Here is a 135,364-nt window from a genome sequence, read left to right as displayed (position 1 = left end):
ACGAAATAATTTTTCAGAATTGAGTTTTTTGGAACAAACATAAATTTAATTAATAAAATATAAGGTAGGACATCAATTCGAATAAAATTAACATGAATGTAAACAACTTCACAAGAGTAAATCAGGTACAAAATACAAATCAATATTTCTCTCTACAAAAAACAAACATGTGCATAAAAAATTATTGGAAAATAAAGAGAAATAATATGAAATATCGAAAATCTAGCCAATTCAAATTTTTTTTCTTATTTTCATGTCTGCAAATTCGTTATATCACTTTCAATCGAAAGTATTCTTGAGAGCTGCAGTCTGTTTTCCTTTATAACTGTTTTATATTTATTTTTTATTATATTGGAAAATGAATGCTCTGCTTCGCAACTGGTGATTTTGTAATTATTTCACCAATGTACTCCGAATTTTTTGAACCTCCGTGTAAGTTTGAATGATAAAAAGGCTTTATTTATTTATTTATCCTCCTAATAAATACATGGAAGATTATTTTAACCCATCAAAAGTACATGGAGAGTCAACATCTAATGTAGAAACAATCAGTGACGGCTCGTCAGGGTCGGCCGGGCCGACCCAAAAATTATCGGGAAATAGAAAATAATTCTAGATATTCAATTCATTCAAACTCAATCGGAGTTATCGATTTCGATATACAAATTCCCTCGGTAATGAATATTTCCACTCAGAACAGGAAAATATAACTTATACCGGCCAATATTTTCTTTCGGACCCACCTAATATTCGATTTCCAAAGCATCCAGCGTTGTTATTCCCTTTCATAAATTGTAACAAACCACAATCGTAAATGGTTACTTTTCGTAACATCACCCCAAACAGGTTATTCCAGAATTGTACGTAACACCGTAACATTAGGTCTGAAATGTAACACAAATGTTACAATTATACAATTGCAACCCCTGGAATGTCACTGAAAGCATCTCATCACGTTAGGTCGGCCAAGAGCCGATGGCGGAACCAGCGCTACGTAAAGGAAAAGATACTACGACATACGCCCAGAATACGACCACTCAATAGAACGGCACAACAACTCGATGTAAGGTCGCTTCCCAATACACAGGGTCGGCTGGCCGGTTATCCTATTGCAGAGCGTCAAGCAGCAACTTTTCACAGTTTATTTCAAATATTTGATAATTAAATGAATGGTTAATTTATGTATTTATTTATATTTTTATTAAATTATGAGACATTATGTCTTAATCAGAAAAGAACTTATTTATGCCGTTCGATAGTAGTTAGGTATTGATTGTCTGATCATGAAAATATAATTAATATATTCCTAACTTTGAAAACATCCTGATTTCAAAAGTTCTGTAATTTCGAGGGAGAAAATTCGCGAGGAAATAAATAATTCTGCGTGCTTTTCTTGGGAAATAGACGAAACAACGGATGTTAAATATTTTTTTTTTCAAACGTACCATAATAACGTCATTTCTCGACTGACAGGATCATCGAAAAGTTCTACTTTTCCTCCGCCGGAGGGAAAAATACTTTTCCCTCCGGCGGAGGGAAAAGTGGTTGCTACGGAAACGATTAATTAGTTACCATGGACAAGAATAAATAATTCTGATTTAAACGTCATTATTTGAACGAACGAGTGTTGGAATGAGCCTTCTGTACTAGAATTATACATTATTTTCTCTAATTCACTGCATTCTTATCGAATTTAATGGAATATTTTCAATAAATATCATTTACTGATTTTTGCATTGAAAAATGTTGGTTGGCAAAACAGATGTCTGTATCACAAACTCAAAATTCAATAAGTGTTGAAGACGCAATTATCAATGAATACATTTAAATATCTGATTTTGGAATGAACTAGATTCCTCCAGAAATAAAAGCATTGCGATAGAAGCACGAAATAGAATAATTCCCCAGAAGTCAAAAAAATATTGGGAGAACGAACATACAAAATTCAACTAATGGACCAGGAAAAATCATCCTTTCTACAATAGAAAACGTTGTTATCGCATATTTTGAATGTTTGAGCAAAATTCATGAAAGTTCAGCTTTATGGAAAAAGAACCTATTCGATGTTATGTTGTATACTCAACCTGTAACGTTATATTGATTTCGACAAATCATTCAAAATGACAAGCTTTATTGTAAAGAAAATATATCCCAAAAAAATCTAAGGTTTTAGAATTTGAATACATTGAACAGTTTTTGAATTTGTTGATGTCAAGTTATGTATATTATCTTCGATGTTATCACATCTTATCTGACATTTCATAATTTTGGAACAAAATTGCAGATAATATTAATTATCAGATATTCTAGTGCATGCAGAAGAATCGAGATGAGCAGCATGATTATAAATAATCAATCATCTGCCTCTCACCTGGCAAATAAGGTTATTTCTGAAATCTTGGCTAGCTATATTCCTGCATCGAGTAGTCAAAATTTGAACGTTCCCATTATAAATACAATTTGCAAAGGTACTACAAACGTAACCACTACATACCTGGACTATCATTCCATGTAGGGATGCATTATGCATTCTAATGTAACAATCAAAGTTTTCAATAATTGTACTTTCAATGATATGGACTGAGAGTTCATTCAATCTTCAAATTATTATAGAATGAATAGAATATGCATATCGAAACAAATCTCATTTATTTTCATAAAATCACATATTAGCACAATTGCAGTAATTCTTCTTTAGTAATCAAAAATATAAGTGCATTAATATTGTTGATGAGAATAATAATTCTCTCAATCATTTTTTCTGAACACTAATGATATTTATGCTAAAATTTTTAGGTTAGTTATATTACAATATATTTCATCAATGCCTTTCCATAACTTATCCGTAAAGAAAACATTGTAAACAATATTCTTCATCGAAAATATTTCTAGTTATTTCAATCCTTTTGGTTATCCAATGCAGTTATTAAATATATAAATAAGTATGTGTGGATTGTACATATCAGAATTTTCGATTTTTTTCACCCTGGAGAGTTCAACAATTCTGCAAAATAAATGTAAATAGTAGTCATACGAGATGTAATAATTTTGCTTGATTCTACCTTCCATTTTATGAAACAACTTCTTCTATACTATTAGATAAGTTCGAGATAACATAGGATCTACTTGCTATATTTCTATTTAGGCAAGATCCAGGCATTTCGATATTACTATAGGTGTAGAGTAGATATTGTATTTGTTATTGTTCACGACTTGACTTCTGAGCAGAAATGAAAATAAACGATGAAGTGACAGATAAATCCGTGACGGCTGACGGAGAGTTCGGAGTACCAACATATGATAATGAAATATAACCATGAAAGCTGTGCAAATATGATATATTCTCGTACGATTTTGTTCAGAATTTGATTGTATGAATTACAAAACGTTTGAAAAAAAAATAGCATATTTCATTCGGAGTTGAAGTGACTTTTCATGGCTCGCTTAAATTCCCCGCCTCACTCCGTTCGGCGGGGAAACATAAGCTCGCCATGAAAAGTGACACTTCTCCTCCTTGTGAAATAATATACTATTGTCAGATGTCAGTTATTTTCCGCTTCGTTCGAGAAGGTAAAATATCCGAACGATTTTGGGGTTTTTTCGATGTTAGTAAAGGTCGAACCGCGAATGATATTTTCAATACCTTGTTGGACAATTTTAAAGATTTCAATTTAGCGACTAAATTAGTAGGTCAAACATATGACGGGGCAGCTGTGATGGCGGGGGAAATTAATGGGTTACAAGCGCGAATAAAAACAATTGCTCCTCAAGCACTATTCACGCACTGCTATGCACATAAATTGAGTTTAGTGTTACAAGATTCGACCAAGAAAATCAATGAGTGTCGCGTGTTTTTTTCGAATCTATCAGGATTTTCGTCGTTTTTCACTAAATCAAGTAAACGCACTAATATTCTAGACGAAATTTGCAAAAAAAGATTACCCTCTATCTCGGAAACTCGTTGGAATTTCAAATCTCGCGCTGTAAAAATAATATTCGATAAAAGGGAAGAATAAATTGAAGTTTTTGATCATATCAGCGACAATTTAGATGAATGGGATGATATTACAATACGTGAAGCTACCGGTCTGAAGAAAATGTTGAATGATTTCGAATTTTTGTTCATTCTCCACTCTTTTAATTTGATTTTTACATACACAGATCCCGTTTTTTCTATAATCCAGCATAAGTTATCAGATATAACTTATTGCAACGCCAGAATCACTTCTTTATTATCGACTCTGAAAAAATTTCGCACAGAAGATGAGTATTTCATTCGCTTATATTCAGAAGTAGAAAAACTCCCAGAAGTAATGCCACCGAGTGCTAGACGTCGAAAACGTAAAATAGATTCCGAAATTCAGCTCACGGATAATTCCTCAATGCAACGGCTTTTTTGTGAAATTCTGGATTTAATTATACCTCAAATTGAAATAAGGTTTAAAGACATTTCATCACTTCATTTTTTGGAACTAATGAATTTTAATAAATTTGATATATACGTTCGTAATTTTCCGGAGTGTGGCCGACCCACATGTCGAGGGCACGAGCCGTCACTGGAAACAATATAAAAGAAACATCAATAACATAAATAGCAAACAAAAAAAAAAGATAAATCACAGATCCAGAAAATATTCATTCATGGAGTAGTAGGCCTTCTCCAGTAGATACTTCTTTAAATGGCTTTTCAGGGTTCTTCTTGTTAGTTGCCTGAAACCTTGGGGTAACTTATTATAAACCTTCAGGGCTCTATGATTGATGGTCAGCTGGGAAGATCCTACCCTATGATGTTGAAGGGCAAGGTTGTTGGCGTGTCTGGTAGAGTAGTCATGATGAAAGTTGTTCCTCTGAAAAGTATCTAGGTTATCATGAACAAAGAGTACACAGGCCAGGATCAGGAGAGATGGTAACGTTAGTATAGACTCCCTAACGACACCCCAGAAGATGATGCCATAGGAGATTATACTGTGAAAGTAGCTGGAGTATGCTATCTTTGCAGATTGCTTTCCGGCAAGTTATTGAGTTCTTCTCACAGTAAATATTGATCTGGACAGCTTCCTCTTCATATCTTCTATATGGCATGTGAACTTAAGATCAGGCTCAATTGTCATTCCTAGCAGCTTAAGGCTGGTTCTTTGTGTTGGTCAGGTTTTGAGTAGCAAATGCTGAATCTTATCTAGGTTCATCTTCAGTTTGTTCGCATCAAACCATAGTTTTGCCTGAGCAAGAGCAACTTCATCAGATTTTGGATGGTAAGCGCGTCTTGTCCTCTTCGCAAAAAGCTGGCATCATCAGCGAAGATCACTTCAACATCAGCTGAAACATTAGATGGTAGGTCACTCATGTACACTAAGAACAGTAAAGGTCCTAGGATGGATCCCTGAGGAACACCGAATTCAATTCGTTCCGTATTTGATGTTTCATCGTCAGACAGTACTCGCTGGGTTCTATTGGTTAAATAGCTCTTCATCAGGTCTAGAGCAACCCCTCTAATGCCATAGTAATTTAATTTGCTCAAAAGCACCACATGGTCTATGCTATCAAATGCCTTGCTGAGATCGCACGCAGAGAGCCCACACTTCTCCCCCTCATCAAATGCCCTCGCAACCACACTGAAAAGCTCAGTCAGTGCCGTACCTGTTGATCTTCCACTCAAAAATCTATGTTGTTTATCGCAGAATATACTATTTTTCGTCAAGAAAGACATGATCCTACTTTTGATGACAGCCTCCAGTATTTTGGAGAAAGCTGGTAGAACCGAGATTGGTCTATAATTACTCGGACAGCCTTTATCTCCGGCTTTGTGTACTAGGATCACCAATGCTTCCTTAAGTTGAGACGGGAAGTATCCCACAGAGAGACATCTGGTGAAAATCTGGCTCAGTGGACCCGCAACAGAAGGTGCAATTCCCTTCAAAACACAGGTTATTTCATAGGTATCCTTTGTACTTTTGTTCTTTAGGCCCCGGATGATCTCTAAAATTTCCTGTTCGCTCTCCTCCTGCATGAATATGGAATTTTTTGGCTTCTTATTTGTTCTATTTATAAACTGCATTGGATTGGTACCTACGTCCGCACATGAGATAGCTGTGTTCCTGCCTACATCACTGAAAAATCTGTTCAGGTCATTTTTGTAGATGGTTAAATTAGACTTTTTCTGTTCATTTCTGGTTTGCCTTTTTATAACCTCCCATATTAGCTTATTTCTTTCTTCTGCAGTTTCAATCTTCCTCATATTAGCTTCCCTCCTCAACTGGGTCAATTTTTCCTCAAACATAGCTCTATATTGTTTATATGCACTCCTACTGGCAGGGTCTTTCCTTACTTCCATTACAGTGATGAGGGCATCAAGGGTATTCTTCATTTGTTTCAGTTCCTTGTTTTTCATGACTTTGCTCCTCAAGAGGTTTTACCCTGAACTACAACTGATCTCTCAGGGTATGTACGATGGAAGGTCTCCATGAATACTTCCCAGAATTTATTAAACATTTTCTCTGCCTCTTGAGGTACCAAATCAAAATTCCATTTCTGTTTACTCAGTTCATCATTCAACCTTTGGATGGTTTTGGTAGCAATCATTCGTACCAACTTCTTTCTAGCTTCCACCAGTAGATGGCACTGTCCCCCGGATGATTTGTCCCTTGTGATCTGACAGATGGGTCTGCAGAGTATGACAACTTGTCGCAGGGTGATCTGAAAAAAACATTATCAATCAGAGTCTCAGCTTGATCAGAAACCCTAGATGGCACATTGAATTTCGCCCTCAGACCATAGTCTTCAAAACGTTCCACCAGTCTCCGAGAAGCAGTACCTACTCTTCTTGGATATATCTATGTTAAAATCTCCAGCCACGAAGATGCTGAGTGCATGTGGGTTCATCTTCGATTCCTCCTCCAAAATATCAACCATTCCAGCAAAAAATTCGTCCAGTGAGACCTGCGGAGGTCTATAAACTGCCAGGACAACCCCACCAATTGTCCGATCCAAAATCCCGCAAAGTTCCAAGACCCCTTCCCTTGAATACCTCTCCAGTCAACTCAAGCACTAAGTTTTATGGCCCTTCCGGGCCAGAATTAGAGCATGTCTCTGGAGAAATGTGACACAACGTTGAAATTTCCGAGCCCAACCACTTCAATACACGATTTTTCAAACCAATGCTGAGTTACCACAGCAACATCCTTATCAATAGTGTTTTCTCATAGATTAAGGAAGTATTATATACACGGTGTTTCAAGTTCGACGGCCTATTAGACGTTTCTAGAGAACGGGGCCGATTTGAAATCTGAAAATTCGGAATATGACATTGTTCATGATGCCCTATTCAGCTAGAATGTTTTCGGAGTTCCGGCACTTCTGGTTATACAAAAATTTAAAAATATTTTCCAAAAAAATTTTTTTTTTCATTTTATATCTTAGATATTATCAAGATTTCTATTTTCAATTACTCTTTCCTGAAATTATTGCGTTAGTCCTTATAGTTTTCAAAATTTTAAGGAAAAACCGAAAAAAAGAGAGAATTTCCATAGTCACTATTACGTGAATTATTTTTACTGTGAATATCCTACGAGTATACTCAATTCACTTTCTCAAACTAGAATGATGTAGGAATATCGTGCATATCTTGGACTATCTGGAAATATCATCACAGTGTGTTTCAAATATTGTGCTAAAAATTGTGAACAAAATTTGCTCATAACTTTCGATTTTCAAATTAGAACCCGATTTTTTTGTAATTTCGTTGGATTTTACGGTAAAAAATAAGGGTAGTGTCGAAACATGAGGTGCTTTCCAGCCAACGTCAGGAGCTCCTCGGTACAGCTCCGAAGCGCACTTGTAGTGTTCCAGTAAACAGGGCGTCGAGCCCTCGCGTTACCTTCCCCTTTCCTCTGAAGCACCCCCCGCATTTGCGGGGCTTCGAGCCCTCACATGTGTGAGAGAGAAAGAAGACCTCGCATAAAGTACGAGACAGCTGTAGAACCACAGATTACTAGTCTGTGGTAGAACCACAGATTACTTAGTCTGTGGTAGAACGCTGGTTTGTTTACGTTGAATTTGACAGTTTCGTTTTGGCGCGTTCCACTCATAGCAAGGGCTCGAAGCTCTAGTGCGCCGAGCCCCGGGGTGACACGCACCTGACTGGAAAGCAGCTATGATTATGCTCCCAAATTCAATAATTCAAGAGTTATTCGAGATTTTATGAATTTATGTTATACGTAGGGTCAATTTCATTCGATCTGTTTCCGGACAGGCTAGCTATTATAACTCTGTGGATAAAATCGTTTTGCTAGGTCGAAAACGTCCGACGAAAAAGATTGACATCTGATTGCTCAGATATCTTTGCCGAACGCTCCAGATGTGTATTCCCCTCAATCTGGATGTAATAAACGAACGGTTCAGACAAGTTCGAGCGGTCCGAGGTAATAACCGAACGCGCTTATAGTTTTGTCGTATCTGCTATCGATTTCGAGAAAAAATCTCTAGTAATCCTCAGGAAAATCCAAATTATTATAAAGATCCAGCTAGTAAGCTCTAATGAATACATTAATTTTAAGTTTTGGTATTTATTCACCTAATCTGTAGCGAAGATTAAAAAATATTTGATAAACTGTACGACACACTAGAAACAACCTGTATATTGAAAGCAAAGCGTTTGTGGGCTCATATTCATAAAACTTTTTTTTCTCAAAATTATCCAAGTAATTTCTCATTTTCCTTCGTAACTCTTATTTGAGAACACCCAGTATAAGGTAAGAACAACCGAATTAGTAACAACAAAAATTATTTCGAGTAATTTGGTTCAAACTTCATTATCAAATTTCTCTTTCTAACATTACAGATTTGAATAAAAGTTATCGTCAAAAATTTTTTTTTCGATTATTCCTCCCCAAGAAAAAAAAGATCTACGCCCTTGGTTCACAAGAGTCGAGAATTGAGAGAAATGTCAAATGTAAACGATGTATGCGCCATCTGAAACAGACCGCGATCTCTCGAAATCATAGACCTAATATCCATGGATATTAGGTCTATGCTCGAAATCAAGTAGATATAAATCTGAAAAATCTCCCGTTTTGTCTGAAAGTTTTACAGGTACAAGTAGACACACCAGGTTTTCTATGCATCTTACTTATTAGTATAGGTTGATACGAATTTTTTTCATCTTCAGTTTCAAAGTAAAATGTCCAAAGATAATCCTCATTTCGATAGAGACTTAGATTTGTCTAATGCCAACAGAGGTGTTTGGCTCGTGAAACTACCAAAATATGTTGCTAACAGGTGGCAAAAAGCAGCAAGTGAGATAGAAGTTGGAAAACTTAAAATAACAAAGTAAGTTTATTATAAACAGCAATCCTTTTTATATGTGAATATAATAGTGTGCATTATTTCACCTTGAAATATTTAATTGTAATTGAATTTTTATAGGGCACCTGGAGAGAAACCTCAGGTATCTTTAACCTTATCTTCTGCAACTCTGAATATTCAAGAAGAGGGAGAAGAAGCAATTCCTAAAGATCATCGGTTAGATGTTTCAACTGTAACTCAGCAAACTTTGGGAGTTTTTTCTCATGTTATACGTAAGTAGGTATCATTTCTTTCAGTAACTCTGACTGAACTGATTCATGTCAAATCCCAAAGTTGTAGAAAATAATATTAAAATATATTATTTTTTCTGTAAAATGTCAAAAAATTTGATCTAGTCTTGAAGGTTTATTTATTTCTTCATAATGAATATAAGTGAATAATTAAATCCCATCAACATATTCCATGGGGCGTCATATCTACTAAGTGAAAGATAATCTGAGCTGTGAAAGTATCCCTTTTAGTGCTATCATGAGCTTACATAGAATCCAGTCAAAAATGCATCATTATTTTAATTTCATTCTTATATTAATCAAATAGATATCTTACACCCAGTGCATAAACATGGGCACATGATAATATACAGACTGATTCATTGAGCAGTGGGAATTCCAGAAAGGACTTTTGTATGTAATTAATTAAACTTGTTCTTAACCTTCATACTTTAGGCTCTACTATTCTAAGTTTTCCGAATTAATATCTTACATATTTTTAGGAGGATTATTGAACTGATTTGTAAGTCCTTATTTCCAAAGTTATTTTTAAAGCAAAAAAATTAAAGGAAATTGAAATTTATTTCTAGGAAACTTAACAACACATACACACTGAAATTGGAAATTTCTATTGCTGCACTGATACTGAATACAAAATTCTCTATCAAAAGGTCCAAGTACTTATAGTTTCCGAGTTATGAATTTTTGAATATATTTTTTCCAATATGATCAACATAATCATGTACTTACCAGAAATAGCTTGCATGAAAGTGTATGATACTTTTGGTGCAGGCGATCTGGATTCAAGTTTGCCATTTTTATTTTTTTTTCATATTTTAATACGGCCAAGCTCATTTGATGAAAAATGTCCAAAAAATTTTTTTCGATATATTTCAATTGATTACTTCAGTCTGTTTCAGTTAATATCGATTTATTTTCATTTACTTCATTTTTTACAAAATAAAGAGACCGGTCACTAATGACCGCGGTGCAATTTGTAGGAATATTATTTCGACGTATAGTCAGCGGTCATTCTTGCAAGTTACGACTCGCATCACTATATGCATCTGAACTATGCTATTTGTCGTAATAAGCGTGATGACCATACAAACCTTTCGATTGAGATCAGTCAGTGTTGACCGCCGTGGCCCGACTGAATTTTTCATCGTCGGTCATTTGTGGCCGCGAAAGTGTTAAGGACTTGATATATTCTACAAGGGAATAAAATATAGTGTAAAATTCACAACGTTGTTTTGTGATTTGTGAATTTGCTTTCACTTGATCAAATAATATTTGTTAGAACTAACATGTCCATATTCATTAGTGAATCTGACCTTACAAGTATATTATTTATATTTGTCTTTATCATTCCTCTCTTAGCTTCCATTCATTAATTTCGCATTTTATTATTTATTTATACCAAAATTTAGAAAATGAAAAATATTTCAGCTGGATCAACTGATTCAGTTGTTCCTGAATCTGAAAAACTCTACATGGAGGGCAAAATTGTACAGAAATTAGAATGTCGACCTTATGCAGATAATTGTTATATGAAACTAAAACTACAATCAATTAAAAAAGCAGCTCAGCCTACTCGACAAGTACAACAACTGGAGAAAGTTGTGAATACATACAAACCTGTTTCAGATCACAAGCATAATGTAGGTCATATATATTCACCCAAAATTCACTTTAATCAAGATTAATTGTTTTTTCAGATAGAATATATGGAACGCAAAAAGGCTGAAGGAAAGAAAGCTCGTGATGATAGAGATGCTGTCATGGATATGTTGTTCAATGCATTTGAAAAACATCAATATTACAATATTAAAGATCTTGTGAAAATTACAAGGCAACCTATAACTTATTTGAAAGAAATTCTTAAAGATGTATGTAATTATAATCTAAAAAACCCACACAAAAATATGTGGGAACTGAAACCTGAGTACAGACATTATAAACAGCCTGAAACTACAAAAAAAGACGAAGACATAGATGATTAAAATATTGAAATTTCACAACACCAAAGTTATTTTATCAAAATTATAAGACATTATTCATGTTATTATATAAATTGAATTTTATTTTTCTTTCATTTGAATAAAACCATTTTATATCAATCTTTAGCACTTATTTTTTTCATATTTATTATCTAGGAGGATGATCAGTGAACTAATAAATAATACTTAATTTGACACTCCAAATAATATACAAGACTGAGTGTTTCCCGCTCCATCAATTTAGACGAATTATATATGATCATGATGGTTTAGATGCTGGGCCTAATAGACAATTTTTCAAAACCTGATATGAATGAATTTGAAACAATGCAAGAATAATATGCATGTGAGCTATTTTTGTATCTTTCCCTGATACTGTATTTTCTTTTTAGTGGTTTTCACGGGTCAATTTTAAGAATTCTTAATTATGTTAATTTAATATCATTTACAAGTTGTACAGGGTGTTTAATTGGTGAATGTACATACGTTAACCTGAGGTAGAGCTACCCTAGAAGAGTCCAAAAAATCTATCTAGGATGATAGAATTTCTCAGAAAAATCGTCCATTGAGATTAAATTGGGAAATTTTCTTGTTCCACTGAATGACTACATTCATTCGGATGTATGTCCTGATATTCTGACAATTATTTTTCACTAAATAATAAATTCTTGACAAGTTATTTCGTGTCGAATCCCACAAGATTTTATTCGATTAGGCTACAACAATATAATTGACATAAAATTTTATTACTGATGGAACTGGTACAGAGATTATTTTTTGAGGTATTGTAGTTTGTTCTCAATATTCAAAACAAGCAAATGAATGGATGGAGGTTAAAACAGGAAATCTCAAAGACCAAGCGGGATAATTTGTGATGGTGCCAAATGAAATGGGGCTACGTTTTCTAGGGCTCCTCATAAGTAGTGAATATATGTGGGTAGAATAGCAGGGTTGCAGGAGGTATCTGCGATTGAAAACTACCTACAAGAAGGCTTAAATACCGAGTCTATTGAGGTGAGGAAGTTGGAAACCAAGGGAAACAATTCAGACAGTTATGGAACAGAGTTTTTGGCCAGATAGTGTTCTAATTAGAGACTTCAATTTTCGAAACATTTTTCGGAAAAGAACCAAAGAAACCAAAACTACAGACTACATCAGCGAATAAACTCTCTATATTGACAATTATAAAAGTAATTAATATCAATGTACAGGCTGGGCAAATAAGCGAGGTAAGCGGCTATATCTCAGGATCCACTCATCGTAGAGACTTGCGGTAAAAAATTTTACTACTAAAGTGTACAAGAAAACACACTGGAAATTGTTTTGAAGTTCATACCTCTACCGCTAGGGGGCGTAATAGCTATCGCCGAGTATAAAAATGAATTTCACTCGAAAATGTTTCATATAAAGTTGAAGAAAAAATATCATCACTGTAATCCTTGGAGAATTCTCTATCTTTATGAATTGTCACTTTCGATTTTACGACATCAAATAAGGGTAGGGGAAAGGGAGAAATCTGACTGATTGAAATGCCTGTAACTTCAGTTTGGCTCAACATTTTTGAGCAAATTAGATCTCGTCTAAGAGATAATATCTTGTTGATTGAGGAAAAAATATACTCATGATAAATTTGATTTTGCTGCTTTCTATAGGGGGCGCTAAGTCAGAAGTTCATTGTTTTGTTATTTTACTCCGAAATTTCAAATGTAATGATAGGATTTTCTCAACAGAAACAGAAATTCCGTCAAATTTGCGTGAAAAAACCTGCAGGTCGCAAAACGATAGTTTCAGGCGTTCTGAAGTTATGGCTGAAAGAAGATATTCTTCAACTGATTCACAGCGAAAAACCAAATTGTGTCTTTAAGTTCTGACAGAACGGAAATCCCATCAAATTTATATGAAAAAACCAAACGGTCGCAAAGCGATAGCTTCAGGCATTCTGGAGTTAAGGCCGAAAGCTTTTAATTTGGGAGAATCTAGTGAGAAGAAGAGACATTTTCAGTGAAAATTTGGTACTAGATTTATTTTATGAGAAGAAAAAACTTTCAGAATTCCTAAGTTGATAGAAATGACCATTATTACTTATTTCCACATTATAGCCAATAAGTTTTGTTGGTTCGTGAAAAAAATTCCTTTTTTTCATTTCATTGCCACTGTTGAATTTAATCCTGTTCTATCTCCACAATCTCAGTAAGAAATATAGTCTGAAATTTCTCAATTTTCCTGATTCACATATGACATGATCAAATTTCATCATATATATTTTATTTCATCATTGAATTAAGCTATTTGAAATGAAATATATAAAAAAAAAGTATGTACATTTCATTTAATTGAATAACATACAGTCCATTCAGGAATTATTGACATCGAAGTAGGCCATGAACGTCTAGTCGCGGCTTTATTTCTGGTTACAAAAATATCACTAAAAATTGCTATGGTTCATCATAGAAATAACCAGTTTAAATTATTTTCATCATTTTCGTATCCGAAAGATCCTGAATTTTCGAAATTACGATTATTACGAAGGGGCGCATACAGTCATGATTTCATAAATTGAAATTCAGATTATATAGTGAAATGCTATCTCATTTCAAGGAAATCCAATGAAGAGATATCTATTCATTTAAGAGTCGCCCATGAAAGATCCCATTGGAGTTCATTAAAATATGCATATTCCTTTTCACCAAAGGCTCTTAAAAAATTATTGCATTACTGATGGACACTGGATACCAACCTGCTTGCAAAATTCTTATCAAATAACTCTTATGGATCATTTTAACTGTGTTGTCTAAGATGGTGAAGAAAACAGAAAAAACTGGTTGATAAATTTAAATAGTGTAGCTTAGTGAATGGAAGAGCAATATCATAATAATACAGAAATAAAATTCGAAGAATCCATTTAGTATATGAAAAATTTTGACATCACAGTTGTACTGTTACTTTCAAAATTGGAACCAATTTATCAGCCGATGTGTAAATTACTTTCTAAATTCACTATTTATTGAAACTGTTCATGACATGAATGATTGATTAAACTTGTATGAAAAATATAGGTACAATTTGTACTCGAGTTTTCTGTTTTTTATTGAAATGCTTTTATACTAGTTTCTATTAAATCACCTAAATTATTTTGCCCATAACAGCTTTAACCCACTCACTGAAAGCATTTTTGCATTAAATTATTTTTAATTTGTGAATTTTAAAATTTTATTGCATTCTATTATTATCTTCAAGTTGGTAAGAGGTGAAGAAATTCTTGAAGTTACTCTTCTGGATATATTTTACTCAGTAAAAATTCTTTAAAGCAATTGGAATTTATTAGATTTTTGGATTACTCATTGAAGAACAAAAAACAGATATAACAATACTTAATTTCAATATAGAATATAAATAAACTATAGATGCAATGCCAAGACTTTGTTTAGCAATCCAATTATAAAATAATTCTCTCTTCATGGATTTATATAATCCTCATGATCACCACTGTCGAAACAAAACATCCAGTTAAAAATCCAAATATCCAGCATTCAAAATAGTGCTCCTTCTACTTTTACCCTTGAATATACTTGAAGAACATTTTGTTTTCTTTCTAGAGTCCACTGTTGAATAATGCTGGCATTTTCAAATAACCAATTTTCCTCCAGATAAATGAATTTCACATTTTGTTGCAAATATTCTCTGTATTCACCATAAAACTGATTTGAACTTGTAACCAATTGAATTTATGTAATGTTGTCTTTGATTGATCAAAATCCAGATGCTTTTTGGTCAAATTTCATCCAGGCTGATATATTGGTTGCTTTTGGCTCGGCTTTTGGTAACAATCAAATCATTCAATGATTCTTTGAAGGTGAAATCGTATTGCACAGGCTTCTTCCACTAATAATCCAGGTTGTAATGACTTGCCTTCTTCTTTTTTCAAACACTACTGTGAGAAATACTCAAATAAACTAATCAATGTGTGTTTGAAATTGATACAACTTTTAAGTTTCAAAGTTTCTTCGATCAAATCCAATAACACAAACTGAAATCTAACCTCCTGTCAATGACATTTCCAATGCCAACCCGAAATCTGCAATTCAAAATGTTACTGAATGAGCCAGTACCAACTTAATTTCGATTTTCCAAAGCCACCCGGGATGTCAATAATTCCTGAATGGACTATATAACCATCATGTTTAGATTTGTTTCCATAAGATTTTGACATTTGACCACAGATTACAGATACCATAGATGGGACACTTCCCTCCCTAAAGCGAATTATTTGAAACATAGCTCTCCCTGGCGTCTGGTTCTCGAACAAACTCGACAAACGCGGGAAGTTTGAAATGAGTGGTTTTCCTATACATGTTTTGAATTTGAATTCAAATGGTCTTTGGTTATCGCAGCACCAAACTTCATTTGAATTGCTCAATACGAGATATTGAGCAATTCAAATGAGTTTGGGTGCTGCGATAACCAAAGACCATTTGAATTTTTTTATAAATAACTGGGACCATATGTGATGATATTAAATTTTGTGGAAATAAAAGTCGTTAGTTATAAAAAAATATATTGAATTAGCAGTAATTTAAAATGAATAAATTAACAAAAGATAACCAACATATGTATAAAAAATCAACAACAATGAATTAATAAATTAGTTTCAACAATAATATGTTACAAATAAACAATATACATATGTATAAATGAATTAACAATAAATAAGTATCACCAACAAATAATTAAAAAAACAAATAAATTAATATGAATCATTAATTTTTTTTTTCTCTTTGTATCAAAGATTCTATACGCCTTTACTTTGATGGGATCTACAAATTCTTCATAAGGGGAAGTTTACCTGCTTGCACCACCAGTGCTAGTAACACCTTATAATGATTTCACATACTTTTTCCCCCAAACTGTGTTCATTACAGTTTAATATTTTGAATTCTAGATTTTACATCAAAAACGATTTTAAATAGAGGGAAATGTTTTTTTTTTCACAAAATCGCGGAATAATATAAAAAAGGTAATTTAAAGAATGCCTAAATAAAAATGATACACACTGCCAAGGTTTTGTCAACTTTCCATATTTGTTCTGCCGTACCTGAATAAAATCCATGTCTCCCAATTCTTGACAATAAATTTGTTCCCTACTTAATTCTTGCCAATTTTTGGGTTGGATAATTTAGAGACAGTTATCGAAAATATCCAAATTTCTCTTAGGGAAACGATGTCTTACACTTGTCTCATCGGTACATCCAGGTACAAAACATTTATGTATTTTCGGCATTCTGATAAAATAAAATATGCATTATTTATTATATTGAAACTCATTTGATTGAAGCACTTACCTTGATATTTGGAAGTATATTTCTTTCTTGGAATTAATTTATGCGATGTACGGGCGTACGGCAATTGTACTTACTTCAACGAACAACGTCTTGTTTCAGCTTCTAGTTCTATCTACTTATCTATGTTCTAGTTTGAAATGAAAATGACAGTAAAGCAAACTAAGATGTATAGAATAGTTTTCTATGCATCTTACAGCAAACCAAACGTAAACAAATGACTAACAGCGCCACAGATTGGTATCTGTAATCTGTGAACAGCGCCCACAGCGGTGCCAATCAACCGGTTCCTGAACTAAAACTTAATTGCGAGTGGGGGAAGGCGAGTGTTCTATCTATATCACAGAATACTATCTATATTATCTGTAATCTGTGCATTTGACTACCTCAGAGCATAGATAAACAAGATTAGTTTGTCTATGCCTCAGAGTAATAAATCGCCTATTTTATTGCTTTTAGATTCTTCACAGATGGCCCATCTGGTAGCATTTTGTTCGTATCAAGGGAACTCATGAGTTCTTCTCTTTCTAATCCTTTCCCCTCTACGATCTTCTGAAAAATCACGTGACACTCGGTCCATGAATATTAGGTCTATGCCTATGGCTGTATTTATCTATGGTTCAATAATAATATTACTAATAAGAATATAATTCCTTTCAAAATATGATCAGCAGTGCAATAAGTTTTAGATGAGAGACATTTGCTATCATTTCTCAAATATTCTTATCAAACTCTTCTCACACTAATAATCCATATCTTTCCTTCTTTCTCGAGCTACTTTTTCTTATTGTAATATGAATTGTCGCAACCAACTACATAGCACATGAATTTGTGAAATTCTTGCTGTAAATAATTGATAATATTAAAGTCCAAACCTTCAGAATTTTTCCGTATTTTTCAATATTGAAAACAAAATCAACTCAAAACTTCTTAGTATAGTTAAAAAAAGCATACATTTCTAACGCCTCTTCAGCAGGCAGGACAGTAAAAGTGTATATTATGAATATTGATTATGTTTTACTAATGATTTCATTTCATTTAGCCACGAAGGGCGCCACATGCGTATATCAAAGAACTGACATAACAGCTGAAGCTCAGGAAGCTCTGTACATATATTTAGTATTCTGTGCTCTGTACCGTTCGTTTATTACAGATAAATCTGTAAAATCCGACATATCTGTGGTCACGTGACTAAACATCCGTCCGCTCTCGGATGCTATTGCCGAACGCGCTAATAGAGAAAGGAGTTTGTCTATGAAGAACAATGAACATAGACTCTGTTGTCTTGTCTATGATAAGAAATAACTTTTTCCTATTTACCTACTACTACTATGTACTATGTTATTATACCATATTATATCATTCCGTATATAATCTTTCCATATCTGTATCCAGTATAGAGTTGATTTGAAAGATAAAAAAACAAAGAAGGGATACCTATTTTGGATTAATATTGATTCATCATTTTGTCATAATTCCCTATTATGAAATCCATTTTCATGAATATTCAATATAAAGATACGAAGAATTTGGTATGAAATAGAGCTGAATGAAGAACTAACTTCGGAATCAACTACTACCACAGTAGGGTATTCATTATGGATCCTTGGGAAAAAGTTCTTTATAAGCACCAAAGCTATCCTGACAATTATACAGATAATACCTTCCTAAGAGACTTAAAGAAGAATATAGATTTTAAGGAAGTTACCTACTTTGAAGCTTTTATAAGTGCCAATTTACTTCTTCAAGAAATTTGTACTGTTATTGGTTTTGTATTAGTTTACATCTATTTATATAATGAATGGCTACCACCAAATTTGATTTTCAATACTTTTAATTGTTTAACCTTAGTAGGTTTTCTCTTACATAAATTTCACTATATCAATACTGCTTTTTTTGATATGATTAGTCATGATCTAAGGACATTACTTATTTATATAGTGTTTGGACACTTATTTTCACCAGTATTGTATACTCTAACCGATACTATAAGTACAGATACCATTTATACAATGACTTCATTCATGCTTCTGATTCATTTGATATTTTTTGATTATGGGGTGAATGCAACTATTGTTTCTAACAGCTTGTCATTAAGTGCTGCAATTTTTGCTTCAATCTGCTTAGCATCCCGATTGTCTTCAGCACATTATGCTTTTATTCTCATAACAATAGCAATAGAATGTTTTGTTCTATTTCCCCATCTACGTGTTAATACAAAATTTTCACTTCTGATAACATTAGCTTTAGCTTTATGTGATTTATATTTCTTAAACCTTGTCTCAAGATTTGTAACAGTCATATTTTTGATTAGTTTGTTATTTATAATCTTCATTTGTCCGTTGTTATTTGTCAAGTATCAGAAATATAAAGAAAATATATATGGGCCATGGGATGAAGCTGTAGTAGAAGATGCTGATAAAACTCTATATTTTCGGTAAATTATAGCCCCAAATATTGCAAGATTTTTATTTTTTTCATCTGTCCTTATGGAATATCTGATACATCAATTGAGAGGAAACTTTACCTTTCAAATGTTATATTAATGGGATATGATGGTGAATTGAATTTAAGTGAAAGTAAATTATTTAAAATTAGGAAAGCAAGGACTAGACGTCAGGGGCTGTAGAGCTTTCATAATTCGTGCGCTCTTGTAGACCGTATAGGTGTAATGTGGCTCCAAGGAATAAATTAGCGCATGAATCGAGCGCTCCAAAGGTCCTGATTTCATTTCGTTGCTTTCCTCAAATCTTTTTCGATATGTTGCAATACGAAATTTTGCAAGAAGCTTGAAATCTTTAGTTTGGCTCTGATGACGTGTTCAGCTTGAGTATCGTATGATAACTTAAAATTTCAACTCCACAAATATATTGGTTATTTTTTTTTTTTTGAAAAATTTTTCAAGGTTCAGGTTTCGTAATCAACATTAATTTTTGAGCAAGGCTTTAAATTATTATTCTACGTTAAAATGAAAATTTTCATCTCAATTGAATCTTCCAGTCCATTAACAAACTTAACCCCAACATTCAAGACCAAACCTACCCTGCAAAGCTAGGGTATATGTATATCATTTGAATGATATTGTGTATAGGACCTGACCTGAGCCGAAATTGCCAGTAGCAAGTAGAACCTTTGAGACCATTCCCCGCTGAAAAAAAGAGGTATATAATGAAATTTTCGGAATAGTTATATTTTCACTAACAAAAAACTTAAAATTTTCAAATAATAAATTGAAAAAATTTCTCAAAAGGTTTTTAAATATTGTCTTATTTTCATTAAATAGATACTTATTCATCAGTTGAAGAAAAGGATAAATATTTTTCCTGATGAGGATTTTCTCAATAAAGGAGTATTATTATTAATTTCCGATATACACCTCTAAATTACAATACATTAAAAAAACCACATTATAAATGTCTACCTCAAAAAATTACACGGCTTGTCTTAATGAACAGACCACGGGCACGTGACGTCAACTGTCAATCAGCCTGCTGGACAAACAAACCGTATTTCAATAAACAACAATGGTAATTTAATAGGATTAAAATTGCAATTCTGAGAAAATTATGGGTTTATCCTTAGTAAACCTGAAAGAGGGTAACGTAATTTGATATTGTATTCATTATTCTTTCTGCTTGCACTGAGATAATTTGTAAGATGGCTGATAAAAGTGATTATTTCAACACCTTGTCTATGGATGTCTAGAAGAGATATTTAGAGAAGATAAAAGAAAGTAATGGATGTGATCCATAATTATAAACTGGTTTTTTTAGACTGATTTTCCTGTATACAGGGTGTGGCGTAATTAATGGATAATCCTGTACTGGCGAATAGGGGAGGTCATGGCCGACCAGAAAATGTAAAGTTATGTTCAGTAAAAATATCATAGTTTTCGAGATATCGGACAATTTCATTTTTTTCAAAAAAGTGCACCTTTACTCACTAATTTCAATGCTGTGATCACAAATCTTGTTATTTCTTTGGGCATTGTTTTCTATTTTACTCTCAAATAGCTTTACTGAGAGATAAACTACCAAATTCCTACCATCTTGCTTAATTAAGAAAAAAAAAGTAGGACTATCCTCATGTTTGCAAATTCACTTACTTTTTTCTTTAAGTTTCAGTCGTTATGGTGAAAAAAAATTGTATTGAGACCTTTGTGAACATTTCATAAATAAATTGTCAATTTCATTGCGGTTCTAAAATGGTATAATACATGTTATTCTTTTATTGGGTGCTCGGAGTACGTTCCATTTTTACAACTGAGGTACTAATTTCAGTGAAAGAGAGTTTTAGGGATTTGTGATGATACCTAATAATGGTTCAATAAAACACAGTAAAATTTTGACTATTTATTAAGTCTATGGAGAGGGTAGATTGCCCAGAAAAATCCAACGTTGCCAAATGTACGAAACACAATTATTTTAGGTTATTGCGCGAAATACAAGTTTTGAAGTTTGTCATTTGTCTCTGTTGAGTACTTGGCTGCTAAGAACTGATCGTTGGCTTAGAACATTTATTTGTTAGTCGTTAGTAATTCGCAAGTTCATTTCTCATGCCTGTTATATGCAAATTTTGTGAAAAAGTCTTCAGCAATCAATCTAACCACAATCGACATATTAACGAAGTGCATAATGAAGTTGCAGAGCCAATATCTTATGAAAGGAATACTGTTTGGAGTAGCCATTGTCTTGAACCAAACTGCAATAAATCGTTTTCTAACAACCATAGACCTAATAATGGATATTAGGTCTATGATAAATACTAATAATATTCCAACAATTTCAATGAATTGTCATACCTTCATATTCAAATTTTCCCACCATATAACACTTAGTGATGGTGAAAATATCGGCCATATTGTTGCCTTGATTTAGCACGGCGTTAGCACTTCTTATATATTTAGTTCTATGGTGCTAACGCCCTGCTAAATCAAGGCAACAATATGGCCGATATTTTGACCGCCATCACTAAGTGTTATATGGTGAAATCCCCCCTGGTTAGCACTTCTTATATATTTAGTATTCTGTGGTCATAACCAAATGTTCTTTCTTTTCTCTTTTGGGGAGTGGATTTGCTATTTACTCTTGAGACATATGACGATTTGCGTGTTGAGGATGATATGAGGGGGGGGCGATGGAATGTTGAGACGAATAATTTAGGTTAGAAGGAAATTAAGAGGGTAAAGGAGCTGATTGGGGTCTAGTGGATATATTAGCTTCAAATAAGAAGAGATTATGTGTTGCCATCAATTCTCTAATCTTCACTTGCCTAAGATACTCAACACATGATCTGTCATTGGAAGAGTGATTTCCCCTACAAAAAACGCATTTTGGTGTTTCATTACATTTTAAATTAACATCATGAGATTCACCACATGTTACACACCTGTAGTTACCTCTACATTGCATCTCAATGTGGCCATAACGAAGGCATTTACGACATTGAATAACAGGGGGTATATACAGGGCAACTTCAGTGCGAATATTGAAAATTTCAAAATATTTTGGAAGAGAGGTACCTTGGAAGGTAATTAAGCATGTTTCAGAGGGAACTCTGGTTGTTGTGTCATTAACTCTGATATAACGTTTGAATCTACGAACTCTGGGGATTGGCGTATTGGGAAACATACCTACACCATATTGAATTATATCTTCCTCTGTAATGTCTAATCCAATTCCCATCGAAGTGACCATACCTACGAGCTGGTATATAAACATTAAAATTTTCTAAGAAAAGCCCGTGATTTTCCACAAACCAGTTAGCTTGGTCAGCACTAGCAAAATACACTCCAGCTCGTTTGAGTCCTTTTCTACATATATTTTTAATATCTAAATTATTGATTGATTGAGGTTACCGATATTATGAGAAATTGACTCAATTATCAAACAAAATGGACCTTCATCGGATTTATTATACTTAAAGGATTTTTAGAGTTCGCTGCATTTTGTTGTTTGTCAATAATTTGAGAAAGATTATTAATTTAATGAAGGAATTCACTATCCTGAGATTCAAGGGCTGTTTTTCTCAAGATCGTGATCTCCTCATTCAGTAAGTATAAATCTGTTTTATTCGGAGATTCTAAATTATCTAAAGCACTGGCTGCTCTAGGTGAAAGGAGTGGTGTGACCCGGGGGTGACCCCCGGGGCTTTCAAGTGACATTCTGCTACTAGTTGTGCTAAATCAGGTTGTCTTACTCAAATTAACACTTCACTTTTTATTTTCAATTTAAGGTTATATTTATGGGGGATAATCGTTTACAGATTCCAGTTCTACACAAAGAAAGTTTTTGAAAAAGATCATATCGTTCAACAATTAGCGTATTGTTTTAGTACTAACCAAATTGAAATGATCTTATAGTGTATTCGACTGGTAGCACCAGTGCGAATAAATTCGCATTTTTGTAGAGCTAAATGACATATTCAGCTCGAATTAATTCGAACTGATGCTGGCAGTCGAATACGCTATTACATATGTGACATTATCTCTTTTTTTTTGGCATTTCACAAGAATTTTGCCAAAGCTACATTTATGAAATGCTACCCATTTTGAGTAGAGTTCTGAAGTTTTGTCACAGAACACCCTAACTATGTTAGGGTGTTCTGTGGTTTTGTTATAAAATTTCCAGATTTCCCTGAAATACAGATAAACATTTATTTGCAGAACACAGATTTTTAAGGAATTAGATCATTTGAAAATAATGGAATACAGCATTTTCCAATTAGTATGCAGCAAATGAACTAGTTGTTTATAAATTGATTTCTTAAAAAAATTATTTATAAAAGACAACCAAAAAATCATATTTTATATTTTGAAGTCTTCAAAACTAAGGTACCTACCTTTACACAATATTGGAAAAATTCCTTTAGAAATATTTGGACATGTACTATGAAATTCTATACATATATTATTTTTTTCAGGGCATACTGATGATACTTCTCTATCACACCTTAATTATTTCAGAATAGTGGTATAATATGCTGAATATATTTTCAATATAAATTACTGAATGAAATAAATGCATTTCATAAGTGAAATATTTTCCATTGAATTGTCATTAGTCAAGCCATAATATAATTGAATAAATAGGTATCAATATGATTAGTAGTGTAGTTATATATATATATATATATATATATATATATATATATATAATCTGTATCCCATTTGATACCTTTCGGTGTATGGGTTTAGTTATATATATTATATATGTAAATTTGTTTAATTTATTTTTAGAAACATTTTATGTAAATTGAATTATCTTCTAATAAATAAATAAAAAATGGACATGTGACTTTCTGTAATATCCCTAAAAATATTCAATACATTAGCATTTGTAATACTTTGTTGGGACTGTAATAATTGAAGGGTAACGTGGAATGATCAATTCGGACAATGTCAATATTCACAGTTCTATTTCTGCTCACCTTGGCACTGCATTTTTATTTTCAGATGCTAATCGTAGACAAATCTATTTCATTTCTCTATGGTGCTAATACTTTATGGTTACAGTAGGGATGGGCAAGGAACAGAAAATTATCGATATATATTGTATCGATATTTTATGGCACTATCGAAATGTATCGAAATATGTCAGAGTAAAAATATCGATATTTATCGATATATATCGCTGTAATATTTTAGTGTGGAAAAATTTTGTTGAATTAATAAAGTTTTTCTCTAATTCTGTGGTTATTCCGTTCATTCTTCCACATCTTGTAGAACAAAATCGTGCGAGAATATATCAGAAATGCACAGTTTTCATGGTTATATTTTATTATTCTATGTTGGTACTCCGAACTTTCCGCTACGGCTTTATCTGTCAATTCATCAATTTGCTTTAAAGAAATCAGTTCTGCCAACCAACATTTTTCAATGCAAAAATCACTAAATTATATTTATGGAAATATTTCATTAATTTCAATGAAAATGCAATGAATTAGAGAAAATAATGTATAATACTCGTACAGAAGGCTCATTCTACCACTCGTTCATTCCAAAACTCGCCACTTCGTGGCTCGTTTTTGAATTTTGAACTCGTGGAAGAATATCAATGCCTTCTGCACTTGTATTATAAATAACTATTCTACCATAGAGGAGAATAATAAGATTCAGATGATGGGATTCAGTTGAAAATATATATTTAGTAGTTTTCATTATTTCGCATTATGATTTCGACCACACGAAACATATTTTGATCTACTTCCATTAGTCGAAAATCCAGATTTTTAGTAGTTTGCTCCCATTTCATGGAATATTTTCGGTATGCAGAATTTCTGTTTTGCGATTTACATTTCGATATTTAGGTATTTCAGAGTTTCAAATTCGATATTTTCAATATGTCGCATTATGATTCATCATGACCAGATTCAGTTGAAAATACATTTAGTAGTTTGCTTCCATTTTTATAAAATATTTTCAAAATGAAGTAGGTACTTTCTACATAACGAAAATACTCGATATTTATTTGAAAGTGTCAAATTCGATATTTTTTAATATTTTGCATTATGATTTTGACCACACGAAACATATTATGCTCTAATTCCATTAGACGAAAATCCAGTTTCATCGTGACCAGATTCAGTTGAAAACATCATATTTAGTAGTTTTGCCATCTTTCAATATGTAGAATTTCAGAACTGAAAATGCTTCTTATTGTATGGGTCAATATGGGGTAGGTAAAAGGCAAGGTCTATAGATTACACTAAATCAATAGACCTTGGGTAAAAGGGATCTTGGAAATTCCAGCAATAACCAATAAATGGTTCAGGACGTTTATGTACAGAAAGAAAGGTATTTAACAACAGCCGTTAAATTTTATTACAATTTTATTGTCTTTTTTTCTTGAGCTTTCAGCAAGATCGAGCAGGCGCGGATCCAGGCTCCACTTTTGGGGGGGGAACTTTTAGATACTCAAAATACTGAAAATGTGGACCCCAGACACTTTCGCCATTTTGGGACGTCATTTTTTTTGCCGTTCATAGATATGGATCTTCCCAAAATGTATTGAAGGTGAAATTTTTGCTGATATTGTAATTATTTGAGCCTAAGTATGTCAAATTCTAGGAGGGACGGCAAAATTTAAGAGGTGCCTGGGTCATTTGGGGGGCGAACGTTCCCCCAGTCCCCCCCCCGTGGATCCGCGCCTGAGATCGAGACATAACTTTTTATTTTCGATGAGTAGAATTTCAAAACTGCTACATATATCGAAAAAATTCGATATTTATTTTATAGTCCGCTAAATCAGGATTTTCGACTAATGGAACTATTTTTCGTGAGGTCGAAATCATAATGTGAAATATAAAAAAATATCGAATTTGATACTCTGAAATCTATATAAATATATCGATAATATCGCGGTTGAAAATATCGACAATCAATAGTATCGAAATAGAAAATATCGATATTTCGATATATCGATATTTATTGCCCATCCCTAGGTTACAGCATAGATTAGTCTGTGGTTACAGTGTTTCATTCATTTCAGTTACGTCTATAAATCTATATTCTGAGCTTACTTGTGCATTTCAATTTCATTGATTCAATTGAATTTCTTATCAGAATAATTCTAATAGACAGCGAAAATGAATATAAATCACTTATGCAAAGCTTTTAGAAATATCAACGTTTTAAGACCTTTATTGAATACCACAAAGCAGCTCACCCCAAATGTTAATCTACAGCATCGTCAAATAACCAGGAATATGTGGTGTTTGTCGGGAAATATACAAAAAAATTCTTTATTGAGTCATAGTTTCAATTGCAGTTGTGGTTGTGGAAAAAACAACGCGCACTCAAAAGGTAGCTATTACTTTCAGGCGTTTTAATGTGTGTCGCAAATTTTCGCCGACACGAGGTTATACCAAGTTACTACATGGGTTATTTCCCATTTTAATCGTTAACACTATTCGGTCAAGAAAAAAAATATGTACACATAAAATTGTTTTATCAATTAATGGGAATGCACAGCTGATTTTCACACCCAAATGCGTTCCTAGTTTAGTCTGTTACTTTTATACAAATAACCTAACCTCTGATATATTTGCTGATGGTTACAAATGATTTTTATATTAATTTCTATGAACATTTCAAAAGAAAAGCTTCATATCCCCTAAGTTCTGGAAATTAATGTTGTTAATATTGTAACTCTACAGATTGAATGACGGGTTCTTGAATTACACATTTTAGATTTAGGAGTACGGGGGGCCAAATGCTAATCATGCAACATTAATGTCCCACAATAAATCAATCTTGAGCATAAACCCAATTTCCATGAATTCTTAATATTTATTTGTTTTGCTATAAGCGAGTTCCATTTGATCATAAAAATTGCTTAATAAAAATCTTTTATAGCTGAAAAAGAATTAGTGGAGTTCCTAACTGAGGAAATATTAGCAGAAAGAAAGACCCAAAAAACATCCACTATTCCATCAGAACTTGATGGTTTTAAGGCCAAACTTAATGGAGCAGAAGTAACTTTAATTAAGGAAATTGGTGATGAAATGCAAGTATATTCCTTTGGCTGCAGTTGTTCAGTCATGATTTTAATTTACTCAAAATTTGTTATCATAACTGCATCTTATGTGGTTTATGAAATCATTTAGACAATTAAGTTCACTTTTTAGAATTAAAATAACGTTTAATGTGAACCATACTGTAGACCAAGATGTTGAAGATCTTGACCCAAACATGGATAAACCTGAATTGGGAGAGTTAAAATCTAAACCTTCATTCAAAGTTGAAATATTGAGAGGCAATACCACCCTTAACCTTTTATGCTCATTTTTGGGTTCCGGGGAGGAAGGAGGCGAATATAGTAAGTGAATATTAGTTAGAATACAAAATACAGGGTGTAACATGAGTGACTGGCCATAGCCTAGTGGTGTAAGCAGGCCTTTCAGATAAGAAACTTGTTTTGTGTCCTAAGACTGTTAGTTCTAGAGATACAGGGTGATTCATGCAAATTGGCCTGAATTTCTGACCTCCATAACTTTGGAATCAGCAGTCTGGTTTTGTTTTTTTCCTTTAGACTTTGAAATCTATATTTTTTTACAGGTTTTAGAGATATATTGTTATTGGCATGAAATAATACATAATTCAGTCTAATGAATTCAATTTTTACTTTGAATGGCACACTTTTTTCAAAGGAACAGCAAACAAAAAAAATTCATGTGTTATGTAACTTTTTTTGAAATACGGTCCTGTTTTCATTCCTTTTGTGATAATATTTGATGTTTTCTGATAATTTTTCGGATTTTATAGCTTTCTGTTCAACTCTCTTTCATTGTAAACTCTCAGCACCTACTGATTGTTTTAACATGCTTCTTAAAATATCAATTAGAGGTATGTTTGATGAAACTGTGAATTCTTTTGAAACTAGATATTAAATTTAAAACTGACGTAACCCACCTTGGAAAATGTAATTTGTATTTGCTTTATAGCAGAAATAAGTCTGAATAATTATTTTTTGAGAAAATAAATAAATATCAAGTATAGCTACGCAAATTTGAACTTCCTATTTATTTTTTTGTTTAAGTAGTAGGCTGGTGCAAGAATTGTCAAATAACTTGTTACTTTGTTCAGTGGTTATGTGAAATCATCACTTGAGTTTTGTAAAAACCTTTTTCCTGTTTGATAAGTAATGTCTTATTAATTACATAATCATGCTGATACCAACACCCTGCATAGCGTACAACTGGCAATGTCTGTAGAAATTGTTCTACATAATTTAAAAAACTCAAGTGATGGTTTCACATACCAACTGTTATTTTACAATTCTGATATTTATGGACATGCACTGACAGAACTCTTCAAATGGAATGGTTATGAAAATACATTGTTATATCAACATGATAAATGATTTAGTAGTTGACTGGAGCCAGCCTAGAATTGTCAAATAACTTAGTTGACAGTCATTATGTGAAAACATCACTTGAATTTTTTAAATTATGTAGAACAATTTCTACCGATTTTGTCAGTTTTACGCATGATTATGTAATTAATAGGACGATACTTATCAAACAGGATATAGGTTTTTACAAAAAAAAAAAGTGAAATACACTGAACAAAGTAACAAGTTATATTATGACAATTTTTGCACCAGCCTATTACTCAAACAAAAAAATAAAAAGGAAGTTCAAATTTGCGTAGCTAGACTCGATATTTTTGTAGTGTGATACATTGTTGAATTCGTAATTTTTTTCACTTTATCACCTCATAAGGAGAACCCATATGGCGTCCACAAGAAAAGAAAAATTGATCATCGCGTCTCTGAGACAATGGAAACATAATTTTTATATTGGATAATGGCTAAAAACCGAATTCCTGAAGTTATTTTCAGAAACATGAGTTATACAGAAAAACAGAAAATCTCGATTTTTTGTTTCTTCGAGATATCTTGAGAACCATTGGAGATATTTTGAATCTGTTAACACTAACAAACTAAGCCCTTAATAATGCAACTTTTTTGTAATTAAAACCATCCTGTTTTTTCGGTTTTCGATATCCCTTTAGTGCCCCTCTAAATTGTTCTAACCCTATAATAGATTAGATAAAGGATATCAAACAACACTAATGATGATATTTACTCTTCATTCATTTGAATACCAAGCTTTCGAGAAAAATGGTCCCTTCATCAGAATAACTTTTGTTAGATATTTGAGTTGCAATGGATATGAAGAACAGTAAAAACAATTTCATATATTAATAACTGATAATCAATCAAAGGCAACTATTCAGTTCATACAATAAAATATTTCTGAATTGATGTATTACAATATTTCTTATCAATACTCGCTCTTAATACAGCAAACTTCTGAAGATAACAAATTAACTCAAACCCATAGCTTCCATACAAAACTCCAGTTTTTGTTTTGGTAATGGCTTTGTACAAATGTCAGCTATCATTTTACTGGTTGGTAAATATGCTAACTCAACTTCCCCATTGGCTACCTTTTCTCTTATGAAATGAAAATGAACATCAATGTGCTTAGTTCTCCTATTCAGAATGGGATTATTGGCAATCTTTTCTGCACTTTGATTGTCTTTATAAATTTTATAGGTTTTGAGAAATTCACAAGTTCTGACAGTAATCCTCTTAGATGAACAGCTTCTTTAGCAGATTCGCTGAGTGCCATGTATTCTGTTTCACTTGAAGACATTGGAATAGTGGTCTGCTTGCGACATTCCCAAGAAACTACTGCATTTGCATATATGGAACAATAACCTGTATATGATTTTCAGTTAGTTGCATCACTGGCATAATCTGCATCAGTATAGCCAGTTATTTCTTCATTTGACTTCTGATAAACTAGAGCTCTGTCTGCAGTTCCTTTCAAATATCTAAGAACACGTTTAGCAGCTTGCTAGTGGTCTTCATTATGTTTTGAATTGAACTGACTAGATAAGAACATGCATACGATATGTCAGGTCTACAAGTGACACTCAAGTACATTAAACATCCTATTAGTTGGTGATACAGCACTTGTATAAATTTTTTTCTTTCTTCTGGTGAAAGTTTGTTTTTCGGTATCTTTGGCGTAGATACTGGTTTACAGCCGAACATGCCAAATTTGGTTAGAAAGTCGTAAATGTATTTTTTCTGACAAATAATACCACTTCCATCTAATTTTTGTTGTATTTTCATGCCCAAACAGTTATGTGTTGCTCCGAGATCTTTTATTTTGGTGTTGATATATCTGTTTCTTTAGTTTCGCAATCTAAGTCAAATCGTTGTGAAATAATAAGAAATCATCGACGTAAAGAGCAATTATAACAATACTATTCTTCTTTTCTAGAATGTAAATGCAACTTTCATGTTTTGACTGATTGAAGTTTAGTTCTTTCAACACATTATCGACCTTTTTATTCCATAATCTTGCAGCTTGTTTCAAACCATATAAGGCTTTGTGAAGAAGGCATTCTTTATTTTCCTCCCCCTCAACGATGGAACCGTCTAGTTGATACATGTAGATTGTTTCATCTAGATGTCCATTCAGGAAAGCAGTAACAACATCCAGTTGTTCCATTTCAAGATTATATTGAACTGCCAGTGCAAAAAGTAAACATATTGATGAATGTCTAATAACTGGGGAAAAGTGTCAAAGTAGTCTATGCCATATTCTTGAGTGAAACCTTTCGCTACCAACCTGGCTTTGTAACGAGCAGTGTCTGCTTCACTTTGAAAATCCATTTAGACTTAACAATGTTCACATGAGCTGGCTTTTCCACTAACGTCCAAGAACCTGTTTCATAAAGAGAGTCAATTTCATCCTGCATAGCAGCTTTCCATTCTGAAGAAAAGTCACTAGAAATTGCTTCTTTTTAGGTTTTTGGCTCATTGATATCTCACACAGTTTGATACAATAAAAAATCTGAAAAATCCTTTGGTTTTCTATCACAAACTGGATATCTTTCTGAGATTTGATCTAGCAGATCTTGATCTGGAAGGTTTTGTTGTTGTAATATGTCTTCTTCGGATGGAACTTGCTTTCCTCCTATATCTTCTGCTTCATCATTGGGTTTATATTCAATTCCTTCTTGTTCATGAGCTTCTAACTGATTTTCAGACTCACACAATGACAATATAGGGGCAAATACTTTTGAAAAAGATTGTTGATCTTTGGTTTTCATTTCATCTACCAAAAACTCCCCTTCCAAAAATATTACTTCCCTAGCTCTGGATATTTCGTGTGTGGTGGGTTGAACAGTCTATATCCCATGGCTTCTTCAGAAAAACAATCTTCTGGCTTCTAGAATCCAACTTTCGCCGTTTTTGCTTTAGTATAAACACATATGCCATTGATCCAAACATTCTCAAATGGTTGAGATTTATTTCTTTACTGGACCACTTTTCTTCAGGTGTCATGTCCTTGAATAACTTCATTGGTGAACGGTTGATCAAATATACTGAAGTATTGACAGCTTCTGCCCAAAAACGATGATTACAGGATGATTTTTGCATCATTCATCTAGTTTTATCCATAATGGTTCTATTCATTCTTTCCACAACACTGTTTTCTTTGGGTGTGTAGGGAACCTGAGCTGGAACTTGATGCCACTTCTTTTCAGGAAATTTGATAAAGAATGATTTGAGAATTCTTTACCTTTGTCACATCGAAACTTTTTAATTTTTAAGTTGGTTTCGTTTTCTACTTCTTGCTTGAATTGTTTGAATATTTCTGTAGCTTCACATTTTCGTCTGAGAAAATAGATAAAGACTTTTCTTGTAAAGTAATCTATTAGACAAAAATAGTACCAACTTCCTCCCCAGGACTCCACGGGCATTGGTCAACACAAATCCATATGTATGAGTTCTAACTTCTCATGCGTAGAAACTCCTGTTCGATGCATCTTAAACGGCTTTCAAAAATGTTTTCCCCTGATACAGAAATCGCAAGGATTGTCAATTCCTTTGTTTGAAAAATCGATACCTATGGCCATTTTATCCACAGTTCAAATGTCCAAGTCTTTTGTGCCAAACTTCTTGAGACATTTTTGTGCATGAAAAAGAGGTTTGCTGAGTGTTGATATCTAGGCAATAGACTCCACCAATTTGAGTTGCTGTAGCCACTGTATCACCTTCAACTACACAATTTTCAAGTATTTTGCATCCATTTTCATCAAATATAGCTACAAACCCCTTAGAAACCATTTGACTTACAGATAGTAAGTTAGAGGCTAAGCTTGGAACATAGGTGTCATCTGATATAAGGTCAATTCCAGAATTTCCTTTTATGTTGACAAGTATATCACCAATCCCTTCACTATATAAAACTTGATTGTTTGCAATGGATACTTCTAAGCCAACATTTCTCTTCTTCTTCTTCTTCTTTTCTCAACAACTGCCTGTTTGGACACCAACTGGCTCTTGGGGATCCAGGGCAGCAATCATGGGCTCAGCATCTCTGCTATGTACCCAAACTCGATAATTCTGATCTAAACAGCGGCTCAGCTCCTGGAGCAGCAGGAATCTGGGCAGGTCCCACACCAAACCGCTTCTGAATATTCAAAAAGGCATCAATATAGCAAACTGAGGCATGGGCAAACAATCAAGCGCTCCTAAGAGCAAGGATCGGATCATAGGTACAAGCAACAGAGGACGAAAACAAGCGGATCTACAACAAGCAGAAAGGGTTACATTAAAATCAGAACCACCCGGAGGTGTGCAGTTATTACATTTTCAACTGTGACGCAGCTATGAAATCAAAGAGCACCTGGAGGACCTCCTGAGAGGTTCTAAAAATTATATCATACACCTGAATAGGCGTATGTACGCCTAACTTACTCAATTCTCTATACAATGTGTCACAGTTCGGTCTGTTGTCTGAGCAATCAAAAAATATATGTGACAGTGAGCCAGGTGACCCGCATGTACAGAGTTCATCATCCACAACACCTATTTTATGCAGATGTGTTGGTATACAACAATGCCCAGACCGAAGTCTGGACATTGTAGTTATCATTTTTCTTGGCAAGGCCCTCTCCCTTATGAGCCAGTATGGCTCTGTTCTCCTCTCCTCGATAGTGTAATGGGTGTAAAGCACCCCCTTAGTACGTCCGATTTCCCTCCATTCACTGTCCCATTCCATCATCAGCTCCTGCCGAAAGGCAGGCCACATAGGGTCTCCCCTATATGAACTCGCTCGAGGCAGTTGTCTGCCCTCATTTGCAAGGGCGTCTGCCCTATCGTTATATGCAATACCCGAATGACTGGGTACCCATAAGAGAACCACCTGCAGGTTGCGCTGCTTCGCCCTATAGAGCATCTTCTTAACATTAACAGACAAAATGTCGAGTCTGGCAGTGTTCTTCCAGTGACGCAACTTTTGCAAGGAGCTCAGGGAATCTGTCACAACAAGGACACTTGATACGTCATGTGAGAGTATATAATTAAGAGCAAACCCTATTGCCGCCATTTCCGCTGTGCAAATATCCCAGTGGTCAGGAAGACGCTTCCTGAAAGAAATTCCAAAATCTGAGGAGAAAACCCCCAAACCGACCGCCCCCGCGTCCACAGAGGCATCCGTAAATATGGATCTATAGCCAGCATAATCCCTCGCGCACATCTCCGCAAAAAGCCCACCTGCATCTACTGAGCCTTTTTGTAAGCCTGAATGCTTTATTCGCGGTTGGTCAGCATGCACAACCGCTGAAATTGTGAAACAGGGAAGCACATCCTCCCTCCACACAGAACCAAACCTACCACTCAACCTGGAGTACGCTGTGATGATGGCAGGTCGAATCCTCCTACCCCAGAAACCATCACGATGAGCCAAATCCTGAACGATATCCACAACTGGACTATCCACCACTCTGAGAGCCCTAGACAGAAACTTACCCGCTAACCAAACTCTTCTGTTGGAGAGCGGTACCTCTCCCGCCTCATTGAGGATTACATTTGTAGGTGTGGACCTCATTAAACCCAAAGCCACTCGCAATGCCGAGTACTGTACCCTGTTCAGCCTCGCCAACAAAACCCTTGAACACTTCCCGATCAGAAAGGTGCCATACTCGAGGTGTTGTCTAACCAGAGCTTTATACAAGCTAATCAAAACAGAGGGGCGAGAACCCCACCAAGTTCTACACAAAGCTTTCATTGCATTAATACCCTGCAGGGCCCTCCCGCAAATAGTGTCAACATGATCACGCCAAAGAAGCTTTGAGTCATACATGACCCCCAGATATTTTGCCTTGTTCACCCATGGCACACGGACGCCCGCAAGATGAACGGCCGGCATATGCAGGGGTAGTCTCCGCCTTCCAAAGGCCATAACAGAAGTCTTATCGACCGCCACCGGCAGCTGTCTTTCCCGAAGGTACCCATTTAAGGATTCTAGCGCTATAATCATCCTGTCCACCACCAAGTCGAGGTCCTCCCCCGAGCATAACAAATACACATCATCGACAAATTGACCAACTTCAACTCCCACGGGCATGGCATCTGCCAGCCTGGACACATAGACATTAAATAGGGTAGGACCTACCTTAGAACCCTGAGAAACGCCAGATTGCGGCAGCCAAGGACCGAGCAGTTCCGACGACTCTTCATCCTTGGTATACAGACGTCTGTTTCTGTTCAGAGCCAAAATTAGTTGAACAAGTTGGTCTGGGACTTCGAGGGAGCAGAGGTCTGCGCCGAGCAGCTCAAAGTTAACATGGTCATAAGCACTTTTAATGTCCACAAAAGCTGCGACTACAAAATTCTTACATGAGATTTCCCTATAGATGGTAAGGGTGAAACAAGTTAAACAGTCCTGGACAGACTTACCCCTCCGAAATCCATACATATTTCTAGATGATGGTATAGAAGCCTCAAACAGAGGTTCGATACGTTCCTTTATCAGTCCCTCCAATACTTTTATTCCACAAGTTATCAATGAAATGGGACGAAAACTCGACGCCTGACTCGGGTCTCTCCCCTTCTTTTGAACAGGCAGTATCAAGATGTCATTCTGCTCCCTGGTGCATTCCGGATCAAGTAGCATGTTGTTATAGATAGTCAGCAGCTTTGATGAGGCGACGGCAGGTAATTGCTTGTAGAATGCGAATGTCAGTGAATCTAGCCCAGGAGCAGTATCCTTGCGCAGCTCCAGGACCTTATCGAGCTCCTCCTTGGTGAAAGGCTCCATTGCTGTACCAGAATATGCCTGCGGCATGCTGAGGGGTATTTGAACTGGGGTAAGATTGTCCATAATCTCACGAATCACCTCCGTCGGGGGCATGAAGCCAGCATCGGGCGCTGCAGTCCCATTGAACTTCTTTATAGACTTCCAAATGTTGGGATTCTTGGACAGATCTATGTTCTCGCAGAATTCCTGGAAGGATTTCCTCTTTTTCGCTCTTACCTCCCTCCTAGCCTTCGCACCACATCTTCGAGCCTCCACGAAGTTTTCTCTTGTTGGTTCTTGTACATACAATCTATAGGCTGATCGTCGATCGCATATGACGTGCTTCAAATCTTCGTCCCACCATGGCAGGCGAAACTTGGAATTCCCAGTGCGGGGTGGTATCGTTGGGAAGGTTTTTTCTGCTGCCGACACCAGCAGTTGGTTAAACCCTTTGAGATCTGTAGGATCTGAATTATTCAGCAGATTTATCACTTCTTGTGAGTAAGTATCCCACTCACCTTTAGCCACATCAAACTTTTCAGTTGTTATGAAATGCCTACGGGTCTGTATTCCTAGAGGCCCATCATCTATGCCTACTGCTATAGGTAGGTGGTCGCTGAAGCCTGGGTCTGGAAGAACTCTCCAAGAGGTCTCAAGAGCCATGTCTGACGAGCAGAAGGTCAAGTCTGGGGCACTTGCCTGCTGGGAAGGTGAGACAACCCTAGTGGAAGCACCATCGTTGAGCAGCACCATGTCACCTGCTTCCAGGAATCTTTCTACCACTGCACCGTTGGGGTTGAGTGTACCTGAACCCCAACTAGGGCTCTGCGCATTAAAGTCCCCAATCATCAATGTGTTGTTCTGAAATAAAGAGGCCAATTCCAACAATAAGTCACCTTCCAATCTTACATCAGGAGGGCTATAGATATTGATAAGGTTCAGTCTACCAACTGACAGCACAGAAAACTGAAATCTGTCAGGTGTCCTCAGGTTATTAATGGTTTTTACCTTAGCGGGAAGACAGCACTTGACCAAGAAGGCCAAGCCACCTGGCTGTCCCCTCTGTCATTTCTAAAAATATTGTAGTTCTTAATTGTAAGAACTTTGTTTGTCTTCAAAAAGGTTTCTGTAAGTGCAATGATATCTGGTTTGTAAGTTTCAATATTTATTAGAAGGTTATTATAATTAGAAAGAACTGAACGAATGTTCCATTGAAGTATGAGCATACTGTATTATTTATTAAGGTGTAGTATTTATTCACTTAGTCACAAATCTAGCTCTTCGCCTATCTTAGGCAAGGAGGCTTCTGTTTCATTATTTAAATCATTCCAATCTGATCCTGACTGTTCCATCTGTTCTACTGTAACTTCATTCACAAAAGAGTTAAGGGAGGTAATTTCTGTATCATCTACAACTGAGGAGGTGCCTGCTGTGGCCCCTTGTATTATAGTGGGACCTCTGTTGCGCTCACTAGTTGTGAGGGGGATACTTCCCGTGCAGCCAGGCCGATAGTCAAACAGCGCCCTCTTGTGAGCTTCTCTGTCATATCCCTGATTGGGTTTATTCCTCTTCTTTGGGGAATGGGGGTTTACGGTAGGTGCCGGATTATTCCGAACAAATTTATTCAGATTAACAATTGTAGACTTGGCCTGCTGAGAGCCAGAGGCCAAAGAAGGTTGAGAAAGGGTCTGTCGTGTAGACTGCTGAGTAGCTACATGAGCGTAGGACTGTCTCTTGGGAAATCTGGATGACCGCAAGAGAGGTTCTGTACTTTCCATGTTTTGTGACGGAAGTGGGGGGAAACTGTTAGGGTTCATATTAATGCGGGCCGTTTTATTTGATAATATTTTGTTAGCCTCATAAAATTAGTAGTTATGAAAGGCCATTGCCTCTCTGATTTTCCTCTGTTTCTCGTACTCTGGACAAGCACGGTCAACAGACCTGTGGGCACCCTGACAGTGAACACATGATTCTGATGAGGAAGTGCAATGATTTCTGTCATGATTGTCACCGCATCTCTGACATCTTTTCCTACCATTACAAAGCTTAATTGTGTGCCCATACCTTAAGCATTGGAAACACTGGATTACTGGCGAAACATATTGAGCTACCTCGATATAAGTATGGAAAAGACTAACATGAGAGGGTAGGATTCTACCCTGGAATGTGAGTACACAAGCTTTTGTGTCTTTGTATAGTACTTCGCCGCTAGAAGTATCGCGTTTTTTTAACCTTTTAAATTTCAAAATTTTTGCAGAGGATGAGGCAAACGAAAGTATATCGTCCTCTGTTATATCAAAATCCACATCTGTTACTACACCCATTATAGAAACCATATTGGCCGGTATATATACGTCATATTCGTCACTATCAAAATTATTTCTTCCCACAAAGGAATTAGCTTCGTCCCCAGTAGAAAAGTCTACACCAACACGTTTCTTTCCTTTTCTTGAGATTTTATTTATTTTCAAAGAGAACTGTTTATCCATAAAAAACATCTTTCCTATAGACAACGGATTCAAATTGCCGATGTTTTGATTTTTGCTTTCGATAAAAACTGTGAAAGGACCGCGATCATCAGCGGAATAGAGATAAGTAACACGTTTTCTATAGGAATTTTTTTTAACATTGTTCTCCAAGGTCATAATTTCGTTAAGCAATTCTACATCATTGTTTAAGTTCGCTTGGGTACGAAGAACTGAAAGTTCTTTACTCAATATAATTGAATCTGCATAAGAATTACTTTCCTGACTTAAGGTCCTTTGAGAATGAGGAGTAAGTTTAGTTAGAACCCGGGTCCCAGGACCCGGGCTAGAATTTGACATTATAACCTCTCAGAAAATTGCTTCAGGTGGAAATACAGCGTATATATGACTTTTTATCTAAGGAAAAATTACAAATCTTGGTTCTGACCAGGTGGACTCACCACACAATACCTAAAAGGATGTAAGGTTGACCGAAACACACCACAATAGTTTGGGAAAAACAGAGCTCTTAGCGCTAAAACACCTTGACCTCGAATCCAACATTTCTCTCATTTGAATAATTGATGAGCCATTCCTTATATTATAAAAAGTCATATGCGATGATGCACCAGAATCAATGTACCATTTTTGTTGATTCACTTGACAGCCTAAGGCAGTTGAAAATGCATTTTCTGATTATTTCGCTTGTTCTGTTAATTTCTCTTATTTGATTTAGAGAATGAAGGATCACTAGATTTTTTGTTAGGACCTTCTTGTTTATAGTGCCCCACAGAACGGCATCCCCAGCACCAAGGCTTCTTACCTCTAGCATTTTTGATATTCTGTTGCTTGGACCATAAAACTTTACTAGAGTTATATCTGTCGTTTTCCCACTTTGTGTCTTGGAGTAACTTTGATTTGATTAAATCACTCGTAATATTAGCACCTGAATGTTCAATTGCTATTACCATCGGATTATAGTTTTCTTGTAACCCTTGAAGCATCATCGCTCCTAGCAATTCATCATCAACAGGCTTGCTTATTGCACTTAGTTTTCGTGTGACAGTCATAAATTCATTAACATAATCTTCCATTTTTGAAAAATGTTCTAACCTAATGTTGCATAAGGTTCTTAGTAAAGTAATTCGACGATTAAGTCCTTTATCCTCGTAAGCCGCTTTTAAATTATCCCAAACGTCAATATAATTTTCACACTGTCTTACGTGCGGATAACAGCAAGGTTGAATCATTAAACATATTTTAGTTAATGCCTTTTGGTCTTTCTTGTTCTTTACTGTTTCGGTCGTAGTGTCACTTTCTGGATAACCATCAATTGATAGCCAAAGATCTTCATGACGAAGTAACATCTTCATGGCGAATGACCAATCACAATAATTTTCACTACCTCTCAGTTTTTCGAATGACGGGGTTGAACTAGAGCTTTCTGAATAACTCGTTTCTTTAGACATAATTGAATATGTGCTCAAAAATGCCTTTGGTTCGAAAAAATTTCTTTAGTCTGACAGGAAAGATTTTTACAGCTTCTTAGTGAAAAATTATATAACAATGGTTATGGGCCCAGAATAATCACAAGAAGAATTTCTTTCTTCTTGTGATTATTCTGGGCCCATAACCATTGTTAGATATTTGAGTTGCAATGGATATGAAGAATTATTCAACAGTAAAAACAATTTCAATATTTCATATATTAAAAACTGACAATCAATCAATCAATGACGAAAAGCAACTATTCAGTTCATTCAATAAATAAAAAAGAACTTATGAATTGATGTATTACAATATTTCTTTTTAACAACTTTAAACATACTTCATTAAAATTACGGAATACAACAATACGGAATACAAATAATACAATTATTGCATCATTAAATACGCTCAATTCACCAACACAAATTGTGAGGCGGGGTTTGGAATTATCTACTTTGAGTTAAAGAGGTAATTTTTGTCTGTCTTCGACATTTAGATGTAAAAATGGTAAAATATATCCGTAAGTTATGCATGGACATTTTTTCGGCTTAAACAGATATTTTCAAGGGGATTGAACATAATTCGAGGATTTCAAGTTAAGAGAGTTCACTGTATATATTTATATATATATATTGAGAAAGTTCTTAACGTCCCTCTGAAGCGCTTTGGAAAAAAAAAAATGCCCGGCACTAGGAGTTACCTGCCCTATATGGTGATTGAAAAAAAAAAATATATATATATATATTCAAAACACTTGTATTTCTTTTCAATTATAATGCAATTTAGTTATTCATTGAAATAAAAAAAAAAAACAGGTGTAAAAGATTATTGTAGATTTTAAATGAATTTTGTTACATTAAGTTCTCAATTTTCTAGAGCACTCATAACAGACCTCATTTCCTCTCATTTTACTGGAAAAAATGAAACCATATTGTTAATTTTTGTCATTGTATTTGTGTAATACAATAATTTTTATAAAAGGGGTCTTTTATGCCTTTTTTCAATGAATACCTTATAATAATAATAACAATTATAATATATTGATAAATAAATATTTTGAATTTTTCAGATGACATATTTGGAGTTGATGAAATAAGCATTTATGAAGGAGAATGGAATGAAAATGTATATGCTGTGTCTGGAGAAGTTGTTGACTCGGTAATTCCAAATACTTTTTTTTCTTTTTTGTATTCTCATTTTGTTTCTTTTCAGTATTTATATGACCTCATTTTGAACTATTTAGAGGACAAAGGAATTTCCAATGAATTTGTTGAAAAGCTTTCTGGATACAGCACCAAATTTGAACATTCAGCATACATTGGACTATTAGAAAGTTTGTCAAAATTTGTTTCAGGCAAATAATAAAACAGTTCATTATGTAATATTGTTGTTTACTTTGTGTTATAAAAAAATTCATTCAATTCTGCATAACATCCATTTTTCATAGTCTTGAATTGAAGAAACATATTTCCAATAATAAATCTTCATGTTGGAAAAAAATTTGTAGATATTCATTTCTTCTCTAACTAACTAAACCAATTATTAGAATAAAGATGATCAAAAAGGTTAAGCTCAAATGTTACTAGGATAATAATCGATGATTTCTTTTATTTAAAAATATATAACAAATGTGTTCCATGAAAAGTTATGTCCAATTACAATTTTTGAGTGACTAATACAAAGTGATAATTTGGTAATAAAGAACTTTTATCAAGGTTTGAGAAAAAATTCTCACATGAGAGTCTCTTGTTGAAGTGAACTACATAATTTATTTTTGAAAATAAAATTAAAAAATCTGTACTGAAAATTATTTATACAAAGGTTATATCACAAGATGCTATATATATATATATATATATATATATATAATTTGTGAAAACAGACAGGTTGATTTTTGATTACAGGGGGACATGATTTGTTATACAAAGCTTGTTTCCACTAGCAACTACCTGGAGAAGGTTGCAACCACATCAGGAATTTGAATAGGGAAAGTGGGTAGTTTTTTCGCACAAATGTATGCATGGATTCAAATTTGTATGAACCTGCAGTTTATATTCTATAAAGTGAATATTCACAAAGTTACAGGGTGTTTTTTATGGAATTATGGTACCGATAAAACTAAATGAAACAGAGATGTTCTAATTGATCGCATAATTTATATCGAAAGAAAAATACTTTTAACAAACAGTATTAGTAAAAATTTACCCCAAATGCTCAAAGTGCTTGCCATTAGATTGCAAGTCCAATCGTTCTCCAAAATTATTTCGCACATGCTGTTGCATTTCAGGAATAATGTAACGATATTCTGCCACAATTCATGCTCTAAGGTCGTCTAAATCTGCTATACTGTTTGTAAAAATATTTTTCTTTCAATATATATTATACTATCAATTAGAACATATCTGTTTCATTTAGTTTTATTGGTACCATAATTACATAAAAAACATCCTGTAACTTTGTGAATATTCACTTTATAAGGACACAAACTGCAGGTTCATACAAATTTGAATCCATGCATACATTTGTGCTACAAAACTACCCACTTTTCCTATTCAAATTGCTGATGGGATTGCAACCCTCTCCAGAGGGTTGTTAGTAGAATCAAGCTTTGTATCCCAGATCATGTCCCCCTGTCATTGAAAATCGACCTGTCTGAGTGTTTTCACAAATTCTGATTCGTTGTTGAGTTATTGAAGGTGGACACTTTTAAATGAGACCCTGTATACAGTACTGGCAAAAATATTCTATAGAGTCGATACCTTATGCAAGGAGCAGAGATCCAAATTAATTTCTATGTAGCAAGTTGAACAATTCTTTTTGCCAACATTACTTTGAAGGAAGAGGGGTACAAGTAGTTCAAAATGGTTCAATCTAGATTCTCTGAATTGTAATTTGTAGGAAACAAGTACAATGTAATTAATGTATTTTTATTTTGTGATGACAATTTAAATTTAACCATATAGATCACTGTAATGTTCAATGAGTTTGAATGTTACTTTGAAGAATTTCTTCTCTCATAATTTCATTTGCCTGATACAATTTTCAGGGGAAATTTCTTGGATACTTTTCAATCTTAAGAATTCAGATCTCTGCGATCTGAAATGTCTATTTCTGGAAAAATTTGAGTGCTTAAAATAGGCTCATTTGTTTTAACAAAGACATACATTTAAACACTTCTCATCTTTCTTTGGATGGGGGGACATATTTCTTTGACTCACGATAGCATAGCATCTGATGATATAACCAGATTTTTCAAAAGATTCAAAACTGTTTGATTAGACAGAGCTTGTTGACTACAGTAAGTAAAAATAAATCAACCAACTAATTAATTTGCACAAGCCTTGAAAATTTTTTTAATTATGGTAATTTTTTTTCATGTGAATAAATTTTTTTTACCATAAAAATTCTTGCTCTGCAAAAGACCAAGTAATGCTACGATAATAGTGTTTAAGATGAAGATTTGCAAAGGTTGTTTTCAATTAGACTTTCATTGTTTGTGGAAGTGAATAGGGGAAAACTTTGTCTCTTTCCATTTCACTTTTGGCATTCTATATGTATTTCACAGAAACCAAACACAAATGAGAACTTGTCTTGACTAATACAGGCTCTCAACTTTCAAGAGGGTTCACTGATGCCTAGGAGTTGAGATGAAAATTTTAAAGGAGGAACACAATATATTTTATCCAAGTAATGTTTTATTTCTCTAGAACGGTAATAATTAATATCTTCCAGTATATAATTTCAAATAAAACCATTGAAAGTACTGAATAGTTATTTTTGACAGATGAATTTTCAGCAGATATTCTTGGAACAAGCTGAATGTGTAAGTATATAACTTCTTTATTCAATATGGGAATTCAATAATATAATAAACTTCATTTATCAGGAGTATTTTGTTCGTTTTCAGTACCCAAAAAATCTCTTTGAACTTCAAGTAAATCAATATTGTGTTCTTTCATTGCTTTCTGAAAAAAACTCTGTTGAGTGTTTCAGTACCTATAAAAATAACGGTATACCAAAATAACTCAATCGAATTCGAATACAAACCTTAACACACTGTTGATATGTTTTGAGGAGTGTGGAACACATCGAATCATCATAATTTCCTTTCAAAAATTTCTCCGAAAACCAGGAGTTGAAGCAAGCGTCATATTCTCGCTTCAAATCAATACACGATTCACTAATACTATTCATTTTTAATCATTTACAGTTCCTCTGAAAAATTTATTTAGATGAAAAATTTAATATTTATAAAGAATTTGACATGACTTAAAGACGTTCTATCTTAGAATCATAGACCTAATATATTAGGTCTATGCTAGGGATGTGTCGTTCACAAACGAACGAATCAAAAGACCCGGGTCTTCAGATCGAATGGTTCGATCGGGTCGTCTCTCTGAAAATGATTCGTTCGTTCGAACCGATCCGAATGAGCCAAACTTTCACATTCAGTTCATTCAATTTGAGGATCTTTTAGGACCCAAAGATCTATAGAATGGTTCCGAGCCTAGGTAGATGGGTTTCGGTTTGGACTGATCTCAAAGGAACCTAATTATGGTAGTAATAAAATACATCCATTTCGCAAATGAATCATCGGCTCGGCACTTGGCACCCAATTTTGAAGAAAGATGATAGGTAGTAAAAGAAACTGGGCTCTGTAATTGCACTCTCTTAGATGCTCCAATTATTATTTCTTGAAAATGTTATGGTCTTAAATATTGTTCATTATTTTTTGAGAATTTTTTTAACTATATATTCAAACCTAACTTTGTAAAGTTGATGTAAATGAATATTTTTCGGGAACAAGATATATCAATTAGGGTTAATAACAGTTTGAGGGATTTCAGATCTTCTGTATTTATTTGATTGGAATAGATACAGTTAATGATCATTAGGTAGTTTTCGTTAAAATTAATAATTCAAGACCTCGTGAATTTAGTGTTCTGTACAAAGTACATTCATGATTTACTTCTACTTCTTCATTAGTCATTAAAATATTCCAAAATCATCAATTTGAACGAGGAATATATATTAGATTTTGAAATTTTTTCGAAAGATCCATAATCATCACATGAACCAGATATCAATTAATTATATTCTGCCATCTCAGTAACTTATAACTTTATGATAATGGATAATCTCCCTTATGTTTATGATTATGTCTCAAAAAATCATTATCACAAATTCACGATCCGATTAAAAACATACCGAAAGAAAGCTGATATCAACTTAACATTCTTTACCAAGAAAAAAAACAAAGAACGAAAGAACCAGATCTACGGATCTTTGAATCATGCGCAAATCGTACATGATTCGATCTGATCTATTGAGCTGAAAAGAACCATTGGGTCAATTGAACGGGTCTTTTGAACCGGGTCGTCTCAGCCATGGATCTGGTTCGACCCGGTTCGTCGAAATTGAACGAACCACACATCCCTAGTCTATGCTTAGAATATATACATAGAATATATATATATATATATATATATATATAGAAAGTGTAATTTTCTTGGGTTTAGAGCACATTAAAATTCAAATATTTAAATATTTGAATTTTAATGTGCTCTAAACCCAAGAAAATTACACTTTCTATATATATATATATATATATATATATATATATATATATATATATATATATATATATATATATATATATATATATATATATATATATATATATATAGATTATTAATGTTCTAGCACAGATTAGTCTGTGGTCCTAGCCCATAGACAAACTAATCTTTTAAGCTGTTTTCCAGCACAGAATACTAAATATTTCCAGTCAGCCACCCCGGGGTTCGGCGCACTAGAGCATAGATAAACTAATTCTAAGATTAGTTTGTCTATGCACTAGAGCTTCGAGCCCTTGCTATGAGTCTTAGAATATACATTGTAGATAGATTATTAATGTTCTAAGTAATTAACAAAGAACGAAAACCGTCGACGGCCATCTTGATGACGTCACCACTATCTCTTCCACCTCAAAAAAACATTACAACAAACAGTTTCGTTATTTGTTATTATATTTATTATTATCAACACATCGGCCCGAACACATTCTTACCCGTTGAAGAAAGCACGTTTGGATAGCAACCAGCGTGACCAGATTGAAATATAGTGAATCTACTAAACATGCCGCAGAAATCTACAAAAAATCTATCAACACCGTTCAGAAATCTACTAAAAATCTACTTACATATTTTTGACAAAATTTCACAGATGGCGCTGCATTAGATTTTAACATTATTCAGAATACACTTTATTCTAATTGTCTCTTATGGTTAAATTTTACTTCATGAATAGGATATACAGTACAGATGCGTTCAGATTCGAAAATAAAACAAGATTTTATTTCAAAATTTAAACGACAAAAAAAAAGGAAAAAAAACGAACAAAAACAAATAGGATCAAAATAGCAAATATAAACAAACAAATTTATATATTTAAATAAACAAAAGGATAAAATAGAAATAAAAACTAAAATCTTTCGGATAAAAATAACATTAAATAAAGAAATGAAATACTACAGTTGAACATAAAAAAAATAATTGAAAAAGCAGTATCAATCTGCAATCAAATCATCGTCTTTAACATCCATATATAAATTTTCACTATCCATCGAATCGAGCATTTTTTTTGTAGGTTGAAAACGACAACAATCACCTATCTCTTTGAGTCCTTCTTTAGCATGTTATAATAATGCTATATTTTCATTTAGAAATCTGTTTCTATTTTTTGTTTTGATGCGGTTAATAGCCGAAAATATTCTCTTGCATTTGGCATTCGAAATCTGAAATATGCAGCCACCCAAATTTGTCGATGGAATTCCAATTAGACATATTTTTTCCACTAAATAGAATACCAAATGTGAGATAATGGTATATTTTCAACGGAAGTTTACACACCATCTGTTTTCAATGAGGCACCCTTCGGATATTCCATCATTCTTCGTATTTATTCTCAGCCGACAGCCACCAAAGAAGTTTTATGATTTTATTATGTTTAAATAGGCACGTTCTTCTAGAAACACGTAGAACCTCAATGAGAATGAACAATGAATTGATTCATAGAAACAGTCTAGACATCCGAATTTCCATATTCCCAATCGTCTCAGTTATATTTTTTAAAACTACCAAAATCTACTAAAATATACCAAAGGATTTCTTCCTACTAAAAACTCCATGAAAATGCGAAAAATCTACTAAAAAAGTAGATTTCTACTAAATCTGGTTACACTAATAACAACCTGAATAGGTTAGATTTATATGTGACATAATTACAATAAACCAAGGTTTCTGCGCCACAAAATTGGACATGGCTCAATCGGTTTAATTCCTATTATAATGAAGCTGACATTTATAAATAAATAATAAGATTCTGCATAATTTTCACATCGAACAAATTTACCGTTTAAGGATCGGTTTCTCAGTAAAACAAGAATATTTTTTAAATTGCTTTATAAAAAAACATATTTTGTCAAATATTTTTTTTAACATAACAGATACGCTTTAGGTGCTCGAGATTAAATTGAAGAACATAAAAATAAGTTTTGAAACGACAATATACAAAAGCAAATAGAATTTATACCTAGTTTCGCTGTAATTCACAAAAAAAAAGTTGGCGGCCATGTTTATGACGTCACTGCTATCCCCTCCTCCATTTTGAAACATTACAACAAGCAGTTTCGTGCATAGCAGCGTTGCCAACCGTACGGTAATTACCGTACATGTACGGTAAATTGATGCCAAATACGGTATACGGTCCGAATGGGCTACCGTACGCCGAAATACGGTAATTTCAATTGCGATTTTTCTAATGCATCTCAATGTATTCTATTCAAGACAAACCCTTAAAAATGTAATTCATTAACTAGTGCCATCTCGTAGCGAGACCCAGAACTAGAAAAATGCTCGGCAAGCTTATCTGTAACGTATATTGATAAGTAGATTCCTGCCGAGAACCAAGAATTCTAGGGGGTTTCCACAAATATAATAATTTGTCTATGAGGCGATTTTCCCCGTAAGCCGCGTAAGCATTTTTTTTTTAATTAGAGTTGAACCTTGAACCGTTGAAGCGTAGATTCGTGTTGATGACTTTTTTTGAGCTCATTGTAATAGTGGCTTTTGAAATATCATTTCAATATTTAACAATATTAATTTCTCGCATATTAATTGATAAATACGCGATTCTGAAAAACAAATGCTGAATGCGAAAGAGTCTTCAGAAAAATAAACTTGGTTAAAACAAAATCAAGAAATAAGTTAATAACTAATACAATCAATGGTTGTTTATTAACATCTCAGTGTGTGAAAAAAGATGGTAACTGCGTAGATTTTACACCTACTCAGAATATGTTTGCAAGAATGAACAAAATGGATACGTATTCTTCCAGTTCTAGTATTGAAGTTGATGAAGATTAATTTGTCATAGACGGTTGAAATATAAATTTTTTGTAGAATAAATATACCTGATCATCACACATATATATATATAGTTCATTTTAGATACATCCTGTTGTCTCGATTCTATTTAGGGCTTAGTTAAATTTTGACAAGTTTAAATTACAATTTGTAGGTTAGGTATGGCCATAGAATAGAAAGAATTGTTTATCTCTTTCTCTATGTACTTCTGTGTACGGTAAAAGTGTCCCAAATACGGTAATAGAGAGTTATTGCAACACACAAATAAGCGATCTTTTATTACAGGATCTCTTATTTTGACATGTACGCATGCGCATTGAGTCAGATATTAAGGATTGTCTAAATCTAAAATACAGGCCTCCCTTACTTTATTTAAATACAGGCGACCAACTTTTATTTAAGGATCTTTTATTTTGACAGATATCTGTTTATGCCGTCGTTATTCAGCAAGAACTAACCTATAAATATTTGTAGCTGTTTAGGTAAACAAAGTAATGAAGTAAACTTTTTGAGAAATTTGCATTTTATTTCTTGATTTTGGGCATCTGTGGGAACCATTTCATTCGAGAAAAAAAATTTGCTCTTAATAACGAATTTTTCAAGAACTTATACGATTCTCAACGAAAAATATTTAATCTGAACCTACTAAAAGAATTAAAAATAATACTGATAAATCCTGAATTTTATTAGAAATAAGAATTTACCTATATGTATAATGTAGTATTGTTATAGAATGCTTCTGCATACTGAATATTATTTTTTTTATATTGAATATAAATAATTCATTCTGTAATACGGACACACCAATGGGATTGTTTTGAAAGAAAAATAATAAACTTGTTACCTAAGTACTTTTTTATACCTATATTGGATCAACATAGCATAAAAAAAAGCAAATCACAATGCAGAACCAAATTAATTATCAGTAATGTTATTATAAAATTATACGTTAAGTACACTTTTTTCAAAATTATTGTAGGAAAAAGTACAAAAATACATAACATAATTCTGTTAAACAGAATAATCTTCCAATACTGGTGGTTTCACATAAAAAGAAATACTTGATTGACTTCCATTCAAACAGGTACATAAAGTAGACTGATATTTTACATAGTGATGATACTTCGTCAACAAATTTCTCTAATAGTTCCATCGATAAAACCCCAGTAGTTTGGTACGGCTCCTCCCATATTACGAATTGGTAGACTAAAAACGAATTAAGGTAATATGATATATAATAATTTAAGTTCAATTCAGCTAATAGCTTACCTGTACATATAGCTGATAACTATTTCTATAAAGCCACTTATGTGCATTCAAATTATCTTAGAAGTGTCCATGATTTTCCACAATGAAGATTGCAGTTATAAAAATAAATTTCGATAATGTAAGTAATTGTAGTAAAAATTTTCCAATTCAACTAGTCGATTTGTTTGAATTGGTTTTGATATATTTTCTACACCAACTGTATCTATTATGAAAAATCAATTCCCAGCTAAAATTGCTAACGCTATTTGTTCTTTCATTTTCGATTTTGAACTTTTACCAAATGAATTATTTTATTTATCAGATCAGAATACAAAATAAAGGTGACAAAATATAAATATGTCAAATTTAAAGATCTGTCACTTTACTGACTTTCGTTAAAAGCACCTTGCAATAGTTCACTTTTAACGTCCACGATAGAGGATCCTTTATTACAGGATCCTTTAATAAAAGATCGCTTATTTGTGCGTTGCAATAACTCTCTAATTTCTCGTCCCTGATACGGTAATCTCAAGATTTTGGGTTGGCAACGCTGGTGCATAGATAAGTAGATAGTTTCGTGATCTACACAATGCCCTGAACTCCTGATAGTATTTGATTGTATAAAGGAAAAATTTATTCAGCTGAAGAATACTACAGCGACTTAATAAAATGGGTCTTACATTTTGAATAAATTCCAAAAATTCAGGTAAACGGTGAATGTGGCGGTTTTTTTTCAAACCGCCATATTTAGGCTTTACCAAACAAAAACGAGACCACGCTTGGCGTTGACGCCACTGCGCACTGCGGTTTACTATATTAAAAACGCAAAAGCCATTAGGTTGTTCTACTGAGTATTCCCTATACTATAATATCATCATCCTTTTAACCAATGATATTATGATCCTTTTAAAAAATGTTCCAGTTGAAAACAGATCTAACCTGTTAAGAAATCTTCCATGTAACATATACCTTCCTTAATTACCTCAAGAATTAACAGTCATCTTAGCTTATTTTCTATCAATACAGTTCTTCATAAAATTGGCAAGCCAAAGTCAAAATTCAATTATTCCCTGGAAAATGAAAACGAAAATTTCCAGAATAAACCTTTATTTCAAATCTTCATTTAATTTTTGTGGGTTCGGTTTCATCTTCTTCTGTATTACAAGAGTTGAGAGCTGGCTCAGACTCTGCTCTCTTCAAACCATTACTAACATCTTCAAAATCCGCAGTTATATTAGGAAAACTTCTTGTAATATCACCTTCGGTTTCCTCCATATCTATATTTTCCATGTCTGCTTTCAGCACTTCTTCATTCAATGTAGCATTTCTCAAATCAACAGTGCTATTTGCAAAGATTGCTGCACTGCCTAGATCATTTGGCATTAGTTGTTTATCTTTAAGATTTTCAGAACCACTAATGTTATCAATATTTTCTTTCTGATATAATACATGAACTGGACTAGTTGGAAGTTCTTTGGTAGTGTCTCTAATTGATTCTTTGCTAGTTAGTAATTTAATATTGATTGGAGACATCAACAATGCTTTATCATGTTTATGCTGAGTTATTAAATCACAGGCTCTTCCCATAACCAGAATACTGGTCAGTATTTTAAGCTGAATTATTATTATATAAATCAGAGAGCATATAAAAATCTTATACCAATTTTCTATTGTTGTTGTTGCTATCATTATCCTGATCAAAACAACTCCTAATGGTAAAGGTATAAATCCCATTCTTCTAGCTACTAAATCACAGCAGTCTGTGAAAGCATGATTTTGTCTTGTTTGTGCTAAATCATACGCCAAGCTTGTTGTATAATCCCTATAAATATCTAAGCTCAAATCATTAAATTTAGTGATGAAAGCATGCTTCAGCCAATCGACAAAAAATTCTACTACTATTACTACCACACAATCTGGAAGTAGTAACCAAAAATGTTCTGTCTTCCAAGAATATTCTTTCATTGTTTGCATTACCACAATGAACAGAAGAAAACACAAGTGGAATCGTTCCCTAATATCACTACAGGACAATTGAAAAAGATTATTCTTGTCAAATTTTTTGAAAACGCTACCTTTCAATTCAACAAAATTGTTGGACATCATAATTGTTAAGAGAACTTTATTGCTAGAATTAATAGCAACATTCAAGGTTGTTGCTTGTAGCAGTACGAGAATACTATGTAAAATAACGTAAACCATTGCAAAAAATAGATGAGCAATGATCCCCAAATGCTCCCTTTTCCTTCTCTTAGGTTCTGTAGCAGTCCAAAATAAAGCATCTATAGCATCTTGACCTATTGATGAAAATAATCTATCCCCAACTTCCAACATGTTATAAAAAAGATATAACTTGATTGTTGATTGACTCTTGATCAGATGATATAATACATTAGGATCAATCAAACACATAACCATACTACAAACAATCAGAATAAGCGCTCTAAGAATATCACAGACATTGGCTGGTGTTAACTTTCTACTTTTTTCCAAACCAAAACATTTACAGAAAGGTTTTATCATAAGTGACCATGAAGCAACAGCTACTCGAATAGGGAGAAAGGCGCATATAAATAAAAATGAATCTGTACATTGCAAGAAGCCATAAAGCATGTAACGTTCAATTTCCAAAGGAATTTTCATGAAAGAATAAACTTTTTCCCTTTTAGCGGAATATCTTTCTTCATCATGTTCCAGCTGGTAATCCATTGTCAACTCATATCTCAGAAAGGAGAACAAGGATTTTGTCACATCTGAAAACATGAAAACTAAATGTTTGAGACTAAGATCTTCTATAAAGGAAAAATACGATTTACAAGAAGTTTTGAAACCTGTAAATATAGAATAAGAAAGACAATCTGATTATAATTGAGTGAACACTAGGACTAAATTTCTAAAATATAATGGTTATCCCAAAACATGGTATACATTTTTTAGGAAAAATTATATATTTTAGTATTCACTTGTTACTAATTTAATGTCCAAATATTTACTTTTTTTAGAATCTTTGAAATATTGTAGGAAAAATGAATCAGTGAATTTTGTTCAAACGAAGCCCATTTATTCTTTGTTATTATTACAGAAGGTTTCAGAGGTGCAGCACCGGAATATGGATTCCTACCTTTTCTGAAAAAATTTGGTAGATTTGCCTTTGGTGTATCAATATTATCATGATTATTTAACATGTTAATTGTGCGGAATAATAGCGATTTGAATGATTTTAAATTGTTATATTCATATTTTTCTTTATAATTTATCATGTGAAAGACATTTCGACATTTGTCATTTTTAAGATAATAATCACAGATAATAATAATCGCAGTTTCTTCTTCTTTTTTTAAATGTGCCTCTTCGAGTCAAACAACGTTTACAAACTAAGAATCAAGAAATTTATAAAGGGCAATGACCTAATAGAGGATCTTTTGGTAAAGTCATCGCTTATTTGTATAAAGATAATAAGCTATCTCTAATAATATGGGGCGAGTTCGGAAAGTCAGCGCTGTTGAATGCGGTGACAGCGCTGTACCAGCTTAATAAGCTGAATTATAGATTTGCGCTGAGTTTACTAACGCTTTTTCAACGAAATAATGGTTTCAATGCCTAAGACTCTTGAATCACATGTAGTGTAGTGAAACTTTGAAATGTGAGAGTGAATGTCTGCACATACAGATGTTTTGACATCTATTACTGCGTTCGGCAAATCCTCACCGGTGCGGAGCGTGCGGTGTAAGCGATTGATAGGTCACGTGACCACGGACCAATAGGTGCGTTCTTGATTTGCCGAACGATGACGGAGCTAACGGAGCTGGTATCGAAGAATTTTTGAATGTGTTTTGTGAAAAGAAAAAAAGCAATTCCGTCGATTGAAATTATTGGAGACGGCCAGACTAGATCTAATTTGTCTCCTCGTGATATCAGGATATACATAATGTGTTCATCTTGAAAGAGTTGAAAGGAGATAATCCTGAGGATATTGTTGATGAACCACTTAATGAAAAAGTTAGAAATTTTGTAGACATCGAAAATATGTATCATCAATCAGAAAACCAATTAGAAGAGAGTAAAAGGAATTTTATAATCTATTATTTAAACATGGATGAAAGATTTCTTCGCTGAGATACAATTATGTACTTCGTAAAATAAACCTTTATTTTTAATAATAATATTTGTTTCCTAAAAGCCTTTAACATATACAAACATAAGAAAAAACACTAAATATATATAAAGAGATTTCGCATAATAAGCTTATAATTCATGAATATTGTATTTCCAAAATTCTCAGATTCGTGCATGATGTTCGAAGACAACCAATGCATGTACCTATTTTCAAACTAATCCTTAATTTCTAATTTTTAGGTTCTAAGCTTAATACGATCTACCGGATTTCAAGAGAAAATTAATATAATCAAAAAAGGCATCACAATTAATTTTTGTAATGCCCGGTAAGATTTATCGAACTATGAAATTTCTTTCATAAGGGAATGTTTATTGGTCACCCTGTATGACAGTGGCAAGCAGAGTTTGAGAATTTTGTTCATGAATTCATTCTTTTTGGTAACAAAAACGGAAAAAATTATGATATTGACTTACAGGGTGATCCAAAATAGGAAAAGTCTAAAATTTTTCTAGTCCGGACCTGATTTTTTTGATTTCAGAATAATTGAAGGAAGCCATAATAGTTAAATGTGAAAAAACTTGAAATTATTCGGTGGATTTATTGAAGAGTTATTGAACTAAAAAATTTTCACTCATAAGGGAATGCAAATTGATCACCCTGTATGACCGTGCCAAGTAGAGATTTAGAATTTTCATAATGAATTATTTATTTGTGGTTACTAAAACGGAAAAAATCATTATGTTCATGTATAGGGTGATCCAATATTCACGAAAATAGGAAAAGTCTGAAATTTTCCTAGTCCGGATCTGATTTAATCGAATTCAGAAATATTAAAGAAAGGCGGTAGTAAAGGGTGATAAAACTTCAAAATTTGAAATTATTCTGTTGATTAGTTGAAGAGTTATTCAACAGTGAAATTTCACTTATAAGATGAACATCACCCTGTATATCCCAAACGAAGGCACTCAGGCGATTGATACGGGTCCTCCATGATGACCTTAATTCATGGTATTCGTTTGTCGCATTCTTCCCGGGACACCCTGTATAATGATTTCATGAAAGATTATTTATTTATTTATAAATTTTCGCTTCGACACCTGGGTCATTAGTGATTTTGTTACAATAAAATTCACATCTCATTCACAAAGTCTATTTAACATATTGTAATGTTTTATGCCACATCATTGCGTTCTCATACCCGACAGCACTTCCTCTAAACTAAGAGTTGTGTTTGAGTTTGATGCTTCAGCAGAGGTTGCTGGTCACTCCTCTTTGAATGATTGCCTTCTTACAGGTCAAAAACTGCAGAAAGATATTGGAACTATTCTTCTCCGATTTCGTTCGCATAAGTTCGTCTTCACTGCCGATATACGACAAATGTATTACCAAATTCTCTGGAGATATTTGCCCTCCGAAAAGTATTATGAGTTGAACACTGTTACTTATGGGTTGAGTTCAGCTCCTTTTCTGGCTCTTCGCCGCTTCGTACTTTGAGTAAGATAAGGAAGATAACTGTCCTATAGCTTCTAAAATCTTCAACTAGGATATATACATCGATGATATTGTTTCAGGCTCTGATGATCTTCAAAAGGCCATCGATCTCAGAGATGATCTTATTCCCCTTTTTAATAAAGGTAGCTTTGAACTGCGTAAGTGGGCGAGTAATGAGCCCAAGCTTCTCGAAGAAATTCCAATGGAATACCAGTTAATGCAGTCATTTTCATTTACCGCTGGTGAATTCATGAAAATTCTAGGTCTTTGCTGAAATCCCAATAGTGATACCTTTTCCTTTTCAACGTCTTAAATAATAATAAAAATAATAGAGTTTATTCAAGAAAAATATTACATTGAACAAACTTTAATATACTATACAATTAATATCCAATATTTAACTATATAGTTAAATATTGGATATTAACTGGGCACAATGCTAAAACATAACATAATTTTTTTAAAAGCAGCCACAGAATAATACATTTTCTTACAATATAACTCCTTAAACAGTGTTTAATCATTTTTTTAACAATGGACACAAGCTTACAAAAAATAAAAGTCGAAGATCATATCATGTCAAAGTTAATCTATTTCTCAGTGTCAAAGTCCGGGTAAGTGTCAATCCATTTTTATTTCTGTCAACAATCGAGCAACTCAAAAATTTTACTGATTTATTATTTCATATATTCTAGTTCTGTCAAAATTAATAATCCATTTTTTCTACAACTGCTATGAAAGTAATGTATTCTTCATAGCTTACTCAATTTCAAAACAATGTATTGCTCATACTGTGGGAAATATTATTTCTCACGGCACTTTGCCCACACCCGGCTTGGCAGACCAATGAAATTGGGCTTTTGAATTGTTTCTATGGAAACGCAAAAAATTAACACATACTGTGAACGAAAGCCATTTTGGTTTGAATCAAGTGCATTACTTGAATTATTGAAATTTGTGCAGTTGTAGGAAAAGTATAGTGTGCAACATGTGGAGAATAGTATATTGTGCAACAAGTGGGGAAAGTCCAAGTTTCCTCGCGGGTGTGGAAATTTGTGCAAACACACAAGCAAGAAAAGGACTTTCTCCACATGTTGCATAATATACTTTTCGAAGTTTCATAACTTTAACGGCATCGCCCTTTGATGATTGTTTACTCAGAAGAGGCTTCTTCCTGTGAGGAACCAACCTTGGAGTAGTGTCTTTAATGGTTTTCTCAAATTTTATGGTGATTTTGCAAGTCGAGCCGTCTTCCTCTGTGAAACAACAGCTCTCCTCTTTACATGAACTGTGCTTTTCTTCTCTGTAAGGTGTATGGGGAGCACTATTTGATTTGACCTCGTCTTCTATGCGTGTCAATTTTTCCAACGTATATATATTCCTCTCAATAATTAATTTGTTGCCCCTTATGTATGCTTCTTGCCCTTGTTGTCTGGCGTTCTTAAGGAATTTGTTCAAAACTTTTTATTTCTGCGCGTTGCACCAGAGTAAGGTCGTTTGCTATGGATATACTTGTATCTTCCATCTTTATTGTATTTTTAAAATTTTGTTTATTTTAAAGATAAGAAATGAGCTCAACCTCTACTGGGCAATTTTCAGTTTTTCCTAGAGGATAAATGCCGTTTACATCCGTTTCCTCCAATTTAATTTCCAACAGCCGGGCTAGTTCCTCGCAAACCAGTGTTGAGGTTATTTCCTCACTCTTTTTTTTTCAGCCCAAATATAACAAGGTTGTTTTCATTCTGGTTGCGCCTGTCAGTTTCTTATTGTTCCTTTAGTTGTTTATTTTCTTTCTCCAAGTTGTTCAGCCTATTCTTCAGGCTTTGAATTTCCAATATCAGTCTAGTTTCGGATGCCGTTATAGTATTTTTCAGTTCTTTTCTGCTATTTATTATTTCATTTAACAATTGGCACTTTGTAATTTCTTCCTGGGCTACTTGAGACATCTCACCACTAACTTTCCTCAACTGTGTGGAACTCTTTATTAATTTGTCGCCTCACTTCTCGTATGACTTGTCTGATATTAATTTGTAATAACTGATGGTATTTCAAACGTCCCGATGTATATTAAATCAGTCCTTTTCAACCAACCCCCAAATAAGGCACTCATAACACTTTTCCGTTGTTGAATTTCGACTTTTTCTTTGATTTCTAGCGATTTCTTTAGGAGCAAATATACACACGTACTTTGTTACGTCGTCTTTTTATCAAATAATGTCTTTAGTTGTGTTCAATTTGAACTTTTATTCGACAATTATTCTTCACAATTGAATTGACAAACTACTTCCAAAAAACTTATGTCAAAAACACTGACTCTGATCTAACTATATGAAATAATACATATAGCTAGTACAGAGTGAAGAGCAACATTTTCTCCCCTCCGTGAAGAAGTTTCAGCTTCTCTCACTCTAGCTATCTTCCATCTCGATTCTGCACAACTTTGCAGCCGGGCGCTTGAATACTCCGTTACTAGTTCTGACACTCACTACTCGAACTCGTCCATCAGGGCCTGGATAAAGTGTCTCTACTCTTCCTAACTTCCACTGTTTTCTTGGACAATTTTCTTCAACAATGATGACTATGTCATTGATATTCAGCTGCTTTTCGTCATTATTCCATTTTGTTCTTTTAGTTAAACTAGGCAGGTATTCTTTGGTCCACCGTTTCCAAAAACAATCGACTATTTTCTTTGATTTGGCCCACTCTTTCCTGAAGTCTTTCATTTTTGAAAAATCAGTAATATAATTAGATGATCCTAGTAAAAAATGATTTGGGGTCAGAAACTCTAAATCATTTGGGTCTGTTGAATTTTTTGTTAATGGTCTCGTATTTATGATATTTTCACACCCGGCAAATATTGTCAGCATAAGTTCATCTTTAAGAACTTGTCCATTCAAAATGGTGTAGAATGCTTTTTTCAAGGACTGCACCATGCGTTCCCAGACACCACCCATATGTGGTGACACTGGTGCCAAAAATTTCCAGTCGATACCTTCCTGTGTGAAGGTGTCAGTGATTCTTGCCTGGTCAATATCTCCGAGTGCTCTCTTCAGCTCTTCTGCTGCACCCCGAAAATTCGTTCCATTGTCGGAATATATCTCTTTCGGCTGTCCTCTTCTAGCTATCATTCTCCGAATAGCTAAAATTTCTGAATCTGTGGTGAGTGAATGCGCTACCTCGAGGTGGATAGCTCTTATAGTGAGGCAGGTAAAAATCACACCCCATCTCTTCTCTCTTCGTCGTCCTATGGAAACCAATAACGGTCCAAAATAGTCCATTCCTGTGAACGTGAATGGTCTGATATTTGGTGTCAAACGTGCTACAGGAAGCTGTCCCATTTTTGGAATAATTGGTTTTGATTTGGTGATTCTGCATTTCTGACATCTCTTGAACGCCGACTCCACCGCACTTCTTCCATCAATTATCCAGAAGCGTTGCCTTACATCGTTTAAAACGGCTTCCACTCCTTGGTGAGCGAAATTTTCATGATAATTTTGGAGGAGTAGTCGCGTGAATTGGTGCTTTGTGGGGAGTATTATGGGTTGATTGGCAGAAGTTGACATCTCAGGAGCTAGATTTGTCCGTCCACTCAGGAGCAATAATCCTCTTTCGTCAAGGATTGGTGAGAGGTTTTTCAGACGACTTTTACTTGACAATGGTTTTCCTTTGGCTATACATCTTATGTCTTTCCCAAAACTCTCCTGCTGGCACCGTTTGATCCAAAGGGTTTCAGATTTTTGAATCTCGGAAACTTCCAACTGCCCAAGAAAAACTCTGTTGCTTCTTCTCAGTCTGTCCAGAAGAATATCTACTTCATTGTTCATATGAAAGATCTCTCAAATTCATAATATTCTTCTTGGGCCATAAGGTTTTGTCCAATTCATACAAGAAATCAGGACCTTTAAACCAACTCGCGTAGGTCGTCTTATTGCCGTCGTCTTTGTTGTAGGTTCTGGTGGCAATATCGGCCGAATTCAACTTTGAGGGAATCCAATTCCAGTTGTTGATGTTTGTTAATTCTTGGATCTCTTCGATGCGGTGACTTTCGAACTGTCCCAATTTGCTTCCATCACCTTTGATCCAACAAAGTACCGTAGTAGAGTCTGACCATAAAAATACTTCGTCAATTTTTATCTCCAAAGTGTCCTTGATTGTTTTTGCGAGCCTGCTTCCCATCACCGCAGCCTGCAACTCCAAACGTGGAATAGAAATGGGTTTTGTTGGAGCTACTCTCGCTCGGGCCATAACAAGAGTTACATCTATTTCGTCTTTAGTCAAAACTCGTTGATAGGATGCTACTGCGTATGCTTTCTTGCTAGCGTCGCAAAAGACGTGCAGTTCTATCTTATTGGCTTCAGGAATATTCACAGAATAACATCTTGGGATGGAAATGTTTTCTATTTGTCTCAAATCGCTTTGCCAAAGTTTCCACGTGTGATATAGGTCCTCGTCTGTACTATCGTCCCATCTCGCCATAAAAACCTCTGGGAGCTTTGGTCTTCCTTACTTACCATAACTTGATGGAACATTTCTCTGACATCACTGCAGAATCCAATTTTCCTTTGTCGAAATTTAATCAATACCTCCAGGGGCCAGATAGTAAATTATCATTCAGACTGGTTCCGTTCGATTTTAAGGCGGCATCAAAGACTAAACGAAGTTTCTTTGGCTTATTGGGGTTAATTACTCCGAAATGCGGCAAATACCAACATCGAGGACCTTCTTCATTGGATTCTGCAGAAGTCAACTTCCTTGCATATCCTTTCTCGACGTAGCTTGTTATTTTCTCAGAGTATCGCTTCCCAAATTCCCTATCCTTCTGTATTTGTTTCTCCACGCATCTCAGTCGCTGAATGGCAATTGTTTTGCTCTCTGGGAGATGGATGTTCTCTTCCTTCCACAGCAGCCCTATCTCGAATCTGTTTCCTACACGTCTGATTGTATTTCTCATTATCTCCATAGCCCTCTTTTCTGCTTTATTCACGTTCGTTTTCATTGGAACTACTCCAAAGGCATCTGTGGTAAAAGATTGTTTCACCATTTCATGGAGTGAATCGTCGGACATTCCAGAACTGCAGATGTGGAAGGAATATACCTGTTTTTCTTGTCTGATACAGTTTCCTTCGTGAAGTATCCAACCCAGATTGGTTTTTGTCGCAATGGGAAGATTGTCGGTGCTTTGAATAACTTTTCTGGCTACAGTGAGGCGTACATTGTCTTGACCCAATAAAATCATAGGACGTTCTCCTATTTCGTGAAAAGGGAATTCCTGACAAATAAGAATACCTTTCCCAATCGGATTTTCGGATCTCTTGAATGGGGAGAGCTAAATTTTGTACTGTTCTGACATTTTTCATATTGAAAATCTTAGCTCCGTCGAATACTCCCGATATCTCAATATTTAAACAACTTGAATCTTCATGGCGAGAGGCTAAATTGTTAGTCCATTGGATGCAAAGCGGTTGAGGTGTGCCATTCAGTCCCAATCTGTTAGCTATTGACTTGTCTACGAGAGTCACAGAAGAAGCTTCATCACATAGAGCTACGGTCTCGAAAACAGTGTTGTTTCCATACAACTTCACTTTCACCATCCTCAACAAAACATTGCCTTCTCCATGTCCAACTGCAGGCACGTTCTCATTGTTTTTAAATTCTGTCTGGGTTGAATGGGTATCAGTATCTTCGATTGATCTTTGGGTATCTTTATGAAGCAGCTGATGATGGGAACGCTTACAACCATTGATGTTACACTGTCGTCTTGCTCTGCATTTCATGGTCTGGTGATTACGTCGGAGACATAAAAAACACAGTTTCTGTTTTGTAATAACCGCCCATCTTGTATCAACGTCGTCAGAGGACATTTTCGAACAATTCTCTATTTTGTGTCCTTTTTCTGCACAATATTTACATTTCTCGTCATGATTTTTTATATCTGTCGAAATCAAAGTAGTTTCTTGTCGTTTTGAAGAGAACTGAAGTTTTGGTTTTGTTTCTATCTTGAAACTCTTTGAATTATTGACAAAACACGCTGCAGTTGCCTTCTCATTAATCCAGATGGAAAAGTCGTTCAGATTTGTCGTTTCCCTTTTTCGCATAATTTCTTCTCCCCATTGGAGTTTCAACGAATAAGGTAGTTTCTGAACCAATTCTCGTAGTATTTGCGGATTTTGGAGGTGTTCAAAATGGTCCAATGATTTGATAGTAGCCACGAGACAGCAAACATGATTGGAGAGGTGAATCAAAGTGTCCATGTTGTTTTCTCTAATTGGTGAAAGATTTCTCACCTTCGTGATGAGCCCCTCGATGATTTGGTCAGGTCTACCAAATCTCATTTCGAGTGTCCTCAAAACTAAATCAATGTTGTCTGGGGAGGTCATCATTCCTGATACTGCAAGCTTGGCTTCACCTCTTAAACATTTTTGCAGTTTTATCATCATTTCTTCTGAAGAATATTCGCATAATTTTGAAATACGCATGAAGTGTGAAATGAATGTTGGCCATTCTTCGGAATTGCCGTCAAAAATACAGAAATCTTTGTCCACAACTTGCCTTGCTGCAAATCTATTTTGCTTTGGAGCACTAGCAACAGACTTTATGGCTTCACTGATGGTATTGCATAATTGTCTGATTTCAGATATTTCTTCATTTCCTTCTTATGGCTGGATTTCATCTTTGGAGGGCGAATGCAAATCATTTATCCATTTTCTTGTCTTCTCTAAAGAATGGTTTTCAGCCTCTGGCATCCTGAGATCGGTCTCCTTGAAGTTCTTCAATTTCAGTCTCTCGAACTTCATTTTCTAGTTCTAAGATTTTTAGCTGATTTTCTAGCTTCTTCATTTCGATCGCTTGTCTGATCTTCTCGACTTCAACGGCATGTCTTTTTTTACGAAGGGAAACACTATCTGATTTTGAAAGATTGGATTTCATAGAAAGAACAGATGAAGTTTTTGGTAAATCATTACCGACGTCTTTGGGTTCTAGGCATCGACTCTGCTTGTCTTTCTGGCTTGAGTTCACCTTGTTCACTTCCTCTCGTTTGTCCATTATATGATTTGTCTGAATTTCATCTATATTTTGGCTCTGAACAATTTCTGATTTGTTCGACATGACACTGACTGAATGTCGTCTTAACAATCCAAAAGCAGGTGGCCACTATAACTGGGGTTTAGTCTACTATGGGTACCTGCAGTCTTTCTTGTATTTGGCATGTCTCAAAACTCCTCTGGAACTGTTTCTTCACCAAAGGACTTGTTATCCGCTCGAAGGACCAATGTTACTTCGTCTTTTTATCAAATAATGTCTTTAGTTGTGTTCAATTTAAACTTTTATTCGACAATTATTCTTCACAATTGAATTGACAAACTACTTCCAAAAAACTTATGTCAAAAACTATGACTCTGATCTAACTATATGAAATAATACATATAGCTAGTACAGAGTGAAGAGCAACATACTTATTTTGTGACAGCATATGTAGATAGATTCCATTTACACGAAACGTAGCATATTATCGCAACTTGCTCGAAATTATGATCCTCTGGGTTTTTTCAACACCTTTTACTTTCTTCCTGAAGCATCTCATACAAGTTCTTTGCATTCAGGGTTTACAATGGGACCAGACCCCTACTTCTGACGTCGTTAAATGTTGGAATCAATGTATCTTCGAACTATCTGATCTGTAAGATCTGCGAATTCCTCGATGTATTTCCCGGCAGTTTTAAAGCAAATGTGAACTATATTATTAGTATCATTATTATTGCAATTATATGGAGCTTCATAACTCTACACCTCAATTCGGAGATCTCTGGTAGGCCCAAATTAAGTCGGTTTACCCTCACCTAATGAGAGCGATAGGTGAACAAAAACTAACTTATGAAGAACTTTATATCGTTCTGACGCAGATCGAAGCAGTTCTAAATTCGCGACCAGTGATCCAAATGCCTCAAGCTAGGTTGACATAGGTAGTGCACGCCCCTCGATGATTTCACGTTCTTTTTCACGGGAACGGAATGACGTATTTTCGTATCTCCAGAACCTATTTGGCAAATTTATGTTGTTTCTTCGTCGGCACAAAGGGATACCGACTAGTCCTAATGACTTTCAGCGTAAATCTAGATATTTATGACTATGATGCGGCTCCTTTTTGATGGGAATTAACATTGTCGGTATTCCTGCCTGTTGTTTATGACCGAATTAAATCTCATTCTGAACATGTGATTTTTGTTGATCAATCAATCAAAACGTTTGTGGCTCTATTTTCAGGACTTTTTTCATCCAAGGAATCTCCCTTTTTCGTTTTCTCTTGCCGTTAATATTTTCACAAAAATTTTTGTCTGAGAATTGCTTTATATAGTAAGGTTATATACAGGGTATCCCGGGAAGAATGAGACAAATGGATGCATAGATAAAGGTCATCATGAAAGACTCGTATCAAGATCGCCGTTTGCTATATACAGGGTGATGTTAACCTTATAATTGAAAATTCATAGTTCAATAACTCTTTAACTAATCGACCAAATAATTTCAAATTCTGAAGAGTAGTCACTCTACTATCGCCTTCCTTCAATATTTCTGAAATCGCGAACAAATCAGATCCGGACTTTTTCTATTTTCGGAAATATTGGATCACCCTGTATGTGCTTTATGATTTTATCTCGAATTCGTAACCTCAAATAATTAATTCATAGAGAAAATTCAAAAATCATAATTGGCACTGTCATACAGGGTGATCAATAAACATTGCCTTATGAGTGGAATTTCATTATGCGATAAACTTATCAGTAGAATTAAATTCGAAATTTGCAGATCGCAATTCCTGACGTCAAAGGAAATACTTTTTTCCCTTACCATTTCTTCCGAATCGGCTCGGTTGAAAAGATATGGGTTGTTCTTCTTCTTCTAGTTCCATCTCCTATCGAAGGTTGGAAACCATCATAGCAATGCGGATTTTGTTAACCGCCGCTCTAATATATGGGTTGTTGGAAATGCATAAAAAAAATGTAATTTTTAGTTATATCTCGCAAATGGAATGGAATCGGACATGTACAAGAAAAGTAGAGAGTTGTTTCTGAAAATCTGATCAGAACAAGGCAACTGCACAAATGTAGCAAAAGTATCTGTAGTAATTTTGATCGAAGAAAAACGAAAGTGCACAACTAACTTTCTTCAATTTTTTTTATGTCAGGGGCACAACTTCCCATAAGTGCAGCACAAAATCGAAATACAGATGTGCTGGGATGAGTTTTTTTTTCTAATTTTTGAGTATTCCTGTGAAACTCAAAAAATTTATGACATAGGAGCTGGCCTGACTTTTAATTGAATTTTGTGATATTTAGTACATGTACTAAAAATTCATTTCATCCGTTGAAACCCAATAAACATATTTTGGGAAATATTTTCAAAGTCATATGTAACAAAAAAAAAATGTTACAAAGTATCACAAACCTAGTACAGCACAATTCAGTAAAAAAAAATTGAAAATAACCCTTGTCTTCTTCCACTATGGTCGCTCAAAGACCACGAAACACATTAATTATGTAACATGTTTGATATCCCATTTTACGTTCGCGCCGCCTTCGAAACCGTCCGTTTCGAGAATAGTTTCACAACTCCTCCGTTGACACGAGTCGATCTCCGCACATAACTAACCTCGCTTGTGCTTCACTACCCGTGTCAACTAGGATAAATCGTTCATTTCGTGAATATTCGCTCGACTCTTCCGTTGACACGGGTCGTTTTCCATGTATTCTTGAACCACAGCTGTGATCCATGTCAACCTAGCTTTAACGCCAGGACAAATTTTGACTCTTGCGCCACTGACAGCGCTACCAAACGATGATTTATCCCATCTAAAAATTAATAGATTGTCTAGATGGCAATTACTCTCTCGGCTTCATGCTGATTTTTGGAAATGCTGGCATAACGAATATCTGCATACGCTTCAACAACGTAAAAAATGGGATAAACCTTCAACTTACATGTTAAAACCAGGATCGACCTATTTCTCCTTTACGCTGGCGAGTGGCGCGAGTTGAGAATCTGCATCCAGGTTCAGATGGGATAGCTCGTGTAGCTACTGTTCGTACCAGCCAAAGTGTGATGAACGCCCTATTGTGAAGTTGTGTCCATTACGACAGCATTAATAAAATATTGCTGAATACTGTTTTCTTTTCTTTAAAATATGTATATTTTAGATGGGCGGTTAGGCAAATAGATACCAGGATAGTACCAACTCACCATTCTGGAGTTCATCTCAACAAAGGTAGGTTCGAGTGCTTCCAGCGAATCTTTTGTTTTTTCTTATAATTTTTCTAAATTTCTGAATTGACTGAGCTATCGTTACAGTCCCACTCAAACGGTTTACTCACAATTATAAAGTTATCCAAAGAATATTCACCATTAAACTAACACACAAATTGATCACAGCACTGAAATTACTATATTGCACTAATTTCACAGAAACATTCACTTAATACAAATAAAACAAAAACAGATATGTACAAACCAGTCCCCTGCAAAGAATTATAGACCTACACCATGTTGCCATATGTACTGTGTTCCGGGCTTGTTAAATGTAGAAGACTATGACCTTACCTGCAATTAACCAAATGACCACAATCTTTAAATTTTATTCCATTAGTAAAAATGAGACAACTTAAATAGTAATGGTTTACTAATTGACAATAAATTTGGCAAAAAATTTCAAAATAATGATGATGGTATTTACAAATACAATAAAGAGCTTCTGATAAAACAATATCCGAAGAAGCTTTTCAAGCTCCTAACTTTATTCATCTATATCTAGATCTTTCAACTCTTCATCTAAAGCATCTAGGTCTTCCTCAAGGAACAAATTTTCATTAATAGGTACAGCTTCTGCATTATTAGAAAATGTAGTAGTAACAGCCGAGTTTTCATTCTCATTGGATTGTTTCAGTCGATCTTCGGTAGCAATTGTTCCACTACCATCAACCTGGAATATACATACGAAAAAGAGGAATAAAAGTTTCAAATTAAAATAATAACCAAAAGTTTCACCTCTTGTGCTTCATGTTGCAGCAAATTGAAATCAATTTCTTTGTATTCTATTTCATCTTCATCTTCTTCCCTGGTGTAAGAATCAAATGCTTCATCTCCATCTTCCATATCATTCTCCGCAGCCATTTCAGGGTTGAAACTAAACATTTCTCTTCCAGAAAGACCAACTTGTCTGCCTGCTTTGTAGTCACTACGTTTTTTCTCTTGTTCCTTTTTAAGATTATCCTTTTTCTCCTATTAAAATGACATGAACAATTCTTTGAAATCTTATCAATAAATAGAGACATATCATATGAAAAAATCCATAATTAAAATAGAAAAGAATAGGGTATATATTTTTTTTCAATAATTATTGCTATATCCCAAGGTACAACAATAAAAATGAAGAAAGTCAAAATCACAATAAAAAAATTATTAATTACTATGTCTGATAATCTTTACAGAAAATTTCAAATTCATGCTGACCGTATGGTTCACACTTTATTACGAGATCATATATTGTTTTCTTGAAAAGCCTGTAGTCCATGATCTTCTGGATCTCCTTTGGCAGTTTATTAAATATCTTTATACTTGCATAATGCGTGTTCTTTTCTCGCAAAGTAGAGGAATGAAGTGGATATATACATATACATATATATATATACATATATATATATATATATATATATATATATATATATATATATATATATATATATATATATATATATATATATATATATATATATATATATATATATATTTATGTCGATGTGTTCATTGCTGGACCTACACTTTCAGATATCTATCCGTTCATTGCTGGACATCGTATTTATATGTCTTAGCGGGAATAACTGGACCAAATTCATACAGCGTTGTCAGATTTTTCCTTTTATATGTAGAATGGAGAAAATATGTGAAACGGATTAAATTACACCTAACGTCAAGTAATTCTATATTCATACAATTATTTTACATCTATTTTCAAATTTTTCATATAATAATAATAACAGATCTTTCTTTCCTTCAGATAATTCAGAATATGAATTGCTTCTTTGTTGTCATATCATTGACGATATGCACACAATCTTTTATACTTCCGTGTTATAATGTGACCATTAACCAAATTTTTGAATCGGACACACTGGATTTCTCGAAAGTGTGTAACTTGAGCGGCTCGTGATCTGCTCAGCTTGCAGGTCTGTACGCAGCTATAGTTTTTTTAAACCGAATCAAAAAAATAAAGTTCTCAATTCGTCGAAACTGAAATCTGCACGCTGTGGAAGAATGTTGACTTCGAGATCCGTGCAAATTTTATTGGAATCTGAATTAGATTCTTTGCATCAAAACTTGGGATAATTTTCTATAGATATTTTTTAATGAATTTACTAACGAATCGATACCAACAAAATTTCGGGAACATTTGCGCGTTGGTATGCTGCATGCAATTAACAAGTTTCATCAAGATCGGGTATGAATTTTCCGAGATATTTCGTAAATAACAATAATACCGTGGAAAAACAGGACATTTGAAATATTTTTTTTCCAATATCTCCAAAAATTTGAATCAGATCAAACTGAAGTTCAATTGACCCCTAGGTTTGTGCAGAATTTTATCGCAGTATGATGAATATATTCTGAGGAAACGAATTTTCTCAAGAAAAATCAGGAAAATCTCCCGAAATAACATTTTTTTTTAAATTTAGTAGTTATTCGATCCATACAAAATTTTGCCGAATGTGCGTCGGTATTCTTCAACGAATTGCTCAGATTGTTTATGACAGGATCAGCATTTTTTTTCGGAAATAACAACGGAACTCAGGAAAAAACAAAAAATTTGACATATTCGTTTTCCTATATCTCCGAAAATAGATAGTCAAGTCAAGGCATGTGAAGAAATTCATTGAAATCTGATGGGTTATTTCCAACAAACAAAAATTTAGGAAATTTTTCATATATGTTTATAAGAATGTAATCAATTCTTATTTTTATAATCAAAGAAATAGATGATTTGATGCCTTGAATCTGTAAGATTTATTTTGTTTAGTTTAAAATATAACATAATAACATACAAAAAAGAAATAATATCATACAAAGTAATACAAAGAAATAAAATAAAAATAAATAAAAAGAAATAGCTTACTAACCTGTAAGAAATCAAAAACAATGCCACTTCTTCGGGATTCTAAAATAACTCACAAATACCACATGAACTAGTCTTAGGTTAGAATCTCAGACATAGAACGTAGATCATAGAACATAGAAGTTATAAAGTTGTTTTCCCTAAAAATAACAGTCTTATTTTTACATTCCCCCACACAAAGTATATTACATGTTACATTACATGTTTGCGTTTTCACATGGGAGCAACTTAGTTACATGAAAATAATTATTGTCCTTTCTTTTATTTCCAATATTTATCTCATATATAGTGTTAGAAATTTTATTCACTATTGGAAAAGGTCCTATTCTTATTTCATCAAGTTTTTTTCTATTTAATTTTGATTTATTCTCAACGTAAACATAGTCTCCAATTTTAAAATCATAATGTTTCCTATTCTTGTCGATCAGTTTTTTATTGTATTCATGATAGCGTAAAGAATTTTTATATGCTATTTCCCTATCTTTTGGTAAATTTCTCTCTTCTATAAGTTCTTCTGGAGCAATGGGATCAGTTCTGCCACAAAGTATGATAAATATTCTGGGCTATATCCCGTTGTAGAATGGTCTGTTCTATTGTAATCTTCAATACATTCATCGGCTATTTTCGTCCATGCCCTAGTTTTCGTTTCGTTTTGTTTGCACCTTATTCCGTTCACTAATGTCTGATTCAGTCGTTCATTCAGACCATTAGAAGAAGGACAATCTACTGATGTGAAAATCAATTGTATATTCAAACTTCTCATATGTTGTCTGAATTTTTCCGAATTTATTCCTGGGTATTGATCTGTTAATAGTGTTTTGATCGGTCGTTTATCTTGAATTTTATTAATTAATTTGATGAAATCTTCGGTTGTTTGGTGTTTTGAAGTGCTCGCAAATGCATATCTAGTAAAATGATCGACTAGGAGATGAAGGTATCTTTTTGAAGAGAGGTTTCCAGCAAAACCTCCAATTGTGTCTAATGACATTATTTCAAATGGTTCCTTTGCTGGGCCCAGTTGAGAAAGGAGACCATACTTTTGACCTACTCTCGTTTTATTTTTACAACATATGTCACATGATTCACAAACCTCTTTTGTCAGTGAATCCATGTTCTGAATGTAATAAAACTTCCTGATTTTATTATTTATCTTACTAGCACAAATATAACCATAATGCTTGTGCACTTTTCTGATCAAATCTTTTCCAAAATCATTCGACAAAATTATTTTTTTGTTATTTTTGTACAATTTGTAATGTATCTCTTTCTCTACAACCGTTTTTCTCATACTATTTATCTTTAAGTGATTATTCTGTTGATCGTTTTTTATTTCATTTAATTCCACCAAATTAACTGTTCTTATACATTCGTCCATATTCTCCGTTTCTTCCAGAACTGGGTTTCTAGAAAGGCAATCTGCTTCTACATTTCCTTTTCCTGATTCATATCTAATCTCAAAATCGAATTGTGATAGAAAATTCATCATGTCACCCAGCTCTTCATCTGGTCTTGTACGAAATTCTTTCCCTTCTAATGGCTTATGGTCAGTAACAACAATAAATTTATGTCCCATTAGCCAATATTTCCAAAATTTAATTGCCTCTTTAATTGCCAGACATTCTAGGAATATTGCTTTCTTGTTCTTTTGATATTTATTCAGTTTTTTAGGAAAATACGCTACGGGTTTCATTTCACCATTAATCTGTTTTTGTTTAAGAACAGCTCCTACTCCTTGAATACTGGCATCAGTATATATAGTAGTATAGGCACTTAGGTCGAAACTTGCAAGAATTGGCTCAGAACAAAGGATGTCCTTAACCTTATTGAAAGCTTCCTGACAAGCCAATGACCAATTGAATTTTACATCTTTTCTCAGTAAATTATGCAACGGTTCTAATAATCTAGCTGAATCTTTTATATATTTGTGATAAAAATTAACTTTACCCAAAAATTGCCTTATCTTCTTCCGAGTATCTGGTGGAGAAAAATTCCTAATGGAAATTAAATTGTCATTTATAGGTCGTACTGTATTGTTTCCTACAATATGTCCTAAATATTTGACTTCTTCTTCTGCAAAATTACACTTGATAAATTTAAGTCTGAATCCTTCATTACATATTGCATTCAAGAGACTATCCAAATGTTCTATATGTTCGTCAAATGTTGAAGAAAATATTAGAATATCATCTATATAATTTAGGCAGAATAAATTCAGGTTATATTTTCTGATAATATTATTCAATATACGTTGAAATATGGCCGGGGATGTTTTAAGTCCGAAAGGTAAACATTTCCATTGCCAGTGACCATTCTGTGTCACAAAAGCAGTCTTATATCTATCTTTGATGCGAATAGGAATCGACCAAAAGGCAGAATTTACATCTAATGTTGTAAAGAATTTTGCATTTCGGGTCTTGGCTAAGATTTCATCAATTAATGGGAAAGGCTGTGGTTCGGGAACAATTAATTTATTGAGTTCACGAAAATCGACACACAATCTGGTTTTAGACCCTTCATCTCTCTTATATGCTAAAGTGACTGGTGATGCAAAAGGTGAGGAGGACTCCTCAATCAGATTCGCTTTCAACAATCTTTCTATTTGGAATTCTATCTCTTCTTGATCCTCCATTGAGCATCTGTACGGCTTTTTTGCTATAAATTTGTGTTCTAAAAGTTTTATATGTGCCTCATTATTTTGCACCTGACCAATATCAAACTTGTGTTTTGCAAAAATATGGTCATATTTATTTATTAAAACTTCAATTTTACTTCTCTGATTTGTTTCCAAATGGTCTAATTTTGCTTCGAAAAGTTCTGTTGGTATCCCTTCATTGAAATTGATGGTGTAATCATTATTATTATTATTATTGAGATAATCGATCTTTCTCTCTTCATTCATATCTAATCTTTGATGAATATTCAAATCAAAATCTTGTTTTAATTGAAAATTGGAAATAGAATCTAGTCCGAGTAGAATATCATACTCGAAATTTTTCTCATTAACCACAAAAAGTACAACTTTTTTCTCGATATTATCGATTCTCATTTTTGTAATTATTTTTCCTGAAAAATTTGCCCTGCCACTGACTGTTTTGAATGTGTTTCTATTCTCTTGAATATGTAGACATAACTTTTCTGCTACTTTGGAATTCAGAAGACTAACATTTGAGCCCGAATCATAAATTCCACATAATTCATTATTATTTATAAACACCTTCAATTTTATCAATGGCAACAGTCTTAGTTTTTTTGGTTTGAAATGGCCTCATTTAATTCATCCTGTATCCCAACATTGTTTACCGTTCTTATGTTTCCAGGTTTGTTCTTCTGTTCGACATTATTGGATTTATTCCTTAGCCGACAGACTGTTTCTAGGTGAAATCTACCTGAGAAGCCCTTCTTCTCACAAATTGAGCATGGTTTCTTCTTAATTGGTTTTCTATTTGTTTGTGAATAGGAAGGAATTTGTTCGGCAGATTTAGTCATTTTATGATTATCTTTATTTCGACCGTTATCATATTTTTTTGAACTTTCTAGCTTTCGCAATTCACCCAATAATTTCTCCAAAGTTGTTACTTTTGATTGATTAATTCTATCTTGTAAGATATCTGGCAAACTCGTGACAATTGAATCAATTAATATGTCAGTTGGAAAATTATTTCGGAGATTTAACAACAAATTTTCTTTCCTAAAAGCATAGTCCACTAAACTTCCTCCTATATACCTAAATGAATACGCCTCTCTATATTTATGCCAATTCGTTTCACAAAAACTCTCTAAGAAATTTTTTTTCCATATTTGAAAACTTTTGTCTAAACCTAATCTAATTAATTTAGAATCAAACCATTCTTTCGCTATTCCATCCATAAACAACCGTAAAATCAAAATTCTGTCTCTATCTTCTTCTACTTCACAACACGTGCATTCCGTCTTCCGTCTCGAATTTTTCTAACCATAAATTAACTGAAACACTCTTACCATCAAAATTATTCAGCACAAAATCCTCCTTTATCTTCTTGAAATTCTTTTTATTCTCCTTGTTTTTTCTTGGAAGTTCTACCGTATCCTGTGGTTCTGATGATTCTTGTCCAAATACTGTTCTCACGTATGCGGGTGAATAAATCAGTTGTAAATATTCATCCTTAAACATCACATCTTCTTCGGCATCAAAATATATTTCTTTCAACTCCGGGGTTAATGAAATGATGCTCGTACGAAATGAACCTCTTGCTTTAATCGATTTCAAGATATTCTTCACCTTCGGTAGAGCCAAAAGTTCATGATGGTCAGATATATCCTGTTTGTCCTCTGGTATTTCATAATATGTTTTTTCTGTTCCCGTAGTTTGGATCCATTTGAATTTGTATGTATTTTTCTTCTTATCAGTATTTGATGCTTCCAAAGCGATGCAAATTTTCATGATTGTCGTCATTATAGCTTACGTTTTTGATTTATAAGAATGTAATCAATTCTTATTTTTATAATCAAAGAAATAGATGATTTGATGTCTTGAATCTGTAAGATTTATTTTGTTTAGTTTAAAATATAACATAATAACATACAAAAAAGAAATAATATTATACAAAGTAATACAAAGAAATAAAATAAAAATAAATAAAAAGAAATAGCTTACTAACCTGTAAGAAATCAAAAACAATTCCACTTCTTCGGGATTCTAAAATAACTCACAAATACCACATGAACTAGTCTTAGGTTAGAATCTCAGACATAGAACGTAGATCATAGAACATAGAACATAGAAGTTATAAAGTTGTTTTCCCTAAAAATAACAGTCTTATTTTTACATGTTTTTTGTTTAATTTACTAACAGTGCAACAAAATTTTTCAAGAAGTTGCACGTTGATATTCCTCATCGTCATACCAAGTTTCAATGCAAGCGCGTGAATAGTTCCAGAGATATTGGGGACATAACCTTGAAAATTCACATAACTATTACCCTGGAAACGTTCGACAGATTTGGCCCATTAACGAACTTAGCCGTCGCATCTCGATACGGAAGCCATCCGAAAGTTTTAAGTCGTTGGTTTTCTATGTTCTCGAGTTATCGAGGCAACGGACGGCCGTCCGGCCGGACAGAATCGATTTTCACAATTTTGCACTATAGCATGCTGTTCCTTAGAACATTCGCGCAAAAACACTTACCTTGACATATTTTTCCCCAATTTCTCCGAAAATTGAGATCAAATGAAATTGAAATTTGGCACACTTCTTCAGAATGACGACTCCAAGGTACTTGCAGAATTTCATTGAAATACGATGAATACTTACCGAAAACAAAAATTTTTCCAACAAAAATACATTTCAATTAATCAACTAACTAAACGATTCCAATAAAAGTGAGCAATCTATTACGATTCAATATTCAAAATGGTGATCAAGTTCCATTATGATCGGTTCAGTTCTCATTGAGTAATTCCGGAAAAAACTACGATACCGAGAAGAAAGTCACGAAAATTGACATATTTTTTCCATATATCTCAACAATTTGAGATTGGCTCAAACTGAAATTTAGCACACTATTGGAGAATATTAATCTCAAGACCTGTGCAGAATTCCTTCTGAATTTGATGAATTATTTTCGAAAAAAAAATTTCAACAAAAACAGAGGATAATTTTGGAAAAATATATATTTTTCATTACTAACGCAACGATACCAACAACATTTTGCAAGCTGTTGCGAGTTGACATTCTGTAACCAATGACCAAGTTTCATTATGATCGGATCTGACAAAACGGAAAAAAAAACAAAAAATTTGACATATTTCTTCCCAAAAACTCCGAAAATTGGAATCGGAAGGAACTGAAATTTGATCAGCCGTTGTATAATATTGAACTCAAGATATTTACAGATTTTCATAGAAATATGATGTAGACTTCAATAAAAAAAATTCAACTGAAATGAGATGAATTTGCGAAGATTTTAAATTTACTAAGAATAAGGTCCCAATTACCTTATGCGCATCGATATGCTCCAATTAGTTGCCAAGTTTGGTTAGGATCAGTATCTTTTGAGTTCTCCCAGAAATGAAAGCGAGAAAAGTGCCATAAAGCAATATGTCAACAACGCGAAATTTGTGAATTTGGGTGGAAGAAAAAAAAGTCCAACTATCCTTAACATATGAAAATTTGGTGTTCATTGCTGGACGTCCAGCAATAACGCGCTCGGTCCAGAGATTGACGCATGGACGAATGTTTCAGTCCAGCAATGCACGCATCGATAAAATATATATTTACGGCGCTGCGTTCATTGCTGGACCTTCACTTTCATATGTCTCCATCCGTTCATTACTGGACATCGAATTTATATGTCCTAGTGGAAATAGATGAACCAAATTCCTACAGCGTTGTTAGATGTTTCTTGTTATATATATTTCAAACCCCCCTTTGCGCCCCATGGGGTACATCGATCCGGCGAAAAAGCTTTTTGTATCAAGTTTCATGAATTTCTGTCGAGTATTTCCGGAGAAAAGTTGTGGACGCCGGACGGAAGGATTTTGGTTTAGTATTTAATTGAATAATGAACCATAGTGATCGCTACAAGAAAACCACTGCAAATTCTACACAATGGTTTATTATTTCCTGAGCATAATGTTATGCACTCCTCAAAACTCATTTCAAATAAATTTCATTTTATTATGTTTGAATTGTGGAGACCGTCAATCTATCCGAATTCATTTAGATAGGCAAAATACAGCGAAAGAACATTAAAGATAATTTGATATAATTCTTCCTTGAGGGGTGTTCAATAGAAATAGATGGCAGGAATACCTTAGATAATCCATTTGAGACCCTTCAATAACTCTTGAAGCCGACATTGTAAAACTTGTTTTCACAACAGAAAGCAATTAACCCACATTATTGTTTTCTGTCAGAATATCCTTAATTGGTTTTCTACAAGCTATAAGGAAGGAAAATGATATAGAATTGAATAACCTTCTTTGTAACAATTAAACTCTTCATCAACCATATATCCTCGTATTTTCTTGTGTAAGAACGTTGCAAATGTTACACATATTCTGGTATTTGCTTGTATAAAAAGTGAAACGAAAGGAATGAATGATTTTTGTACATATTTCACAGTTGACCTACCCGTTTTGCTTTAGCCCCACATCCTTATGACGAGAAATAATTAATCCTTGGCTCCTCAAAACAATTGTGGCTTATCTACGATATTGCTTTTCGTTCGTTTATAATCGACATGACTTCGTTAGGTGATATCAGTATACATACCACCAACTGTTTACATGAACTCGGCTCCAGCCACGCACGTTTGTGCGCCGCTTGGCTCCCCCGCGAATATTATAATAATAATATAATAATTTCAACGACTGATAAGAGTGGAAAGAAGAAATTTTGCATATTTTGTCTCAATATCTCCGAAAATTGTAAATACATGAAACTGAAATTAGGTACGATATTGTAAAATATTGACGTTAAGGCGTGTGCGAAAACTCACTGAAATGTGATTGGTAGTAACCGAAAGCAAAAATTTTTAAAAGTGACTTACTATACGATCTCAACAAAAATTCGCAAAAAGTTGCGCACCTATATCGTTCAACTGATTACTAAGATAACTAAGTTTCAATCTGATTGCTCGAGCAGTTCCTGAGATATCGAGGAAAAAAACTTTAAAATTCGAATGACTTATACTCAAAAACCATCTGAACAATTTGCCTATCAACGAACTGAACCATTCTGATGCTCAACTTATACTGAAAGTTTCAAGTCGATAGCTCTTCGCATTCTCAAGCTATCGTGTAAAAACGATAGCTCTCTGTTTCCTAGAACATGCGCGGAATTTTTTTTTTATTTATTTATTAGTGGCAGTGGTATAGTGGATAGCACGTTGGACTTACGACCAAGAGGTCGTAGGTTCAAGCCCTGGTCTGGGAAAGAAATTATTCGGATCAAGGGAACCGTCCAACCATTCACTGTTGGGTAAACAATTAACAGTGCTGTTCCTGACGTGGCGTGAGGAAACAGTAATAAAGCCTACACAGAACACACCTGGTCTTCTAACTGGCACAAGCGTTATAGCTTCTGAGGGGTTTCCTAGAGGAGCCTTGGAGATTCGGCCAAAATAAATAAAAAAAAAATAAAAATATTTTAGAGAACTATTGATATTGAAAATACCTTCTGAATCAATTCAAATAGGTAGGAAACTTGCACTTCAAACAAATCCACATGTATCTGAAATTTACGTAACTTTAATTGCCAGCAAATGAAATGACTCGTTTGAGCTTTACCTTTGTTTTGTGAAATTCTATTTTACTGAATTTGCTATATTTCAAATGAGAAGATATATCGAATTATACAGGGTGTCCGGGGAATAACTGTACATACTCTTACCAGAGATAGAGTTGGACTAGCTGATTACTGATTGACTGTAAAAAAATAATTTCTGGATTTCCCTAGAAAGATACAGGGTGATTTTCCAACTTCATGGAAATACTTAGACCATTATAAAATCCAAACTTATTGACGAATAGTATTGAAACTTGGGAGATTATTGGTACATGCTAAGTTCGAGTCAGAACGATATCAATTATTTCATTATTCCAGGGCCGGACTCATTAATCTTCATTTAAAGTGTTCAGGGTGAAAAAAACACTTTGTATTTCGAATTACAAATAATTGATTCGCTTTTTAGAAAGAAGCTAAATTATGCTTCAATTTGCGGTATCGCTCAAAGTTGTCACATCAACAATTATTTTTTTATGAATTTTTGAATTTGGATAGAGTTCGAAAAATTGAATTTTTCACCATGAAGAGAACTGAAAATCTCATGTTTGAATATAAAATGCGAAAGTATTAGTAAAAAATTTTCAAAAAAGTTCAGAGCTTTAATAAGCACATTCGATAACGAAACAATAACAAATGAAACAAACTAAAATACATTGAAGAGTACCTAATAAAAACGAAAATAGGAACGAATGAATTGCAGAGTTAACGTTATTTCAGAAGTGGTTCGAAATGAAAACCATTAGCTTGTATACATTTCTCTTGCCGAATGTTCAAATTGGATACAGCCTTGCGAATCATATCGCCATTATTTCTTAAAATATCGCAACAGTTGATAATTCTGTTCATCAGTTGTTCTCTTGACTGGATTTCTTCAGAATATACCATATCCTTCAATTTTCCCCATAAAAAATAATCTAGCGTGTTGAAATCTGGAGATCGAGGAGGCCATGGAATAGGTCCTCCTCGACCTATCCACCTATTTGGATAGGTATTGTCGAGGTAACTTCTCACTTCCAAACCAAAATGAGGTCCAGCTCCATCATGCTGGAAATAAATTCCTCTAATATTTTTTCCTTGTAGCATGCCGGGTAAAATATTTTGTAAGAAATCTAGATAAATCGCACTTGTAAGGAGACCGTCAAAAAATGAGGCCCAATCAAATGTTTGTTTATCACAGCACACCAAACATTTACTGAAAATTTATGTTGTGAATTTCTCTGTCTTATACTGTGTGGATTATTTTCGGCCCAAATATGCGAGTTATGAATATTGAACACACCGTCTCTGGTGAATTGAGCCTCATCACTGAATATTGTTCTGTACAAAGTGACTCTGTGATTTGCTATCCAATGTGCAAAATTCAGGCTTAAGACATTATCGCCAGGTTCCAATCGTTGTACCTGTTGTATGTGGTACGGGTACATATTTTCCTCTTTGATTATTCTATGCACCTTATGCTTCGGCAAATGTAATTGTGCACTTACTCTCCTTATACTAGTTGAAGGTTGTGCTTGAATTAATTGGAGTACTTCATCACTTCTTTCTAGATTCCTTTGGCGATCCTTCTTCCTATCTGGCACTCTACCACATTGCGCTATACAACTAAATACTGCAGAAAATGTTTGGTGATTGGGAATTCTGCGCGACGGAAATCTCAGACGATACTCTCTCACAGCCGCTCGACTATTTCCCTCACATTTACCATACACGAACATCATATCAGCATATTCTCTATTTGTGAAATTGGCCATTTTGGTAATTTCACTATTTTATAATAATCAAAGCACAAGCAACAAACAACAATCTCAAATTTCAGTTGTCAAAATGTTTGAAGTTTATCACAGAATATTCTATAGGAATTCATATTTTATCTTGTAGGAAATTTTATTTCTGTGCATTTTTGATCTTGAATCTTTGAAAACATCTTGTATGTACCGAACCGCATCAACGATAAACGCACACTAAACCCCTAGTAAATAAAAATTTGCCATGAAACAATATGGCAACACAGCGAAATTGATGAATTTGGGTGGGAGAAAAACAAAGTCCAGCTATACACGCCTAGACATATGAAAATGTGGTGTTCATTGCTGGACGTCCAGCAATAACGCGCTCGGTCCAGCGTTTGACGCATGGACTGACGTTTCGGTCCAGCAATGCACGCATCGACATAAATATATATATATATATATATATATATATATATATCGTGAATCTTTAAGGGAATTCGACTGATAAGAAGGATTTCAGTTTTACTCTTTATTCATACCAAGCTTTCGGAACTGGTTAGTTCCTTCCTCAGGGTTACTACAATTTTAACAATTAAAATTAAAATTACATACACAAAAAGAACTTTCACAAATCTTTAAAAACAGTCACTTACAGAATTTGAGGTTGTCTCCTTAATAAGTTAAAATTCATCAATTAACGCAAATTTTTAAGTAAATTAGTCTCAAATACTCTATCAGTTGGATTAATCTTTCTTTGTCAATTGGATGTGAGTATAAACAGTGTGTCTAACCTAACTTAATTATTTTCTTTGGTACATATCACAGAATCGCATTGCGTCAACTTTGGTTTACTTTTTCTTCTTATTTTTATTCGTCTAGTGGTCCATCATAGAATCGTTCCCGGTTTGGATATGTTAACAGGAACGTGTAAACATTGCTTAATTTTTGTACGTCAGTTTTTTTATTTATTGGATTTTCTTGATTTCTTATGTTGATCATTTCTTGTATCAGTCTTTTATTATATTTACCTTCCGTACATAATACTTCTGTATTTTCAAAATCAATTTTATGATCCTTTTTCATTGAGTGTACAGCTAAAGCACATCGTGGGTTCATTGTCCGGATATCACTCTTATGTAACGTTAATCGACTCTTTAACCATTGAGATGTTTGTCCCACATAGGTGCCATCACATTCGGAACATTTAATTTTATACACTACATTAGATTTCAGTGGGTTTGGTGTTGTATCTTTCAATTTACTGTATAACATCTTGATAGTTTTCGTGTTGTATGTACTTATTTTTACTTTTTCATCTTTAATTTGCAACATTTATTAATGAATTTGCAACATTTATTAATGACCTTGCTATTCCACCAGAATATGAAGTAGTCTCATTAGATGTGGTAAACCTGTTTGGGAATATATATAAAGAACTAGTGATGAAAGTGCTAGAGACTAAGTGGAATAAGATTGAAGAACATTGTAATGTACCCAAAACACTGTTTATGGAGATCGTAGAGTTCATACTCGATAACAACTATTTCATGTTTGAAGGGAAATTTTATGTACAGACATTTGGCTGTGCTATGGGTTCCAAACTTAGCCCGGTACTGTCCCTTTATGTTATGGATTATGTTTTGGACATTTCCATTCCAAAGTTGTCCTTCAAGGTGTTTTTCATAAAAAAATTTGTAGATGATTTGATACTTGCAATACCGAAAACAGGCTTGGAGGAGATAATTCAGGTATTTAACAGTTTTGACTTGAACATCCAATTTACAAGTGAAAGAGAAGATGAAAATAATTCTGTTCCATTCCTGGATACAAAGGTTTGCAGAATAAATAACATAATTAAACTGGACTGGTATCAAAAAGAAACAAATTCAAACAAATTCATACATTTCAAATCAGAACATCCGATAAACATGAAAATAAATTGTATCAAAGAAATGAAAAACAGGATACAAAGAATCTGCCATCCAGATATGGTGGATGCGAACATAAAGAAATTACATGAGATCTTTCGGCAAAATTCCTATCCAAAACAAATGCTTGACAAACTAATGTATGAAACTGACAGAGTATCCATAACAGAATCTCGACGAAAACCTGAACAAATTGAAAATATAGTTCAAGATGATCCTGTAATAAAATATGGCAGCCTTCCCAACATAGGAAATCTAACCAGCAAAATTAAGAATTGTTTTAAAGATAAAAAAGTAAAAATAAGTACATACAACACGAAAACTATCAAGATGTTATACAGTAAATTGAAAGATACAACACCAAACCCACTGAAATCTAATGTAGTGTATAAAATTAAATGTTCCGAATGTGATGGCACCTATGTGGGACAAACATCTCAATGGTTAAAGAGTCGATTAACGTTACATAAGAGTGATATCCGGACAATGAACCCACGATGTGCTTTAGCTGTACACTCAATGAAAAAGGATCATAAAATTGATTTTGAAAATACAGAAGTATTATGTACGGAAGGTAAATATAATAAAAGACTGATACAAGAAATGATCAACATAAGAAATCAAGAAAATCCAATAAATAAAAAAACTGACGTACAAAAATTAAGCAATGTTTACACGTTCCTGTTAACATATCCAAACCGGGAACGATTCTATGATGGACCACTAGACGAATAAAAATAAGAAGAAAAAGTAAACCAAAGTTGACGCAATGCGATTCTGTGATATGTACCAAAGAAAATAATTAAGTTAGGTTAGACACACTGTTTATACTCACATCCAATTGACAAAGAAAGATTAATCCAACTGATAGAGTATTTGAGACTAATTTACTTAAAAATTTGCGTTAATTGATGAATTTTAACTTATTAAGGAGACAACCTCAAATTCTGTAAGTGACTGTTTTTAAAGATTTGTGAAAGTTCTTTTTGTGTATGTAATTTTAATTTTAATTGTTAAAATTGTAGTAACCCTGAGGAAGGAACTAACCAGTTCCGAAAGCTTGGTATGAATAAAGAGTAAAACTGAAATCCTTCTTATCAGTCGAATTCCCTTAAAGATTCACGATATTTATAGTACGACTGTTATCTGGAGACAATATATATATATATATATATATATATATATATATATATATATATATATATATATATACAGGGTGTTTCAAGTTCGACGGCCTATTAGACGTTTCTGGAGAACAGGGCCGATTTGAAATCTGAGAATTCGGAATATGACATTGTTTATGATGCCCTATTCAGCTAAAATATTTTCAAAGTTCCGGCACTTCCGCACTGAGTATACGCATAGGATATTCACAGTAAAAATAATTCACGTAATTGTGACTAAGGAAATTCTCTCTTTTTTTCGGTTTTTCCATAATATTTTTAAAACTATGAGGACTACCGCAATAATTTTAGAAAAGAGTAATTGAAAATGGAAATCCTGATAATATCTGAGACAAAATGAAAAAAAAATGTTTTTTTGAGAAAATTTTTTTTTGAATCTTGTATAACATCATGAACAATGTCATATTCCGAATTTTCAGATTTCTCCAGAAACGTCTAATAGGCTGTCGAACTTGAAACACCCTGTATAGATATCGTGAATGGTATGCGATCTTCCACATTTGTTTCCTTCGGCTCATTTTGTCGATTTTCCTAAATTTGTCGAATTTTGTAGAATATGATCTTTTTTTTCTTAATATTTTGAAAACTATGAGGTCTAACGCAATAAATTTAGCGAAGAGTAATTGAGAATGGAAATCTTGATAATATCTGAGACATAAAATGAAAAAAAAAAGTTTTTTTTGAAAAGGTCATATATAGTTAAGATGTTATTACTCTTGAAAAGGCCCCTACATGAGTCTCTATAACACATTCAGAAAATTGTGCGTGAGGCCCATTTTCGTATAAGGAAGATCTTCTCTGCAGAAGAAGTACCGCCCCAAAAAATGATGCAGTAAGATGCTGAAGATTGAAAATTAGCATAATATGTAACTTTTAGGACATCTAAGTCTAAGGGCCAGTTGCACCATTTGCCTAAACATTGATTAAAAATTTAAACATTACTCTCTGATTTCTTAAGAGAAATCAGAAATTAATCGATGTTTAAATTTTAATTAATGTTTAGGCAAATGGTGCAACTGGCCATAAGCTTTTTTACCACATTCAGTGTATAAATTATGGTGCAAAGTTTACTCTTCAGTTGTGCAATATGAGGAAAACGTTTCAAAGCATTATCCATTTCAACACCAAGAAACTTTACTTGTTTGCTAACTGCTTACAATTATTTGGTCTTTGTAATGTAATAAATCAGGTGGATTCCAGTGCGTTCTTTCTGTAGTGAAAAATATACACTCCGTTTTTTGCATATTCTTTACAAGCCTATTATCAATGCACCACTCCTCCGTTTTAGCCATAACAGACTCCAATGTAAGTGTTGAGGAAAATATTTTTTTGTGGCTCGGACCAGGATGTTTGTATCATCAGAATATATTACAGGTTGACAGTTTTCCGTTGGTAGGTATTTCGTTATATAATTTATGCAGATGATAAATAGTAGCGGTCCTAAAATGCTACCTTGGGGAACTCCCAAAGTTGACATGAGTTCATCTGAAGTTTATGTGATTCCATTCACCATAAAAGACACTTTCTGCCTCCGGTTGGTGAGGTAACATTTTATGAGATCCAGTTGTTTGTCTCTTAGTTCACATAGTTCCATTTTGTTCAACAATATTTCGTGGTTCACGCAGTCAAACGCTTTGGACAAATCAATGAACAGGGCAGCTGGAATTTCACCTCTTTCCAATGCCAAGACAATTGTGTGTGTTAGTTCAAAAATTGTCTGTATTTTTGTTGTTGACAAATCCATATTGTCTGTTGTGCATAACATTAAACATGTTCAAAATTTAAGGATTCTAGTTGCTAAAACTTTCTCAAAAATTTTGGAAAATGAGGTCAGCAGACTGATTGGTCTGTAGTTTCTCAAGTCAGTTTGATCTCCTTTCTTATGTATAGGCCTGATAATTGATGTTTTAAGTGTATCTGGAAAAATACTCTCTTCAAAAGATGAATTCATAATATGAGCAAGGGTGGGAGCTACAATATGAATAGATGTCTTAACAATACTCATGGGAATTCCATCATAACCAGTCGAGCTTTTGTTATTTATTGATTTCGCAGCTGCAACCACCTCAGATTCTTCAATATCAAACATATAAAAGCAATTCAAAAGACGTGCAGAATTATAACTGTACCCAACTCTGGTTGACGAATTATTACACGTTTAAGGAGCCATATTGATGAAGAAGATATTAAAATCATTAATCATTAACCATTTTGGGCAGATTTTCCTGGTTGATGTTATCAAGGCTACATTAAGGACTTCTCTTAGTGAGTTTATTTACTACCTGCCATGTTGTCTTTGATGTATTCTGTGCATTTCTTATGATTTTGCTGCAATTCTTTTTTTTTCCATGTTGCAATGTAGGAATCATATTTTTTTTGTAAGTCTTATAAACATTTTTGAATTCTTGTGTTACTTGAGAGACAGTATAGAGTGTATCTAAAATATTTTTCATTTCTCTTATTTAAGGAACGTTTCTGAATGAGTTTCCGGAATCTCTCTTAACTACATGTTTTAAGGAGAAACTATCCTCGAAGATCTTCCTAAAACAGTCTAAGAAGTAATTCCAAATTCCATTGATGTCTTTCCTATCAAAACTGTTAATTTCGTCCAATTTTGCTTGCGATAGATTGAGCAGAAAATCATCCATATCTCTTATCCAGTTCTTATGAAACTTTGTATCTTCAACTATGGTTTCAAAAGTGAATAATATTACCTTATGGTCAGATATGTGATTTTCAATTGTACAAGAGGTGCCATTAATATTCGCAAAAAAATTATCCAAGCAAGAGTCTGAGGCAGACCTTGTTAGCTCATTTATCTTAATTTCAATATTGAATGTCTCAAGGAGATCAAGAAAAAGTTGAAATTCATTGGAATTAGCGAGTATATCGATATTCAAGTCTCCTCCAATCAATAATTCACAATTTTCCTTAATACCTATCTCTAATATAGCTTTTCAAAAAATTTCTACATTACTATGTGGTGGTGGATTAGACCTATAAATGCAATCTACTAAAATTTTCGATTTTTCAAGATTTACCTGACCAGCACAGCACTCCACAACAGGAGGCACACTCAAAGAATTTAAATCATCCCTTCTGATATACATCAATTGACTTTTACAAAAGATAGCACTTCCGCCATGTCTACCTCTTTCCCGGCTTAAACTATCCACCAGATTGTATGCAAGTATTAAGTTCTTCTTTGCTTTTCCAGTGTTCAATAACTATCAAAACATCCAGCTTATGTTCACATACAAAAAGTTCAAGGGAATTTAGACAGTTTCCAATTGACTATACGTTCTGATGAGCCACGGAAAAGGATTTATATTCACTATTTTGCTATACTAGTATGTCCGTTTCATTCTTCCCGCCAAGTGAAAAAAATTTCGGAAATTAAATAACCTCAACGTGACACCCTCCGGCCAGCATTCAGGACCCAATAGTTTCTCAAATAATTGATCAGAGGGAACACCTACGCTAAAGGATGAATTAGTGCCCTCTGTTGGAAGTTTTTTAATTTCAAAGTCATCAATGCCAGTTGAATTCTTCAGGAAATCCTTCATTACTTTTTCAGTTACATCATTTCCACATATTCTTCCTGCATACAGCCATTTACCCCTTGGAACACCCTTTATCTTGCTGTTAGATCAACTCCTTTAGATCCAGTGCACAATACAGAATTATTATGTTTGATATTTTTTTCTTCATTACTGTTCTCCATGTATATTGAGTGTTGATTTCTGAATTTTCAAAATTTGCATTATTCCCCATATTGTGATTATCATCAGCATCAAGATTTATAATCTCATCCATTTTCCTCCGCTGTGCCTACTCAAATTCTACCAGTGATCTAGATTTGTTATTCTCATGATCACCATATTCTTTGTATTGAAGATGTAGAGGAAATTGTTTCATTGATATAGTTCAATATCAATAATGAAAGCGAGTTTGTTCGAAGCTAACAACTGAGAATTTTATAATGGATTTCGCGAATATACTGTGATTGTTTGAAACCCAATTATAATATTGAGGAAATAAATTCCTAAAATTTATAGCTGAGACATTGCATAAATGGTCACACGTCTACACTCTTTGCTCTGTCTCATTTATGTTATTTTATTTGTTGATACTGTTCAAATCCTTCTTCACTAATAAAAAATAAGAAATGAAAATTTTAATTTTTTTAAGAAACTATGAGTTCCCTCAATTCTCACCTGTATTTTCCTTTTTTTCCAAGCAAGAAACGATTCTAATGTCACCTTAGTTTGATTAGGACCAAGAGCTGCTCGTTCCCTCTCAATTAGTTCTTCTAGGGTGATTTCATTTTTCTTTTCATCCTTCTTCTTATCTTTTTTCAAAGTGAAACCAGGAGGAAGGGCATGCCGGTAGATGCAACTTTCACCAGAGGGACAAGACCAAAACCAACCATATTTAGATTTTTCTACAGCATCTATGAAATGTTTGCAAATCTGAAAAATGTTCAACATGTGGTTTTTTCTGTTCTGATCAAGTCTTTTGACTTCATTAACAACTTTTATTTTTGCCAGAAATAAATTCTACATGGAAATTCTCAAAAAAATAGAATAAATCGAGAGGTTAGTTATTATTTTTCAAGGTGGTGTATTTACATAAGGGATTGACATTAAATTGAAACTATTCCACAAAATCTTGATCTCAATTATTATTGTTAATATCACTATAATATAGTATGTAGATGTACGAACGAATATCTTTTCTTTGAGAAATTTGCTGATGAACAGAACCCTACAGCAAAATTGAAAAATATTGTTATTATATTCTGCATCATGAACGAAGAATGCATCAAGATTATTTCTATTCGATTCACAACTTCGATGACCATCATGATTACTTCAATCAAAATTGATAATAATAAATTTATTGATCTCCTCAGACAAATAGAAAATGAATTGGGAAAATCATCTGAAAATTTTCTTATCCTATTATAAACTTTTTCAATCAGGAGATTTTTAAAAACCTTTCAAAACCTCATAACCTGAATCACAGGACTAGATTAAAATTTCACAGAAGAATGGAAATGAATTACATATACTGCTCAACTTTATCATGAACTGCTCATTTCCATAAACTAAAAATCTAAATATGAACAATGATGGAAAAATTTTGATTGAATTCCACCTAAAAATTGGTCTCCATGATTCACAAGATTTCAAATTATAAATCAAACATAATATCCTTTTTCGCATCATAAATACCGTTTGCACTACTATGCCATAATGAAATATATTAATTTTAAAAACTATAAATGAAAACATAATAGACAATCATAATAGAAGAAATTCGAAGAGATCCTCTCATTCAACTAATGGCTTGAAAAGAACTGGGCAATTTCTTAAAGACCAACTCGGTATGTTGACACTATTTAAATGAACAGTCCAAGTAAATTCCCACAAATTTAACCTGTCTAGAAATAATAATTTGGGTCCTACATTGGCTAACTATGTGATTTATGATTTTTTTCCTATTGAAAAATATACGTCCTTACTAGGCAGAAATTCATTATAAATTAAAATAAAAACAAAGTAATTTGCAGTAAACTATTTGATTGTAGGCAACAATTGTTTCACCACAATGTGGCTTCATCAGGCTACATTTTTTTGACTGACAAGAATGCAGGGCTTGTAGGAAACTATTATATAGGTGACAAAAAACTCAATATTGATTGCAAAATAGTCTAAGAGCCAGTAGACCAATCATATTTTAGGAAAGCCTAAAATTTCCTCAGTGTGTCTGTTGTACCTACCGATCATGAAATGGGGCCTAGCTAAGCGCAGTTGCGGTGGCCTCAGCTATATCAGGCGCGACAGGTGTGAAAATTTTATAAAATAAAAAAGTATTTTAGAAAAGCTGCCGGTTTAATATGTCAAATTACACTCTTATAGCTATTCAAAAACGAAACGACTGACGATGGTGAAGTGGCAGCAGAAATTTTCAAAATAAAAAAAAAAAATTTAATTTTAATTTATTTATTATTCTTTGAAGTTTAAACTTCAGACAGTAAAGTCTTTCTCCCCCGCGTGTATATAAATTCAGGTTGGTCCAGATTTTAGTTCAATAACTTTCATGTCAGATAGAACAACTCTTTTCATGAAAAAAAGTTCATATGAATATATATCCTAACAAGCTTAGTTTTAGAGATACAGGGATTTAAAGTTTTGAAAAAAATAAAAAATCTGACATTTGTCAGACAGTCAATAAAAAAATTTTGTGAATATTTTTTATTGTTTGAGCGTCTAACAAATGTTCTTGTTGAAATGTTCAATTGAATGCCATCTGAAAGCATCATTGTACACCACGGTAATTTTTGTACTTTCATTGATCATTGTAATGGGAAAACTTGAAAAATTAATTTTTGTAGATTTTCATGGATAGTCTTTGCTTTGTACTCGATTATCACCAAAATGGTACATTCTGAAAAAAATTCAGGAGATCTCTTTTTTTAGTAAAGCTCTGTTAATTTCAGAAATAAGATAATTTTCTCGAAAAAAAGATTGGTGTAGATTTTCAATAGGAAAAGGATCATCACACCCCTATAACACGCCACTGGATAATTTGGGTCAGAGACACTGACCTTATTCGAAACATTAAATTATCTAGATTTCAATACCTAAAAATCGAAACAATGAATGTAATAATACTAGATTCATAAATAAAAAACAATTTTTTTTTTCCAAACTTTAACACCCTGTATCTCTAAAACGAAGCTTGTTAGGATATATGTTTATATGAACTTTTTTTCATGAAAACAGTTGTTCTATCCAACGCCAAAATTTTTGAACTAAAATCTGGACCAACCTAAATTTATAAACTGCCTTCAGAAGTTTAAACTGCAAAGAATAATATATATGAATTTCAAGTTTCCTAAATACTTTTGAAAAAATTTTTTTTTTATTTTGAAAATTTCTGCCACCACTTCACCACCGAGATAATAATCGTCAGTCGTTTCGTTTTTGAATAGCTTTAAGATGTAATTTAAGATGTTTAAGATGTAATTTGACATAGCTTTCCTAAAATACTTTTTCATAAAATGTTTACACCTGTCACGCAACCTCGCTTAGCTAGTCCCCATATCATGGTTGGTAGGTACAACAGACTCACTGAGGAAATTTTAGGCTTTCCTAAAATATGATTTTCACAGGTATATTGGACAATTTACCTCCTGGGATTTCCAAACTATTAAAAGGAATTCAATAGTGGCTATAAGAACAATTTTTCACATCAAATTTAGGGAATCTTGACGTGGAATATTCAAAGAAAGTAAAGTTCTTACTATGCCTGGTCTATATATTTATAGACTCTTATTATTTTTTCACAAGAACAAATCATATTTCCGGAGTTGTAAGAATGTGAATTCAACTCGGAGAATATACGAGTATTTTTTTCCACCTCACAAACTGTCAGGTACTGAACATGGTACTTATTACATGTGCCTTAGAGTGTTCAACTATCTACCTAGAATGGTAAGAAATATATTAGACTTTAAACTAGCAATTTTTCCATTGATTATGGATTGTGAACTTTACTCTATAACAGAGTTCAGGGAATTCTGCATGGTGAAGGATATTTATAATTTTTAGTTTTTTTCTACTTTCTTTTGAATTTGTGAACTGTTGACCTATTTTCTTCTTGTTTTTATAACAATTCTGAAGATAAAAGGGTGTTATTATTGTTATTATGGATTATTTCTAAGTTTTTATTAAAGGTATGGTCCCATTCTCTAAGAAAAGTTGAAACCTTTTACCTCAGAGCCATAACAAATATAAATCACCCAAGAAGCCCTTGGACCTCAACCATATTCACTTTTTAATGAGAAAAAAGCAATATGGCAAATAAGACATTAATTTTAAGTAAAACATATTTCATTAAATCAAGCTGGAGGACGATTTTCTGCATTTACTACTAATAATAATTTAGGAATAATGTAAAGAAATCAATCAAATGACGTGTTTAGACGGCGCAAATAAATTCCGAGCGTCTATTTCATGATGAGTCATTACTTATCATGGAAAAAGGTGAGCAGTCAGTACCCAGGAAATGGACGTGAAAAGTGTGAATAAGAGCACATGAAGAAAATGGGATGAAATCCAACAAAAGTGCAATAGAAATTTAGTGATTACTTGCAAACTTACAATATCAGTTGTTGGCATTTTACCACCAGCTTTACCATGTTTCTTTTCAATGACTTCTCTCAATTTATCAACATCCCAATTCTCCATTGTATCTTCATCATCATCATCCCTCATATCCACATAAAGAGAACGTTTTTCAGCTTTTCTCTCAATAGTCAAATCATGAGAGAATTTACACTTATCACCTTTTCCACATTGTCCTTGTTTGAAGAAAGCACATACCACTGACTTAGGATCAGCACCTAAACAAATAAATGTTTTTATATAAGATTGAACTTTTATTGATATGAAATAAATTAATTTGTATATATATGAATTAGACGGATCAAACAAAAACTATTTTCGGTAAACATGTAGAATAGGTATATGACCTTGAGACCCTCTAATATGCTACGCAAAAAAGGCAGCTACGTTGCCAGATCGAAAAATTAGTTAGGTATCTAAAGTAAAGTGGGTAATAAAGAAATATTTCACCAATTCCCATGGGTTGTGACAGTTATAATAATAGGTAATCTATATCTTACAGTATTCATTCTGATTCTGGATACAAGTATTAATGCTGCAACACAATTCATCCTTGAAGTCAGGATGTGACAGAAGTTTAAATGGAATGGTAAAGAAAATAGATCATATCATTCATATCATCATAATTGATTTATGTAGGAAATTCTTTAAACTAAATGTTATTTTGTATCTTTTTTGTAAATTAGACAGAGCGATTGTCAGCAGAAGTGAAGGTTTTTTGCTTAGTTCTTTCTTTCGTAAGCTCTGTGAACTAAGGGAGTAAAATATTCAAATAAGTTTTCTGAAATGAATATTCCTTTTAAAGAAGTTTATTGAAAACTAGGAGTTCCAAATTGATTGGTGGTAACTAGTGATATATCATCACCAAGCCCTCTGCGTCCACTGCTTGACATAAGCTAATATTTGTAAAATGGCCAGTCCGTTTATGGTTAAATAAATAAATAAATAAGCCTCCCCTAGCAATAACAAATAAATAAAGGTTTTTCAATCTAGCAACCTAGCTGCCTATTTGACGTAGAGAATTGGACGTCTTCCAAGGGTCTCAAGGTCATACACCTATTCTACATTATTACTCTATTATTTCAATCCTTGGGGCTGCATGAATTTTTTTTTTTTTTTTGGTGGGTTCCTGTTGACGCAAAGATTCAAAAAGAGTATTTGCCATCGATTTTTTGTTCACACCTTACCCAAAGCATGCAATCTCTTACCAAGAGAGATTAGGCTTATCCCTCAACTCAGGAGTTTTTCAATTGAAGCTAGGAGGTTTATTTTTCAGAATTTCACCAATTTTATAAAAATTTTAGAATAAAGTATGAAAAAAAAATTAATAAAATTAAAAATACTGATGTTTCTTGCTCACATGGGATCCGCGACGGTATTGCGTTTTTGAGTTGCACAACCCAAGTGTTCAATCACTGAGGTGCATGAACGTTTTTGTATGATAAATAAATGATTAGTATGATAAATAAATAAATAAAATAAAATAAAAAAAAAATAAATAAAAATTAACACTTTAACTGCCGCATAGGATTCTCAGTGATTTCCAATATTGACATCCTGTACAGCCGGCGGCCAAATGGTAAAATATGAATACGAAATTATGATATGCGCTTTTTGTTTCACAATGATATGCCAATATTTAGTGGAGAAAAACACATAGCAATTTTCAGGATAAGCCACAGTTTCATTTGGCGCTTTAAGTACCAAGTCACTTGGCCGCCAGCTGCACAGGTGGCAGTTAACGTATTAAATGTATAGAAGAATACATAAAATGAAAATAACGTTATTTTTTTCAATTTCTTTTACACTGATTCAACAAAGAAAAAATCGAGATATAATATAATAAAATCTTTGATAATATTTTAGGTCATAATAAATTTGATATTTTACCTTTTTCAACTTTTTGTGTTTGCACAGGCTTGAATAGCATGGCTAGTTCTTTTTGTTCCTTCAGTTTCTTTTCTTTTTCTAATTTTTTTGGATCCATATCTTTATTAGGATGAATACCTCCTGATTTTACTTGTTTTTCAACTTGTGCTATGAACTTTTGCTGTTTAGCTCCTTTTTTGTTTTTCAAACCAAATGTTTTATCCTAGAATTAAAAATATTATCTGAATATTTTATTTTCTAGAACACATATGATATTGTAAATATATAAGATTTGAAAACATACTTCTATAACTTTCTCTTTTTTTTTTGTCTCGGTTTTTTTGCTGGGGGCTCCAGGTTTTGCTTTGGGTGGCATCTTGAATATCTCAAATCTAACCGTTCAAAATTTAAAATTTTTCAATTTATAGAATATAAAGCAACACACACTTCTAAGCCATTGACATAACCTAAAAGAACAACTTTGACGTACCCATAGACCATAGAGTAGTAAACATAGATAGAGGAAGTATTCGCAATTTTACATGTCCCCTATATATTTAGTATTCTGTGATGTCCCCAACGTGCAGGGCCGGCGCGAGCAATTTTGGCGCCTGAAGCAAACAATTTTTTGGCGCCCCTGCTGAAAAAGTAACAATATTTAAGTATCACATTTTAAAGTCACATTTAATATATTAATATACAGACGTTAAATCATTATTTATTTACAGTCACCGTCAAAATAATAGCACATAATTAAAGATAATAGCTAGGTAACTCAGAGTCGGTTGAATATCTCATTTCAGTAGTTTTTTTTTTGAATAGCACTAATTGTACCTTTCTGCTACTAATTACGTGTTCAATAGAGATTATTGCCAGCCCAGAAATTCTCTCCTGGTGCATTGCAGAGCCCGAATAATTTTAAATAATTTTGTATTTTGAAAAAGAACGTTCTCCGCTAGCTACAGTTACGGGCATTGTAATTGGTATCCGAAGTACAATAACTATGTTGATTATAATTTTCAGATAAATTACCCGCCTCCAAATAATTCAGCAACTGGATAGGTGACATTTTGGATTCCAGCGTACGGTTCGAAAAAAGCAATTCCGTGCTCAGATTTCTGGGCTCAATGTTATTTCTTAAAAAGCACGAAGAGTCCATTGCAATTGTGCATTATAAACTCTGAAGATTTTGTAGCTAATGCCTTAACGTCGTATATGAATTCAAATTATGAGCTATGTTCTTTCAATTGGAAGAAGCGTTCATTCAAAAAATTAACACAAATGTCCGATAAATAATTGTTTGTGTATGTGTATTCCTTTCTTCATATTGACAAAGCCTTGTTTTTTTAAAGAATGTGTACATTTGCTTAAATTTGCCAAATATTCTGACAATTTTCTCAGCTCGCTAACACACACATCAATTATCATACCGGGACTTTTCAACTGCTTAGATACGATATTGATGTGAACTTAAACCTCATTCGAACTTACTATAGAAGTATAGAACAAATGAATTTAAAACATGAAATTTTTGCTCTTGCCCTTACTTCTTGTATCGCCATCGTTCTCATCATTTTTGGTTCTCTTGTCAGTGTTCGGAATCCAAACAAACAAATTGTCATTCAAATTAGTACGTTGTCATTGAAGAAATTGGCTTATTTTGATAAATAATATTATTTAAGGAACGATTTTACTATTAATTGATAGACAGAAGGCACGAGATTAATGCCAGTAAGTTCGAACTTGAAGTTCAACTAATAAACACGGCTTTATACAAAATCTGGGAAATGATACAGGATTCAAACTTACTGGTATTAACCTCGTTCCTTCTGTCTATCAATTAATACTGAAATCGTTCCTCAAATACTCTTATTTATGAAAATAAGCCAATTCCTTCAACGACACCGTACCAATTTGAATGACTTTATTTGTTTGGATTCCGAACACTGATAGGACAACCAAAAATGGAGGTGTGTGACGTCACACTAAAAGAGCGTATAGGCATCTGACTGTATATACAGTCACTGTACTGAAAATTACAGTGGCTGTATATACTACAGTGTCACAGTGACGACAACTTCGGCCATCCGCCATTAAATGTCGGCGAAAAATGATAGATTCAAACGTTAACCGGTGTTTCAAGATTCAGACGATTGACTGCGCATGCGCGAAGGTTAGTCGAATAATCAATTTATGAACAACTTGTCCATTTGCTGCATACTAATTGGGAAATGCTGTATTTCATTATTTTTAAATAATCTAATTCCTTAAAAATCTATGTTCTGCAAATATTGAATTGGTTATAGCACAAGCAATTGTAAATATATCTTTAACTTTCTTCACAAGAGACCACTGCAATTTACATCCTAAAATTTTGAATATCTTAATACGCTGATTGACTCTTTCAATATGTACTCGAGCAGCTGCTATTTCAGCATTTAACAATGCTTCCTCGGTACTGAACTGTTTTTATTTTTTAAAAAGGGTACTGCTTCTACTATTGTATCTAATAGTAGTTTTATAATATTGAGACCAGTAAAACTATTTAGAGCACTATCTGTTGTTATTAGGTCACACAAAGAAGACACTTTAGGAGTATTCACTTGCATCCTTGAAAGTTTTAGGCCCATTTTAGTCAGGCTGACCCTGAAGAAGCTGTATAGACCTTGTGCAACTTCGATTTCATCATCACAAGAGCATTCTTCAGCAACAAGTTTTTCTTTGTTGATAATTCTTTGTCTTTCAGATCTACTACTAGAACATTCATGTTCTTCCTTTGTGGTAGTAGACCGAACAGGAAGATTTCTGAAAGGCACAGAAGTCTTTTTCAAAAACTTTGTGTAGAACTGGAATCTGTAAACGATTATCCCCATAAATATAACCCAAAATTTCAATGTGTAATTCGTGCTCACTTCGATAAAAGGCAGAGAACATACTTTCATATTTCTTGTCACTGGTTTACTGATTCAGTTATAACAAGCTTTTTGTCGATCCATCAGCACTTTACTCCCCAATTTCCTTTCCACCAAAACACGATATTTATCACCAGTTTGAGGGAAATTGATATTTGAACTTTTTTTCCAGGAAGAACACTTAGGAACTGAACAATAGCGATTCGAACGACTCACAACCATTGAAATGAGTTAAAATATAAATATTTGTATATAGGTCTATGGTGTAGTATTCGATTTTGTTATAGTGACTTGATTAAACCACTATAGATTTTGTTGATGTTGAACGCCATCGAGTTGTACTCAAGTTGTACTCAAAAATTTCACTCAAAAAAATTGGTCCGTGAAGTGGAGCCCTCTGAAGAAATCGGTCTTATTTTAAAGAACTGAAATATTTGAAATAGATTTCTATATTTTGATATTTCTTCTACTCTGTAATATGAATTTTTCAACCATTTACGCCAGTGGCGTGTATTATGATCTTCTTCAAGTGCCGTTTTCGTTCCGAAGGTTAGCAATCATCAAGGCTATCCGAACCTTAGATACAGCGGATCTGAAAAGTTGACTTGAAGAGCAATTGAGCCACTCCCTCAGGTTTCGCAACCAAGAGTGATGTCTTCTTCCCTGGATTTTTCCCTGCATTATCAGCCGCAATAACTCATATTTATGTCCACGCATAATGTGTCTCAGATACTGCAGTTTACTCCTTTTCACCGTCAACACCAGTTCTCTCTCCTTCCTCATTCTCTGCTTAACATTCTCGTTTGTAACTCTGTCCATCCAACTCATTCTGTGAATCCTTCGGTACACTCACATCTCAAACGCATGCAGTCTTCGAATTTCTGTCTTCCGCAGGGTCCAGCATTCCATCCCATAAAAAAGCATCGAGAACACATAGCATCGCAACAATCTCACCTTCAAGTCCAGAGTGAGGTCTCTGCTACATAATGCTCATCTCATCTTCAAGAAGGTGGCCCTCGCCTGCTCTATTCTTATTCTAATTTCTTCCGAGCAGTCAATATCATGATTCATCAGAGTGCCAAGGTATTTATACTTTTCCACCCTCTCGATCGTTTGATCTTCCAGAACAAGGTTCGCGTTGGTTGGAGGGTTCTTTGATATAATCATGAACTTGGTCTTTTTGGCATTCAAAGTCAGTCCCTAATTCTCACCAGTTCTGGCCAACTTCGTCAGAGGAAACTCTAAATCGTCTAACGAGGTCGCTATTATGACAGTGTCCTCAGCATATCTTATATTGTTTATGACCTTTCCGTTCACTACTATACCCCTGCTTTCGTTCTCTAATGCTGTCCTGATGATTTCCCCAGAGTAAACATTAAAGAAAAGCGGCGACAATATACATCCTTGTCTGACCCCCCGTTTTATTTCGATCTCAGTGGATTGTTGGTTTACCAATTCAACAACTACTTTTTGGTTGAAATATAGCCTTGAGATGATTCTGATGTCCTTATCGTCTAGGTTTTTCTCTTTAAGGATAGTCATGAGTTTGTCGTGTTTTAATTTGTCAAAAGCCTTTTTATAATCTATAAAACACACATAAAGTGGCTGATCCATGATCCATGCATCGTTGACTCAACACGTTAACCGCAAACAACGCTTCCCTCGTTGTATTATGATATACAAGTACAATGAGCATGAATTTGATGCTTTGAATAGCACACAGTTTAATTCAATAAAACCTTGTTATCCTGAAGGTACTTAGTGATATCAACCCGGAAGTTTTTAGAGCCATCAATAATTATTATGAACAGTAAAAATTATTTGTTTGAAATTGCCAAAAATAACAAATTAGATACCGAGACCCTGCTAGAGAGGAAACAACTTAGTCTGGTAACCGTCGCATTGATTGGCCACCTGTTCAAAAAACATTTGAAGAGAATGGGATTGACGAGCTGCTCTCTATGCCGCTGGTGGAGGAGCACTGATGAAACGGTCGAACGGTTCAACTGTGGTGACTTAACTGGGGTAAGGTTAACACACCTAGGAAATCCAACACCTACTATTCCTATGGTGAGGGACCACTCCTGCCAGGCTCGCGACATTTCTGTCTGCGTGTCTGAGGATCGGAGTCTCTCTAGAACGATGCGGATGAACAATGGGCCAATGGGCCTCAGTTCGGCTGGATAAGCGCCGCTTTAAGAAGAAGAAGATACCCCATAGTTTTGATGGTTTTCTTGTCATTACATTTAAAATTCGTGTAGCAATTTGCAATGGATAAAAAAAGGGGGTTCAAAAAATTTATTCATAGAAAGTCTTTTTCAAGATCTACACGAGAATCAAATCTCAATACAATACAGAGAATCCAAATGCCACAATAAGCATTCAAAATTAGCATTGCCACAAATTGCATCTGCAACAGTCTACCTGCCAGATGTTAATGACAATATTTTAGTAGTATCATAGTATAAGAAGGAATTCTTTATACTATGGACTATGGTAATATGACAACAATTCCGTTTATGATATGTTAAAACTCGATGAAAGCCACTTATGCTTCTATAGTAATCCCACAATCGAATTGCGAGGAACATTAGAAAAATGATCTGTTGTATCTTTATATTTTACAGGTTATTTGAAATTTCAATCTGTTCGAACAATATTAAGACTGTTCTAAGTGTTTAGAATTGGCCTTTTGTAAATTAAATTATATTGAACAGTTTCACATTTTTCGACGATTGCCGAGTTTTAAGTAAGCTAGAAATATTTTTGCAATATTTATACAAGGTTAGAACTATTTAGAGGGATATCGAAAACCGTCTGAAATACAGGGTGACTTAAATTAAAAAAAGTTGCGTTATTTAGGGATGAGTATGTTGGTGTGAACACATCCAAAATATCTCCAATGGTTCCTGAGATATCTCGAAAAAAAATAAAAATCGAGGTTTTCTTTTTTTCTGTATAACTCATTAGTTTTTGGAGATAACTTCACAAAATTGTAGCTATTATCCAATATATAGATATTCTAATGGTGTGTTCAAATTTTTTCTGTGTTCTATTGTTCCAGAGACTCGATAGTCAATTTTTTTTCTTATGGACGCAATATTAGTCCTTTATACTTAAAACCACAGAACACTAAATATATATCATAATAATCAAATAATATTAATAATAAACCTAACCAAACTTAATGGTGGGTTTATGCACTGTTCCTAAGAACTAAGACTAAACCTAAGAACTAAGAATTGAACGCTAACAAATCAATGAGGGCGATTTTGCACTTTACCTAAGAACTAAGAACTAGCCCTAGAAAGTTGACCAACTATTAATGGTGGGTTTATGCATCATTCCTAAGGACTAAGAACTAATAACTAAGAACTAAACCTAAGAATTCAGTGGCGTTTATGCACTCTCTTGTTAGTTCTTAGTTATAGAATGCGCAAATGCTCGAACTACTTTCTATTTGTTCTATACTCTGATGTTTGACATTGATATTGATTGCGAAATACACCTAATACTTTTCATCGATAAACACGAATAATGGAACATAATATGATAGAAACTGGTACTCGTTAATATTGAAATTCTAAGCGGCGCACGCGCACTTCTATATTTTACCAAAGCCCTTAGTTCTTTGTTAAAAGTTGTTCCACTTTCTAGTGCTAGTGTTAGTTTTTATTTCTTAGGTAAAGTGCATAAACGCCCTCATTGATTTGTTAGCATTCAATTCTTAGTTTTTAGGTTTAGTCTTAGTTCTTAGGAATGGTGCATAAACCCACCATTATTAGTTCTTAGGTAAAGTGCATAAAAGCCCTCATTCATTGGTTAGCTTTCAATTCTTAGTTCTTAGGTTTAGTCTTAGTTCTTACTGTTCTTAGGAATGGTGCATAAACCCACCATTAGTTCTTAGGTAAAATGCATAAACACCCTCATTCATTGGTTAGCTTTCAATTCTTAGTTCTTAGGTTTAGTCTTAGTTCTTACTGTTCTTAGGAATGGTGCATAAACCCACCATTAGTCTTTAGTTCTTAGGAATGGTGCATAAGCCCACCTTAACTTCACAGTGACAACTGACAAGACAACCCCTAGAAATAGCTGCTTTCCAGTCAGGTGCGTGTCACCCCGGGGCTCGGCGCACTAGAGCTTCGAGCCCTTGCTATGAGTGGAACGCGCCAAAACGAAACTGTCAAATTCAACGTAAGCAAACTAGCGTTCTACAGCTGTCTCGTACTTTATGCGAAGTAACGGTCTTCTTTCTCTCTCACACCTGTCAGGGCTCGAAGCCCCGCAAATGCGGGGGGTGCTTCAGGGGAAAGGGGAAGGTAACGCGAGGGCTCGACGCCCTGTTAACTGGCACACTACAAGTACTCTTCGGTACGCTTCGGAGCTGTACCGAGGAGCTCCTGACGTTGGCTGGAAAGCAGCTCTTGACTGCATAAACATTCTTTTTCTCCCTCATTCAGCAGAAACATCGGCCTTTAATTTTGCTGCAATAGGCATCTGATAAGAATGCAGCGCCAAGGTGAGCTGACGTAGAACTATAATTGTTGACATTGGAGTGTTTTGTTGTATTAGTTGTTTGTGTATTTGCGTTATTAACATTTAATTTTACAATAAATATAAAAACAGGTTCCCTCGGGGGAACCTGAAACCCCTAGAGGGCGCGTCCCCAGGTGGCGGATAGGGGGAAGCTCCAACCGATTCAGAAATGAATCGGCGAGTAGAAGGGAAATAAAATACCTTCCGTGGACCAACAGGTGGGGTAGATAGGACTCCTTAGCTGTAGAGAAAGCAAATCTAAGAGAAGGAGACTCCAAAATTAAACCCTGGCCCTCCAGGTTGGAGGTTGGATCGTTAGGTCAGCAACCTACATCTGTGAAAAATTTCAAAACGCTAAAAAACCCAATAAAAATAAGCCTCGGATATCGGACTGGAATTTTGGTAAACGACCACAGCAGCGAAAATGGACAGTTAATTTTGCAACATGGAATATTCAAGGAATACGCAATAAACAACAGGAAATTATACAAGAATGTTTGAAACGGAAAATAGATTTTATAGTTCTCTCGGAGACTAAAAAGAAAGGAAATGGAACGGAAAATCTAAGAGAATATGTATACTTCTATTCTGGAGTCAGTAAAGACCAACGAGCAAGAGCCAGAGTGTCCATATTTTTACATAGAAAATACCAAAATAAGATAAAATCTTGGGAGCCCATAAATGAAAGACTAATGAAGATGACATTGCATATGAGAGGAAGGAACATCACTATAATTGGAATATATGCTTTGAATGAAGACGCAACCGTTGAAGCAAAGGACAACTTCGAAGAATGTTTAAGGGAAACCATTGATGATGTCCCGAATAGTCATGAGCTAGTTATAGCGGGCGATCTGAATGCTCGAGTGGGAAAACGACGGAACAGCAGAGTTGTGGGAATGCATGGAGAAGGTACACTTAATAACAATGGAGAGCGACTGATAAGTCTGTGCGAAGAACATGAATTAAAGATAATGAACACATTTTTCGCCCACAAGGATATACATAAATACACCTGGTATCAGCATACACGTGGATTGAGATCTATAATTGACTTCATCATACTGAAGCACAAATCAGGCCTAAAGGTTAGTGATGTAAGAGTTCAAAGAGGTGCAGAATGTGAGTCAGATCACAATCTGGTGGTAGCCAAGATCTATATACCCTTTATTGCAATGACTGCAAGAAGAACGGAATCAGAAATAGGCACGGTTGAAAATGTGAAGTAGGTACAACTTAGATAGCTTGCAACATGATAGTGTGAAAAACCTTTTTGCTTGGAGATTGGAGCGAAAGTTGGTAATAATGGAGAGGTCCACTGAAGATGAGTACCAGCACATAAAGAATTGTATGAAGGAAGCCGCTGAAGAGGCCCTGGGAAGAAGAATAAAAAGATCGAATAAGCCATTCTGGTGGGATTCTGATATAGAGGAAAAAATTAAAAGAAAAAAGAAATTCACCTTCAATTCCTTCAAACAAAAAACTGTGGCATCAGAGATGAATATAGGAGGATAAATAAAGAGGTCAAACAAGTGGTAGTAAGAAAAAAAAATTAGTCATGGAAGAGAAAATGTCAGTACATTGACATTCATTTTGGAGGCACAAGAAGTGCAGAGGCCTGGAAAACAATAAAGAATATCAAATGTACAAATAACAATCAAGTACGCTTAAACAATATACCAGAAGTACAGTGGTTACAACACTTCAAAAGTTTATTAACTGAAACGAGAGACAGATTAATGGTAAATGAAACTCATACAGCTGTAACTGAACACCTAGCACTGGCTCTGGAAAAAGTGAAGAAAGCCATTCAATGTACCAAAATGGAAAAAATCGCCTGGCCAAGGTGAAATAAACCCAGAGCTTGTTCGATATGGTCCTCCCAAACTGACAGAACTCTATTTGAAAGATGCCTGAATGGAGAAGAAGTACCGAGAGAGTGGCGGACGTCATACATATCACTAATTTTTAAGAAAGGCTCAAGATCGGACCCTAAAAACTATAGAGGGATTTCAGTCATTCCTACTGTGGGCAGAATATACTCTCGAATATTGAAAATGTTAGTTGAGGAGAATATCGAGGATAAACAACCAGAGGAACAAGCTGGCTTCCGAGCTGGGCGTTCAACAGTGGATAACATATTCACCATCAAAATTGCAACCGAAAAAAGAGTACAGCGTAACAGAGAAACACATATAGCTTTCATTGATTTAGAAAAGGCATATGATAGCGTACCAGTTTCACAACTATGGCAAACGATGGAGGAATTGAATATTAAAACAAATTTGATAAGAGCTATAAAGATAACACCGCCACAATCAAACTAGGGAATAAAATATCCACTCCATTCAAAATATCTAAAGGCATGAGACAGGGATGTTGTCTATCTCCTACCCTATTCAAAATTTATTTAGACAGATCTCTAGTGAGATGGACGAGAAAATGTAAAAATATGGGGTTAAGAGTGGGAGATGACAACCTGTTCACGTTATATTTCGCTGACGACCAAGTAATCTTAGCCGAAGATGAGGAAGATCTTTCGTACATGATAAGAAAACTCAAAGAAGACTATGAAGCGGCTGGATTAACCATAAATATGGTTTGGGACATATCCGGTGCGAATAAAAAGAAACTAGTGGCAACGGAGATGGATTTCCTGAGGAGGAGCTGTAGACGGTCAAGACTGGACAGAATCAGGAACGATGTTATAAGAGCTGAAATCAATGTAAGCCGAACAATATTAGAAGAGCTGGAAAGAAGACAATTGACATGGTTTGGACATGCCAAGAGAATGACAGATGAAAGATGGCCCAAGAAGGTATTAGAATGGATACCGGCAGAGAGAAGAAAAAGAGGGCGGCCTCGAAGAAGCTGGCGAGATGAGATTGATGAAGCCATGACTTCAAGGAATTTAGAGAAGAATGATTGCTACGAGAGGAGAAATTGGAAGAGAGACGGCGACAGCTGTAGAAATCCGATATACAGGGTGGCCACTTTTTCAATGGGATTGTATTGGTAACTTTTAAACCATAAGAGTTAGAAGGTCGGTCAAATGGAGAAAAAGTTGCATGCATAGAAGCATTATCAAGCAGTTCAAACAAATCGAGATTATCAGGTCCGGATTTCGAGATATCATAAGAAAAGTAAATTATGTCATTTTGATTTTTCTTTTTTTCCCACTTTATTTCAAATATTATCAAAAAATGTCACAGGAACTTTTTATTCGACAGTAAATTACCCTCAATTTGACGTAATCAGATTTCGTATGCAACGTTTCGTACTCTCTGGGCCACCCTCAACCTCATTTTTTTCAATACGGACCTGCATATTTTATGACATTTTTCGGAATAACTTTTAACGCTGAATTCAACGATATATCATACAATGTCATTCAAAGTAGATTTTCAGGTGATTTTGACCCTTATCCAGTTTTCTTCGGGACGGATCTGTATTACCTTCATTAAGTTTAATTAACAATATGCAATATGCAATAAATTTCGATAAGAAAATCAACTTACCCATCTTGAACTAAATGGAACATATTAGAATCAAAGGAAGAAACCAGTATACTGGTTTCTTGGTTCTTCTTTTATAATAATCATTTAAATATTTCAATTCATAATAATTAAACGAAAGTATCATTTAATGAAAGAAAAATCAAATGATTATTCGAAAGTAAATGAAAATTAATGAAGTAAGTGTTTGAAATGTCCACCATTTTGTAAAATGCACTTTACGGTTCTGGAACCCATACTTCTTATACATTTGCTTGTTTGGTCTCCTTGAATACCTTCCAAACATTCTCAATTTTCTCGCGAGGTATCACTATTGTTGTATTTGTCATTTGAATCGTTGAAACAAATTACAAATTCGAACTTTATTTTGAGATCATTACGATATAATTTTTGCAAGGCTTGGTATTAAAATTTAAAATCATTGTATTCGCGTCTCTTGACTATTTTATTACCAGCAGTTTTTGAAAAATTCCATTCACTGGCCACAGTTCTCGATTATTTTTCTGGGTTCGATTGAATTTGGGTCAGAACATTGATATCGTTAATAGACTTGTTTTTTCTTACATAAACACCATTAAATTTGGATGAGGGTCAAAATCTCCTGAAAATCAACTTTGAATGACATTGTATGATATATCATTGAATTCAGCGTTAAAAGTTATTTCGAAAAATGTCATAAAATATGCAGGTCCGTATTGAAAAAAATGAGGTTGAGGGTGGCCCAGAGAGTACGAAACGTTGGATACGAAATCTGATTACTTCAAATTGAGGATAATTTACTGTCGAATAAAAAGTTCCTGTGACATTTTTTGATAATATTTGAAATAAAGTGGGAAAAAAAGAAAAATCAAAATGACATAATTTACTTTTCTTATGATATCTCGAAATCCGGACCTGATAATCTCGATTTGTTTGAACTGCTTGATAATGCTTCTATGCATGCAACTTTTTCTCCATTTGACCGACCTTCTAACTCTTATGATTTAAAAGTTACCAATACAATCCCATTGAAAAAGTGGCCACCCTGTATATATACAGTCAAACCTGTGTAAGTGACAACTGGGTAAGCGAGAAAACTCTTTAAGTGAGTGGAATTGCCTGGTCCCGTCATTTTTAGCCCCTAAAACCTCTATGTGTGAGAAATAGAAGCCTCTATAAGAGAAAGTCGTGAACCGCCAGATATATTTGTGTTCGAACCTCTATAACTAAGACTGCTATTTGTCTATAACTCTATAAGCGAGAGTCTGGCATGGAGGTAGTTCCCCGAAAACATAAACACATGTTTTCGGGGAATTACCTAACATTGTCTTTGTGGAAATCTGGCCCTCACTTTTAATACAATCGATGTAACTACCTTACCCCAGTTGACATCAAGTGCTAAGAAAGCTTAAGTCTAGCGCAATGTCTAAAAGAAAAATCCGAGTTTTATCTCTGAGTGAAAAACTTAAGATCGTGAATGCGTTTGAGTGTGGAAAATAGCGTAATGAAATTCAGAGTGAGTTTGGTCTACCAGAATCAACCTATTATAAAATTATCAAGTCAAGAGACTCTATAAAGTCTCAGTGCTCTGAAGGACACGGAAATATTAAGAGGAGTCGACATTCCGAGTTCCCCGACATTGAAAACTGCCTTTTAGAATGGATCAAACAAACCCTTAACAAGAACATCCCCATAGATGGACCCCTGTTGAAACAAAAATCTAAAGACTTTGCCACAAGATTGGGATATCAGAACTTTTCGGCTAGTAATGGCTGGTTAGAAGGTTTTAAAAGACGTCATGATATAGCTTTCAAAAAAGCCGCTGGAGAAAGTAGATCTGTAGACCAAAGCGTGTGTAACCGATGGACTGAAGAACTGCCAAGTCTCTTGAAGGGGTATGATCCAAACGACATTTACAATGCGGATGAGACAGCTCTATTCTTCAAGTGTCTTCCTGATAAAACATTCACATTTAAGGGCGAAAAATGTCATGGAGGTAAACAAAGTAAGGAACGTCTTACTATTCTTCAATGCGTCAACATGACCGGTACTGATAAGCTACCTCTTTTAATGATAGGGAAATCAAAACGACCTAGATGTTTCAAAGGTGTCAAGACTTTACCTGTTGATTATGCAAGTAACACAAAAGCTTGGATGACCAAGATATTATTCAAGGATTGGTTGAAAAACGTCGACAAGAAAATGATGATGAAAAACAAAAAAATCCTGCTTTTCATTGACAACTGTGCTGCCCACAATGACTTACCAACATTCGAAAACGTAAAAGTCATGTTTTTGCCTGCCAACACCACCAGTCAACTTCAACCTTTAGATCAAGGTATCATTCACACATTCAAACGCTTTTACCGCAGAGAAGTTGTTCAACACACCCTTACGTGTCTCGAAGCAAGCAATAACCATGATATTGACGTACTCCTAGCCATGAAATTTGCAAGGAAAGCATGGTACAAAGTAAGTGACGTTACTGTCAAGAACTGTTTCAAGAAGGCTGGATTTTGTATCAGCACAGATAAACAGGAATTTATACCTGAGGATAATGAAGTTGAAGCTGGACCTAGCAATGAGGATTGGGCCAAGCTTGTGTGTCACGAATATACTGGTGATGTGTTAACGCCAACCTTTGAAGACTTTGTACAAGTTGACGACCTCCTGGCTACCGCTGGAGAATTTACCGATGACGATATCGTGCACAATTTCGCTACAACGTGTACTGACGGAAATGACAGTGAAGATGAAGCCGACCAATTGCAGACTTTGGATACAGAAGTAAAAAACATTCCAAAGAAGCAAGAAATTTTAATTGCACTGGAGAATATACACAAATTTTTTGAATACTCTGCGGTTGTTGATAAAACAATATTCGATAATATTTACGAATTAGAAAAGCATGTTCACAATTTGAATACGGAAAAACAGAAGAAAATAACAGATTTTTTTAAATAGATGTGCGAGGTTCATTATTTTTTATTTGTAAGAAAAAACAACAGATTTTTTTTTAAAAGATGTGTAAGATTCATTATTTACTATGTATTTGTAAGAAGAAAATTAAAGATTTCTTTGAATAAATGTGTGAGATTTTTTTCCTATTTGTAAGTAGAATGAAATACATTACACATATGTACATACATACATGTTTTACATTTTTTTATTCAACCTCTATGAGTGATAATGGTAACTTAGAAACCTTCATTAGCTAGAAACTCGGGTTAGTGAGAAACCTCCATAAGCGAAACAAACCTTGCGGTCCCTTGAACTCTCCCTTATCCAGGTTCGACTGTATATATATATATATATATATATATATATATATATATATATATATATATATATATATATTTTTTTTTTTTTGTCAATCACCATAATGGGTTAGCTCCGTAGAAAAGAGCCGGGTCGACTCACGACCAAGGCTCTCCTAGGTTGTTGTCAAAACCATCCTGACAATCCTTGTTGTCCACAGTATTACCTCCTTTTGAGCTGTGCTGATCAACTCAAGGTCTAGATCAAGGAGTTTTATATTGTCTGGAAGGTGACTTTCCACCAATCCGTTGGTGGTAATGATCAGTGGGAGAATAAGAACTGTGTTCAATCTATACATTTCCTTCATTTCAAAAGCCAAATCATGGTATTTTGTGAGCTTCTCAGTATATGCCCTACTGATGTTATCATCGGCCGGAACAGTAACATCTATGATGGTAACTTTACCCTCTTCTTTATCAAAAAGCACTATGTCTGGTCTATTATGTTGTATCGATCTATCTGTTACGATCAGATTGTCCCAGTATAACTTGAACTGGTCATTTTCAAGTACAGCCTTCGGTAAGTATTCATAGGCTTTTTTGAAGGTAAGTATGAGGCCAGCTTTAATGGCAATTGCCTGATGAAATACTTTTGCCATAGCATTATGTCGAGCGGTGTATTCCTTGGGAGCCAGAATGGAGCACGAGGAAGTTATATGTTGCATGGTTTCAAGATGTTGTGAACACTTCCTGCATCTGTCCGTAGGTAAGTTCTTTTTTGCGATATGTTTCAGGTAGGCTCTGGTTGGTACAACCTGATCCTGAATGGCAGTTATTCTTCCTTCGGTTTCCGGGAACAGATATCCTGATTTCAGGTAAGTAAGAGACAATTGTTGGTTCACTCTTTTGTCTTTCAGCGCTTCTGGATACCTGCCATGAAGCGGTTTACTGTGCCACTCCTCCAATTGCCCATCGTCCGTTATTGTTTGGGGTTGGTTTATTTGGCATGCCAGGTTGAGAGCCGTGATGTTCTGGTCCTCTCGGCAGATTGCTTGGAAAAAAGGTGAGTTCTGAGAATGGAAGTACCTTCTCAAGTCTATGATCGCCTTGTTGTGAACCATCTCAATATTTTGTAATCCTCTGCCCCCGCGGTGTCTAGACATGTACAACCTAATTACTGATGCGTGGGGGTGATGCATGCCGTGTCTAGAGAGAAGTACGCGAACCTGTTTGTCAATGGCCTTCAGGTCAGTGTTCGACCATCTTATCACTCCGAAAGAGTAGGCAATACTGGGAACTGCCCATGTATTTAGAGCCGTGAACAAAGCTTTCGCGTTTAATTTACTTCGCAGGACCTTCTTCACTCTGTCAAAGAACTTCTTTTTGAATGATATTTTTTCATCGGCTGTTCTGATTTCCAGTGCTTGTTGCAATCCTAGGTATCTATATGATTCTTCTGGTCCCAACCGTTGAATCGCTAATTCGTCCTGGACAAGCATTTCACCCCCATGTGTTAACTTTCCCCTTTTAACATGCACCACAGCACATTTATCAAGACCCATCTCCATACCAATTGTTTGCGAGAAGGCGGTTACAGTTCTTAGTAGCCTTCTCAATTGTTCTTCATTTGTGGCATACAGTTTAAGATCATCTACATACAGTTGGTGAGTAATTTTTATGTTCGCTCCATTATCAATGATGTATCCGTAGCTGTTGTTGTTCAGTAATTTGCTTAAGAAGTTCAAAGCCAAACAAAACCACAGTGCGCTTAGCTTGTCGCCTTGGAAAATACCTGTCAAGATCTTTATTTCGGATGTTGTCTTTGTACCGAATACTAATTTCGTCCTCCAGGTTGTCATCATGTGTTCTAAGAGTCCAACAAACTGCTCAGATACACCATAGAGTCTCAGGACTTTCAAGAGCCACGAGTGCGGTACCGAATCAAATGCCTTTTTATAGTCTATCCAGGCAATTGATAAGTTCCTCAGTTTCTTCCTTGCCTGCTTCGTTATAAGGTAGTCAATAGTGAGCAGTTCCTTACATCCTTGTGCGTCTCTTCGGCATCCATTCTGTTCACTCGCTAGTATATTGAACTTGTTAACATGTTTCCACAGGTGTTTGGTAAGTATTCCTGTCAAGATTTTGTAGACAGTTGGCAGGCATGTTATCGGTCTGTACTGTTTTGGGTCCGGAGTGATGTTCCCCTTCGGTAGCATGTATGTGAGCCCTAGGGTGAAAAATTCTGGTATGGTGGAAGGGTCAGAGAGTGCTCCCTGGAACAAAACAACCAGCCGTTGGTGAAAGTTCTTCCACCAATAGTTATGCAGTTTGTCAGCTCCTGGAGCAGCCCAGTTGTTAGCCTTCTTCAGGACTGATTTAATATCCTCCTTCGTAATCTCTATATTATCCATGCTGTAGGTGTTCTTCTCCTTCTCAGCATCCTTTATCCAGAAGGCTCTGTCATCGTGCATCTTCTTACGTTCCCATATTTCGCTCCATGCTTTATGCATATCTTTTTCATCTGGATACACTCCCTTTGCAGTTTCTGTGGCCTCAAGATTGCGAAAGAATTTACTCTGGTTTTTGTAGTATAGGTGGTTGTTTTTATACCTTTTGACTCTCTCGTTGTAGCGCTTGATACGGTTACCCAAAGCTTTAACTTTTTGTTTCAGCCTATCACATACTACCATCAGTTTTTCTTTGAGTTGTTCATTTGATCTGCTGGTTCTAATGCGAGATTCTGATGCGATTTGCCGTATGCCCTTAAGGATCTTCTTGGTATGCGACTCTGTATTGAGGTAAGTATGCAATATACCGATTTTTTTTCTAATATTCTTAACTTTCTTTTCCAACCTCAACTTCCATGGTGGTGTAGATTCCTGACGCAGCTCTGAGTATATTTCACCGATCTTCATTCCGAGTTCTTCTGCGACTGTAACCGCTCCAGCATAAACGCAGTCCACTATACCCCTAAGTGTGATGTTTACATCTAAATATCTCTCCATCAACCTGTCCACCCTCCGAACACATTCCAGCATTCTTTTAGATCCGTACATCCTTGGAATCTTAGGTCTATATTGTGGAGAAATCCCGGTGTAGTTGTGGAGGTTTCTGTTGAAGATGCGCTCTATCCTTGATGGTTGGATGCTCATTCGAATGATAATTCTGCTCTCTAGGGGAACCTCTTCATCTTCAACCCTATTCTCTGAATCAATTCGTGGTAAGTAGCTTTGTTTTATTGAGTTGAGTTCAGTTGTCGAAAATTTCTCTTTTTCCAGGAGCCATCTCACTCTGTTGGCAAGAAGGTTAGCATAAGATTGTCTTCGTGGATTGATGTCATTCCACACTTCAGTCAACAGTTCCCTATATATACTTCCAGTTCTCTGCTGCATATCTGTTGCTGTGTAGTGAACGCGTAATATGAGGACATTATCTTCCTCCGTCCATCGCATTCTCGCGTCTCGCGTATTTGAAACTCCTGTGGGACGAGACATTATCTCCTCCAAACTGGGGTTTCTATCCTCATTCCGTGGTACGAGATCCTGGCTTACGGTGCCATCTCGGGGGGCTGCGCCGCTTGCACCACAGCTTCCCCCATCAGGCTCTTCCTCCGGACGGCTCCGAAGAGGACCAGCCCGCTGTCCCCTACCGCCCTGATTTTGACTTCTAGTAATAGGAGCACTCATTTCTTCAGATCTTCGGGTTGCTGGCCTGAAGATCCGGGTGACTCGGGTATGCGGGGTCGTCATTCCCCGAAGGCATTATGCCCCCCTGCATATCCCTGCAATTTATATGTAATGTGTAATGTGCTCTAAACCCAAGAAAATTACACTTTCAATACATCAAATATAGCACAAGAAATATTACTTTTCCTATATATATATATATATATATATATATATAAGGAGGTGTGGTTGGGTATCTAGGCAATTTAGAAAAGATCAACAGAGTCTATCATCTATTCATCTATATTTCGAACCAATATGCGGTTCTTCTTCAGGATGCTAAAAATCACACAAATTACAAAGTTAGAGTTGGAAAGTTGTAAAAACAGCAATTTATGCTTACATCTGACAAGACAGAATTATTTAAGATGATAAGTACAGCTATTGTACAGCTGTTGATCTTTTCTAAATTGCCTAGATACCCAACCACACCTCCTTACTTTTTTCGGCAAATAATTTATCTTACTATATATATAAATATATATACATATATATATATATATATATATATATATATATATATATATATATATATATATATATATATATATATATATATATATATATATATATGTATATATATTTATATATATAGTAAGATAAATTTATTGACCGAAAAAAGTAAGGAGGCTTTGGTGATGTTGTCGTCAGCGGGAACCGATATATATATATATATATATATATATATATATATATATATATATATATATATATATCGGTTCGGATATATATATATATATATATATATATATATATATATATATATATATATCGGTTCCCGCTGACGACAACATCACCAAAGCCTATACGGAGAAGGTCAGTAAGTATCACGACCTGGCCTTTGAACTGAAGGAGATCTATGGCCTCAGAAAGACATCTATAGTGCCACTCATAATATCGGTGAACGGCTTGGTGGAGGCCCACATGCTGGAAAATACAAAGAGGCTGCAACTTGATACTTACTTGATTAGTCAAGCCCAAAAGCAAGTGATTTTGGGCACTACGCGGATAGTCAGGAGGTTCTTGACCAGCTCCTGAGAACAATCTTGGCTGAAGAATCAGCCCGGTTGTCTCACGTACCAACCCGATAAATGGTGATGAAGAAAAAAAAAAAAAAAAAAAAAAAAAAAAAATATATATATATATATATATATATATATATATATATATATATAAATATTTGTTTAAGGGTATTGAGACTCATGTATCATTTAGGTAAAAAGTGTACTCTTTTTTCTTCACCAAGCTTTCGCAATTTATTTATTGCATCTTCAGGGTTTCTACAATTACAGATATAGTTTATATAAATAAAATTTGTCTACTATAATTTGTTTATTATTATTAAATTATAGTAGACAAATTTTATTTATATAAACTATATCTGTAATTGTAGAAACCCTGAAGATGCAATAAATAAATTGCGAAAGCTTGGTGAAGAAAAAATAGTACACTTTTTACCTAAATGATACATGAGATATACATATATATATATATATATATATATATATATATATAGTACGACTGTTATCTGGAGACAACATATATATATATATATATATATATATATATATACTTGAGAATGATGAACTGAAGCTATATTGGGACTCTCCACTCATCACTGATAGATCTATTCCACACAATAGACCTGATATAGTTATCTTCGAAAAGGCGGGGAACAGAGCCACCATAATCGATGTCACTATCCCGGCGGACGACAATGCTGAGAGAGCTTATACTGAAAAAATAATAAAATATCACGACTTAGCATTTGAACTCAAAGAAATATTTAAACTCACCAGCACTTCAATTATACCACTTATAATCACTACGAACGGTCTTGTTGAGAAGCACTTGGTTGAAAATACTAACCGCCTTGGACTGGAAGAAAGGTTAATCGGCGATGCACAACGAGAGGTCATCTTGTGGACAACACGTATAATACGCGGGTTCTTAACCAGTGAATGAGAGAATGCCTTGGTGAACCTAACCCGGCATTTCCATGAACAGCCATACCCTAAATGGTGAAAAAAAAAATATATATATATATATATATATATAAACTTTCCAGTCTTCTATAGTGAACAAGTGTGTTACTGTGTATATAATATTTTCATTTCAGGTAAAGGCGGTAGATATCATCATTTGTTTCAGTTCAGTCTAGTGATATTAAAAGTTATGCAAGGATGGAAGACTTCGAAAAATGACGAATAACAATCGTGTGCATATAATATGTGAACGGTTCATTCAACATTATTATACTACAGGATTCTAATAGTACCTTTTTTAGGTCCAAATGGCAAGACTTTAGTCTTGCCATTTTGAGTTTAGTAGAATACCTACTTGGGGTATCTTAAAGGCACAAACACTTCTAGAAGTGTTTATGAAGGTGAGGAAGTTTTAAATGCTGGTCACATAATAAAAATGTTACATATTATTTGCATGACTAATAAACTTTAGTTGAAAGGATTTTTTACTTATCCGAATTGATCATTTCACGTTACCCTTCAATTATAAAGTCCAAACAAAATATTACAAATGCTAATGTATTGAATATTTTTAGGAATACTACAGAAAGTCTTATATCCATTTTCATTTATATATTAATAGATAACTCAATTTACATGAAATGTTTCTAAAAATAAATTTATATATCTAGGTTACTTAAAACTACTCATATTGATACCTATTTATCGAATTATATTATTGCTTGACTAATGTATCATCAAAAATAATGAGAATTAAATTGAAATATTTCACTTATGAAATGTATTTATTTTGAAAATATATTGGGCATATTATACGACTATTCTGAAATAATTAAAATGTGATAGAGAAGTATCATCAGTGTGCCCTGAAAAAAAATATATAGAACAACCAAATGCCCATTATGCCAAGCAGGTCATGCACTGCGAGCCTGCCAGAACTACTTAGCAATGACCGTGAAGGAAAGACTAGACTACATAATTCAAAGCAAAAGATGTCACAATTGTCTAGGACCACACCGAACAAGTTCTTGTTTATGCAAAGTAACGTGTTTCAAATGCAGGAAGTATCATCATACAACACTTCACATATCTACTACTGGCAGCCAAAGTCGTAGAACAAACAACAAGGGTGATCAATCAAACTGGAGAACTACAGCAGCCACTTTTCGCCCACAACAGAGTACCCAATCCGAATCGACACAATTTACAACACAGAGGAACATCAACAACAATGGACAAAATAGTTCCAATATGCAAATGATACGAAACGAAACCATAAGGACGATCAACGGAAATAATGCCTATATCACTACAGGAAATTGAGAATCTCCGAAAAGGCAATTGCATTCGGTTGCACTGCTTGCTACAGCATACGTCAGAGTTAAATCAAGAAATGGGACACTACAAACAATACGATGTCTAATTGACCCAGGATCTGAAGCATCGTTCATATCAACGAACGCGGTGCAGATACTCAAGTTAAAGAAACACATGAACGAAGCACAAATCATTGGCATAGGTCAGTCTCAATCAGGGTCATCGCAACACATGGTATTCTGCGAGGTCAGACCAAGGTTCCAGAGTTCATTTATGATAAACGCAGCGTTGCATGTACTTCCACGAATTTCCAACTCAATTCCGAAAGAAAAAAATCACAACAGTCTCATTACGGAATGGAATGATATACAATTCGCCGATCCACATTTCTCAAATCCTGGACCAATCGACATGCTTTTAGGAGTTGATATATACAAAGATATCATTTTGGATGGAGTAAGAAAATCAAACAATGGGATAACAGCGCAAAATAGCGAAATTGGATGGTTACTATACGGAAATGTGAAGAATATAAGTCCATCACTTCAGATAACTAGTTTAACTATCACTATCAATTATGAGCAGTCACTATCAAGATTTTGGGAATTGGAAGAAGCTGCAGACGAACGGCGATGTTCACCTGAGCATGAGCTTTGTGAGAGACATTACCAAAGCACTCATACACGAAATCGAGATGGATCTTACACAGTCAGACTTCCCTTCAAAAGTGATGCTGAAAATTTGGGATTGTCCAAAAAACAAGCGGTAGCGCGCCTGCTGCAAATCGAGAGGAAATTCGAAACCAATCCAAGCATGGAACAGAACTACAAGGAATTCATACGCGAATACATAAAATTAGGTCACATGAAAACAGCAGAAGCTCAACCCCTCAATGGCATTCAAGTTTTTCTACCACATCAGTGCGTCATAAAGGCAGACAGCACTACTACTTCCACAAGAGTTGTTTTCGATGGATCGGCAAAAACAAGCACAGGATATAGTCTAAACGATATTTTACACTCAGGTCCTAAGATACAACAGGATCTCACTGACATTCTCATCAGATGGAGAAAACATCGAGTCGCTCTCACTGCCGATATCGAAAAGATGTACAGGCAAATCAAAATAGCCGAGGAAGATCAACCATACCACATAATAGTCTGGAGATTCTCAAAGGATGAACCAATACAGGAATTTCAGTTAACCACTTTAACTTATGGCACGGCCCCAGCAGCATATCTGGCAATACATCAATTAGCTGAAGACGAAGAGAAAAATTTTCCAAGAGTCGCTCAGAATTACCTTCAGGAGTTGGAGCTCAAGTACAAGAAACTAATGGACGTCCAGGTTCACAAAAGTACCATTTCTGAATTTTTGAGAACCAGTGAAATCCGAAGAGAAATACAAAAGGCAACGGCGAAACTACCATCCCAGCTCACCAATATAGAACAGCCAACGGCAAACTTGAGGATGTCCCGTTCACAGAATGAAATGAATATTCAAGTATTTTTCCATATTATCTACAGCCAAAAATTCGACGTAGTTCAGACTACAGCTGTCTCAAGAAAAATCACCAACGATACGTTCATTGAGATCTACATAAGCCACCCATACCTAGCGATGGAGTACAATGTGCAAAAGTATTTCGAGCTCAGCAGCGAACAGTTCGAACAAGCTATACGCATCAGCCAAAACGAATATATTCTCAACCCGTCCATAATTAGAGACATGGAAAATGATCCGAATTGCATAATTGACGAAATCTACAATCGCACGGACAAGTCAACGTGCAGAAAAACCAATATACAAGTTAGTGACATAAAATGGAAAGAATTACGCAAGGAAAATACCTGGCTTTTCGTAACCAATAATCCCCGAAGAATTGGCGTAATATGCAACGGAAAACGAGTGGACACAACCTTGAATGGAACTGGAGTTATTCATTCTACATCAGGATGTACTATTCAAACCAAGAAAAGCACCCTGCACGCTCACACGAGAGATGAAACATCCATAATAACCACGTTCAACAAAGAGGTGCCCCCTAACATTTTTTCATTCATAAATGAAAAGGACAACACGGACATAGTACTCGAGCCTTTTTGGAAAGCCCCGGATATGCTGGATCAACTTCTCATTGACCGGAACGATTTAGATAGCCAATCCGAAACTCCCTGGAAGAGCATAACCCTTCATACGTCCATTACGAGCTTTGCAACTACACTTGCTGTCATACTTATAGCAATCACTATTTACGTAGGGCTGAAAAAATTCACAGCACGCTACGAAAAAACCAGCAAGGAGGAATCACCGACCAGGGAAATACCTCAACCAGCACCGAGAAGCCAAAGACCTGCCGAAAGTGCATCACGTTTTGAACTTGAACCTATTTATTCCCGAGTTCAAACTCAAAACACAACATCAGTTTAGTATTACTTCAAGAAACCTGACACCTTACTATGCCCACATCAACTACCTGGAATCCGGTGGCATAGTAAACAGAACGACCACAATACTGAAAGCTGCCTTCCTCACTTCAAGGGCCCCCCGGAGTATGTTTAATGTGAATTAAACATTAAGGAATATCCAGAAGAAATCGCATTTAAATATCTAGAATTCAAATTCCATTGAAAATTACCAGGAAGCAGTTATCGACCTCATGCATTCAATATACCATATCTAGGCCAAATAATATGCGAATTTTGCAGATTCCAGCAACTCCGGAAGGCGGCCCATGACGAAAACTGTGTGTCGTCACAAATAATATAAAAGCTGTACTCACTTAATTCTCAACAACATTTTTTGTTCAAGTTTCGACGTAAATAATTTATTCTAACTGCACCGCGAGTTTTACTGGGTTTGTAGTGGATTACAACCCTCTACTCACTGCTACTTCAACGGAGTTACGAACCGTTAAGAAGTAGAAACATATCTTTAGAGGATAACCTCTAATTATACATTTCTGAGGAATTTTTCCAATATAGTGTAAAGGTACCTTAGATTTGAAGACAATGTATCTTTGGCACAATTCTTGTGAAATGCCAAATAAAACAGATAATGTCACATATTATGAAAGATCACATTTCAAATTTGTTAAAACTAAAACAATACAATGCTTGATTGTTGAAACGATTTGATCTTTGATCACTGTAAATAGATTGTATCTAATAGTTTCATATTATTGAGACCAGTAAAACTGTTTACAGCACTATCTGTTGTTATCAGGTCACACAAAGAAGATACTTTAGGAGTATTCACTTGCACTTCGAAATCCTTGAAAGTTTTAGGCCCATTATAATCAGACTGACCCTGAAGAAGCTGTAATAGACCTTCTGTAGTAGATTGTAGAGCAGGTTCGATTTCTTCACAAGAGCATTCTTCAGCAACAAGTTTTTCTTTGTTTCAATCTTTCAGATCTACTACTAAAACGTTCAGGTTCTTCCTTTGTGGTAGTAGATCCAACAGGAAGATTTCTGGAAGGCACAGCAGTCTTTTTCAAACATTTTTTCTGTATATATATATATTCTTTTGAGAAAGAGCAATACAAAATAATAATTTCAAACAATCAAGCATATGTGTCGATGAATCTCAGTATTAGCAGAGGAAATGTAACGGGGCATCATACATTTCAACGTATGATACAAGAGAACAGATAAAAACCTCAGCAAAAACTCTGTCTCCCCGTATCGATGTAGTGACTGGTTTGTGTAAACGTTTACAGGATAAGCTGACATAATTTATATTGAAGGACTTCCTCTTCAACCAAAACAAAATTTTCTTTATCCTCTCTTTTCGGTTGACGACTCTATAATTTTCAATTGGATCCTAAAACAAAAAAAAAAAAAGGAGCAGAAAGGAGTACTAAATATTAGTTTTCATTATATCGATTTGAAGTTAACTACCCATTCTAAAAAAGAATCTGAAACTGAATGGATAGCTTGGAAACCATCATGAAATTTATAAATCGGACAATCATTCACCAAGTGGTCAATGGTCTCTTCTACACCACACTCACATAGTGTGCTATCAATAGAATGCCATTTGAAGAGGGTACTATTACAACGACCATGACCAGTTCTAAGTCGATTTAAAATACACCAAATTTTCCTAGGAAGATTGAAACCTAGAACTTTTTCTGAGGGATCAAAAATAAGACTTTTGTTGAAAACGTTAGAAGAAGTCCATCCCGAACGCCAAATTTCCTTGTCGCATTCATTAGATTCAAGGAAGGTATTAGTCCATAAAGGTTTGCGTGATTTCAATCTAGCAGTTCTAGAATCTGGGAAATAGGATAAAATTGGAAATGAGTTCGGATAGAAATGAAATTTATCCCAAGATTTCTTGACTGCAACCTGTCTACGAATATGAGGCGGAACTATATGTGATAGCACCGGTAACCAATCTAAAGGAGTAGATCTAATAGTCCCACTAATAATTCTCATAGAAACGTTAAGCTGTGCATCAATTTTATGAACATGAGCACTATTAAACCAAACAGAACAACAGTATTCAGCAGCAGAAAAAACCAAGGCCAAGGCTGCTGTACGAAGAGTGTTGGCATCAGCACCCCATGAAGATCCTGCTAATTTTTGGAGGATATTATTCCTCGACTTCAATTTCAAACGCAAATTTTCTAAGTGAACCTTGAAATTCAAAGAAGAATCAAGTTTAACTCCAAGATATTTGGGGGCAAAATTATGATTCAAGACGGAATTATTGAAAGTTACTCTCAATTTTCTGTGTTTTTGTTGATTATTCAAATGGAAACAGGAGACTTCTGTTTCATTTGGATTAGGGCATAAGCGCCACTCAAGAAAATAATTTTCCATAATTTTTAGATCTTCATTGAAAGTATTTTCAATAATTCCAAAATCAGAATGACGAACAAAAGAGCAATATCATCGGCATAAATGAATTTTTCAGATGAAGTAACTGGGATATCACACAAATATAAATTAAAAAGTATGGGAGACAAAACCGATCCCTGCGGAAGACCATTATTCAATGTTTTAAAACTACTACTTTTCTCATCAACAAAAACACGAAGTCTCCTATCAGACAACATGTTTTCGATTAAACGAATCATTTTTCCACAGTTCAAATGATCATGTAGTTTTTTTCTGTGTAGAACTGGAATCTGTAAACGATTATTATTATTATTTTTATTATCCCCATAAATATAATCTAAAATTTCATGTGCGATCAGTGCTTACCTCGATAAAAATAATCATCATCGATAAAATGCAGGGAACATACTTTCATATTTCTTGTCACTGGTTAATCGATTTTGAATTTCAGTTGCCAAGCTTTTTGTCGATCCATCAGCACTCAGTAGAGTGCTGAATCGGGGAGTACCCCAATTTCCCTTCCACCCAAACACGATATTTATTACCAGTTTGAGGAAGAGCATGGAACTTGATATTTGAACTTTTTTTCCCAGGAAGAACACTGAGGAACTGAACAATAGCGATTCGAACGACTCATAACTATTGAAATGATTTTAAAAAAATATAAATATTTTCTCAGAGGAATGAAAAGGACTGAGGCAAGAACCATGTCAACATTTCTAGTTACTCTGATTGTCACCAGGTGGCGTAGCGCTTATGTTGATTCGCCTATCGATGGAATCCGATGAGCCATCGAACGATCCAGCGCTGAATTCAAGAAATGTTTGAGAGCCCGATGGATCCATCGTTCGCTGAACCATCGGTAATTTACGAACGCGATGTTGACACAGCGCTTAATGCGCATTCATTAGCGCTGACTTTCCGGACTCGCCCTTAGGGCTCTCTCACAGAACTATTATTAGTATTCTGTGCAGAACACTAAGTGATCTCTCTATTGTTTGAGGAGAAGAAGAAAAACCTTTCACTTGATACTTCAAAACTGACGTTGCATAACTTATTAACCAAAAAATTGAAGATAAATAATAATTTTGCTATAAATTATTAACCAGAGTTGATTATTATTGCATGTAATGATATTTTAATTTGTAATATTGAGGGAACATGGCAGGATCAGCCTTAAGACGTCTTATGGCCGAATATAAACAGTTAACATTGAATCCTCCAGAGGGTATTATAGCAGGTCCCATTAACGAAGAGAATTTTTTTGAATGGGAAGCTCTAATCACTGGGCCAGAAGGGACATGTTTCGAAGGTGGAGTTTTTCCTGCTAAACTTATTTTTCCATCTGATTATCCATTGAGTCCTCCAAAAATGCAATTTACATGTGAAATGTTCCATCCCAATATTTACTCTGATGGTAGAGTATGTATTTCAATATTACATGCCCCTGGTGATGACCCCATGGGTTATGAGTCTAGTGCTGAAAGATGGTCACCAGTTCAAAGTGTAGAAAAAATACTCTTGTCAGTTGTTAGTATGCTTGCAGAACCTAATGATGAGAGTGGAGCTAATGTCGATGCTGCAAAAATGTGGAGAGAAAATAGGGAAGAATTCAATAGAATAGCAGAAAATCTTGTTAGAAGAACATTGGGCATTTCAACTTAACATAACTGAAGAAAGATTATTTTATATAAAGTGGAGTAGATAATAGTCTTCTATTTGGGCTTTTTATTCCTGCAAACGGGTCAGCTCTAACTGATGTATTACCAAATCTTTGCAATAAGAACAGAATGAAGTGGTTTTAAGCAATTTGAATTCTATTATTTGAACCTACATGTATAATCTATCATCTAATCAACTCAATCTGAGGTGAAATTGATTTGCATAAAAATTTAAATAGTCGAGACCTAGTATCTTATAACATGTCAGGACAAAATATTAATGGGTTTGAGATTATTGAATAAGCTTCACAAAACATTTCATTTTCATTCTTAAAATTTCAAATGGTAAAGAATACAAAAATTAAATAAATAAATTTTCATTATTTCCAAAATCAATGTTTCCTCTGAAAATTAGTATGATAAATTGAATTCTTTCTCAATAATGGATTTTAATATAGTTTTTGGAGAAGTAAAAAACACATAAAAATCAAAACTTTGCATTTAGATATATCTAAATTTCATTTCAAGGATGGAGTTATTAATGGCAACACATGCGAATTTACTATGGGAATAACGTTTTTTTAAATTTTTTTTTTGGGAATATTGAGTTTTTCACATTAGTTGATTATTGAGATAGCTAAATGGCTATGGGAATGAGGCGTTTTTAATGAGAAATATTGAGTTATTCGGATGAGGATAGTATTGAAATAGCTTAATATGACTATGGGAATAACGCGCTTTTAATTTTTTTTTTTTTAATGTTGAGATATTCAGATGAGAATAGTATTGAAATAGCTAAATGAACACATTTAGGAACTGTATGGTACAGATTTTCATTCATCTAAAATTTCTTTCAGAAAAAGATTAATTCCATTGAGTATCTGAAAGAAAATATTTTTTTCTATTCCAGAGTTTTTTTATAGTCCAGTATATGAATAATATTATATTTTATAATTGAATTTATATTTGATATAATGTAGCAAAAAGAGTAACTGAACTTCAGGGAATTCAAACTTTGTGACAAATATAAAAAAAACAAAAGAAAATTTATGGCATTTTTTAAATTTTATATTTATGTTGTCTTCAGAAAAAATTACCCAAATATTTTTGAGAAATAGACTGAGGAAATAGTGAGTGTTATTGGGGATAAAAGTGCTTTATTTGTCCTATCAAAGGACAATTCAGCCTTACGTTCCAAAAGTATACATCTTCCTTCACTCTAACGTTTTAAAAAAGTACTGTAAATTATATGCAAGGGTTTATTATATTACCTTTTACCATCAAATATGCAGGCACATATGAAAAAAAAAACATATCATGAATATCAATATAAAAAAATTATGATTAACATCTGACGGAGAGATTCAAATCAGGGCTTTGAAATTCAAATAACATGGTCAAAAATTCATAACTCCAGATCTATAAAGGGTAGGAATTTGCTATATAGTATTCATTATTATTGTAGTAACACATGTTCTCAATATCATAATTGTATGGCTCCTTTCTTCAAAACTTTGGTTGGATTGACATAATATCCTCTGCTTTGAAGTTATTACTACATATTACGGCTGTGGCAGAAGATTGTTGTCTTCACTCCGTACTGCAATCACCCATTTCATTCAATTCCACGAGAACCTGTTAAAATATTCAATAAAATAAACAATAAATCACTTCTTGTTTTCTTACCTATGAAATGTCACCTTTCTTTGGATTTAACAACACAATTTTAAGCTACACGAAGCAGAGATACTTAAAATTGTTTATTAGTACTAAAATAAGCAGAAGAATTACAACAAATAAATAAATAAACAAAAACTTAGTAAATCGTTAAGGAATCCATTATCACCATAAGAAAACACACACAATCAATTAACGAAACCAATGTTTTGCCATTTACATCTCTATCCTTGTCACAATACACCGATATCAATGGTCTCTACCTCTTTCCTCTGAGGTCTCTACTCTAATGATATAGGTCTACGGCGTACCTACGGGTCCCTTCCATTTTTCTCTTCGGTTCACTGGCTTCTTTCTGAGTAATACGAGCTTACTCAAGTAAGTTTATGAACACAGCCCTAGATGCTACAATGAAATTTCTAATCCATCCAAATTAGTTGAAAAAAATCAGTTGATGAGACTGGTCCTATTAATAATAGTTTTGGAAATGTCAATGTCATATTATTTACCAATGATTGAAAGCCTGTAGAATATTTATTTTTCAGTGAATTGGAAATTTATCTCAGAAAATCAGTACTTTTTTTTAATTTTCAATGTTCTCATTTGCTAGTAATCGTTACATGATTGGATAGTATTTAATTTTTTTCCAATAAAATAACCATTCAGAAAGTGGAAAACTGTAATTTATTCTGTAAAATAAACATGGGAGAAAAACTTAAACAGCATCTTTTCAGAAAATTTAAACTTATTACCAAATCTTAAATACAATGTACAATAGGAAATAAATATTATAAATACAATTTTTTTAAATTCTAAATTTACTATCCTCTTTGACTTTCCATTTAATGAGTTCCATGCAAGTTATTGCATCTTCTGCACTGTCATGGCCACTTACATCATTTTGAATAATTTTTTTCAAATAATCACTAGCTAATGTTCTGAGCGCCCTTTTATGAGGTAAACCCATTTTATGAGGAAATAGGACAGCAGTGTCAACTATCGTTCCATGAATAATTTTTAATGCTTTCATATCAGATTCCAAACTATGCCCAATCAATATTGTTTTTGAATTACATAGGTGTAAAATATTCGCCTGTACCTGTAATATACCAGTACTCGTTCTATCCATTTGTTGCTTAGTGATACCAGAAAACCTAGTGTTATAGTCAATAATATCATTTAATGGCTTAACCAATGATTCATATACGGTTTTGCAGTTGGTATCGATAACTGTGACCCTAGTAAGTTCAAGTCCTTTGGTGGTATAACACATTTCACAATCTAATGCATAAATTGCATTACTTCTAGGATCAAAGTCACTATTGGGAGGCAATGTTGTTTGAAATCCTTCAAGTTCAGCATCTTCTGGTGTTTCACTTACGTGAGTGTGACACGTAGCACAACCAGAATCATCACTGGTTTTACAACACAAATAAATGTGTTCTCCTCTTATTGTTCTTTTCCTCAAAGGATGATAAATACACTCTTCATCATATATAGCTTTGCCTTCATCGTCAATTAAATATATTTTAGAACACCTACAACATTTTTTCTGATTTTTTGGTAAAGGAACAATGCTAGTAGCTTTACAGTTTTTAATCACAGCTTTTCCATGAATTGTACTTTCTCTAGGGTATCCGTGGATATCTAGTTCTTCATCTGATAGAACATATTGCTGAATTTTTTTGTACAGAGCTATTTTCTCAGAATCTTCCCGCTTTTCATGTGAGGATTCATCAGAACCTATAGGACCTAAATTCTTTTCTTCTCGTTCTTTCACTTCTTTTCTCAAACGATTCACAGCCAACATTGCAGAATTTCTATATGTTACTAGAACTTTACATTTTTGATAACAACTATATTCTTCATCTAAAGCTCTTTTATAAGCATCTTTTTGTGTTAAATATAACTTGCAACATTCATCAGCTAAAAGAGTAAGAAATCTTGAACGGACATTCACTGGTAATTTAGATTTATCTACATCTATTACATCAGGAATATTGCTCAAAGAGTAATCAGGAACATGTGCTTGCCTTTTACCAGTTTTATTAGTTTGAGCTATTGTTTTAACCAATTGCTCTGTTGATTGATTATTATTTGATATCATTAAATTTGCTTTAGCCTTCTGTAAATTTAATACATTACTTACAGGGGCTATTTTTTTGACAACAGGTTTAGTATTGGTTCTATTAATTATGTCATCAATTAAAGATGTACTTCGTGGCGGCATTATAGGTTTCACCTCACTCAGCTTAATTTTTTTAGCAGGTTTAATGAATTGAGAAGGTTGTGGACGTTTAACAATTTTCTTTAGTTCATTTGAAATTAATTTCTCTTCATTATCTGCTTGAGCTGCTTTGACAATTTTCAAACGATTATTCATCACTTGTCCTGGAGTAAGCTTATTAATTGGTTTTGGATTTTGTATTTTAGTTGGCATATTAGAGGCATTAGTATGAGCAATTCTCTTTTTTGCAAGAATTAAATCCTCCACCGAATCAACTTCATTTTTATTGAGTATACTTTCTTCTTCATCAACCTGAGTAACTGTTGGTTTATACTCATTGAATATTTTAAAACATTCTTCCATAGTTTGCATTTCATCAACTTCCAAATCAATATCCAGATCAACGTTCATGGATGAAGATTTTATTTTAGGTATATTGCCAGATTTACATTTTTGAATTTCAGTATCAGATGATTCCCTTTTCTTTTTATCCTCATGTTTTGTATGTCCTTTTCCTTTCTTGTCATAATTTTTATTCTTTCCAGAATTGTTCTTTGAATGTTTGCTTTTATTTTTCTCTCTAGAACTATCATGGGAACCATTTTTTTTTTTATTTTCTGTTTCTTTACGTTTACATTCCTTCTCTAAATCTTTCTCAGAATAACTGTGACCTCCTTTCTTTTCTTCTTGTACCTTTTTCTCATGATTAATTTTTTTGTCTTTGTCTTTACTTCTACTACTTTCACCTTTCCTTTTATCATTTTTACTGGAATATTTTGCTTTTACATCAGTTTTCTCTGATTTTTCTTTCTTCTCATCTTTCCTATCCTTTTTTCCTTCTTTTCTTTCTTTCTTTTCTTCTTTACTTACAGCTTTTTCCTGTTTGTCTTTTTTACTTTGTTTATTGCTTTCTTCTGAATAATTTTTTTTATCCTTATGTTTATGAGAATTATTACCTCTTTCATTCAAAGTAGATTTATTATTGGAATCCCTTGAATTTTTGGGTTCAGTGAGAATATCATGCCAGTGTGATGTTTTTCCAGTTTCTGAAATACTACCAGATGTAGTCAATCCATTTTCGGATTTTTCAATATGTTTTTTTTTTGATCCAGTATTATCAACATGTTCAGCATGTTTAGTATAATCAGACATATTGATTATTTCATCAATCATTTCAAATTCATTATCCAAATTCTCGAAATTTATACTGGAATTCTGCTTAGAACGGACAGAAGGGGTATATTCAACTTTTGTTAAATTATTCAGGCCACTCCAATTTGGTTTATAAACAATATCTGATAAGCTGTCTTCATTTATGTCTGTATGTGATGATGGATTGTATTGATATTCAGTTCCTTTGTCTGATGGTTTATATTCTTGCTCTTCAGGTTTGTACTCATCTTTTTCTTCAATTTCATTTGATATTTTTTTGTTTTCTGCTTTACTCTTTACTCCAATTTCTGGAACATATTTGGTCTCTAAACTAGTATTTGGAGTACTAATAGTATTTGAACTTCCTTCTACATTTGAATTCAATAAACTTATAGGTGTTGGTTTGTAAATGATATCCATCAAAGCATTGTTTCGGAAAGAACGTGTAGACTTTTCGACATTGTAAACATCTGGTACGTAACTGATGGGTATATGACTTTTTCTTACTGCTAATTCACTCTTTGGGGTTGGTTTATAGGAGGGAATCTCTCGGGAACTACATTTTTCTGATACATTTTCATTGACAATTTCTAATTGTTTTTTCCTATGATTGAAATGGCAATAAGGACGACCACATGTATTTTCCAAGTAAGGACATTCAATATCATTAAAATACCCTTTCGAGGGTAACATCTTAGATACCAGAATAAATAAATAACATCCAGTTCATATTTTGGAAAAGTATAACCTTAAAATACACATAAATAAACATAGATTACTCTAATACAATTTGACATTTTTTTTGGTCTATATTATCTATCCAGATTTAAGTAGGAAAAGGATTTTGAAGTAACGGTAAAGATGTCATATCTTGAAAACTACACAACCTATCTTATTCAAACAATTTTTTTTCTAAATATTTTTCTTCAAAATTTTGATATTTAATTCATCAAATCAACATAAGCGCTACGCCACCTAGTGACAATCAGAGTAACTGAAAATATTGACATAGTTCTAGCATTCTGCTTTTTGTTTGTCTGATATGCTACAAATATTCATATTTTCAAATCATTTTAATGGTTATGAGTCGTTCGAATCGCTATTCTTCAGTTCCTCAGTGTTCTTCCTGGGAAAAAAGTTCAAATATCAATTTCCATGCTTTCTCTCAAACTGGTGATAAATATCGTGTTTCGGTGAAAAGGAAATTGGGGAGTAAAGTGCTGATGGATCGACAAAAAGCTTGGCAACTGAAACTCAAAATCTGTAAACCAGTGACAAGAAATATGAAAATATGTTCCCTGCATTTTATCGAAGTAAGCACGGATTACACATTAAATTTTGGGTTATATTTATGGGGATAATCGTTTACAGATTCCAGTTCTACACAAAGTTTTTGAAAAACACTGCTGTGCCTTCCAGAAATCTTCCTGTTCGATCTACTACCAAAAAGGAAGAACTTGAATGTTTTAGCAGTAGATCTGAAAGATTGGGACAAATAAGTGTCAACAAAGAAAAACTTGTTGCTGAAGAATGAAATCGAAGTTGCACAAGGTCTATTACAGCTTCTTCAGGGTCATCCTGATTAAAATGGGCTTAAAACTTTCAAGGATGCAAGTGAATACTCCTAAAGTGTCTTCTTTGTGTGACCTGATAACAAAAGATAGTGCCCTAAACAGTTTTACTGTTCTCAATATTATAAAATTATTAGATTCAATAGTAGAAGCACTACCCTTTTTAAAAAATAAAAAACAGTTCAGTACCGAGGAAGCATTGTTAAATGCTGAAATAGCAGCTGCTCGAGTACATATTGAAACAGTCAATCAGCGTATAAAGATATTCAAAATTTTAGGATGTAAATTGCAGAGGTCTCTTGTGAAGAAAGTTAAAGATATTTGCAGAACATAGATTTTTAAGGAATTAGATTATTTAAAAATAATGAAATACAGCATTTCCCAATTAGTATGCAGCAAATGGACAAGTTGTTCATAAATTGATTATTCAAAAAAATTATTTATAATAGACAATCAAAAAATTATACTGAATTTTTCATTTTGAAATCTTCAAAACTAAGTTACCTTTACCCAATATTGGAAAAATTCTTGGACATGTACTATGAAATTCTATTCTATATATTTTTTTTTCATGGCATACTGATGATACTTCGCTATCACATTTTATGAAATTATGCAATTGAATTTTCATTAGTCGAGCCATAATATAATTGGATAAATAGGTTTCAATATGATTAGTTTTAAGTAGCATAGATATAAATTTATTTTTAGAAACATCTTATGTAAATATATCTTAATAAATAAATAAGAAATGGACATGTGACTTTCTGTAGTATTCCTAAAATATTCAATACATTAGCATTTGTAATACTTCGTTGGGACTGTAATAATTGAAGGGTAACGTGGAATGATGAATTCGGACAATGTCAATATTTATAGTTCTACGTTTGCTCATCTTGGCGCTGCATTCTTATTTTCAGTACAGCCACTAGTATATTCAGGCACTGTAATTTTCAGATGCCTGTAGAGAGTATTTTCAAGGAATAACAAAATTGGAATCGCCATGTCCCAAATTGACATACAGATCAAATGGGTCTACTCTGTTATCTGTGATGGGTAAGTTTCTGTGTCTATAACCTTCTATGACATTTTTTTGTCTAACGTCTGTTGATCATTTCATAAATTTTAACATCATAGTACGGGAATAAGACTGCATTATTAAATTAATTTAATATCTAAGTAGGATGAATAAATGAGCATTCAATTCTAGGATTTAAATTAAATAAGTAATCATGAATAGAATTTGTTGGCGTTTGGTACTTTACAAAAATACCTCTAAAGGGTCCACAATAGAATGGACTAAATTATCGAATCTGTCTTTACGGTCTATTTCTACAAGTAAACCTCTGTTGGAGAACAATGATTGTAAAAGTCCAGTAAAGATTTATACTGGCGTATTGAGTTCTCAAATAAAACTAGTTAAGGTAATTCAGAATGTTATTACATTTTGAATGATAATGATGAAAAATGTCTATTGTGTTTCATTGGAGTATTATAGAAAAGATAATACTTTTCGGAAACCGATTAATTTTCAAGCAAAATCAATATATTTGTATTTCGAATTTCAGGTGTTTTCACTGTCATCAAGCATTATAGGTATGCTTGCCCAACCTTTATTATATAAGGAAATTGTATCTACTGGCAGTGTTCCAATGATTGTAGCTGCCTATTCTTTTGTTGGCTTATTTACCTTTGTGACACCTTTACTTTTACATTTAATAACAAAAAAATATGTTACATCTTTAGAATATTATGCTGCAGAAGATAAATATATTGCATATACTATAAACTTTTTTTGTATACCTAAAAAGGTAAGTTGTAGTTTTAAATTTCCTGTGAAAGTTTTTGAAATATGTTGATATTGTCTTTCAGATTGAATTCAAAGTCAGAGAAATAGATGTACCGGAATTGCCAGGAATGTTCACTTCAATAAAGGTTATAGGAAAAGCACTCTTTTTTGACCCGAGTAATTTTGATTATCCAGATCATTATGCCATTTTAATGGGTTATGATAAACCCATTGATTTTAAACTTGGAGAATCATCCACTTCAGATAAAAGTAGTGTGAATAGTAAATAACTCCAGTATGAGTTTAAAGACTAATACATAATGAAAATGATTTCTTAAACAAATTATTTCTGTATTGTAGGTAATACAATATCATTGATGTGATTACTGTGTACATTCAGAAATCACAGAAAGTAGTAAAAGAAAGAAATTAAGAAATCCTGTGCTTGATTTTTGTTATGATCATGTGTAATCTTTACAAGAACAATTTATTAGTCTTTATAAGCTACCACTATGGGTATGGTCCGTATGTCGCCGAGAATTTTAGAGTGGTTTCCAATATTTCAGATAACCTGCTTCGGAAATATAGACCGCTTGCCACTTTTTATTAGTCAATGAAATTTACCCTACAGACTACGGATAACATAGATGCGACACTCCCCTACCTAAAAGCGAATTATTTAAAACTTAACTCCCCCTGGCGGTTGAGATCAGGACAAACGCGGGAAATTTGAAGTGAGTGATTTCCTATACTTGTTTTAAATTTATTTACGAAATTTTGAGCATTTCAAATGGAGTGTGGTGCTGTGATGACCAAAGACCATTTGAATTTCTTTGAAAATAATTACTACAATATGTGATTATATTATTTTAGGGGCAAATAAAAGTCGATAGTTGAATAAACATATAATGAATCAGCAATAACCAAAAATAAATAGACAAAAAATAAACAATATATGAATAAATAAATCAACAATAAATGAATAAAGTAGCATCAACAATAGAGGAATAAACAATTTTCAACAATAGACTAATAAACGAGTTTCAACAATAATTTATATATATGTATATATATATATATATACATATATATATATATATATATATATATATATATATATATATATATATATATATATATATACAAGAAAGTTATATATTTGGTTCTCTTTTTGAGACCCGTCACGTTCTGCCGACTTTTCATTCCCACATATACTCGACTGACATGTACGGCCGCCCTTGTCGATCCCAGCGATGTTGTCAGATCGCAGGGTCTTATCGCGTCTATTCGATATACGATATTGTTATAATTGTATAAGTGGCGTTGAGAATTGAACAAGTGAAGATAATATTGCATTTTTCACATGGTTCAGCTATTTCATGAAATATGTTTATTGAATCTTAACTGTTACTTCGAATGAATGAAATTTGCTAGAAGGTCCATAATTTTCTAATATCGAGAAATGATCTCAAACGATTGTAATTGATTCCTTTATGAAAAATCTGAGGTAAAACCGATTCTGTTTTTACATGCGATAACTTGCGAAAAGAAGCTACAGTCTCATAACTTCTTGAGTAGCTTGATAATACGAAATCTTTGCGCGATTTCGAAGATAAAGCCGTCTGAAATTTTATTTCCTCAGTGTTAGAATGCTACCAATTCACTGAATTGAAATTTGGAGATCACTTGAACTACAATGGATCAATTGAATGGGCAGAATGAGTATGAATCAATCCGCTAGTGATTCAAGAATAAATATCGGATAAAATTTGAAATATCAGAAAATATCTTTCAGATGTCGATGGAATTTTAGGTTTTATGTGTAAGTCAGATGACTTGTCTCGAATTTCAGTTTTGTAATCATTATGCATCAAATCTAATCGATTGAACTCCGAATCAAACATAAATTGGTCTCTGTGAATAATAATGAATTCAGAAAATATTGATATCGTACAATATATCCGCCACATCACGATTATATTATGTTTGTATCTGGAGTTAGTTGATGAAATATGTTATCTTAAATTTCGGTTATGTAGGTTTTTCACGTGAATCAATGAGTTCTTGTGTTTGAAGAGACCACAGCGAAACTTTCGTGACATGTTGTATTTGATCGACCAGTTTTTGACTGAGTACATAAAAAGCAGGACGAACAATCAAATGGTGTGGAATTTATAGCGAGAAAACATCGACCAAAAATAAATGGCAAAAGAGATATTATGATTTTGTCAATTTCTTAATACGTTTAATAGTAATAATTCTTAGTTACAACTAAATTGAATGAGATAAACATTCTTAGAATTTGTCTCAGAAACTGAAATCATCTGAAAAAATTAGAATGTGTGAAGGAAATAGATATTGTGAGCGGGTACTTGATTGAAAAACTCATTGAAAAAATAATTATAATAAAAACTCAAAATTTCACATGACTGCAAGTCTGCAAATTCAATTTTTTTGGTAAGAATTATTTTTAATTTGTCATGACAGAATAAAAAATTTCATCTCTCTCAATTTTCACTCTTATACGATCAACCCCTATTTTTAAATCCCGATTTTTATCGTTTTTAATCTATCCCCAGATCCGCAATAAGGTTGCAAGATGGCAATCAAATATTATAATTGTAGTACGATAAATTCTTATTCAGAGTTTATAATTTCAAGTTCCTTTTTTTATTTTCTGTTGAATTTTGTTTCTAAAGATGCCGGCAATTAGACGTACAAACTTAAGTCGCAGAACCCGTAATGCTGCAAGTCAAAGAAATACAAAAGCAAGTCAAACTGATGAGCAACGAGAAACGCGGAATGAAGTTGAACGGAATCGATGGAACCGGAACCAACAAAATAGAAGTGTTGCGTTTAACCCCTTTAGAGCTGCATTTAATTATAACAAAGAAATTGACTACAGTACACTGCATATCGTTGCTATTGGACCAATGAACGTTATTTGTCAATATTGCAAGGCATTTAAGTTTAAAAATGAAGCCCCTGCATCGTGTTGCTCGAACATAATAAAGAAATTAACTTAATTCAGATGAAAAGGTAACAGACATTTCTTGATTATAGGGCGGTACGAAGTTTGCCGGGTCAGCTAGTATATATATATATATATATATATATATATATATATATACGCGTCTTCCGTATGATACGAAGCCCGGTAAGTACTACAGGCAAAGCGAAGCCCGGTTTGGGGGGTTTGGGGAGTCAACAAACCTTCTTGTGTCTTTCCGTTATTTTATATGTATATACACGTCTGTCGGGTGAATTGCTGATATAGGGCAGACGTATATTGAGAAGCCCAATTGGAATTCCTACTCGAGATATCTTGATAAGTATAAACACATTGAGACTGAGATTGAAATCATTATGACAGACAATTTTGCTTTCAATCTACAACGGGAGTTTTGTGTTGAGTTCGATATAAATTCTAGGAAACAATTCTCATATGATTAATCTGCAAGAAGTACAGAGTTATTTAAGAACTCGCTCCTACAGACTCATTTCAGTTAATATGTAAATAAAATTAGAATTCCATTCAAGAACGATTTCAATATTCACACTTATGAAGAATTTAAGTTCTCAACATTCGAATTTGAATCCGAAAAAATTGAAAAACAAATTATAAGTTTGGTTTTACGGGCTGAATTCTAGTTCGAATGTTATTTAATACCCCAATGTGTATATTTTATGTTGAAAATTTGCATGTTGGAGTATTAGATAATGATCTTTCTCACTAAAATATTTTCAGTTTTTACAGCTTTCAGTGATACCAGAATCATACTACTACTTCACCGTTTCATATGGCGCACCCAGTATATTATTGCATATCATTGGATAACTCTTTTTATGATTTTTTTTCAATATTTCTGTAGACAATTTTTTTTTCAGAAAAATTCTGTTTCAATTACGATTCTGCGAATACGACGCATTATAAGACATTTTGCGGTTTGGACTGAAAATTTACTGGGTGTTTATCAGAAGATCATGGTCTTTTGATAAAAAAAGTTTTCGTAGTCACGAATCCCATTAACTCATGAACTCTTGACTTTCTACCTAGATATAACATATTGCTGAAATTATATATACAGGGTGTTTCCTAAACATGCGGCAAAAATTCAGGGGGTTGTTCCTTGGACTATTCTAAGAATATTTTGTCCTTTGATGATTTTTGAAAAACCTATTTGTTTCGAAGATATAGGGGAAACAAAATTTCAGATAATAACATTTTATTATGAAAAATTACATGAAAATTCAACTCAACCTACAAAAACTGTTGAAAATGACCACCTCTAGCCAGCATACAAGCATCCAACCTTCTCCTCATTGACTGCCGAACCCTTTCAAAAACACCAGGATCATTTCTTATTAAGTTACACCCAGCAATGATCCGATTTCGCAAGTCTTCCACATTTTCTACTGGAGTGGTATAAACTAATGATTTTAGATGGCCCCATAGGAAATAATCTAAGGGTTTTTAGTAATTGGAATGTTGTTAAACAAATTTAAAAATAAATTGTACCTACTTAGTAAACACAGTGCGGTACGCATTTTTATTTAAACTATTATTAATTTTAAAAATATGAAAAATGTTGTTCGAAACAAAGAGGTTTTTCAAAAATCATCCAAGGACAAAACATGCTTAAAATAGTCCAAGGAACAACCCCCTGAATTTTTGCCGCATGTTTAGGAAACACCCTGTATAATATTATATATTATATTATTATATATAATTATAAAAGCTATTTGATGATGTAATAATATACCGGGCGTGTCTTTCTTCATGAACTAGAGTTTGTTATCATTATTATTATTATATGGAGATTTTCAAAGCCAGCGATAATGATTTTTAGCAAACACTCTAGAAATCGATATGGCGAGTCCTATAAATTATACGCGTTTTGTTCTAATTGTATTGAATAGAGATAAAAACGTACAAGTCATTTATTATTAGTTTCACTTTTAATTGCGCAGTGGTCGTCTATGAAATATTTATTCTTAATTAAAAAAAAAATGGAATGTTGAAGCGCGACAGAAATAACCATGATTATATGTGTGGAATAGGTAAATAGTGTGAATGAATTTGTATAATTCAAGAAAATGTGTTTGTATTGGATTAACCATTATTTAATTGACCAAAGTCTCAATTACTTTTACAAGCATAAAATTAACAGTTCGATTTTCTATTCGAAATGATATCAAATACATGTACCTATTGCAATTTTCATTCCAAGTTCAATAAAGCAATGTACAGTGCATTCCATTTTGGGTGAGACAGCCAGGTTTCTCGCTTGTTATTTAAGATAGAGCCTTGCGGTTTTCACGTTCCTGTCCTACTTTTTCGTGAAACTCAAGTTGGTCTAATCAGATTTTGCATAACTGTTTCCGTTCAAGAGATACTGGGTGATTTTGGAAATTGATACTTTTCGGACCCCTCCTTTATCTCCGAAATTATTAGGAATAATGCTGAGCTGAAAACTACGACTGAATCAGAATTCTGCGTAGATTCCAGTGGCGTACTCAATATTTTTTGTCGATTTATGGTTTTGAAGATTCAACACAAACCTATATTTTTTTTTAAGGAACACCCTATATATCATACTTCGTTGAATTCGTTATTTTTTTCCCTTCAAATTGATATATGATACTATGTAGGTAGGATGTTCAGAATTGTTAAAAAAACACTAAAACGTCAAATAATGATGATTTTTTGTAAATGGGCCATCAATTTTCTATGTTTCAATAAGAGGATTATTACTTTCGATTTTTAAAAGTAGTTGGTCATTGATGACACAAACATCCTTGTTGTTATTATGGCTACTATGCATTTGGGAGCATTGTTTTATCAAGTAGGCATTGGAGGGAAAAAACCAATCTGATCTAGCTGTCATCGCTATAAATTATTGTTATCATTATTGATTCTTCTTTTCTATGGGAAATCCATTGCCCATTAACAAAAATCATCATTATTTGATGTTTTAGTGTTTTTTTAACATTTCTCAACATCCTACCTACATAGTGTCATATATTATTTCGAAGGAAAAAAAATAACGAATTCAACGAAGTAATGATACATATGGTGTTCCATTAAAAAAAACATAATTTTGTGTTAAATCTTCAAAACCATACCCCGAAAAAAAATATTGAGTACGCCACTGGATTCTACGCAGAATTCTGATTCAGACGTAGTTTTTACCTCAGCATTATTTCTAATAAGTTCGGAGATAAAGAAGGGGTTCGAAAAGTATCAATTTCCAAAATCACTCTGTATCTTTTGAACGGAAACAGTTATGCACAATCTGATTAGACCAACTTGAGTTTCACGAAAAAGTAGGTCAGGAACGTGAAAACCGCAAGGCTCTATCTTAAATAACAAGCGAGAAACCTGGCAGTCTCACCCAAAATGGGATGCACTGTACGCTTTTGAAAAAACCCGCCTATAACGAAATGATATAGGTATAGGGTAAGAATTGAAACATAATTACACGTGAACTGACGATTCAAATTTTCAGTACCTATAGAGGGTGTCCCGAGAAGAATGCGACAAACGAATACCATGAATTAAAGTCATCAAGGAGGACCCGTATCAAGAGGTTTCAATCGCCTGAGTGCCTTCGTTTGGGATATACAGGGTGATGTTCATCTTATGAGTGAAATTTCATTGTTGAATAACTCTTTAACTAATCGACCGAATAATTTCAAATTTTGAAGTTTTGTCACCCCTTACTATCGCCTTCCTTCAATATTTCTGAATTCGAGTAAATCAGATACGGACTAGGAAAATTTCAGACTTTTTTCATTTTCGTGAATATTGGATCAGCCTGTACGTGAACATTATGGTGTTTTTCCGTTTTCGGAACCACAGAGAATCAATTCATTATAAAAATTCTAAATCTCGGCTTGGCAAGGTCATACAGGGTGATCAATTAACATTCCCTTATGAGTGAAAATTTGTCAGTTCAATAACTCTTCAAGAAATCCACCGAATAATTTCAATTTTTCAAGTTTTGTCACCCTTCACTATCGCCTTCCTTCAATATTTTTGAAATCGAGTAAATCAGATCCGGACTAGGAAAATTTAAGACCTTTTCTATTTTCTTGAATATTGAATCACCCTGTATGTTGATTTCATGATTTTTTTTTGTTTTCGTAATAACAAAGAATTAATTCATAATAAAAATTTCAAATCTCTGCTTGGCGCCATTATTCAGGGTGATCAATAAATATTTCTTCATGAAAGAAATTTCATAGTTCAAGATTTTTTGAATTTATCGGTAGAATTATCTCGAAAATTGAAGTTGTTTCACCCTTCACGAATGTCTCACCTGAATTTTCCTAAAATTATTTAGGAAAACTTTCAATCAACAAGCTGGATAAAAAATAGAACAAAAACAGCAAATAAATTGAAAATATTTGATCTTGAAAACAATTAATCAAAAATAAAATATTTTCAGTTCAGCAGATATTGTTCAAAATGATATTCCTCCATTTTAATGGATTTTGACCACGTTGATATGATATAGTTGTTTCACAGATTTCGCTATCTTATTCGGTTGAATCGGTTGTACTTCTTTCATGAGGGAATGTTTATTGGTCACCCTGTATGACGGTGGCAAGCTGAGTTTTAGAATGTTGATCATGAATTGATTGGTTGTGGTCTCGTTTGTGGTTAGGAAAACGAAAAAAAATATGATATTGACGTACAGAGTGATCCAATATTCAAGAAAATAGAAAAAGTCTAAAATTCTGTAAGTCTGGATCTGATTTATTCGATTTCAGAAATATTGAAGGAAGGCGATAGTAAAGAGCGACAAAACATCAAAAATTGAAATTATTCGGTGGATTTGTTGCAGAGTTATTGAACTGAAAAAAATTCACTCATAAGGGAATGTTTATTGATCACCCTGTATGACCGTGCCAAGCAGAGATTCAGAATTTTTATAATGAATTGATTCTTTGTGGTTCCGAAAATGGGAAAAAATCATAATGTTCAAGGGTTATCCAATATTCACGATAATAGGAAAGATCTGAATTTTTCCTAGTCCGGATCTGATTTACTCGAATTCAGAAATACTGAGGAAAGGCGATTGGAAAAGGCGACAAAACCTCAAAATTCGAAATTATTCGGTCGATTAGTTAAA

The 135,364-nt window shown here is 34.0% G+C and overlaps 10 protein-coding genes and 1 long non-coding RNA gene across 12 annotated transcripts; 5 read left to right on the top strand and 6 right to left on the bottom strand.

Annotated features, from left to right (window-relative positions):
• Positions 1-9,020: 9,020 nt before the first annotated feature.
• On the top strand, positions 9,021-11,689 carry LOC123673169 (general transcription factor IIF subunit 2). 2 transcript variants are annotated; one of them, XM_045607628.1, is made up of 5 exons: positions 9,021-9,039; positions 9,164-9,324; positions 9,421-9,572; positions 11,019-11,230; positions 11,288-11,689. In XM_045607628.1, exons 2-5 carry the CDS (start codon positions 9,176-9,178, stop codon positions 11,570-11,572), a joined length of 798 nt encoding a protein of 265 aa, XP_045463584.1. In that variant the 5' UTR covers positions 9,021-9,039; positions 9,164-9,175; the 3' UTR covers positions 11,573-11,689. The 2 variants fall into 2 exon arrangements, with proteins under 2 accessions (XP_045463584.1, XP_045463583.1); XM_045607627.1 differs by having other exon boundaries at positions 9,037-9,087.
• Positions 11,690-18,154: 6,465 nt separating this feature from the next.
• LOC123673080 (phosphatidylinositol N-acetylglucosaminyltransferase subunit C) lies at positions 18,155-19,368 on the top strand. Its single transcript, XM_045607503.1, has one exon. The coding sequence runs from the start codon at positions 18,504-18,506 to the stop codon at positions 19,344-19,346; it is 843 nt and encodes a 280-aa protein (XP_045463459.1). The 5' UTR covers positions 18,155-18,503; the 3' UTR covers positions 19,347-19,368.
• Positions 19,369-48,753: 29,385 nt separating this feature from the next.
• LOC123672947 lies at positions 48,754-49,221 on the bottom strand. Its single transcript, XR_006746392.1, has 2 exons — positions 49,160-49,221; positions 48,754-49,096 (listed from the first exon to the last, which is right to left on the bottom strand). It is a non-coding gene; the product is annotated as an uncharacterized LOC123672947 (long non-coding RNA).
• Positions 49,222-50,228: 1,007 nt separating this feature from the next.
• LOC123672946 (protein TAPT1 homolog) lies at positions 50,229-52,440 on the bottom strand. The gene is made up of 2 exons (XM_045607313.1): positions 52,260-52,440; positions 50,229-51,891 (listed from the first exon to the last, which is right to left on the bottom strand). Exons 1-2 carry the CDS (start codon positions 52,396-52,398, stop codon positions 50,258-50,260), a joined length of 1,773 nt encoding a protein of 590 aa, XP_045463269.1. The 5' UTR covers positions 52,399-52,440; the 3' UTR covers positions 50,229-50,257.
• An 8,784-nt stretch (positions 52,441-61,224) lies between these two features.
• On the bottom strand, positions 61,225-62,049 carry LOC123672809. Its single transcript, XM_045607103.1, has 2 exons — positions 61,709-62,049; positions 61,225-61,648 (listed from the first exon to the last, which is right to left on the bottom strand). Exons 1-2 carry the CDS (start codon positions 61,851-61,853, stop codon positions 61,476-61,478), a joined length of 318 nt encoding a protein of 105 aa, XP_045463059.1. The 5' UTR covers positions 61,854-62,049; the 3' UTR covers positions 61,225-61,475.
• Positions 62,050-65,400: 3,351 nt separating this feature from the next.
• LOC123672996 (zinc finger CCCH domain-containing protein 15 homolog) lies at positions 65,401-91,563 on the bottom strand. The gene is made up of 6 exons (XM_045607370.1): positions 91,381-91,563; positions 91,098-91,299; positions 89,184-89,425; positions 85,230-85,484; positions 65,784-66,017; positions 65,401-65,718 (listed from the first exon to the last, which is right to left on the bottom strand). Exons 1-6 carry the CDS (start codon positions 91,450-91,452, stop codon positions 65,533-65,535), a joined length of 1,191 nt encoding a protein of 396 aa, XP_045463326.1. The 5' UTR covers positions 91,453-91,563; the 3' UTR covers positions 65,401-65,532.
• Positions 91,564-95,926: 4,363 nt separating this feature from the next.
• Positions 95,927-100,039, top strand: LOC123673368 (craniofacial development protein 2-like). Its single transcript, XM_045607853.1, has 3 exons — positions 95,927-96,013; positions 98,824-99,749; positions 99,808-100,039. Exons 1-3 carry the CDS (start codon positions 95,927-95,929, stop codon positions 100,037-100,039), a joined length of 1,245 nt encoding a protein of 414 aa, XP_045463809.1.
• Positions 100,040-105,451: 5,412 nt separating this feature from the next.
• On the bottom strand, positions 105,452-108,961 carry LOC123673367. The gene has a single exon (XM_045607852.1). The coding sequence runs from the start codon at positions 108,959-108,961 to the stop codon at positions 105,452-105,454; it is 3,510 nt and encodes a 1,169-aa protein (XP_045463808.1).
• Positions 108,962-118,151: 9,190 nt separating this feature from the next.
• Positions 118,152-120,480, top strand: LOC123672137 (ubiquitin-conjugating enzyme E2 G2). The gene has a single exon (XM_045606129.1). It carries the CDS (start codon positions 118,311-118,313, stop codon positions 118,812-118,814), a length of 504 nt encoding a protein of 167 aa, XP_045462085.1. The 5' UTR covers positions 118,152-118,310; the 3' UTR covers positions 118,815-120,480.
• A 668-nt stretch (positions 120,481-121,148) lies between these two features.
• Positions 121,149-124,698, bottom strand: LOC123672136 (RNA exonuclease 1 homolog). The gene has a single exon (XM_045606128.1). The coding sequence runs from the start codon at positions 124,557-124,559 to the stop codon at positions 121,293-121,295; it is 3,267 nt and encodes a 1,088-aa protein (XP_045462084.1). The 5' UTR covers positions 124,560-124,698; the 3' UTR covers positions 121,149-121,292.
• A 1,821-nt stretch (positions 124,699-126,519) lies between these two features.
• On the top strand, positions 126,520-127,663 carry LOC123672730 (transmembrane protein 70 homolog, mitochondrial). The gene is made up of 3 exons (XM_045606985.1): positions 126,520-126,861; positions 127,006-127,248; positions 127,310-127,663. Exons 1-3 carry the CDS (start codon positions 126,670-126,672, stop codon positions 127,514-127,516), a joined length of 642 nt encoding a protein of 213 aa, XP_045462941.1. The 5' UTR covers positions 126,520-126,669; the 3' UTR covers positions 127,517-127,663.
• The last annotated feature ends 7,701 nt before the right edge of the window (positions 127,664-135,364 follow it).

This window comes from Harmonia axyridis, chromosome 2 (assembly GCF_914767665.1).
Source record: "Harmonia axyridis chromosome 2, icHarAxyr1.1, whole genome shotgun sequence".
NCBI classification, from domain to species: domain Eukaryota; kingdom Metazoa; phylum Arthropoda; class Insecta; order Coleoptera; family Coccinellidae; genus Harmonia; species Harmonia axyridis.
This window is presented reverse-complemented; position numbering and strand designations above follow the sequence as displayed.

Excerpts from the sequence above, each read along its gene's own strand:
- LOC123673169 (XM_045607628.1), top strand. The coding sequence starts at position 9,176 with ATGTCCAAAGATAATCCTCATTTCGATAGAGACTTAGATTTGTCTAAT. Across the intron at positions 9,325-9,420 it reads GGAAAACTTAAAATAACAAA|GGCACCTGGAGAGAAACCTC; the intron begins GTAAGTTTATTA and ends GAATTTTTATAG. Across the intron at positions 11,231-11,287 it reads TTTCAGATCACAAGCATAAT|ATAGAATATATGGAACGCAA; the intron begins GTAGGTCATATA and ends TTGTTTTTTCAG.
- LOC123673368 (XM_045607853.1), top strand. The coding sequence starts at position 95,927 with ATGGGATTGACGAGCTGCTCTCTATGCCGCTGGTGGAGGAGCACTGAT. Across the intron at positions 96,014-98,823 it reads ACTGTGGTGACTTAACTGGG|GTTGGAGGTTGGATCGTTAG; the intron begins GTAAGGTTAACA and ends CTGGCCCTCCAG. Across the intron at positions 99,750-99,807 it reads GGCACGGTTGAAAATGTGAA|ATTGGAGCGAAAGTTGGTAA; the intron begins GTAGGTACAACT and ends TTTTGCTTGGAG.
- LOC123672730 (XM_045606985.1), top strand. The coding sequence starts at position 126,670 with ATGAATAGAATTTGTTGGCGTTTGGTACTTTACAAAAATACCTCTAAA. Across the intron at positions 126,862-127,005 it reads CTCAAATAAAACTAGTTAAG|GTGTTTTCACTGTCATCAAG; the intron begins GTAATTCAGAAT and ends TTCGAATTTCAG. Across the intron at positions 127,249-127,309 it reads TTTTTTGTATACCTAAAAAG|ATTGAATTCAAAGTCAGAGA; the intron begins GTAAGTTGTAGT and ends ATTGTCTTTCAG.
- LOC123673367 (XM_045607852.1), bottom strand. The coding sequence starts at position 108,961 with ATGAGTGCTCCTATTACTAGAAGTCAAAATCAGGGCGGTAGGGGACAG.
- LOC123672996 (XM_045607370.1), bottom strand. The coding sequence starts at position 91,452 with ATGCCACCCAAAGCAAAACCTGGAGCCCCCAGCAAAAAAACCGAGACA. Across the intron at positions 89,426-91,097 it reads AACACAAAAAGTTGAAAAAG|GTGCTGATCCTAAGTCAGTG; the intron begins GTAAAATATCAA and ends TTATTTGTTTAG. Across the intron at positions 85,485-89,183 it reads AAATGCCAACAACTGATATT|ATTTGCAAACATTTCATAGA; the intron begins GTAAGTTTGCAA and ends AACATTTTTCAG.
- LOC123672946 (XM_045607313.1), bottom strand. The coding sequence starts at position 52,398 with ATGATAAATTATAAAGAAAAATATGAATATAACAATTTAAAATCATTC. Across the intron at positions 51,892-52,259 it reads ACCAAATTTTTTCAGAAAAG|ATGTGACAAAATCCTTGTTC; the intron begins GTAGGAATCCAT and ends TCATGTTTTCAG.
- LOC123672137 (XM_045606129.1), top strand. The coding sequence starts at position 118,311 with ATGGCAGGATCAGCCTTAAGACGTCTTATGGCCGAATATAAACAGTTA.
- LOC123673080 (XM_045607503.1), top strand. The coding sequence starts at position 18,504 with ATGGATCCTTGGGAAAAAGTTCTTTATAAGCACCAAAGCTATCCTGAC.
- LOC123672809 (XM_045607103.1), bottom strand. The coding sequence starts at position 61,853 with ATGTCGAACAAATCAGAAATTGTTCAGAGCCAAAATATAGATGAAATT. Across the intron at positions 61,649-61,708 it reads CCTAGAACCCAAAGACGTCG|ATAGTGTTTCCCTTCGTAAA; the intron begins GTAATGATTTAC and ends TTTCAAAATCAG.
- LOC123672136 (XM_045606128.1), bottom strand. The coding sequence starts at position 124,559 with ATGTTACCCTCGAAAGGGTATTTTAATGATATTGAATGTCCTTACTTG.